At 40.6% G+C, this 144,179-nt stretch overlaps 4 protein-coding genes across 15 annotated transcripts; 2 read left to right on the forward strand and 2 right to left on the reverse strand.

Annotated features, from left to right (window-relative positions):
* Window positions 1-774: 774 nt before the first annotated feature.
* Window positions 775-18,870, reverse strand: DNAJC5B (DnaJ heat shock protein family (Hsp40) member C5 beta). Of its 7 annotated transcripts, none has more exons than XM_083748799.1 (5): window positions 18,702-18,870; window positions 16,540-16,670; window positions 11,481-11,694; window positions 9,130-9,301; window positions 775-3,083 (listed from the first exon to the last, which is right to left on the reverse strand). In XM_083748799.1, exons 2-5 carry the CDS (start codon window positions 16,644-16,646, stop codon window positions 2,989-2,991), a joined length of 588 nt encoding a protein of 195 aa, XP_083604925.1. In that variant the 5' UTR covers window positions 16,647-16,670; window positions 18,702-18,870; the 3' UTR covers window positions 775-2,988. The 7 variants fall into 7 exon arrangements, with proteins under 7 accessions (XP_083604925.1, XP_083604922.1, XP_083604920.1 ...); XM_083748796.1 differs by lacking the exon at window positions 18,702-18,870 and adding an exon at window positions 17,773-18,542; XM_083748794.1 differs by lacking the exon at window positions 18,702-18,870 and adding an exon at window positions 18,309-18,500.
* A 16,395-nt stretch (window positions 18,871-35,265) lies between these two features.
* On the forward strand, window positions 35,266-88,152 carry PDE7A (phosphodiesterase 7A). 4 transcript variants are annotated; one of them, XM_083747899.1, is made up of 13 exons: window positions 35,283-36,118; window positions 50,781-50,841; window positions 63,475-63,558; window positions 71,802-71,953; window positions 74,244-74,307; window positions 75,735-75,830; window positions 77,928-78,028; window positions 78,361-78,492; window positions 79,578-79,669; window positions 80,081-80,225; window positions 82,148-82,244; window positions 84,905-84,985; window positions 86,310-88,152. In XM_083747899.1, the coding sequence occupies exons 1-13, from the start codon at window positions 35,981-35,983 to the stop codon at window positions 86,519-86,521; spliced, it is 1,455 nt and encodes a 484-aa protein (XP_083604025.1). In that variant the 5' UTR covers window positions 35,283-35,980; the 3' UTR covers window positions 86,522-88,152. The 4 variants fall into 4 exon arrangements, with proteins under 4 accessions (XP_083604026.1, XP_083604025.1, XP_083604028.1 ...); XM_083747900.1 differs by lacking the exon at window positions 63,475-63,558 and having other exon boundaries at window positions 35,266-36,118; XM_083747902.1 differs by lacking the exons at window positions 35,283-36,118; window positions 50,781-50,841; window positions 63,475-63,558 and adding an exon at window positions 69,034-69,164.
* A 3,698-nt stretch (window positions 88,153-91,850) lies between these two features.
* On the reverse strand, window positions 91,851-114,706 carry MTFR1 (mitochondrial fission regulator 1). 2 transcript variants are annotated; one of them, XM_083747997.1, is made up of 8 exons: window positions 114,483-114,706; window positions 108,699-108,840; window positions 107,329-107,427; window positions 99,198-99,316; window positions 98,082-98,320; window positions 96,773-97,025; window positions 96,232-96,382; window positions 91,851-94,344 (listed from the first exon to the last, which is right to left on the reverse strand). In XM_083747997.1, the coding sequence occupies exons 2-8, from the start codon at window positions 108,762-108,764 to the stop codon at window positions 94,285-94,287; spliced, it is 987 nt and encodes a 328-aa protein (XP_083604123.1). In that variant the 5' UTR covers window positions 108,765-108,840; window positions 114,483-114,706; the 3' UTR covers window positions 91,851-94,284. The 2 variants fall into 2 exon arrangements, with proteins under 2 accessions (XP_083604123.1, XP_083604124.1); XM_083747998.1 differs by lacking the exon at window positions 114,483-114,706 and adding an exon at window positions 114,392-114,411 and having other exon boundaries at window positions 108,699-108,842.
* Window positions 114,707-116,964: 2,258 nt separating this feature from the next.
* ARMC1 (armadillo repeat containing 1) lies at window positions 116,965-134,293 on the forward strand. 2 transcript variants are annotated; one of them, XM_083748060.1, is made up of 7 exons: window positions 116,965-117,241; window positions 119,967-120,166; window positions 122,493-122,584; window positions 126,712-126,901; window positions 130,913-131,029; window positions 131,130-131,204; window positions 131,962-134,293. In XM_083748060.1, exons 2-7 carry the CDS (start codon window positions 119,993-119,995, stop codon window positions 132,151-132,153), a joined length of 840 nt encoding a protein of 279 aa, XP_083604186.1. In that variant the 5' UTR covers window positions 116,965-117,241; window positions 119,967-119,992; the 3' UTR covers window positions 132,154-134,293. The 2 variants fall into 2 exon arrangements, with proteins under 2 accessions (XP_083604186.1, XP_083604185.1); XM_083748059.1 differs by having other exon boundaries at window positions 116,966-117,241; window positions 119,970-120,166.
* The last annotated feature ends 9,886 nt before the right edge of the window (window positions 134,294-144,179 follow it).

Consider the following 144,179-nt stretch of genomic DNA (forward strand, 5'->3'; position numbering starts at 1 on the left):
TGAAACCCCTGGGGCTCAGCTAAGCTCTGAAGTTGTCCATTGCTTTTCCCAATAATACAGAAGTTAATTGTTATAGATGAGTGATTTTTAGCTGCCCCTTAATCAACAACACTAGTCCACTGTCCACTCACCAGCCATAATTTGCACAGGGTTGAGCCTGTTTGTAAACTGGGAGCTATTTTGAGCAATTCATTGCTGCACATGGTTACCTCATTTTACAAGTTGCTCTGGCAACTACCTTCTAAAAATTGGCAGTTTGGATATTTTAGGCAGTTATTCCTCCTTTCAAATCGGTATCTTATGTAAAGCACCTAATATATGCTTGGTTCTATAGTGTTGGGGAGAGGACACCCCCTCATGCATCCTTGCCTGCAAATTTAAAATTGACTTAAATTTAAAATAAGATTTGCACCAGAGGTCTTGACTGGCTCCAACATAGGAACAAAAATAATATAAGGAAGAAGACAACCAAGGCTGAGAAGCAGCAAAACAAAGAATATGAAATCAAATGAGGCCATATGAGTCTAAATGAGAAAGGGCATAACAAGAGGCAGCAGTAGACATCATAGATTGTGAGAGAAGGGATGCAAAAGGCAGCAGAGAACTGAACAGTCGAAAGCACGAAAAACTCAAAAATGCTTTGAAACTCAAGGAGAAATAGTGTCATTAACATAAACAAGATAATGTTCTGAAACAGGTAGAGGAAGAGACTCACGTTTATAAGTATATTTAATATGTTTCACAGCAGGGGGAAAGAACAGTTGGTACATGTACAACTCTTGCAATCTTTATTGTTCATGTTATATATTGGACAGCAAAAGTCAACATCAGTTTACACAGTACATTCTGAAATGAGTACAGCAACAAATTCAGAAGTATAGAGTGATGTAATGGAGACAACTTGTTTTATATTTCCAGTTATGCAAGGTTCATTTGTTACCAGTCACTTGATGTGCTTCTGAAATAGTGAACACATCAACACAGATGATTAACAAACAAGCCAAGCTATGTGATGAATGATAAATGATGTTGCCAAATAACTAACATATCAAATACTGAGTTTAGAATATCGAAAATGCATCCTATTCTTGACCTCTTACAAACGGTAAGACTGCAACTGTAACAACTGATTGGTTCCACGCATATCACGACATTTGTTCTCAAAGTAGTATTCTGGCTTTTTTCCTGCTCTGGATTCCTTCCATTCTTCAAATGAATAACAAGTTTCCAGCCTAATCCTGTGCACATTTTACTTGGATGCCAGTCTCACCAAATTCACATGTAAATTCTCAGGTAAGTGTGCACGAGGTTGCAGCCATGATTGTGTCTGAATTCATCAACTGAAACACTTGCTTCTATGCTCTTCTTCCATGCGTGCACAGTCCAGCTCAACTGAAACATCTGTATGTACACTGAACTACATATTCTTCTATTGCAAAATAAATCTCAGCTATCAGTTCACAGTTAATCAGTGCTTGTTTGCATTCTTACATATAGGTCATAGAAGCAGGGCTGGTTCAACCCCACTCCCTAAGGAGTAGGATGCTACAGGAATGGCCTCTTTATCAGGTTTCTCACTATCTCTGGGCAACTTGGGTTTTGTTTTTTGTTTGTTATGTTTTTCCTTTTCGCTATCTGAAATTTATGATATTCTAATGGCTAGAGATTTTCTTTAAGGAACATGAAGCCCTTAATTAAGTCCTAGGGTAAAACAAAACCACTGATGACATGGACTGCTCACATACATCAGATAAATTGAAATTGATAGATTATGCACAATAGGAGGATCGGGCTGTGTACTTATGAGCACTTATCTGGGAGTAAATACCATTCAACTTCTAAGTAAACACACTTCAGATTGGGCTGTATGGATGTTTCTGTGAGCACAGCTGTGTATGTGTAAATTCTGTTACTTCCCATTTGCCATGCATACATCAAGTGTGAATACAGGGTTGAAAACTATGGATTGCTAGTTGCAATTTATTTTGCAGTAAAGATGGCTTGTGCTCAAAGGTAGCCTGCTGATCCATCAATGGACCATGCATGCCCAGAACATGGATATAGAGCAGGCTTTTCATCTGGTGAAGAGAAATAAGACAATCTTTGAACTATTTACAGTTGCCAGTGTCTACTGGGAGTCTCTAACTGGACACTAAATAAAGTCAATTGTTGCTTGGAACTGAACCCCAGCAGACCTGAAAGCAGTTTTATGTATTACTTGAATTGGTGCCTAGTCCTTCTAAGGAGCTGAATCATACAATGATCCTCCATGGATGAGAAGATCATTTAAGTGTTACATCTCACTTTACACATACATATATTCACCAAATGGAACAATGGTTCCTCTTTCCAGTAACTAAAAGGATGGGGGAAATGTACATTGGCTCTGAAAAGATTTTAGGGTTGGGGGAGAGTACACTAAGGCTCATATGGTTTAAGTCCTGTACTACAGAAAGAATCTGACAGGTCTACCAAGGGCTCGTCCACACTTGTTTGTTTGTTTGTTTGTTTGTTTGTTTGTTTGTTTTCCCAGGGGAAGCAGCAGGGCAAATGGAAGTGTGGACCAGCCGTAGGTTCTAACACTCCTAGGATTAAAGAAGAAACTATGTCCAACTCACCTCTGTCTAAAGCACAAATCAAGTGCAATTATGCAGAAGACATGGGACATTTTCACACATGACACTAGAACAGCTTTCTATATCTCTGATATCTCTAGCACGCATATTCATTTTAAAAAATGGTTCTTTCCCACTTTATATTCCTTGCATACATGTACAGAAACACACCTGATTTGCTCAGATAAGCTCTTACTGTGTTATCCTATGAGTGTTCTCTCAGAAGCTGGTCTCAACTGACTTCAGTGGGATTTGTTTCCACCTAAGTGTGCACAGGAGTGCAGCAGTCCTAGTGCCATATATGAAAATGTTGTAACAGTACTTTACAATCCGTAACTTCTTTGGTGACCGTCAGACTCCAATGGCTTCTAGTTTATGAATCGGTGCGGTAGCTGCGACGACTGTCTCCAATAAGCTGGGTTTTCTCAGTTGCATTTGTCGGCTGAAGCAGAATTGGAGTTTCCCCATCTAAAACAAAGGAGAAATCAAGCATTAGCAGTCTCTCTGATCTGTTGTCCAAGGTATGGAAAATTGACCTTCAGCCAGGAATGGCTACTTGCCCACCTATGACAGCTATCATATATAGGCACAAGTCAACCAAGGTTAGTCGTTTTAAAGTCCCATTAGGAGAGAAGTAAGCAGTTGCTTAAATTCTTACATTAAGTGAGAGGACAACAATGAAGTCCATTTCAGAAAGGCTGGAGTTTAGTTGAATGAAGCCACTGAGCCTGGAAACTTATTTAGGAGCTGAAAGATCCACTCCTTCCCGGCCCTCAGTTAACCCCTAATCTCTGCTGATGTTTCCATGTACTCCCCCTTCTCCCAGATAGTCCCACAGACAGCTAGCCAGCATGTAACTTACAGCAATTATTTAGTAGCATGAAGAGCCCTATGTCTGGAAGCACCCCAAGAACAATTGTCCAGATTCAGTTTCCATTTATTTACCCACAAGCAATCTGCATCACTGCTTTCAAGCAACAATTCAGAACCTCCACAGCTTTCCCCAACCAAGACAGTAAGGAGATGGTACTATATTCCATCTGAATATCAGTGACAGGCATGACCCAGATGATTCCTCCCTGAATTTTAATGTAAATGATAATTAGCACAGAGGACAAAATGAAACCTTGAGGGACACCATAGTGCCAGACAGGTGTCCACCAGCACTACTCTCCATGAAGGACCAACCATACTATAAAATCTTGTACCAAGTAAGATGAGCTAGGAGGATACCATGGTTGATAGTATCAAAAGTTACTTAGAGGTTCACGAGAACCATCAGGAATCCAGTCATCATCTCTAGGGGCCCCTGCAGACATCCTTTTAATTGTACATCCATGATGCTTTATGCTCATGATGTTATTGGGGTGGTCACACACGATCTCATTTTCAAGGCTATTTGCACCTGCAAAAGTTTTGGCGCAATCACACTGCTTCATTTTCAATCAGTGCATGTCCCACAACTTCCTGCTGAAATCCTGTCATTTTTAATATTACAAATGTTCTGGTTTTTTTTTTTTTTTTAAAAAAATTATTAAAGATTTTATAAATACAATAGAAAAGATAACAGAAAAAACAGAAAACAGAACAAGAAAAAAGAAAATAGAATTAACGTCTTTTAGAAACCATATTTTCTTCGCTTTTTGGACTTCCTCACATCTCTCGCTCCTGCGTTCCAAATTTATACAGTTTTAACCAGCAATTTATCACCTTGTTTCAATTCTTATTCTATAAATTTCCAATATTGTGTCCCTAACTTTGAATACTTTTATCTAAGTCTTAAATCCCTGATTTAAGCATGATATTTATTCAAAATTTATCTTTCTCTTAAAATTCACTCATTCTCATATTCTTTTCAACTAGCTTAATGGTGCCATGATATTTTCAATCTCGCATCCTTCTTAGCACTCATACAATTTGCAATGTTTTTGTAAATAGTCCTTAAATTTCTTCCAATCCTCTTCCACTGCTTCCTCTCTCAGGTCTCGAATTCTGCCAGTCATTTCTGCTAACTCCATGTAGTCCATCAGTTGCATCTGCCATTCTTCCAGCGTGGGCAAATCTTGGGTTTTCCAGTATTTGGCGACAAAGTATCCTTGCTGCTGTTGTTGCATACATAAAAAATGTTCGGTCCTTCTTTAACACCCTCTGGCCAACGATGCCCAAAAGAAAGGCCTCTGGTTTCTTAGGGAAGGTATACTTAAATACCTTTTTCAGCTCATTATATATCATTTCCCAGAAAGCCTTAACCCTAGGGCATGTCCACCAGAGGTGAAAGAACGTTCCTTCAGTTTCCTTACATTTCCAACACTTATTATCAGACTGGTGATATATTTTTGCAAGCTTGACTGGGGTCATGTACCACCTATATATCATTTTCATAATGTTCTCTTTCAAGGCACTACATGCCGTAAATTTCATTCCGGTGTTCCATAACCTTTCCCAGTCTTCAAACATAATGTTATGCCCCAAATCCTGCGCCCACTTTATCATGGTGGATTTGACTGTCTCATCCTGAGTATTCCATTTAAGCAGCAGGTTATACATTCTCGAAAGTAGTTTACTTTTTGGTTCTAACAGTTCTGTCTCTAGTTTCGATTTTTCCACCTGGAATCCAACCTTCTTGTCTACTTTAAAGACCTCTTGAATTTGTGCATAATGCAACCAATCTCGCACCTTGTTTTTTAGTTTTTCCAAGCTCTGCAACCTCCAATTATCTCCATCCTTTTCTAGTATTTCCCAATACTTCGGCCATTTGGCCTCCATATTGGGTCTTTTCAGAGCCTTAGCTTCCATAGGTGACAACCACCTTGGGGTCTTGTTTTCTAATAAGTCTTTATATTTTATCCAGACATTAAACACTGCTTTCCTAACAATATGGTTCTTGAAAGTCTTATGAATTTTAACCTTGTCATACCACAGATATGCATGCCATCCAAAAGCGTTATTAAATCCTTCCAAATCTAAAACATCAGTGTTTTCAAGAAGCAGCCAATCTTTCAACCAGCAGAAAGCTGCTGATTCATAATACAACCTTAAGTCCGGCAGGGCAAACCCCCCTCTTTCTTTTGCATCAGTTAATATTTTAAACTTAATTCTGGGCTTTTTGCCCTGCCAGACAAATTTAGAGATATCTCTTTGCCACCTCCCGAAACACTCCATTTTATCCACAATCTGTAAAGTTTGAAACAAAAACAGCATCTTTGGCAATACATTCATCTTTATAACAGCAATTCGGCCCAACAAAGAAAGTTTCAATCTTGACCAACTTTCTAAATCCCTCTTAATTTCTGACCAACACTTTTCATAATTATCCTTAAATAAATTCAGATTCCTGGCTGTTATATTTACCCCTAGGTATTTTACTTTTTTAACCACTTTTAACTCTGTCTCTTTCTGAAACCTTTCTGATTCTGAAGATGTCAAGTTTTTTCCCAATACCTTAGTTTTTTGTTTGTTTAATTTAAATCCCGCCACCCAACCAAACTCATGAATCAGTTGTAATGCCCTTTTCGTACTAGATTCTGGCTCTTGTAAGGTCAAAACTAGGTCATCTGCAAAAGCTTTGAGTTTATACTGTTTCGCTCCAACCTGTTCTGGTTTGTTTTTGTCCTGCTTTTCTTGAGCTATGGCCCCTCTGGACAGCAATAATGCCATAGCATTGGGGCAGCATTGTAGAACAAACTGAAGCAGAATAAACTCATTGCTAATGCACTAATGTGTCAAAAACATACTGTATTACAGAATACATTTGCAATAAAACACCAGTTTGGAAGGGCCCTACTTCGTAACATAGATTGAATATCCACTAGGTAAATCAAGATTATTCCACTGTCAAAACCAGGACAGAAGCTAGACTGAAATGGTTCAAGATTATCATTTTTATGCAGGAAATCTTGGAGTTGTGCCACCACAACGCACATTCAAGCGCATTTTCTCCAAACTGGAAAATTGAATACTGACTGGTAATTGTACAATACAGTAAGACCTCGAGGAGGCTTCTTCAGCTGAAGATGAAGGACTGCAGTTTTCAAACTAGAGTGTACAGTTCCCATTCTCAAGGAAGCATTAATCAGCTTCTCTGCCCATTTGGCCAGTCCCCTTCTGGCTGTCTTGCCAGGATGGGCAAGGTTTGACCACACATATGTCATAGCTGTCTTCTCAATCTCATGGCAGAGAACATTCCTACCCTAAAGGAATTCATCCTTGAGATTTCAGAAAGATTTGAACTTGAATTCTGAGGACATTCAAATTTGAATTTCTCACAAATTAAAATTGCCACCTGGTCTACATTTGTTTTATCTCAGCTTCTTTGTTAGGCAATTGAAATTATGCATAAATGAATAAAACATAGATGCAAATTGGCAATGGCCAGTCCTCACACCCAGGAATAAATCCCATGGTAAAGAGATAGGTCTCTTAGCATCCTGCAAAGGGTTCACCATTTTCAATCAACTACATTGTTTCTGCCATCATCAGCCTGTATTGGTTAAAATTCATTTTCTTTCAACTCCCGTTTCAGTTGAAATGACACCTCCTTCCTTACAGCAGAATCATTTGCTATTACATGTTCAGATGTAGACAAGAGTGGACAAATCTGATTTCCTGGAATAAGAAACACTGTAATTTCCATCATGTTTATGTAAATAGCCTGAGATCTGAATATGTTTGTGTTTGATCTTCCCCCTCCTCTCCAAATTTATTATCTCAGAATCAATGCTGTGAAAGTTCTGATGGTCATTTAATTCATCCTTCTGTTAATGTTTCCACTTCCTTTTTTCTTGAAAACGTCTCTGTGCATTTAACTGCTACTTGAAATGCAGAAAGGGCAGCCCCAAAATAGTTGTGAAGCTGCAGCAAATACATTTCAATATTATCAGAAGAAATGAAAGGCTCAGAGTCTCCTTGGGAATCTTTGTCACACAGCCCCATTCTTTCTTTTTTACTATGCCGGGTTCTTTCAGCCTGTTCTTCCTGTAATATGAAATATCCCAGGCAGGTGCTAGATTTTAAGTTGTTGTGCATGTTTTCAGTTCAAAAGAGACAGCTTTAGGATAGCTATGTAGAAGAGCTCTCACTCCCCTCAGCAACATGACTGCTGAGTCACAATGGAATAATGGTGAAAACAGAAACAAGACGCTGACTTAGTGAAAATGTAGTCCTAACATGTTTGTTGAAATAATGGGGAACCCAGGAGGCATGTACGGCAGGGGACAGGCAGCAGTGTTGTGTAACATTTTCTGCAAGCTCTCCTGCAAATGGCCTCCTCTGCCCTAGCCAGGTTCATGTCTGTTTTTAGAGCCTGACCGGTGGGGGGGGGGGCGGGCGAGAACAGTTTTTAAAACTGCACAAGAGACACCTGCGGGGGAAGCATGCGGTCAATATCCAACATTTGCAGTTCCACTGGCACAACAGTTTCTTCCTCTCCTGTTCACTTCAGCACCTCCAGCGTAACGCCAAAATCAGCTCCAGGGGGTTGGGGGACCCTCCAGCACAGTTTTGAGGGCACATAGGGGGAAGAGAGGAAACAGAAGTCCCGTTCCATCAGCAGAACTATGTGTGTACAACATTCAATACAATAATATAGGTCCTACCTGTGGAGTTTCCCTCACACTTGACCTTTCCTCAGCATGCATATTAGTATTATAAGGGAAATAATGGTTTGAGAACTCAACCCCCCCCCACCACATTTACCCCTTATAATATCCAATTTGCCTCTTAGCTAGCAAAAGCAATTCTTACAAAAAACACTCCATGGTCTTTAGAAACTAACAGGTTCTATGGCATTCATTTTATAGCACTCTTGTTGGTAAGACAAAAACACTGAAAATGAGCACAGTGTTAAATGTCATCTCAAACTGGGGTGGGTGAGTGTTTCCCCTCTAATTCAGGAGCCTCCCCACAGCAATACATTACAGCAAAGCTCCTTGCTTCCAAACATTGAGAAAATCAGAATCTGTATTCAGCTTTTTGCCTGTCAGAAACATGTGTTTTGTAAGTGCATAAATTCCACAGGTACAGCTTTTCTCTGGTTTCTCTTCAGATCGTATAAATCTTTCGCCTTTCACAGGTACAGCTTTTCAAGCATGAGTAGGGGAGCTGCACCTGCTGAACTTTTGCTTCTTATCAACCAAGGCACAGTAACTCTCTTAAGAAAAAAGGTTATACCAGGTTGCAGCGAAAAAGTCACAAAGGCAGTGCTGCAACCTGTGCCTGAAGAAATTAACATCCTAAAGATGTTTAGTTTGAAAAGAGGGACAAACACCCACAGAGATTAACAGTGACATTAACAAGCAGCCACACACCACTGGGCACTTAAAGTAACCTGTACAGCAGGTTGAGAGGAATTCAATTAACACTTCCTTCAAGTTAGTATCCTTTCTCAAATTAACACCACCAAAGCTAAACAGCTGGAGTGAAACCCCAGGGAGTGAAACCGCAGGGTATGTATTTGAGAAAATAACAGTGTTTTTGTTGTTAAATAGTATATCTACATCCCCATAATAATAAGCACCTCTTTCCATGTCTGTCTTAATTTGCTCTTCCAGATCCTCTGGAGACAAGCAGAATTCTTGATCTTCTTCTGGTGCCTTAGGCTTGCACTTTCCACAGCAGCAGTTGAAACAGCAGCACAAGCAACAGCAAAAGTAACAGCCAGTCAACAGGCCACAGATTGCAAACAGGCCCTTAGAGGAAGCGGAAAAGAGGAAGGGAAATGTGTTCAGATATAGGAATGGGAACCCAATGCCCACAACTGTGTTTCACATGGTTGTTCACCTGTCTTGTGCAAATGCCCGGTGTTTGGTCTAGAGTAGCCTTGTAAATAAGTTCACAGACGGTACTAATGACTAGGCCCTAGGCTGATGAAGCCCTTGACCATACCCTCCACCCATGTTTATGTGAGTAATTTGTGACATATTTGAATATAGAGTTAGTAGGTCATTAAAAAAAAAGATTTTGGCCAATTGAATTGATTTTGGCCAATTCACTAAGACAAGCGCATGTCCCAAACGAGGATAAAACAAGACAAGATACACTGGACTAGGCATGTAAACTGATGACTTGCTTGGATACTTATGTTATTTGAAAGCTTCTTTTTATGCTTCTTTTTGGCTAAACACCTGTCTTTACTGTGGAAAACAAAATGCTAGACTAGATGAAATTTTAGCCCCTTGTGGCAGGATCTCATGGAGCTATGGAGAAAACAACCACAATGGTTTATTATTGCATTATTATTTATCTACAAGTTTTTTTATTTATAAAAGAACACATTTTGAACAAAGATACAAGGTGGAATTCAAGATAGTGTAAGGAGATTGTTCTATCAGTGCAAGCATTTCTGGTTGCTTGATGGAACAATCTCTCTTCTCCTCCCATGTGCTGTTCTGCAGATTTTCCCAATACTCCAGAATGGATTGGGGCAGGGGGAGGGGGAGCCATGTTGTGCTAGCAGACCTGGGTATGTGAATCTGGCCCATTAAGGTATTATTCAACTTAGGTTTACTCAGAGAAGACCCACTGAAATTAATGAACATGACTAAGTTCTGTCCATTAATTTCAATGGGTCTACTTTCCTTAGCTGAATACTACCCATATTAAACAACAAATACCCAGAATGGAAACAGGGAGAAGTGAATCCTTTTGTGCTAATAGAAAGAAGTGTCAGCTGTGACAGTTCTGGAACTGATTATATTTAGAACTGATGCCTTTTAAAGACTTTATATTTTTAATAACTGAATAGTAGGCAGAAATTCAGCAACTCTCCCTATGACCACTTCTCAATGGTGGGGAAAGTTGCATATGCAAATAGCTAACAATCATGTGGCTATAAAAGATTGGGAGACCCATAAGGTGGAATCCCCTCATGAGAGTAATCTGGTAAAACCAAAGTGTGAGGATAGCTCATGGAAGTAAAAATAAATGTATGACATAATATTCATTTGGAAACTCATTCTTCTGCAAAATGGCAAGTCTCATGTGTCTTATGTTCTATTTAAATTAACAATTTATTCTGGCCCAAAGACTTTGTAACTAGAAATAGCTGCAAGAATAACACATTAGGTGTGAGATCTGGCACATTTTTTAATGCCTTAGGCCTAATGTGTTTGGTCATGCCCTAATTCAAATGCTAATGTTTGTGATATGTACACCCACAAATGCCAAATTCTTACAATTACATAACAAACCAAATGAGTAAGGCCTTTGATGTCATTCAAGACGCAAGATTCATTTCCCTCAGTTCAGTTTGTACCGTTCCGTTCCCCTTGCTCCACACATCTTCAACTTCCTATTTCCAGGTCCTTCACAAGGCACCCAAGGTGTGCCATAATCGTACATGGTGTTATGTATTACTATTGCTTCCACATAATCTATGCCATATATAGCCCAGAATAGGGCTAAGTTTGTACTGCAATAACTTATTAGCTGGTTGTCACACCAAGAGGACTTTTCACTTTGAGCTATGAGTCATTTTCATTTAGTCATTACTGAAAAGAAAGTCAAAATTAACCTGGAGCTCCAGCTTCAGATATAATTAATGTCTTGAGGCGATAAAAGTGGCATGTAGCATATTTAATTAGTAAATGAAAGGGACAAGGAAACATCCTTTAATAAGCACTTTCCTGAAAGCGTCCTTCATTATACTTTTTATAATACTTGTTGAAACAGTTGAGATGCACCAGCCATTTCAACAAAGCCCGATACTGAAACCTGTTTTAGATTGACTTACCTACTAGAACTCTGCAAAGCTTGTCAGGTTCTGTGAAAGCTGCAAAAGGAAGAATAGACCAAACAAAACCAAATGTTCTGTGTCTCTGAGTCAATACTCTGAGCTAAGATGAACCACCTTTGCATTCAAGTACTAACCTTTGCCCACCAACTCGAAAGCATGAAGTATGTATTGACGTTTTCTTCACCAAATTGTTCAGCGATGTAAAGCCCTAACGATCCATATTGATCATATATGTTTCTTTTGGAGCCGTCAGTTAGTATAGCATGAGCATTATTGATTTCTTTAAACTTCTCTGCAGCCTCTGGGTTATCAGGGTTCTTGTCAGGATGATATTTCAGGGCCAACTTTCTTAAATAGGCAAGAAAAGATAAAGAAAACTTTGATGAACAGCAAGAATAGATGAAGATAAAAAGATTACATTAGAAACTTGGAAGCAAATTTCTTTCCTGAGCTACATATTCTAGATTAAGGGCTCGTCCACACTTCTGCTTCTCCGGTGCTAGAAAGCATGGGTCTGAGCACTTTGCCACTTGACCCACACTTTTCAGGCACGGATCCAAGCAGCTCGACTATGTCAAAACTGTTATTCACATACAAACAGATAATGGTAGATTGTTCGTCTAAATGAAGTCTAAAAATCCTTCTAGGATAAGTGGCACATGTTAGGAAAGAGATTTCAGTAATATGAGTGAAGAACTGACCAGAAGACATAGTGAATATCTGCAAAATGCATGTATTTGTAATGTTGGAATACATGCATGCATTTGACTGTTCCAAAGGCATTTGGACATTTCTGACAACTCGTGCCAGAATTCAATGGGATAGAAAGATCCTGCATGTGGCACCAGGATATAGAGATCATTGGAGCCCACTATGAACAAACAAAAAAGGCTTCTTATATAAGATTTGTTGTACTGTTGACATTTTAAAAAAAGATTTTGGAAGGCTAATCTACCTTTTGACTTCTTGTAAACAAGTAATTAGAAGGTGCCCTCTGGTGGCAGTAGAAGTGATTGACTTCTCAGATCCTTGTTCTTGTGTGACACCCACACCCCAACTCACCCAAAATCCAGAATGTAGTTTGCTTTTAAGCATGAAGTACACAAAGACCTGCCAGGAAACCAGACAGATCAGCCACATACACCCTTTCAGGAACTTTATCTTCTCAGAACATACCTGCCAAGTAAGCCCTTGGATGGAAGAAAATATGAGTGGGACTTATATGTTCAGGCACCCGCAGCCCTGCAGAGGGTCCAGAACTGACCTAAGACACTGGCCTGATCTCTCCCCCCTCCCCAATAGCAGAAATCAAGTTCCTAGTGGTTGTGGAACACAAGCTATCTCAGGCTCCACTTCTTATGTCAGCAAGCAGGGGGAGAGAGGAATGGTTTCATGATTAAAGCGGCCCATGGATACTCTGGTCCCACAAAAAATTACAACTAGCCTTAAATATGTAAAAATGATTCAGCCATTCAGTGAGGATGTGTTGACCAGAAGGCAGCTGAGCAATTGTGTTGGTGATTGATCGTACCTCTCTAAGAACCAACTCAGTATCCTAGATTTGGAGAAGTGGTTAAATCTAAGGACTCCACTCCACTGAGCTACATATGATTCCATAAAACATATGGCCTTTATTCCAGATAGTGCCCCTTGTTTTAATTCATTAACCCTGGTGAAGAGTCCGAGGACCATAAAGATGATATGGGACAGAGTGAACTTCCAGATTTGCAAGACACCTTTTTTCCAGGGTGTGTACACTATACTTTTCCTCCCTGGAGTTATTCTGTGATTATGGTTATGAATATGGATAACCATTAATATCAGTGGTGTTTAGTCTACAGTCCTAAACACCAGTTAGTTGAATGTACATTTGTCAGAATTCAGCAAAGTCATTTTGCACAAGTGGAGCAACTTCTGTTCATGCAACGGAATTTTTTCTTCCTCTTTCCCCCGGCTTTCTGAAGGGTTGAAAGAACTCCTATAACATATTTGGGGGAGGGAGGCGCATGGGCATAGCCGGGGGGGGCAGGTGCCCCCCTAAATCAATACAAATATGAGGTTCTCCCCCCAACAAAAGACTGCCCCCCTAACAAAAATCCTGGCTACGCCCATGGGGAGGAGAAGGAAGGGGAAGTTCCACTGAAGGAGTGGAAACCGTTCTGTGGGTACAATAGCTTCATTGGCTCCAACCCATTAGGATTTACCGTACTTCCAAGTACACCTATTTAGAATTAAAATGTGAGAGCTGAATTCAGATATTACTTTAGGTCACTTTTTCTGCACACAACAATATTAAAAATGCAATAAAAAGCAAAATGAAAATGTGTTCTTTCTGACAGAAAAGGTACTAAACAGTTAATAGCACAGATATAGAATCAAACATAAATCATAAAATGAGGTTATATTTTAAAAAAGATAAATGGCTTTAAAAGGCTTTGATGAATAATTTTTTCCTCTCTGCAGTAATGGGTGTAGTGGCAAATTCTGCTGCTCAGGGACTCTTCATGAAAGCCTCCTTAGCCATGCCCTTTCTTAGACTATACAACAAATTTATTTTTTGACCAATACATATCTTCAGTCCCAAGCCAGTTTGTTTTCTTACTCCCTGCTTCCACTTTGCTTAACATCCAGACTGATGAAATCGTTTTGGAAACTCAAAAGTTTCCTCACTGTTTTGCAACATTTTGATCATAAAAGGATTTCAAAATTTTTCACAATGAAAGTGGCAGCATGCGGTACTTTAACCTCTTTCTTCTTTATTTATCTTTGAGAAAAGCTTATTTATTTGGCATGTAGAAGACTGGCAAATAGTCCCAAAAAAGATGACATCATTATCTCTGCTGTGAAATAAGTGATGCAGAAAAGACCATAAATATGGTGCCAAGTGAACCTCTCTGAAGAGACTGTCCCATAATCAGGGCACCAACACCTAGAAAGCCCTTCCCTAGCTGTCACCCTCTTCACATGATTGGAGAAGTATATATAGGAGAAGATGATCTTGCAGATATATCAATGTGCCCCAGCAATCTACAGTAACCTATTAAACAAAGTTTGTCGCTGAAAAATAATGCTAACTCTTCCTTTGGAAGAGCACCACGGTTTTGACATTTAAATAACATAGGTGGCTTTGTTCTGGCAAGAACCAAGCTAACTAATAACAATAGGAAATTTGAAGTCAGGTATTATAGAATTATTATAGTGCATTGCCAACTGGTTAGTTCAGCAGCAGGTTTTTAGATTCATGAATCAAATTAGCATAAGTTAAAGGATCAATTAAATGAAATCCAAGTGTCTGACTCATCATTTTGTCTTGCAAGTATTTACAACTATTCCATTAAGTGTGAATCCCTTTGATATTTCCACTTTATTCAGAGGCAGTCTTTGTTTTTACCTGTAATTGCTAATAAAGATGGATAAAACACCACTGTCAGTTTTACCATAGATTGCTATGTAAATCATCACTATTCATGTACAACACAAAATAAAATTCAATTCACTTTGCATTCTTCCATGACAACTCTCTCCTTTAGGGATTAGAGAAGCTTTGTGCCCCTCCAATGTGAAAACAACATCAAGACTAAAAAGTAGGAGTCCACAAATATGGTTACCTGTATGGTTACCTATATATGTAACTGTAGAGACCAGCAAGGAAAGCCTTCAGGATATTTTACTTTTGGAGAACAAAGTTTTTACAAATCTGCTCAAGGAACAAGAGAGTGCAGCAATTCACAGAAGAAGCAGAAAGAAAACACACCTCCTGCTGTTTTATTTAAAAAGGTCAGCCATAGTGACAGGCTATGTCTTATGTAAGTATCAAAGGTTGGAAGGGTTGCAATGCTGTACACCAGGAGTAGCCAACATGCAGATTAATTCTGTGTCCAGGGCAGAGTTCTACCAGCTCCATCTGGTACGCTGGCTGAGACCCTACTTGCCTGCAGACTGTCTCACCAGAGTGGTACATGCTCTGGTTATCTCCTGCTTGGACTACTGCAATGCGCTCTACGTGGGGCTACCTTTGAAGATGACCTGGAAACTGCAACTAATCCAGAATACGGCAGCTAGATTAGTGACTGGGAGTGGCCACTGAGACCATATAACACCAGTCCTGAAAGACCTACATCGGCTCCCAGTACATTTCTGAGCACAATTCAAAGTGTTGGTGCTGACCTTTAAAGCCCTAAACGGCCTCGGCCCAATATACCTGAAGGAGAGTGTCTCCACCCCCATCGTCTGGCCCAGACACCGAGGTCCAGTTCTGATGGCCTTCTGGCGGTTGCCTCACTGCGAGAAGTGAAGCTACAGGGAACCTGTGGAACACCCTCCCTTCAGGTATCAAAGAAATAAACAACTATCTGACTTTTAGAAGACATCTGAAGGGAAGTTTTTATGTTTGAAGTTGTTGCTTTTTTATTATTGTTATTGGTGTTCAATTAGGAGCTAACCAGAGTGGCTAGGGAAACCCAGCCAGATAGGCGGGGTATAAATAAATTATTATTATTATTAACAACAACAACAACAACACAATGCCCTCCAGATGTTTTTGACTACAACTCCCATCTGCCTTGACCAACAATAACTGAAGGGCACATTAGCTACACTGCCCAATTGCTTTTGCTTCACTTCTCCCTTGTCGTGAGTGGAAGCAACAAATCCTGAAGCTGCAATTAAGCTTGGCTTATATATGTGTTAGGAAACTATTATTATTAAGCACTTGTGTTGATGCTGTGCCTTTATTTCATTTATATGTTTTATTGCAGTGGTGCCATTAAGCAACCTAGAAAATGTTATCAATAATCACCCTTCTCTTAACAGTGGTAAGTTAATTGTTCACATTGTATGCAAGATTTGTGGGTGTGTGAAAGAGCTGTAGAGGTCACAGTGAATATCTGTTGTGGGTGGGGGCTGGAAAATGCTCAGCTGTTTTTACAGTGTAGAAGTTGCATCAGAGATAGAAAAAAAAAAAACTAATTTAAGCATGTGCGGGCTTCAAAGCTGAACATCCCAAGATTCCACAAAACTATAGACAGAATAGTTTGAAAACTTGGTGTCCATGAAAGGGTTCAAAAGGAAGCTATTTATGGAAATTAATTGTGATATTAAAGATGGTTGATAATAATGTATGTGAATATGTGTGTGTTGAGAGGGGAAGGTGGTGAAATGACTATCAGATTATGCGAAAAGTTTTATAAATACCTGTAACATTTCTTGATTTCTTCATGGGATGCCCCCTTCTCAAGACCCAGAAGTTCGTAGAGTGCTTGTCCCGATGTAGATAAAGCACGCTGCCTTTGTTCAGCCATCTTATTAAAGCATTTCCAAGAAATCTAATGTGCAAGAAAGAATGCCCACAGGGATAGTGTTTCTCAAGAAAAATATGAAAATTAAAAATGCACCAATACCCTGCATATGCTTTTTCACACTCCACAGTGAATGAATATAGCCAACCAATTTGCCATGTGGGGAGCTGCCCATTTTCTAAATGTGTACTCTGCTTTAATACAGAGAATTTTGCCTGGTACTGAACTATTATGTGGTTGCTGCTCCTCCACACCCAGTTTGTGACTATTTCTGTTGCTGTGCAATGAAGATGCTAGTCCTGCCTATCCCTCCATGCATTACTTCAGTGTTTTAGCACTACTTCCTGGTTCCTTGTTTAGGGAAGTGGATTGTTATTCTGTTCTCACGTCTAGTGTTTTTATTAACTGTTGAATACAAGCCAGCAAAGTCCCCTAATGATTTTGAGATGTAAAGTCAACATTTTTATTTTGTTTTATTGCTTTAGTTACCTACATTGTGATTGTGATCTATGTAATTATCACATTACACTTTAAAGTAAAGATTGACAATTTATACACATGCTCGGCCCAAGCCACCTTATCGCACAAGGCACACAGGAAAGTACTTCAAAGAAACGTCTGTTGTTTCTCACTAAGAGACACACCAACAAGCACACTAAAATTTCAACTAATATTTTAAAATACCTCATAAAAGCTTCAGATATTTGAATGTTTCAAAATGCACAAACAAAACTTGAACGTGAACTCTGAAGATCAGAAAACCATGGTGGAAAAAAAGGGAAGAGAAGCCATTTCTTAAAAGGCCACTCTAGCCATGAAACTCTGTAGCTTGGGTGGGGGGAATACCTTCCCCACTCAATAACACATTCCACAGATTACTATTAATTACAGGCAACAAATTTATCAGTTAGTAGCATGACCAAACCTTTACCACACTGGTCACGTGAGGGAACTTGTGACAGAAAACGTACTCACCATGTTTGCATTAATACTGATTAGCAAGCAACCATGTGGTATAAAGCTTTATCATGTGCACGGGCATCCACAGAATTGTTTTCTGGGAGGGCAAAGCAATGCACTCTAAGGAGGGAGCAGCTTTGTTTCTCACCAGAATTTTGAAGAACGATACCTGTGTATTTAATTTCATGTTGCACAAATGCTAGAAGCTGGGAGGGGTGCCAGATCAACCTACCTCCTTCTGCTGAGGAGCACACTGCTTGCTGCCTCCTGTGCTTGTTGCTTGCCACTGCCTCCTCCTTCCCTGCCTCTTCCTCCTTCGCTGACCCTGCCACCCACTGTGGCTTCCCCAGGCTGCCTCCAGTCACCTCAAGGCAGTGGGGGTGCCATTTTCTATGTTGCCTCAAGTGGCAAAATGGTTCTAGGCTGGCCCTGGTTGGGGGATATGGGCACGAGAGAGCAGGTCCTTCTCTCACCTGAACCTCCAAACTGTTAAAATGTACCTCAGGGTCAACCCATACTGAACCAGCTATGCACAGCGGTGGGAACAGGGCCTCACTCTGCTACTGCTAAATTAGCATTCTGTAAGGGAGGCAGATGTATGTGATTTTCCCTGTCTGAAAGGGAAGCCTCATTAGAAGACTTTCTGCTACCTGACAGGGCCAGTGTCAAGACTCAACCTGCCAGCACTGCCTCCATACCACCCACCTCCACTGGTAGAGAAGTGGTGCCCACATTGGCACCGATTTTTGGTGAGATCTTGTTGGAAACCGGCACAGATGCCCGCACAACTTCTCTACCAGCAGTGGAGGAGATGGGGGCACCTACAGGGGCACTTCCTTGGGGGCTTCTGTCACCTGAGGTAGCTGCTTCAACCCATTTCATGGGTGGGTTTGTCTTGTTGTTGAAAGCTAAAACCCAGCAGGAAGCCCACTAACAAGAGACCCCTAGAGCTGCCTCTCTTCTTCAACATTGTGGCCTGTTTCTTTGCTTGTCGCTCACTCTGACCCAGAGGGGATGAGCAAGCAAGAAGCATCTATGGTGAGAAGCAGGAGAGGACATTGTGGCCGAAGGCTGCCAAAAGCTGGAGGCGGTACTGACCGTCAATTCAGATGCAGTTGTGCCAGCCTCCTCACAGAGTAAGAGCGGACCATACCCTTTTCCTGCATCTCAACGCCTACCAGTGTAGCATAAAGGCTCTTATGCAGTATAGTTGTACCACACTGGGTGTTGAGGGCAAAAGCTAGCACAGCAGTGGTGGATACTGCAACCTGCTTATGGCGCCAGTGCAAGGCCATTCATTGTAGCATCACACTGGTTTGGAATCCTAGGATGAAATCCTAAGAAAAACTGCTACAGAGCCTGGGATTGACTCATTAGTTTCATTTGATTCTGTTTGGACTAGCACAATAAATTACCGGTAGCATATTCTACTTTCTTTTCCACATGGAAATCAACCTGTGCTAAGCACTGTACTCCATTTCAAATAAAACTGGTGCTTAGCCTTTTTCTTCTTCTTAACTGCTCATCTAGAAATAGTATCCTGCACCAATTCATACATTATTTACTTGGCCCTGTTTTGCTAGAGATTCAGATTGTAATGATGACATTTCCTTATTGCATACAGATAATAAAGCATGGTCATATGCGATCTGCTTTCTCCACAAACCAACAAATTTTACATAAGGATCACAGTAAACTAATAATTTTAAGAACAACAATTTCATTTCTACTAGGAAATAAAATGTTATTTTATAATTCATCACATCTTTCTGCATTATTGAAATAAACATATTAATGGATAACACTTGTGGCTTATTGATATATTACTTACCCAAAGGAAATAACTTTCACAAGAGATCATGCCTATTAAATTAAAATAATGTCAGTAGCATTTTCCTGTAGGGCCTGAGGGGGTCATTTCAGGTCTCTTAATAATTAAGTTGCTGGGTGCATTGCATGTTATTAAGTAAGAATTATATGTCTGCAACTTGTTTAACATGATAGTTTCAAGGGGACTAGTGTTGCACCCAACAAAACAGATGAGAACAGCATCTGCAATAAGACGAGACCAATAAAAAGTGACACAGAACAGCTTTTGTGAACTTCACAATGCCGTCTGCATGAAACTCCCCATATTTGTATTTAAAATGCAATTCTATAGTTTATGCTCTTACATAATGCTAATTTTACTATCTTTAAAGTAGAATTCAAATTTCTGAAGCTAGTAGGAAATGACATGCTACGATAAGCATGAGAGACAGGTAATAACAGCTGCAATCCTAAACACAACTACCAGGGATACAATAGGATTTGCTTCTGAGTATAAACAGGCAGAGGATTGTGTTGCATGGCACTAAAGCTACAATCCTATACACACTTTTTGTCAAGCACCAGGTACACAATAATTAAAAGTTGCTGGGCTCCACTTTCCTTGGTAAGTCACCCATTTTGCAGATTTGCTGTATGTTCTCCTGAAGGCTGCACCATCTACAGTACAATTCTGCATCAGACCTAAATTGTATTTTAGCTATTTAGGCTTATTCCCAGATAAGTGTGCAATGAATTGCTTGCTTTAGAGAAAGCATCATTAAACTCAGTGATATTTATATTTGAGTAAGCATGCATAGGTTCAAGCTGTAATGCTGCACACTAATGTGGTTAAAGGTTTATTGAATACAGTGGAACTTATAAAAAATTCCTTCCAGTAGCACCTTAAAGACCAACTAAGTCAGTTCTTGGTATGAGCTTTCGTGTGCATGCACTTCTTCTTCAGATGTAAGTGGAACTTATGTATGATCAAATTTATATAGGGTTGAGCTTCACAGCACCAACCTTGCACAATTTTATTTTGGTTTAAGCAACCTATGTGCAGGATTGGTTAACCCATTAACCTACTTACAGAAAGATTGTTTAGCTATCTACACTAATGCAAATTATTCAGAGGAGTAAAAGCAATAATTTGAGGTCACAATCCAGCCAAAATAAACATTGAAATCTCAAGTTCAAATTTCAGCAGGAACTAAACATATAGTTAAAGGTTCTTGGCTTTAGGTTGACTAGATCCAGTGTTATATACTCACGTAGTCTGATCCTTTGCACATTTTCTCAGAAGCAAGTCACACTAAGTTCAATGACGTTTATCTCCAAGTAAATGTACATTGGAACTCAGCTTTAAAACAGTTGCAAGAGAAATGCCCAGCACTGTAAATGGTCACATCCATTATTCTACATTTTAATACAGAAAAGGATCAAATCTAAATAATGTTAGGCCCTACTCGCACAGATTAAAAACATAAGCATCCTATTCTGATCATTTTTATTGAGTATACTCTGCACAAATAATTTAAGAAACACAAAGATAACATCTACATGACCAGCTACACACATCACTGTCACTTTAGTCCAAATTTATTACATTTTTAATTAAGGGCTAGAAGTACCAAAAACATACCTGTTTCTAAAATAGAGTCCAGTATACGTATGGGTGCTTCATCAGAACTTGCTACATTACCTTAGCAAGTTAATGCCTTTATACAAACATTCTTATTCATACAAATAAAAAGAAGGAAGGAAAAGCAAGACAAGAGCAAAGGAGGAAATACTTCTCTAGCTGAACCACTTTTCTCTAGAAAGGGTGCTCTTCTTCTCCCTTCCTTCCTTCACATATGGGGTTAAACAGGTCAGTGGGGTCTGGTTACTTTTTGTTACTCTAGGAGCCCATTGGCTATCCCTTCTGAAGGCCCATGAAATAATGAATAAAACATTAATGAGTATAAAGGTTGCTATAGCATGATAGCCAATGACGCCAAAAAGTGCAGCACATCCCAGTTTGATTAGGTTTCATCCTTCACTCTGTTTTGTCTGCCTCTAATACACCTGCTGAACTTATTTAAAAGTAAACTTGTATCTGGTAGCATGTCCACAGCTTCCAGAGGCACTAGAGTCCTCTTTTTTTAAAGATGACTAAGAAACTTGAGAAAATGAATTGGAAACTTGTCTTCCCAGAAGACCAGGGAGATACTGAGTTAAATTAACAGTAGTTTCTGTTCCACAAAGAACAGGGAGATGTGTTTCACGTCTGTTGCAATGAAATAGAATGCGAATCATTACTGGAGAATAATCTGAGTAATGGTTTCCCCAAAAAACTCATTCCTGGAACCTGTGAATTTGTAATATAAAGGAAACACTTCTGTTGATACACACACAATGCCTTTACCTCTCTACTAGATAATCACACCCTATATCTAAGGCTAGATGATACAATTGCCAAGTAGATTTCAACAGTAGCACTTCAACCGCTGGCCATTGTTAGTTCTCTCCTTGGGGACGAGGAACCTGTAGTCCTCTAGAAGTTGTTTGACTCCAGCTCCCATCGGCATCAGACAGCATGGCAAATTGGTCAGGGATTATGAGAGCTGGAGTGCGACAACATATGGCGGTCCCCTGTCCCTTCCTAGAATATGCATTGCCACATTTGCAAAGCTATTTAGCAATGTGAGATGTTTCTGTTCAGCTCAAGACAAAGTGGGTCATTTTGTCAACGAGAAACCACCTCTGAATCTTACAGTTTGGGTGCCTTCTAGGGAAAGGGGTGGGGTGGAAGAATAGCTTCTAACAATTTAACCAGTATAGGGAATTTAATTTGGATATTTGCTTTCACAGAAATGAAAGCAAAAAAGAAAGCTCCAGCCTTACAGTATGTCCCTCAACTCCTTTTTTACCTCCCTTCAGCTTCCATGTTGGCTTTTACATTACAGTTCTGTTTGTCTATGTGCATTCATGATCTGCATGTACTGTAAAATTCCCTTAGAATTTATTCTGTTGTTCCAGAGATTACTGCATTGAAGGTAATTAATGGGAAAGGGAGGACCACCATGTTACACTCTATGTCATGGCTAGGCAAAATAAGACCCGGGGGCAATATCCGGCCAAATCGCCTTCTAAATCCAGCCTGCGGACAGTCTGGGAATCAGTGTGTTTTTACATGAGTAGAATGTATCCTTTTATTTAAAATGCATCTCTGGGTTATTTGTGGGGCCTGTCTGGTGTTTTTACATGAGTAGAATGTGTGCTTTTATTTAAAATGCATCTCTGGGTTATTTGTGGGACATAGGAATTCATCCCCCCCCCCAAAAAAAAACATATAGTCCAGCCCCACACAAGGTCTGAGGGACAGTGGACCGGCCCCCTGCTGAAAATGTTTGCTGACCTCTGCCTTAACAGATATGCTCCATGATCAGTAATGGAATGTTGTGCAATGTCACAAATGGTGCTTACTCACCCTATATCTACCTTTCTTTGGTCTTTTCAGACCTAAATCTAGTTGGAGAGGTTAAACCAGCAAAGATGCCCCATGTTGTTACAGTTCTGTGCTGCCTTATGAAACATGATGTTGTAAGGTTTGCTTATTGACCACCTGTCAAGTACATTCTGTAAGCCTACAGCTCCCTCTGGTGTCGTACAGTAGCAAATTATTTATGTCTGATGGTTAATATATCTTTGCAATGTAATGTCCAGTGTGTGTCAAAAGAAGAGAATCATGAGTGTTAACATACCACAAATGTTAGCTCCTTATTATTTAGAAAGATGTAGGATCCAATATGGAGGGGGACAAGACATGGGTTTTGATACACTACAATCTGTGCAAACACCATACATTAAAAGCATATTTTAAGCCCCCCCCCCCCCGCCCAATAATCTAGGGAACTGTAGTTTCTTAATAGTGCTGGGAATTGAAGCTCTGTGGCAGCAGACTAAAGTTCTCAGGATTCTTTTTGGATGGGGTGTGTTTTAAATGGGACATTCATTTTATTTCTAGACAAATCGGAGTCTATTTTGTATTGCCTTTGCTTTGTTTTAAATATGGATTTATCCATACTGGAGTTTCCTGTATTGTTGCAGCTATTTGTGTTCTTATTTAATTTGCATAGTTCACATGACATTGCTGTCAATACCAGTCTCAGTGCTTCACCCCTGTAGGTTTACCTAATACAGGAACAATATAAGAAGTTTGAGAAAATCAGGCTCCAAACCACTCCACTTAGGGTCACACATGATTTGTTTGGGTGGCTTTGCATGGGTGGATCAATTGTTCCTTTCTGTTACCCCCCGTTCCATGCCTACTACTTTTATTTCTTTCCCAGCTGTGCCTGTAACTAATACCGGTGTACTCCTGAATTGAGGAATATATATTTTTCTGTTGATCCCTCATATTTGCACAAAACCAGAAAACTGCAGAAGTGTGTGCTGAGAATTTACGATTACCTGTGTGCTTTTGCACTGTTCCTGGGCAGGACTTTTTTTTTTAACAAAACAAAAAGGGGCTTATCCACATTTGATAAATTGGTCAATTGCCTATCCTAGCTTACTTCAGAACTGGATTACTGCAGTGTGCTTTATGTGGGGCTTCCCTCTTATCTGCTTGCAGTTAGTGCAGAATATTGCAGTATGATTCCTGACAGGAGTGAGACCTTGTCAGCATACAACATCTGTTCTCCTAGATCTGCACTGGTCGCCAATTGACTACTGGGCCAGGTTCAAAGTGTTGCTATTGGTATATAAAATCCATAGCAACTTTGGACCACTTTTCCTAGCAGATCACCATGCCCTATATCCACCCACTTGAGTACTTTGATCTGCAGAACTGGCACTGTTACAGATGCCACATAATGCCCCTCAGTGCTTTTTTCTGGGGGGGGGGGGGAGTGCAGGGGTACGCATACCCTAAACATTTTGTGAATCTTTGTACTTTTGTCCATTTACTGTATTTATTTTCCCCGATTTGAACTATAAAATGGTGATTTTCTTCAGTCAAAATGAGAGTACCCCTAAACATTTTTTTAAAAGCACTGATGCCCCTTCTGCATTTGTAAAAAATCAATATTCTAGTGTCGCAGTGCCTACACTCTGTAAGTCCCTGCCTATTGATATCAGACGGGTGCTTCACTGTACTCTCTTTGGCACCTGCTAAAAACATTTTTGGTTAGACAAGTCTACCAAGACATGCAGAATGTTCATGTACGTTTTAATTTGTTTTTAGGTTTTTACTGATTTTGTTTTTTGACTGTTTAAAGAGTTATTTTTACTGCCAATTTTACTGTTTTATTATCTTTGTTAACTGTACTGTAAATGCATGTAGAACTGCTGTTTTAAATTTGCCTTGAATACTTGCTGCTTCTTTTAAAGCACACAAACAATATAAGAGCCTGTTGGATCAGAGCCTGAATGGATCAGAGCCTGAATGGCCCATCTCATCCAGATCCAGCAGCCAGCAGCCAACTAGATGTTGACTGCAAGCAAGAAACCATACACAGTGGTACCTTGGGTTAAGAACTTAATTCGTTCTGGAGGTCCGTTCTTAACCTGAAACAGTTCTTAACCTGAGGTACCACTTAAGCTAATGGGGCCTCCCACTGCTGCCGTGCTGCCACTGCATGATTTCTGTTCTCATCCTGAAGCAAAGTTCTTACTATTTCTGGTACTATTTCTGGGTTAGCAGAGTCTGTAACCTGAAGCGTCTGTAATCCGAGGTACCACTGTATTCATAAGCATACTGCTTCTGACAACAGAGGTGCAACATAGCCATCATGGTTTGTAGTCACCGATAGCATTATCCATGAATTTGTCTAACCCTCTTTGAAAGTAATCCAAAATACATACAACTGGGGTTATTTTTTAAATGCTTGGTAGATACAATCATAGATCTCTCATAATGCTGACTGAATGCCAGATGGAGACCAGACGTTAGCTCTGCATGATGCCCAAGTGTCTTAAAACTTAGTGTCTTAAAAATATATATATATATAAGAATATTATAGTTTATTCGCAGCACAATCCCTATGCAGGTTTATGTAGAAGTCCCATTTAGTTCAATGAAATATACTCTCAGGTAGTTGCTTTAAACGCCATCTCCAGCATCTCCAAAAAAATTTTCATATCACTTGGGAAGACAGGCAAACTAACGCCAATGTACTGGAAGAAGCAAAGATTAGCACTGTCAAAGCAATGACTCTTCAACATCAACTTCGTTGGACTGGTCATGTTGTGCAGATGCCTGATTATCGTCTTCCAAAGCAACTACTCTATTCCAAACTTAAAAATGGAAAGCATAATGCTGGTGGTCAACAAAAGAGTTTTAAAGACTCTCTCAAGGCAAATATTTAAAAAGTAGTATAAACACCGACAACTAGGAAAAACTGGCCTGCAAGTGCTCCAATTGGAGAACAGCGTTTACCAAAGGTGTCATGGACTTTGAAGACACTCAAACTCAGCATGAAAGGGAGAAATGTGCTAAGAGGAAGGCACGCTTGGCAAACCCTCACCTTGATCAACTCCTGCCCGGAAACCTATGTCCCCACTGTGGAAGGACCTGTGGATCCAGAATTGGCTTCCACAGTCACTTACGGACTCACTGTTAAGGCCGTGTTCATGGAAAACAATCTTACTCGGCTACGAGTGATCACCAAAGAAGACTCTCAGGTAAGTGTGTGTAGGCAAACCCAGTGACTGAGAAGACCCAGCTTCTTTACTTATATGTGAAGCATTTTTCCTTTGGGAAAAGCTGGTGTTTCTATGAAGAATAGTGAGAATTAATTACCGGTATACTTTGCTGTGTGTGATACAGTGTTCATACTGTGTCTGTTTTTCCTGAGTTTTTGCATAAGCTTTTGGATACCATTTGTTGTTTTCCGTAGTGATAGCAAATATTTGCATTTGTGGGTTTGGAAACATATCATTTTACTCAGCTGTCTAATCCTGGGTTCCTGAACAATTCTCTTTAGCTGTTAAATAAAGAAGTAGAGTGGTACCTCGGGTTAAGAACTTAATTCATTCTGGAGGTCTGTTCTTAACCTGAAACTGTTCTTAACCTGAGGTACCACTTTAGCTAATGGGGCCTCCCGCTGCCTCCGCCTGCTGCCGCGCGACTTCTGTTCTCATCCTGAAGCAAAGTTCTTAACCCGAGGTACTATTTCTGGGTTAGCGGAGTCTGTAACCTGAAGCATCTGTAACCTGAGGTACCACTAGTAGTATCTCTAGTTACAAACTTAATTTGTTCCGGAGGTCTGTTCTGAACCTGAAACTGTTTTTAATTAGAGGCGTGCTTTCGATAATGGGGCCTCTTGCTGCTGCTATGCCACCAGCACATGATTTCCATTCTCATCCTGAGGCAAAGTTCTCAACTCAAGGTAACTCTTCCAGGTTAGCGGAGTTTGTAACCTGAAGCGTTTGTAACCTGAGGTGTTTGTAACTTGAGGTACCACAGTATTGTTTTCTGGAGGGGCCAAAGAGTGGGGCAAAAATAAACTAGAACATTTGTGGTATAAAAACACAGAAGAGAAAGAGATGGCCAAGAGTGACCTGGTATTGTAAAGAAATATGGTACACCATCAAGCAAAACAACCTCTTCTTTTAAGTACTGTCATGTGGTAACACTGGGGAAGCATATCAAAATGAAAGGAAGCATAACAAATCTACCACCAGTACACCGTGGTTGTGTCAAGAATATGTTAATGCAAACAATAATGTTTGTCTGGAGGGCCCTTAGTCTAACCAGCAGTCTTAAAAAGTATGAAGAGATCCTAGATCCACAGAAAAACTCACTGAGGAAATTCTAATGAAGCAGGTGTCTCCTCAGCATTCAAGTTATCTTTTATTGCAAGGTATTTCTTGTTATGACTCCATTAACCAATAAAGCTAATCTAGGCATTGGCCTGTTTCCAAGGAAAATAGCTTATCCATGACAGATAAATACAATGCAGTTACAGAATCATAAAGATACAGATGTCTAATATTTAGTCCATGGTTTGGCACATTATGTGGTCTTGAATTTCTTATTTAATCACTAGAAACAAAGACAATGATTCAAGGACACATACTGAAAAACTTCAGCAGTGAAGTGCTTGGATCAGCGGTGCCAACTTGAATAAAACTGGGGGGGGGCAGCCCAACATAATAAATAATATGACGTAGTGCACCCCCCCATTTGAATGGCAATGCCCATTAACTCGCGAGGGAGGGGAGCAAAGACCCCTCAGCCCCTAGAAGTTGGCTCCTATTCCTGGAATGCCTGTGTTTATAGGTAGAGTTTTACTATGGAAGTAACCCCCTTCTCCAAAACAGGCTTGTAGCCAGAAATATTGTTTTTTAATATTAATTATTATTATTGTGGAATAGGAACCTTAAGGAGGTAGTGCCATATTGCAGAGCAGCCAGAACATAAATACAAGCAGCCTTGTTTGTTTGAAGTTAAGTCTTGCTGGATCAGACAAAAGGCTTGTTCAGTCCAGCATCCTATTCTCATAGTGGCCAATGGGATGCCTATGGAAAGCACTCAAAGAGCAGATTCACTTCAGTGTTCCACATGGTGGTCTAAATTGCCCTTAAAATTGATTTATGCCAGTAAAAGGGAGCTCATTTACAGATGGTATTTAATACCAAGAAAATTAGCACAAAAACACCCAGAAACTTCACCAAGATGAGGCTGGTGAGGTACATATATTCATATGTGGTGGGAGTGTGACAAAATTGTGGTTGTCAGTTTTATGTAAGATTAGCAAAATTACTAAGCAGCAAACAGAAGTGACACCATAACTAGCTTTATTTAATATATTTCAAGGTAATAACTCAAATCTGCATGATAAAGAACTCATTAGTCATCTGCTATCAGCACCTAGAAATACTACAGCTAGAAAAATTTCTCAGAGGTTTAACTTTACTATGTATGCATCCCCACCAGATTGATGTCTGTGCTTGTGAGAAACCGTTTACATGGCTGGATTGGTCTGCAAAGAGATGGCCAATAAAAATACATATAATGCAATAGGTAAAAATGACCCTAAAATGGAGGAGCTGTAATAACACCCATTCATATGCAACCAGGGCCTTCCTAAAATCTCAGTATTTGTCTAAAAGCCTGTTGAAAAATGAAGATTTTAACACCTGCCCCTGAAAACCTGAGGGGTTGAAGTACAATGAGGTTTATTGGAAGGAAGTTTCAGAGTTGAAAGTCATGGAAGAGGAGCGTTCATAGTTCCCAGTATTCTCATCTCTCAGCTAAATGCGGAGCCAGGAACATCATCATAATCTCAGATCCAAAGCCGGAACTTAAGCCCAATTGGAATGGATTGAGAAAATCAACTTTACAGATAAATGGTGGTGTACTAAATTTAACAACAACAACAACAATAGTAATAATAATAATAATATCCAGTAATGCTCAAAGCTTGAGCAGCAACCATCTGATTACTATAATGAGTTATGTGTGGAGCTACCTTTGAAGATGGTTTGAAAGTTCCAACTAGTGAAGAACTGTGCTCCGAGAGTTCCAACTGGTTTATCTAAGTGGGGCATTATATTATATTTACAGCATATTATATTAATTTCTGAGCCCAGTTCAAGGTGTTGTTGTTTGCCTTAAAAACAACAACGGTTGAGATGGTTGAGAATCTAAACATCTGATGGACCTCCTTCTCCCATACCAACCTGTGCATGAATTAAGATCTTCAGCTGAGACTTCCATCTATTGGTCAGCTATATCTGTAGAACATGGAGGAGAGCAATTTTAGCAATTTTCTAGTTTGGGAATACTCTCCCAAAGGAGTTAATGCCCCATCTGCACTAGAAACAGTATATTTTCACTGAAAACAGTCAAAGCTTTCCCCAAAGAATATTAGGAACTATGGTTTGTTGAGGGTGCTGAGAGTTAGGAGACCACTATTGCCCTTACAAAGCCATAATCAGCTTAATAATCAATCTCTCTTCCCAGAGAATTGTGTTGTAGTCCAACAACATCTGGAGGGTCACAGGTTCCTCATCGCTGACCTAGCCCATGCAGACTGAAATCTGGCCGTAAACCTGAATTGGCCTCTTTACCTCACCTCCAGTGCCTAGCACTCCTCTGGTGTCAAATAAATGCTAAATACCAACATTAAATGGAAGCATACTGTTGCCCCAATTAACTGTATCTCTTCCCTTCCAACTTACAAATGATCTGATTCAGGCTTTAACATATCTATTATTTCTAAGAGGGTTACAATTCAAATGGTTTATTAGCGTGCAGATCAAGAAAAATGAACAGCAGGGGAAACTGCTCATGTAGAAAATAAGGAGGTTTTAAGGCTATAACAAAGAGGGCGCTTTAAAAAAATGTTACGGTATCTGTCAGCTTTTGAGTAAGAGTTAAAAGCTTGGTAAGCAACTTTTCTTGACAGGCATTACTATATAACCCACATTTAAGCTGTCTTTAAAACACTGTTTCAAAGCAAATTGAAAGTAGACACCTTGTTTGCAGTGACAACATTGTTTTCATATAAAAGCTGCGGGGTTGGAATTTGAGCCATACATTTTGACCACTCAGATTTTATGTGTTTTCTAAACCTGGCTGCTAGTCAAACATTAGGTGAAACAAATTTTCTGACCAATCTTAAAGAGAAGACAATTCCTAAGATACGTATTTAGAAGAAAAGGACATTGAAAATATGATACAGTGATACCTCAGGTTACATACGCTTCAGGTTACAGACTCCGCTAACGCAGAAATATTACCTCGGGTTAAGAACTTTACTTCAGGATGAGAACAGAAATCGTGCTGCAGTGGGAGGCCCCATTAGCTAAAGTGGTGCTTCAGGTTAAGAACAGTTTCAGGTTAAGAACGGACCTCTGGAACGAATTAAGTACTTAACCCGAGGTACCACTGTACAGATTTAACAGAGCAATCATTCAGGCTGGATCTAGACACATCAAAGAGGTGTTTCAGTTAAATGCGTTGCAAACTTTGTATGAGAAATCGGGTTAGGAAAAATTGAACTCCATAGCGCCATCTGGTGTCACAGTGTCATAATGCATATGCAACACATATAAAGCGCCTTTTCTTTGCCAATGTAGCTGAGTCCACATTCAGAGTTTTGCTGGTAAAGGCAGGCAGAGTTACCTCTCTAGAGTGCACGTGGCATCTAAGCAGTACGTACCTTGGGAGGTGGTGGGAATTGAGTCTTATTATATTTTTTTCTAACTTGGTATAGATTCCTGGTGAGTTTGCTGGCACACTAATGAAATGAAGGCATTTGGGGTCTGGGATAGTTTGCAGTCCTCCAGTGTGTTGACCATAACCCACCCATGACTCTATCCTATTTTAGTGATCCAACGGTGGGTTACCTTAGCTAGCACAGCCATCCTGCAGCATGTGGAGGCATTTCTATAGGTGTGTGGTTGGTAGAGGTGGAAGATTTGCACTTCCAATGGCATTGGGAGCCTTCCTCTCATCCTAATTGATATGGCTCATCTGTACCAGGTATTCCAATGGACAAGACAGCCCAGAAAGTTCCAACTGGGCAACTTGCTCCAACAAAGGCTGAAGGTAGGGCTGGAAATTAACCTGAGGCCTTGAGTCAGTTCACCCAGTCTACCTTTCCCAAGCTCCTCTTCCTTGGTTTGAAAGCTGTGGGTCTTATAACATCAATCTATAACACCCATATTCTGTTGAGAGCGGTCCAGAGTGGCTGGGGAAACCCAGCCAGATGGGCAGGGTATAAAAAATTATTTATTATTTATATTATTATAATTATTATTATTATTATAACCTTCTGGCCCACAGGCAAGCTTGCCTGAGCCTTTTTGTGGCCTCTTGCCTGACACATTTCCTGTGCTGCTAGGCAGGTGTGGTAGAATGGGAAATATTTGATTTCTCTAAGTCAAACTTGGGGGTGGCATGTGCGAGGGTCCTGGGTTAGGCTCTGCAGGCTCCAGAATGCTAGCCTCAGGTTCTGTGGGCTCCAAACCATCAGTCTTTGGGCTCTGTTGACTCTGAAATACCAGTGCCAAGAGCCTGACCTGATTCTCCAGTTGGTGGTACAGTCACCTCAGACTTGTCTGGCTTATTCTCTTTTGACTCTGAGCTCAATACCATGATACAAATGTTCCTCAGTTGGCAAACCTCTGAGTATGGGTTTGCACTATTAGTCAAATAGTAAATTCCTGTATCGTGGGAAACACCTCTTATTTGCACTCTGCTTGCAGTTTCTGTAAAATTAATTGGCTGAAAATAAGAGTTCTAATTGCACTTTTAAAAGGTTGCTAATTAATTTTAGTAAAGAACAAGATTTCATTTCATATAAATGATGCTACCTCCATTGTGAAATGTGAACCACATTCTAAAATGTTTTGAACCAAAATTGTAATAGCCACTCACAATTAGCATGTTATTTTAAATATTAGACTTGCACATAGTGAGATGTCATTACCTCCCCACAGTTGTACATGAGTTGCATGGGTTCTGCACTCATGTGCAAATGAAACTCATCCAATAAACACTACAAGCATTGTAGTTAATTAAAACAAATATTATTGTTTGAAAATAAGAACTTTGAAATGTATTCAGCTTCTGATTTTTCTAGGCTTGTATCATAATGTAGTGTAGATGTTGGCAATGTGGTCACACAGGCTGTCTGTACAGCTGCGTGTGAAGTAATGGATAGAAGAATGTAAGTTGCCACAAACTGGTATGGACATCACGGAACGAGCCTGCTTTACACTTTATGTATTGTAGGTTTACCTGTGGGCTCTCAGCATCTTCAACAAACCATAGTTTACGTGTCTTTGCCTATATTTGCATTCCCATCTGCTTTCTCTTTCTACATTGTTCTTTGCTGAACCCAACAAATCCCATGGCTTTCAGTATCACCCATATGACCATGATTTTGAGATGATGTAGAGATATCAGTCAGAGATATATAGCAAAGGGTCAAATGTCAAATTTGCATAATCATTAACCATACTGTTGACCAGGTACATATAGATGGCTTTATTTTTATTCCTCCATCTCCTTTGCTTTTAATCCCTTACCAGATAATATTACTTTGTTCTACACAAATGTGAAAAAAATCACAAATGGTGAAAAATGTTGTTCATTCTCTGGTAATCATCTCCTTGATACCTTCCTAACCCTATGAGGCTCTGGTAACAGGTGCATCCCAACCTGGAGAATTCATATCATAAATCACAATTATTACCTGATAATATCAATACTGTGGCCTATCAGTTTACCCATCCATTTTTGCTACAGGGCTAGAGTTCTATATGTCATAGCAAGTGTAAGGTGACAAGCAGAGACAAGCTGAGAAGAGGAAACAAAAGAGGGTGGAGAAAGAGGCGCAATAAGCTGAGGAAATATTTTCCTTTATCACGGTGCTCTCAAATTTCAAAGAAAAATGATCAGGAACTCTGTTTTCTCTCTCCTTCTCATACTTCCACACCTTCCATTGTGCAGTCTTGGATCTTGCATTATACTCCACCTGCGTATTTGCTTTGGCAGCAGGAGCAGGAAGTGGCTAGAGTTCAATGGGTTTGGTGCTTTTGGTGCTTTCAATTGTTTATGTTTCTTCTGGGAATTCTCCCCCTCCCTTTACATATATAATGTTATAGTCTGGCACGTGAGGTTTGTTTGGAGGGATGTTATTACATCAGTTCAGTTGCCCTTTAAACACACGCATAATAATATGGGAGCTATTTCAGCATGATGCAATCTATGGGGTCAGGGTTGTTTTTGAGGGTCTTCTCTGCAGTATTGTCATCCAGAATTGCCAGCAGGGAAGCTTCCAATTCAGTGTGAAAGGCCCATGTGATTGGCCTCCTGGTCATACTATTGACATGTATATCCCTGCAGAGCAGGAGTAAACAATTTTGGAAAATGTCCCACACTACTGGATGTTTGTGTGGAAAGTGCTGTACCTTAAAAAAGTAAAAATAAAATCCATTATACACAACCTGATAGCATGTCCAGACATACAATCTTGTTCTTGCTCATTGTTAAGATGCTTTATGAAGGAAAATGCATTCTAGGCATTTATAATGTGCCAGTGATTTAGCATTATGTCTCTGTCTGATTAAAAGCCTGGAAATTAATTGGTGGCACCCTTGGATTCAGTAATTACTCTATATAAATAAAAAAACCATGACTACACTACATCATTTGGAGAATAATTATGGTTCCTCAACTACTGGATGGGAATACCTTCTTATATGAATCACAATTCCCCTTTAGGAAGAATGTTGCTTTTTTGATAGTTTTCAAGCGATGGCAAAATTGCATATCTCCAATAAGTTGTGTTCTGGCTCCCACTCTTTTAAACTTTTATATGAATGATTTGCTGCCATAATTAGGCAATGAAAAAACCCCTTCTCTGGTAATTAGGAACAGAAAGATCTCAGTCTTGATGTATGCTGATGATTTAGTGCTCCTCTCTTTCCCTATTGGGCCTCAAAATCTATTTGTGGTATTCAACACATCCTGTAATCAAGTCTATCTATAAAATACTCTCAAGGCCAATATTATGATTTGGGGCAAACATAGTCCTAGGTATAAATGGTGCTCAAACCAGCAAGCTTTAGAATAAACTTACTTGTTTAGATACCTGATGTACTCTTTAGTGAAACCCTCTCTTGGAAGTGTCATATATGTGATGTTGGAGTCTAAGAAGGTAACTGGGGTATCTGAAGAAGTGTGCACGCACACAAAAGCTCATACCAATAACAAACTTAGTTGGTCTCTAAGGTGCTACTGGAAGGATTTTTTTTGTTTTGTTTTGACTACAGCAGACCAACACTGCTACCTACCTGTAACTAGAACTGGGGGAAATGAGTGAGTTCTTGGGTATTAGGGATGTCTGAAGTGTACCAGTGATGAAGGGCCAACAGCACGCCAGGAGTGCTGGAGTTTCTTCCCAGAAGACTTACATTGTACTATACAAAGCTGTATACAAGACTAATTATTTACTTATTTTTATATCCAGATTTTCTTCTTTCATGGAACCCATGGTGACATTCATGTGGTTCTCAAGACAGTCCCAGACTAGACTCAGCCCTGCTTAGCTTCAGCAAGGCTGTGGTTTCATATGCTTTCTTCACACATACCCTGCAACCTATCATTTTTGAGAGCTGAAGCAGTATAAGAGCCATTGTTTTCCATAGCTTACAACACAATTCTTTTCTCATGCTAATCCTTTTTGGGCGAACAGGTTTTGTAGGTAATTGAAGCACTACAAAAACATGCAAACAAAGGCGAGAGTGCAATGAAAGTGAGCAATTGTCAACAATGACTCTTATCATGTCACCTTGAGTCCTTCATCTCCTGCCATCTCGCAGAGAACAGGCTAGAAATTGACAAGGCAGTCGTAGGATGGGTTGAGGGTAGAGGAAAGAAGGCAAGTGGAGCTGGAGCCACATTGCAAAGCGAGGCAGAGGTTGCCTAGGGCGGGCTGAGCCTGAGAAGTGTGGTTTTGAGTGCTGCTGCTGCTGCTGCACCAGTAGCAGCAGCAAACAAAAGAGCCGAGTGCCACATGAATCCCTTCAAAATGTAACTCAATTTATGTGAGATTCTGTAGGTAAGATAATTAAAACAGGGGCGAGGAGGGGGAGGAAAAGTCGGTTGGACGTTGCGGCCATCAAGTCTGCATTCAGCCAGAACATCAGTAGAGATTTTCTCCTCGCGAGGTGCTGGAGAACGAAGAAGATCGAAGCTGAAGAGATAATAAGGGGCCTCTAGGGAAAGAAAAAGAAGATCCAGGGAAACAGAAACGATTGTGAAGAAAGCACTCGCCCTCCCTTTACTCTCCCTTAGCAAAAGCAACGGGGGGGGGGGTAAGCCAGGCAGGAGGAATGACGTCACGACGCACAAGCTCCGTCGGCGTCCCCGCTGCGCATAGGCGCGCCGACACACAGCCTGCCCGCCCGGCCGCCCGCCCTGGCTGGTGCTTCCCTGGGCGCGTGCGCTCGCCTTCGCTTGGGGCTTGCGCCTGACTGCGGGCGCGGGAGAGGCAAAGGCGGCCTCTCGCTCCTGCACGCGCAGCTGCTCTCCGCCCCCCCCCCGCCCGCTGACGCTTCCGTCGCCTCCACCGCAGCTGCAGCATCACCAACCGCCACTACCTGGCCCCTCCCCTCGCGCGGGGCCGCGCCTCGTGCCGGACAATAGCGGCGCTGCCGCAGCCGAGTTGTGTCTCACCCAAATCAGCCCGCCGCCGTCGCCGCAGCCACCCGGGCCCGCTCGCCGGCACCCATGAGCGGCGGCACGCGGCCGTCCCGGCTGCGGAGCTGACCGGGGGACTCGAGACGGGACTTGCCGTGGCCGCTGCTTCTTCTCGTCCTTCTCCTTCCTCCTCGGCACTTGCTTCCCCCTCAGCCTTCCCTAGGGCTGCGTCGGCGGGCGCGGAGCGGGGTGGGCCGGGGCGCGGGGAAAGCCCCCTCAGCGCCGCTTCTCCTTTGACCGACCCGTTCCCGGCGCGTGGGGCAGGTGAGGGCGGCGGGCCTGGCCTCGCTTCGCTCCGGGAGCCTGGCCTGGCTTTTGTGGGCGCTCCAGAAGACGAAGCGGCGGCGGCGCCTCCGTTTCAATGGAAGTATGTTACCAGCTGCCGGTGCTGCCTCTGGACAGGCCGGTCCCGCAGCATGTCCTCAGCCGCAGAGGAGCCATCAGCTTCAGCTCCAGCTCCGCGCTCTTCGGCTGCCCCAACCCCAGGCAGCTCTCTCAGGTGAGGCGGCCCCGAAACCCCCCTCCCACGCGCTTCTCCCTTCCCCCGCAGAAATGGGGTGCTGAGGTTGGTGGTGGAGTCCGTGGAATTGGGGAGTTTGCAAAACACACGAGATCAGAAGCAAATATGCCGAAGAGGCGCTTGCCTCTGCGGAATACGCTCTTTGCTCTCTGTCGGTCAAGTTTTGTCATTTGTAATGCTGGGTTTTGTCATTTGTAATGCACTCCAGAGTACACAGCGATGCCTTTGAGGTGCTTCACTGTACATTTATATTGTCCTGCTTTTGTTGACACGTTTCTTCAAGGAAAGCTAGGGTAGCTTCTGCTTTTATGGTTGTCTTCTATTAAATGTTCCTGGGCTAAATAATACTGCTGAGAATCTAGAGGGGGAGCTACCAGCTGGCTATTGACAATACACTTGCATTTTTATTTTGCAAGACAGCTGTAGTGACATCTTTTAAAGGCTTTTTTTTTTACCCTTCATGCCAGAGTAGTTATAAAACTTACACAGGGTGTGATTCAGTCAAGGTTTTAGAGGGAGAATTAGTTGTTTACATTTGACTGGATTGCGCCCAGTCTCTTAAACGTTTTGTGAAATATTGGATTCCTTCCCTAACACCATATGGACTAATGTATATAATATTCTTCCCTTATCAACCACTGAAAGCTTTTAGATAGAACTGTCCTAGATTTGCAGTGGTTTCTAAAAAAAACAACCCCATGTTGTCTGTGCAGTTCACATTGATGTATCCCATTGTGATGATAACAGTAACAAATTTATCCATAATAAATGTAGGTAGGCGGTGGAGTGTGGAAAAATAGATCTTGTTGCCATTTTTGGCTCTCTTCTCTTCAAATGTTTTCAGAATTCATTTGCCAATCTGTTGTTGCCCCGATGCAGTCTGCTGAGATTTCCCTCAAATGATAACAAATCTCTGAACTTTAAAGCATCTGCCCAGAATAAGATATAATGTACTTGTTTTATTGTCTGATTTGTGAGTATTCTCAAATAGCATAATCCCATGTAAGTTTACTCAGAAGTAATTGAGTTTTATTTCTTTATTTGTAAAACTATATACTGCAATAGAATATTGTACAACAGCTACAAAGGTCTGTGGTTATAAACACCACAGTGGGGCTTACTTCAAAGAGGTGGGTATACGATTGAGGTCTAAACTGAGTATTTTCTAACTTATTTAGGCTTCAGTTTTATACCCACTACCCTGGAAATAGGCCCCATTGAACTCATGCTGAGGTGATATGTATAAGATTGAACTGTTGGGTATGTAGTGGCGGAAATCAATCAATCAATCAATTGATTGATTGTATACCACCCTTCATCCAAGGATCACAAAAAACGCATAATAACAAAAACAAACACATTTAAAAGGTCATGGGATTTTGTCCTGTCTTTGACATATGTGTTTAAATCTCTTATTAAGAGAAGAGGAAGTCATCTAATGTTTTGCCTCTTCCTCTGGTGCATAATAATAGCACCTCAGAGTTTGGTATAGAATATGTTTGTTAGGGAATATTCATTTTAATAGAGAGAACATACATAGTTGGCCCAATGTTTTAAGTGCTACCTTGGGTTAAGAACTTAATTCGTTCCAGAGGTCTGTTCTTAACCTGAAACTGTTCTTAACCTGAAGCACCACTTTAGCTAATGGGGCCTCCTGCTGCCGCTGTGCCGCTGCTGCATGATTTCTGTTCTCATCCTGAAGCAAAGTTCTTAACCCAAGGTACTATTTCTGGGTTAGCGAGTCTGTAACCTGAAGCGTATGTAACCCGAGGTACCACTGTACTTTTATGAACATTGCCTTAAGAGTAGAATGAAAAGTATGCAACATCTAGTTATTTAGAAGAAGTACATATTTTGTTGGGTGGAGATTCTCTTATTGGGAACTACATGTTATGCATTAACACTTACTTGTCCTGGGATCTTTGTAAAGAAAATTAGCTTTAAGGTTGAATGGTGAAACTGTGTAGGAAGAGGGTGGTTACTTCTTTTCCTATCTGCCATTTTTCTTTGCTAATCCCCCCCCCAACAGGATGCAGGTAGACATTCAGAGGTATTAGCCTCGGTTGCAACATCTGCAAATAGTGTGGGGTTAGTGCTTCAATGACAACATGAAAATGTCCTTTTCTAGCTCTAGCCTAAAATAATTCATATGCTGTGTTTTACTCCTAAAAAGGGTTCACGTAAGAATTCAGGAAAAAATAAATTAAATACCTGCAGTTCCTGCCACAGGAAGTGATATGCTCATGGATCTCCTTTTCTGGATTGTGGTGTGTGTGTGTTGGCACTAGTACATTAGCCCTACGTGCCTTTAGGCTTTGAACATATTTGCATGTACAGGCATATCTCAGAGATATTGCAGGTTCAGTTCCAGACCACCACAATAAAGCAAACATTGCAATAAAGTGGATCACTATTATTTTGCGTTTCTCCCTGTGTATAAAAGTTATTTTAAGCTATACTGTAGCCTGTTAAGCCAGGCCCTCCTGGCTGCAGGGGTGGGAAGGGAAAACTTGGTTCCAGCCCTAGCCAGCTCTGCTCCTGTGGCAGAGCGGTAGGGGGGGGGGAGGGGTTAGCCAGTTTTTTTTGCCTCTGGAGGGGGCACCATTTAAGCTTCCAGCCTCTCTCTGTATGTGTATGCAAATGCATGTGGGGTGTGTGTGACAAACTGGGTCTTTGACCCAGGTGAAATAAAGCCTAGTTTTGCTCCTGCCAGTGGCCAGAAGAGGGGCAGCGGGGTGTGTGTGTGTGTGCCTGCCTGCATGCATGCATGTGTGCGTTTTCTTCCCCTGAGAGTGGCCAGGTTGCCTGCAGCTTCACCCACATCTTAGCACAGAGCAATATCTGAGCACAATAAAATGAGGTATGCCTGTATACACATTTTTTCTGAAGGTTAGTGAAACTTACTTTGAAGTTTAGGCCTGAGGATCATAGTATTGCTTGACTCTGATGTTTTTAGCTGAAGCTGCTATCCCTATTAGTTATATATATGTGTGTGTATGCGTGTGTGTGTGTCTGTTTAGCTTTGGAGTATAGTATTTAACACAAGTAAGTTGGCTGACATCAGCTAACTTTGTTACATGTTAGTACATTTTCCGTGTACTAAATGTTATTTCTGCCTTGGTCCAGGTATCTATTACATAAAAGCAAAAGTCCTTCAAATGTCTTTTGTTTAACAGTTTTAACTATTGTAGTGTGAATCGAATGCCTTGTTATTACCAGTGAAAACCTTAACCTGAAATGCTGACTTAGAATTTCCCTGAATAACTTCACTGAAGGAGGAGGGTGAGATCTTTTATTTTACAAGTCAGGCAAACCTCTTTGCCACATAATTTTTATTGTTATGAAGTCCCCTTCTCAGTTTAGACCTTAAACTTTAAAGACAGTAGAGTTTGTCATTTGCATCACAAGAAGTGTTCTCCATAAACAGCCAGTTTGAGAGCCTGAAATAGAGATAAAAGTATTGCATTCAGAATCTTTTTCCATTTATGCTACCCAAAACAGAAGAACGTACCAATAGATTCTGATGAACCTTTTGTAACTTGTTTTACAATTGACAAATCAGTTCTAGTAACCAATCAGGTTTAAACAACGTGCAATATTCAGGAGGGTTCATAAATAGTTCTAGTATTGTGTTTATTGTACATATGCTGGTCTTGGATGGTGTAGCAGGGCAAGGTCTTATCTTTAAAAGAAAGCACACTTTTAGATACATTGTGGTAGTGTGGTTAGAAACTTCTTCAAGAGCACTTTCAGCCCCCTCACAGCTGTATCAAAACAAAAGTGAAATACTGTATTTTTCCGTGTATAACACCCCCCTGTATATAAGACACCCCCTATTTTTCGGGACTCGAAATTAAGAAAATGGGGGAGATTGCCCCTGTGTATAAGACTACCCCCTTTAACTCTATTTTAAAGTAAAAAAACCCTAGTCTTATGCACGGAGAAGTATGGTAATATAGTATTAGCAAACAAAAAAGGCAGAGCTTTCCCCACAATCACTCTGTTTTTAAAGTCACAGTTCCTTTGATAGGCAATATGCAAACACAGGGTAGATGGATTTCTTTGAACTCAAGCAGGCCATGAGATTGGATCAGTTGAAATAACTTTGATAATATCTCAGTTCCTTGACTGTACTGTTGTGTTCTATTGTCAGCTAATCTGCACGTCTTGACTGTTTCTGTTTTATAGGGATAATGACATTTTTGGGTTCCTTTCCTTCTGTGTTTCAGAAGTAACCTGTGCTTTCACATGTTCCTTGGTAATGGATAAAAGTAGCTGTCAAATGTTATAGAAGCTTCAACTTCCTTCTGCACTGAAGCTTTGCAGGCTCGGGGTTGTTTTTTTTTGCTCCCCTAAATTTTATACAACAGTATTTTTCTACCCTGGCCATTTTGAAGTTCTGATGCAGGGAACATTTGCAGCCATTTAAGTTTGTACTTTGGGCTGTTAACATTATGCCTGTGGGTAACCTTGGTCTGAGTGTGAGAAGTTTTGTGACCGATCAGCACCACTATGCTGCTTTAATAGTTTATTTTTGCAGTGATAACTAGGGAGTCTGAAGTTGAGGCTTCAGTAGATAAACATGCTTACTAAATTTTCAAGATGAATTGTACTACAGTTTCATACTGAACCACTGTATTTGAGTCTAACCAAGAATTTTGGCAGGCTTTTTCTTGAATGATAAATTGTGGCAGGTTTGGTGGTGGTGTTTTGTTAAAGACAACAATAAGGAGACAGTGGGTTAATTAGTGTGTTTAAGTTAGCAGTGGATTAGTGTTGAAATATTTTGTATATTCTTAATGTTGAGGAACATTCTAAGGTCAGATAGTAGAGAAAATAAGCAGACATAACCTTCAGCCTCTTCGTTTGATCTGGCTTCATAGTCTGATTTTGTGTTAGTGAAACATTAGACCACCTAGTTTTAGAAAGAGTGCAAGCTTTTAAATTGCATGTTCTTAATCAAGCTCGGGGTATTTAGACAGGGAATGAATCTTGTATGTGGAAGCTGATAAGTGATTAGTTTTTCTAAATTCTTGATTAGAATTTAGAATGAAGTTGATGAGAGTAGGCTATATCAAATGATTTTTGTCTTGTGCAGGAGTAGTATTTTTCTGAAATTTTTAGTAGCTACCTCATAGACTTGCACACTGTTTGTTCTCCCATGAACATTTCATCTTCCATCCTGGCCCCGGGAAAGGTGGATGTGGTTTGCCCGAAAGAGCCCGGCAGGCCTAATTACACCCATGTGCCAGAGGTTCCCCACAATTGAGCTAGAGCTAATTATGGTTAACATTAGGGTAAATGTAACCTTACATCATGGTTAATGTAGGGAATGTAGGATGGAATTTGTGTGGAAACAAGGAAGATGGAAGGGAGAGAAGTTTGTATGGCTCTACATTTTTGATCTTCAAAGAATGAAAGCTGAAGAAAGGTTGGTCTCAGCTGTAGCTCCTCCCATTTGCTTCAAACATGCAACCTGTTTCCACAACACTTTTGAAAACTGCTCCGAAAATACTTTGCTCTATACAAGTACAGTAGTACCTCTGGTTAGGTAACCCTCTGGTTACATAAACTTGAGGATGCGAAAGCGGCAAACCTGGAAGTATTTGATCAGCATTGCCACACCCGCATGCGCAGTGGAAACCTAGGGATCCGACCGGACCTCTGGAACAGATCCCTTCTGCAACCAGAGGTACCACTGTAATGAGGCATTCCAAATGTCGCTAAATTTTTGATACAGTCTTTGCAAACAATAAATGGAATTCTGATACTGAGCTGCTAGTGAATTGCAACTAATTGACTAGAATAGTCTGTTCTTCCTGGGTTGCACAATTTTACTGCTGCCCTATGCACAATACTTAACTTATACAGTGGTACCTCGCAAGACGAAATTAATTCGTTCCGTGAGTTTTTTCTTCTTGCGAGTTTTTTGTCTTGCGAAGCACTGTTTCCCATAGGAATGCATTGAAAATCAATCAATGCGTTCCTATGGAAACCGCCTTCAGACCAGGTCCGGGGACAGTCTGTCCCCCGACCTCTTCTGAAGGCTGGGGGGGGGGGGGACAAGGGCTTTTCTTCCCACCGCCAGCCTTCAGAAGGCTGTTCTGAAGGCTGGCGGTGGGAAGAAAAGCCCTTCTCCCCACCTCCCGCCCCGCAAGCTCCGGGGACAGGAGGGCTTCGCTGCCACCCACCAGCATTTTAAGATCACTCGGGACAGCGGAGAAGTCTCCGCTGTCCCGGGAAGGCCGGCGGGGGGGGGGGTCCTGGACCTCTTCTGAAGGCCGGCAGGGGGGCAAAAGTCTTTGCTCCCCCCCGCCAGCCTTCAAAAGCTGTCGGGATAGCGGAGAAACGCGCTGCGCTTCTCCGCTATCCCGGGAAGGCAGGTGGTCGGGAGCAAAGACTTTTGCCCCCCGCCGGCATTCAGAAGAGGTCCAGGACCTCTTCTGAAGGCCGGCGGTGGGCGAAAGTCTTTGCTCCCGACCGCCAGCATTTTAAAAGAGGTCTCCGGAGATTTCCCTATGGGCTTTCTTCTTGCGAAGCAAGCCCATAGGGAAATTCGTCTGGCGAAGCACCTCGAAAAACGGAAAACTCTTTCTTCTTGCATGTTTTCCGTCTTGCGAGGCATTCGTCTTGCGAGGTACCACTGTACTCACAGTCCTTTGGTAGTTATTGCTGATTAGTTTCCAAAATCATCAACACTTCTATCAGGAAGTCAGGAACCCGCTATTTCCTGAACTGCCAGTATGCTGCTGCCAGTATGGAAGGTGTCCTGTGAACTGTAAGCACACTATACATTTTGGTTTATTTATTTTACAAAATTTATATACTGCTTGATCATAGTAAAATCTCTAAGCAGTTTACAAGAAATATTAAAATTATTATTATTTTATTGTCAGCAGTGAAAAAGATTAAAATGTGTCAACAGTTATGTGTCTGGATAAAGGTAAAGGGACCCCTGACCATTAGTTCCTGACTCTGAGGTTGCGGTGCTCATCTTGCTTTATTGGCCGAGGGAGCCAGTGTACAGCTTCCGGGTCATGTGGCTAGCATGACTAAGCTGCTTCTGGCAAACCAGATCCCTGAGTAGAGGTGTTATATGCTGACAGGGTCATACTTACTGTGCCAGCATATTGCAGCAGTGTTCTGCACTAACTAGAGTTTCCATGTCAAGTGCAAGAGACGATCTACACAGAGTGCATTATATTAATGCAGTCTTGAGTCCCCAGTGCCTGAACTGCTGTGGTCAGGCTCTCCTAGTTCAGGGATCTTAGAAATTGTTGTACTGTAACAACTTGTAAAAGGCACTTCTAGCCATGGAGGCTACCTGGGCCTCTAGAAATGGGTAATATTACTGAAAATTATATTATTATTTAATGTTTAGTGTGCTTCAAAAATATTGTTGATGGTTTGAAAAAAACAGTTTGACTCCACATTTAGGTGATCAGCTCAGTTTGTATTCTGGCCATGTAACAGCATTGATAAACAATGGGTACAAAAATATTAACTTGAAGTAGTCCTTATTGGCTTCCTTGATAACCTTTAAATGGTTATTTATATTTTTACACATTTCTTCTGAGAAAGTATTTCAGTTTTTAGCATAACTAGGAACCCATAATTTTTTTCAGACTTGTTACAATACTGTTGTTGCTCAAATCAGGTTACATACTACACCCACAGCCTGCTTCCTGATACGATACTGATTCCGATATTTTTATTATCTTAGTGGTAGGAGATTAGATTAGCAGGATTCTTAAGAAACATTTTCCAGTTGGTCAGAGTTAAGTGTTGTAACAGTAGGAACGCAAATGAGGATTGGGAAAGTTATTTCTCCATTGACAGTTGCCTCCATCCAAGCAAAGATGGAGGAACTTTTTTCTAAGTTTGATACACTCATAAAGAGAGGTTACTTTCTCTATCTCCCCCGTACCCTGCAGCAAGAGTAAAACTTGCAGCAATCAATAGGAAGATCACATGTTTCTTGTTGATCCCAACCAATCACATGCTTGTAAGCTTTCCATCAATATCCTCTGATATTCTTAATAGAACCAACACCCCCTCCTTTGCCATTAATTATCCAGTATCAATTATCTCCTTTAAGAGTCCCTCACAAAGTTCTGTAGATGCAGACCTCAGTAGGCAATTGTACCTCTTGTAGATATTGCCTGTGAAAGCCATTTTCATTTTACAGGATATGTAATTTTTTGAGATAGTGACATAGTGTATTCATTAGAACACTAGACTTCTGGGAAATCTTATAACAATTACAGAGCATTATTTGTCTCATTAGAGATAACTTCATAATGAACCAGTACTGTACTTTGATAGGATTGGAATTTGTGTCTCCTTTGTCAAATGATTCAAAACATGAATTTTTAAAGCAGATTTTTTAGTTGGCTTTTACAGGCATCCCTTACATTCGTTTAAAAGGAAACTTAGTGGATAATTCCTGTTAATGTATAAAAACAGCATGTAGCCTTTAAAATTATATGGCATTAGAATAGAATTAAAATATGATATTCTAATCTAACCAAAAAATCTTTTAATAATAATATAAAAAGTACACCATAAATAACAGTTTGGATCCAAAGATCCTGCTGAGCATGGATCATATAGATTTTGTGTTTGTGTGTTTGTGTTGCTAATCTCCTCCCCCCCATCTCTGCTTTTGAAGTTCTTTGATCTGCAGGATATTGTTGTGTGGGTGGGGTGCAGACAGGAAAATTTGGTGACTCTTCCCATTGTGAATGGATGTACCACTTGAGTAGTCAGATTCTTTCTGTTTTCTGAAGTAGTGGGATATTGTGCTGAAATATGAATAATAATAATAATAATAATAATAATAATAATAAACAGAATAAAACTTCAAACATTAAAAACTTCCCTAAACAGGGCTGCCTTCAGATGTCTTCTAAAAGTCGGATAGTTGTTTATTTCCTTGACATCCCTTGACATCTGATGGGAGGGCGTTCCACAGGACAGACGCCACTACTGAGAAGTCTCTCTGCCTGGTTCCCTGTAATCTCACTTCTCGCAGTGAGGGAACTGCCAGAAGGCCCTCGGTGCTGGACCTCAGTGTCTGGGCTGAATGATGGGGGTGGAGACACTCCTTCAGGTATACTGGGCTGAGGCCGTTTAATAAAAACAGTGGAAGCTGGAACATTTGTGCTTTCATTTTGCACTAGTACAGATAGCACTCTTTTTGAAGCAATTCAATTTAAACAAATTAAAGACTAGATATAAATTGCTTGTAATCAAATCCCAGTGTTAAAAAAAAAATGCCCAGTATTGCAAATACTTATGTCTGTATTTTCTAAGCTAGTATTGAGTAATCTGTGAGCCTCTTATTATTATTATACTCTACTTTCACATAACCTGGGTCTCAAAGTTGCCTAATTGTCTAGTTGCCATTCCTGACTCTTGGTCATGCTTTGCATTACAGTCATACCTCGAGTTGAATGTGCTTCGGGTTGAGCGTGTTTGAGTTGTGCTCCACGGCAACCTGGAAGTAACGGAACGGAACGTGTTACTTCCGGGTTTCGCCGCTCGTGCATGCGCAGACACTCAAAATGACATCACGCACATGAGCGGAAGTGGCGAAACGCGGCCCACGCGTCTTGCGTTCCGTTCAGGATGTGAACCGGGCTCCGGAACGGATCCCGTTCACATCCCAAGGTACCACTGTATATTAAGAAAGTGGATGTCCTCTTAAATTCTTGAATCTTATACTGTATTAATATTTGTACATATTACTTTCATGGTTGCATGGTTTTGGTTTTCGTGTGGAAAATGTAGTGATTGGTATTTGTTCCCTTTCATTCAACAAATTTCATATTATAGAGAAATCCCTACTAGGATACCACTATGATATCTGATATTTAGGAAAACAGAGTTAGGGTTTATGTGTCCCAAAGAAATTAAAAGACGCCTGCTTCTTGGGAGAAAAGCAATGACAAACCTAGACAGCATCTTCAAAAGCAGAGACATCACCTTGCCAATATAGGTCCGTATAGTTAAAGTTTTCCCAGTAGTGATGTATGGAAGTGAGAGCTGGACCATCAAGAAGGCTGATTGCCGAAGAATTGATGCTTTTGAATTATGGTGCTGGAGGAGACTATTGAGAGTCCCATGGACTGCAAGAAGATCAAACCTATCCATTCTTAAGGAAATCAGCCCTGAGTGCTCACTGGAAGGACAGATCCTGAAGCTGAGGCTCCAATACTTTGGCCACCTCATGAGAAGAGAAGACTCCCTGGAAAAGACCCTGATGTTGGGAAAGATGGAGGGCACAAGGAGAAGGGGACGACAGAGGACGAGATGGTTGGATAGTGTTCTCGAAGCTACCAGCATGAGTTTGACCAAACTGCGGGAGGCAGTGGAAGACAGAAGTGCCTGGCGTGCTCTGGTCCATGGGGTCACGAAGAGTCGGACACGACTAAACAACAACAAAATGTGATGAAGTAGTATGTTAAAGAAACTAAGTCATAGTTCGTATTCTGAATAGTTTGTGTGTGTGTGTATCTATATCCTATTTATCTATATCTACCGGTATATTGGGAGTGGTAGAGAGAGAATATAATCATGATGCTTGTGATGATTTGCAAAAGGAAAAAGTTGTGACAAAATTTGAAGTGCCATGATTTCCAAGGTAGCATTTGGTAGGTAATAAGTTGGCATGCTTCATTTATATAGGTAACTCCCCATTTGCACACATTCAATATGTGTGTGACCACACATACACACATTGCGCAGAACTCGGAAGTGACCCAAAAATGTCACAAAAGGGGGCATGGCAGAACAGAACGGGGTGTTTGCTGGCTTTTTCAATGGTCTTTCAAATATATGCAATTTCACTGATGTGTACGATGCCTCGGAACATAACCCCACATAAAGTGGGGTTGCCTGTATATCCAATAATTAATGGCCGATCATGCATTAAAATCAGTGGCCATCCATTAAAATCAGTGGACTTAATTTAGTCCCACTTGGGCTTTCTGAATCTGCACAGAGCTACTTTAGGAACTTTCTAGAGCAAGGCAAGTATTTTGGTGAGAAGCCTGCCCTCTTGAGTCTTGCTCGTGTGCATGATCAAGGGGTGTGACTTTTGCTTAGACTGCCATAGCCATGTGCATACTGGTGAATTTTCACTTGTTCATTTCTCCTTAGAGCATGAGCTGGGCCTCTCCCCTTCTTTCACTTCTGTTTACTTTTCTTTCTAGTATTTACTTTTTTATTTTTTGTTTTAGTTGTTTCCTTCAGTTTCTCTGTGCTGTTGCCACCCTTATGAAGAGACTATTGCTCAGAGAACATCATTTTGGAAGTGTTTGGGCTTGCAGCAGCAAGTACCTCACCACACTGATGGGTGCTGCCTGTATCCCCTGTTTGATTGACATGTGGATACCTTCCTTAGTAATTAGTAGTTTCCTCAGGGTTTTTCATCAACTTGGGGTCAAAATTCCCCATAGGATTCAATGGAATTTTTTGGCTCGTTTTGGGATAGCAAGACCTGTGTGTATTACTTTTTCTGTGTTTGAGAAGTCTCTCTTTTGATAAAATTATTAGTTATTATACCAATCCCCATCTTATTATTCTCCTGTTTGCTTGCCTTAGCAACCAACATACCTCACACTAAGCGAAAGGAGTGAAGAGGACTTGGGACCAAACAGGCATGGAAAAATAACTTTCAAGAATTAATGCAGACATACAGAAGTGAGCAAAGACAGTAGTGCTGCTGTCTAGGCTAGCCAACCTAGCGCTCGTTAGATGTTGTTGGATTCCATGTCCCATCAGTCTGAGCCAGCAAGGCCAATAGTCAGGAATAGTTGGAGTTGTACTTCAGCAACATCTAGAGGACACTACGTTGGCTTCTTCAGATCTAGAAACACAACTATGTCACAGTTTAAGTTTTGGGAAGCTGGGACACAAATCTTGGCGAACTTGGCCAGCATCTTACTAATATAGTCAAAGAGATGGACTTAAGCCAAATTGCGGGGCGGGGTGGGAAAATACGGAAAACAGTTAAAGAGATGTAGCTGTAGCCACAGACATGTACAATGGTCCCAAGGAATGGGGAGAAGGAAGCAGGAGCCAACGGAAAGAGAGAGGATAGAAAGCAGTTGGCTTAGAGAAATGCCAGGTTACTAGTACAGTGGTACCTTGGGTTACATATGCTTCAGGTTACAAACTCCGCTAACCCAGAAATATTACCTCGGGTTAAGAACTTTGCTTCAGGATGAGAACAGAAATCGTGTAGCAGCGGCACAGCAGGAGGCCCCATTAGCTAAAGTGGTGCTTCAGGTTAAGAACAGTTTCAGGTTAAGAACAGACCTCCAGAACGAATTAAGTTCTTAACCACTGTACAGTATATTTTAAAGATGCTTGTTTATTATTGGTTCTTAGTTAAGAATGGGACTTTCCTATCACATGGAGTTTGATTCCATATTTGTGTCATTATTGCCGGAAAGCTCTGGTACATATGCCTACTTCAGCACCACAATGGGAATTTAGACACAGGTGTTCAGGTACAGGCAGATTCAAATCCAGGAGGTCCTTTAGGTAACTTGCTTTAGGTAAGGGCTATAATGGTAATCACAAGCACTTTAAATTGGCACAGTTTAGTGGCATATTACAGTGATAAGCGTTTTGTGTATAGAGCAGGTTAATAGTGCTCTACTAATTAGCAATCTCTTTATACAATAGTTCACAGTGTTTCATCGCTGTTAGTCATGAGCCCATCCTGTATATGCCGTATGGACTTCACTATTGTGGTCTTGGGAGGAAGAAAGCTTCCTATACACATTTGGAGGTCACTCTTCCATAGCTAGCAGTAGGAGACTTGAATGTACATAGCACTCCGGTTTTTAAAGAAAGACTTTAAAATAAACCTTTAATTAATATCTAGACACAAGCTTTAGTTCTGTCATGCCAGCATTCTTTTTATATAAGCTCACTGGAAAAAAATGACTAAAAGGAATACTTATTCTTTATATGTAGAAAATGGTTACCAAGAGAACAGGTGAGAATGGATGATGATTGTCATTCAGCTAATTCTATGCATGTAAAATGCAAATTCATGTCTTGCATTCACTACATGAATAACTGTAGTAGGATTACATTCCTAGTGTTTAAAGGTCTCTTTGGGTGATGTAGACTTTAATTTTCTCCAACCATTAACCATAGTTAAGGGATTATTATTACTTATATTCTACTTTCCCATTCAAAATAGTTCAAAGCAGTTCAGAAGGACAGAGGTTGTAAAGATTGGGTTTCAGCAGTGTGTGAACTTGCACAATAGAACACTGACCTCTCCCTCTTGCTGTAGAAGTATGCTTCAAGTATCTAGCGTGGATAACTGACTAGCTCTGGTAAAAAGCACTCCTAATTAGCACTGCCGCTGGAACCTCTGCAGACAGTGCCAGTCAAAAGTAACCCTATACAGTGGTACCTTGGGTTACAGACATCTCAGGTTACAAATTCAGCTAACTCGGAAGTAGTACCTTGGGTTGAGAACTTTGCCCCAGGATGAGAACAGAAATTGTGAGGCAGTGGCGCGACGGCAGCAGGAGGCCCCATTAGTGAAAGCATTCCTCAGGTTAAGAACAAACCTCCAGAATGAATTAAGTTTGTAACCCGAGGTATCACTGTACTACAGTGGTTCCCAATTAGCTAAGTACTGCAGACCCCCTGTTTTTAAAAAGCCAAGCCATGGACCCCCTACTTTTGAAAATTTTGATAGTTTTCTTCAGGTGAATGGTGCTATGGACCTCCGGGGGTCTGCGGATTACCAATCTGGGACTACTGCCATACTGCAAACTTGATCAAACTTGATCAAAGAGAGTGGACTCTGTCCAAAGCAGGCTAAACCTCAATTTCTTTTAATACCAGTACAGTCATACCTTAGTACTTGAACGGAATCCATTCTGGAAATCTGTTCAACTTCTGAAAACGTTTGAAAACCAAGGTGCAGCTTCTGATTGGCTGCAGGAGCTTACTGCACTCAGTTGGAAGCTGTGTAAGGTACGTCAGATGTTCAGGTTCCAAATAATGTTCGCAAACTGGAACACTCACTTCTGGGTTTGTAGCGTTCGCGTATGAAAACGTTCAAGTTGCAAGTCGTTCGAGAACCAAGGTACAACTGTAGTTATACAGATAGTAATGAAAGCATCAAACAGCACTTCAGATAGATTTGTTTGAGATTCTGGTAGCGTGCTGCTAATCACTGAAACCATATATTTATTAAAGTGACCATAACCAATTTTAAATTCTTATAGCAAAATATTTGGTCTTCCATCTTCATCAGTTGCTCTGATAAAGCAAATAGTGAATAAGATATAAATATCTCACTATCACTACCTCACATCTTTTAGAGCATAACAACTATGTGGTTACATTCTAGAAACATATCAGTGGTTAAAAACATAAGAATCCAGAAGCATAAGTAAGCACTAGGTCTCAAGAACGAGCAGTCCAAAAAACATTCTTAAAGAAAGGCAGATTGGAGCAAATAAGCCTCTAACCATGGTTAAGGTGGGGGTGGGGGTGGGATCGTGCACTGCTGACCCACTCCTTTAAACATGATTAATGGAGGTAAACCATCCAAAGCCTAATTTCAGAAATAATAATTTTTCTGTTTTTTTGTTTCCAGAGACGTGGGGCAATATCCTATGACAGTTCTGATCAAACTGCATTGTACATTCGCATGCTAGGTAAGTGTGGTTGTTTGTTTCAACACCCAGATGTATGTATATACGTGTGGCTGTCTGCTGTTAATTAGATGGTGTACACTACTGCATTTTAAAACCTTTCTGGTTTTTATTCCTCCCTCTTCAGCTTTTCACAACGTGTGTTGCTGTTGCTTGCTGTTTGGCTCTTAGTATTTCAATATTGTTTAGCACAAATTTCACACATTCGGGCACTGAGCAAATGCATAAAGTAAAGGTTATCACAAAATAGGAGATCACAGGCTCCCCAGCAATGCAGATTTAACAGAGAAGCGATGAAGGCATTGGGGTGGGTGCAAATATTAGAGAAAATATTATATTTCAACATTTCATATTGCACATTTTATGTATTAAGGCTGATATATTTGAGTAGTAACAACCTTTGCTTGCTTTAAAGGTTAGTTCTTGTAGCCGTGTTTCTTATTTCAAATGCACAAAGAGACTAGCAGAAACTTGGCACATATGAGATTAAGAATTTGTTTTCTTAAAGTTGAATGACTCATCCAAGCAAATATTTGTATAGGAAAGTTTCAGCTTAAACTGTAAACTGAATATTGTTATGTGATAGCAATCTTGAAATAGCACAATGGTGACTGATGGGAAATGGATGAGTGGGAGGAGTTTCAATTAAAAACATTTAAATTGCTTGCTATAAATATTAAGTAAATGTTGGAGAAAATTCCAGCATAATATGTAATCAGTGTTCTGTGCCTCTTAAAAAAAAAAAACAAAAAGCAACGATTTTTGCTTAGGTCGTTGGCTTATTTATGTTTGGCAGGGACTTGTTAATAGGATTTTAGCTTTGAGATCATTGGATCATGAAGTTGCTATTGCTGAACTGTTAAATTTCCTAACAGTAGTAGAAATTGATGGCTGTCAGTAAGTTACACATTTGTTACCTGTATATTCTTGTAGCCTTTCTGAGCATCTCTCATTTTAATCATTCTCACAAGTAGAAAAATATGTCCATTTGTGTCCATGCATTTATCTTTGTCACTCTTTGCGCTTTACAGTCCAGCCTTGGAAAATTAGCTGCTCTTTCCAGGACTCCATATGGGATACCTTCATCAGACATACCTAGTTTTCAGCTGCACTGCAGCCAGTGGTGTTTCTGCTCATTCTCCTTTTAAAAGGAATGTAATTGTTGGTGCCTGTGCTTCCATGGATCTCCTGGTGTTTACATTTGTGGAGTCAGCTTTTTCTTACCATTCAATGTAAACCAGTTAGCTTCTACTTGGATTATTATATACTCTTTCACAGAGTTCTTTTGAGCTATTTGGATAAAATTCAGTAGCTTATGTACTATTAATTAAATATGTACATGTAATATCAATGAGTATCAGATCTTTAGCACTAATAGTCATTTACGATCTTTTAATTTTGAAGTTAAAGTTTATGGAGATAAATCATATTATAAAGGGGGGATTAAACCATTCCATAGTCATTATATATTATATGATACAAGGGAAAAATATGGATTTTCTTAGAGACTAACATCAAATCCAGTTATTTTATTAACAGAATTATATATCATTAAATGATATTTTATTGGGGCTACACTATGAATTACACAAAAGTTTGAAGGGGCAGCAACATTGGTTTAGCTTGCTGATAACCCCCTTGTGTATTGCGATGTAAGCAAAGGGGTCTTTAGCCCACCAACTTCCTTCTGTGTGAGCTGAAGGGTGGTCTTTAAGTCAGAGTAGATCCACTGAAAGCAAGTATTTTCTGAGTATGATTTGGTTGGATGTCCCTGTTAAGAGTTGTCTCCCAGAACTTCTGTTTTGTGTCTGACTTTAGATAGAGTCAAATAGAGGTTTAAACTCATATGCAGAAGAGCTCTGCCAAAGCCTCTGTTGCTGCTCACAGTGGCAAAGAGGCTGTTTAAATAGCCCCATAGGAGTAAATTTTTGAGTGCTTAATAAAAGGGGGCCTTGGGATTTGGGGCTGGGCTGGGCTCATATAGCTTCAAGGGAATGAGCTTGCAGGTCACCAGTTGCCTACTCCTATTATAATTGACTTAGGTGTTCTATTTTGTGATGGTACTGATGTTTGAAAGTCATTTTAAAAACTTTTCCTTTCCATCCAGACTACATAGCCCATGAGGGGATTGTTAATTGTGTAGCAAAAGCAACTTTCCTTATTCTACTTATCTTTAGTGACTGTGGAGGTATATTTGCACAGCAGCCTATTTAATTTATATGTGTCAGGAGATAACATAGAAAGTTTTAAACTGTATTGTGGAATTGTTTGTACCCTGCCCTGGAGCTTATGATAAAGGGTGGGTAATAAATTGCAACTAAATAAATAGAGATAGTTTATATACTCCAGTTTAACTAAGGATTTGTTCAGTCAGAATTCTTTCTCAAAGTTATACTAACAGTGAAATCAGAAATGGGTCACAGGGCTTGCCTGACTCTTCCACTTCTGTGTTAACTGGGAGAGCTTGTATCAGTTGGACTATGCAGTCTCTAGTTCAGAGAAACAGAGAAGTTAATCTGAAACCTGTGTTTCTATTGGTCCAAAATGCCGATGAAATTTTGATAAATAACTTGGGGGCAACTGTAGATTTTAAAAAATGCAGACTAAACTAACACATGCAAATGCTATTCTATGAAATAACTAGATTACTCTCGTAAAAACATTGGCGTTCAAAGCAGGTAGAATGAGGAAAGAACATTATGCAAGTCATAACTGCTATAAATGCATAACTGCATAACTGTCTATAATCTTGGATAATTCTTGGACAACAGGTGAGGTCCCTGCAGATTGGAGGTAGGCAAATGTTGTCGCCATCTTTTTAAATATAATTTTTATTAACAATTTCTTAGTTTACAAAACATGTGCATTGTCTCTTTGGGTGGCGGGGGGTGGGGTGGGGAGACCCAGGTAACTACCAACCAGTGGTGAGCTTGACATTGATACCTGGAAGGTTCATAGAACAGACAATGAAACAATTGGTCTGTGAGCACTTAGAAAAGGATGTTGTGATTACCAGGATCCAGCATGGGTTTCTCAAAAACAAGTCATGCCATTTCTTGTTTTGATAGCATTACAAACTGGGTGGATCAGGGGACTGCTGTGGACATAGTGTATCTTGATTTCAGTTAGGCATTTGACAAGGCCCTTCATGATATTCTTGTGGAGAAGCTGGTAAAATGTGGATTGGACAAGGTGGTTAGGTGGTTTTGTAGACTGAAACCAAAGAGTGATCACTAATAGTTCCTTGTCATCCTGGAAAAAGGGGACAAATGGGGTGCTATTCAACAGTGGAAGAAACTCCCATGAGAGGTGGTGGACTCTCCTTCCTTGGAGGTTTGATGGTCATGTGTCATGTATGATGTAGCTGAGATTCATGCATTGCAGGGGGTTGGACTAGCTGACCCTCTGGGTCCCTTCCAACTCTAAAATTCTATGATAATATATTGTTATATTGATCAATTATAAAAGATAAGTGCAAGTTAATGGTCTTCAATCTATCCACTTTGAATGCTGACTCATTTTTTAAAAAAGATATCTAACATATCATAGAATGGCATTGTTAAATACTGATTTTATTCTGCATTTGTTGGTGTTCAGTCTCTCACACATTTATTGCATGATTGGATAATCTGTATAGATCCTTCTTTGGAGTCCAGTTTGCTTCCATTCTCTTTCAGTTTTGATGCTGCTGTCCTTCTGTTTTTTGGATCTATAGTATGGCCATTATGATTAAATTTTATTTATCACTACATGTGCAAGTTGAGGAGTGAGTATTGGCTGAAGAAGTCCTAAGTAAGCCCTTATGTCTATTTTATTTTATTTTATTTTATTTAGTCAATAATCTGTTGTGGAATAAATGTAATTTGTGAATGCTATTAAAAGAAATACATACCTTACTTTATATCTAACAGTTGATAGCTACTCAGTTGCAGTTTAATTATTTTTCACAGGACATAATCCCTGGTATAAGTAAACAAATGGGCACATGCTACTTTAAGTGGTCTACTAACAGTTTTGCTGAGATTGTTAGTTAGCTTATTAAAAACCCTCTCTTCTGTTTGATAGCATGGTATTTTGCAGAATCTTGTAAAACCTTTTAAAATGTAATAAAAATTATTTAAAAGAAGTACCCACTCTCTCCCAATTTATTCACTTGATATTCCAAGAGGAAAACTGTATACTGTAATAGACATCCTGAGTTATCCTTTCCTTACTTGAGGTTGCATCTGTTACCAAGGAAAGTGCCCATTCTCTCTCTATTGCTTGGTATTTCAGTTATTTCTGGTTTGTTTGTTTTTTAAACATTTTCTCTGTTCCTTCTATGCTAGATATATAGGGTGATACCAAGTCCTAGTCATACTCAGTCTATCCATTGAATCAAATGGATTTAGGTTACTTAACTCAGCAGGTTTCAGTGGATCTACTCTGAATATGATTTAGTTGGCTATAATCTACCCCCTTCCATTATATGAGCTACTTAGATACAACTTGTGCAAAATTATATCCTGGATAGGATTATGTCCTCTCATTCTAAAGTCCTTTATCTTGGGGATTTTCCCTCCCCCACTCTGGAAAAGTAAACAAGTTGGAGGAATAATTGTGTTGGTGTAGTTTGCTGTTCTTTGGTTTTTTCCAGGATTTACCATTTAAGTTTTTTTTTTAAATTCCCTTTGTCTTTGTCTTCCCTGCAGTTCAAACTTTTTTTTTAAAAGGTCATGGGAATTGAACGTATTCTGAATGAAAGCTGGGTTCTCTACTATTGGGAACCTGGAATTCTCACTATTTAAATAGGTAATGGTAAAATAATTACTAGAGCAGGGCAAAGGTATATGCAAATCCTCCTAGCTCGCTGGTGTTCCAACAAGTGCTACTATGCAGCTCAATCATCTGTCCTGGTACTGACTGTTGAAGCAGCTGGATTAGTCTGTCATAGGCCAATACTTCTTCACTTGGGTGGTGGCATCTGCTACTGTCTTTTACAGGAGGCAAATTCCCAGTCCTCAAGTACACTAACTCTCAAACTTTAGAGAGTTAACAATTAAAAAAGAAGGATAACACTTCTAAACTTAGAGTAACAGAAAGAAACACAGATGCCAACAGCAGCACTACTGTTGCCAATTCAGAAATATATGCAAATATATGCAAAACTTTTTATTAAGCCAGGAGAGATGGTTTTTTTCCTGGTATACTTCGTATCTTGGGGCAGTGACTTTTAAAGGCTCCCACTTCCTACTCATAGATATCCTTAACTTCAGTGAGGGGAACTCTCAGCAGGACCTGGCCAGAATATCTTATTAGAAGGAGGTATTTGTCATATAGAAAGTGCACTGGAATGAAAACCTCCCAAAAACTGAGGTAAAAGACATGTAGGTTGTTTTAAAACAATAAAAGGAAAATTACCGTATTTTTCGCCCTATAGGACGCACTATTTCCCCTCCAAAAATGAAGGGGAAATGTGTGTGCCCCCTATGGGGCGAATGCAGGCTTTCGCTGAAGCCTGGAGAGCGAGAGGCATCGGTGCGCACTGACCCCTCTCGCTCTCCAGGCTTCAGGAAGCTATCCGCAAGCCTCGTGTGCCCGGGGGGAGGTCCCGCCGGGCGCGCAAGGCTTGCGGGCAGCAGTCTGCAGCCCGAAGCACGGGGCGTGCTACGCAATGCGCCCTGTGCTTCGGACAGATGTCCGCAAGCCTTGCGCGCCCGGCAGGAGGTCCCGCTGGGCGCGCAAGGCTTGGGGCGGCAGCCTGCAGCCCGGAGCTGTGCAGCCTGCAGCCCAGCCTGCAACCTCCACGAGCTGTGGAGCCCGTCCCCTGCTTCGGGCAGATGTCCGCAAGCCTCGCGCTTGGGGTGGCCCTTGCTTGGGGCGGCAGCCTGTTCTGAGGGCTGGGGTCGGGGGAAGCTCAGGCTTCCCCCACGCCAGCCCCCGCGTCTGGGGGGGAAATATATTTTTTTCCCTTTAGTCCCCCCCCCAAAAAAAAACTAGGTGCGTCCTATGGGGCGAAAAATAGGGTAGGTGACCTGGCTATGTCTAGACAATAAACGTAGGTGGTGTAGTATATTTTACTTCTAATGAGTGGGACAACCTGATTAAGTGATACTACTTAAACATGCACCACGTAATTTGCTCTAATTACCAATTGCTGAGGGCGATGCTAGCAGAGTGAGTGATTTGTCCTGGGACAGTGTGTCTTACTAGGCAGTAGTAGTACACTGATCAGCTTTAGCTAAGTACATAAATGGAAGTGGTCCTTGAACTTGAGAAAGCATATCCTTCGTGAAGCACTGCTTTTTGAAGAGCTCACACATAGGGAGAAAAAGAACATTCTGACTTTTGAAACCAAGCAGTGGAATAAGCAAATAATCAGTGGAAAAAGCAAAATATTTAAAACAATGACTCTGAAATTCAGACCTTTTAAAAATCCCAAGTAAGTTTTTGTAGGAACATCTTATTGTAATTGAGTTCATTATCTGTTTAGGGTCAACGTAGATGCAACATTGTGGTGAACAGTTAGTGCACAAACACTCTGGCATTCTTTCCTTATATCTGATACTAAAATGCTTGATCAGTGCCTTCCCTGGTTCCACTCTCATTTGAATTTCCAAAATTTTGGTAACAGGCTTAGATGCCATGGTGAAAATTATTAATATTAACACTTCACATTTTAAGCACTTTGTATGTTAAGATAATAAAAGTATAAGACTCCTGTCTACTAGCTCACAATCTCAAGAGGCGCAAGACAGAAGGAAAAAGGAAGGGGGGGGAGAGCATTGGAACAGCTGTTATTTCACTAGTTAGTAGAAGGGACCAAGTTGGTTACTCTCACTTGCCATGATGATCTCCTTGGAATAGGGCTGCCCAAGACATTTTGTGTGCATGAAGATCTACACCAGGAACAAGCAGGGAATAAAGATGTACATTGGGAGCAAGGCAGGGAATCAAATCAACATTACTTGACAGTTGAAGCGGGAATCAAAGTCTGTCGTGGAGGACAGGGCTCCTTCTCTGAATCACACTGGGCAGGTGCGGATCCCAGGAGACCCCAGAGGGCAGTGCCTGTCATTTCCTCCCAAGTGTGAGAAGAGACCAGAATCACCTCCTATTTGCCAAGAATCCACTGTATAGGGGGCATGGGGTGGGGAGCCTGCCAAGGATGCAGCAGATCTGGCCTCCAAGGAGTTTGTTGCAGCAGCAGCAGCAGCAGCAGCAGGCAATGTATTTGTTGGTGGCCAGATCTGCTGCCCCTTGTGGATCCTGCCACCTGAGGCAGTTGTCTCACCTTGCCTTAAGGGTGGGCAGGGCTGGCCCCACCCTGGAAGACAGGACATACAGTCCATGGTCTGCTGGCTGGTGACATAGGTTAGAGTTATATCTATTACTGTGAAATTGTGGCAACATTCTCCTGAGGATATGTTTTTATAACTGGTGCTTGCAAAACTCGGGGTGCTTAAATTTGATGCAGTGTTATATAAAATGCTACATTTGAGGTTGCTTTTTGTCTTTGAACATGTCTTCTGTGTAAAGCAGAGCAAAACTTTTAAGATAACAATATAAGTAACAAAAACATTTTATTGAGTCGGAAAAAGATGGATCCAAAATAGTCTATGCTTGTAAGAAGGAACAATTTTCACTGCCAGCTGCAGCACTGAATGTGAATTGTAGGGGAAGGCAAGGGGGTAGCACAGTGGGCTGAAGTAGTTGGTGGCTCCTGAAAGCCCATGTACATGCACAAGCCATCAGATGCAAATGTAATGTGGAATCCACAATTCAGTGTTGTAGCCATTTATAGTAATAGTTTATTATCAATGTTACAAATTTTTTTTGTTCTCAATACAGATTTTGTCTGTATTGTAATCTGAAATCTAGCTTTAATTCTATTTCTAGGAGAGTTTAATAATACTCAGTTTAAACACATTCAGTAGCCAAAGTTTGATTTCTCACTGTATATTTGCCAATTTCCTTGCTGAGCATAATGGTGTGCTCTTTAATGTTGCAGTAAATGGTAATAAATCTGACAGATAAGTGTATATTGTGGCTACAGTAAAACACACAAAATTGAATCAGTGCTTATGATTGAAATATGCTATATTTACCAACATTAAATTTTGTACCAATAGAACAGAGGTGGGGAAACACATGCATGGGGGCCAAATGCAGACTTCCAAACCTCTCTATTGGGTCATTGGCACTCTTCACATGCCACACCCCTCACCAGCTTTTTTCACTCACTCCTTGAGTGTTTTTGCTTAACTGGAATGTGTTCTTGAACTCTTAATAATGAGCTTAATAATGAGCCCTTAATGTGTTTGTGTAGAACCTAGCCAACTGTACAAAGGTAATTTTTTCTTGGTCATCCTGATAAATAATGTTTATTGGGGAAAGGACAGGGGAATGTGACCCTGTTATTCTTCCTAGGTCTCTCAGTTGCTTTTGATACCATTGATCATAGCAGCCTTCTGAGACAACAGTGGGATTGGTATTGGAGGCATTGTGTTACAGTGGTGATGGTCTTTTGGCTCCCCGGTAGTTGTGATGTGGGCTGCTGCAGGGTATAATCCTGTCCCCAATGCTGTTTAACATCCATATGAAGCCATTGGGAGTGGTCAGTAGGAAATGAGGATTGAGGTATGCTGATGATATCCAGCTTTACTTCTCTGTAGCATCTGAACCAGGAGATGCCAGGCAAGCCCTGGACTGGTGCCTGGGTTCAGTGGTGGGATGGATGAGGGCCAATAAAATAACTCTGAATCCTGGTGAGACAAAGGCACTGTGAGTGGCTCCCAAATCCAGATAATTGGTCAATTGCCTGTTGTAGATGAGGTCATAGGTCCCCTGAAAGAGCAGCCTAGTAGTCTGGGGGTGCTCCTGGATCCATCTTCATTGCCAGAGGTCCAGGTGACCTCAATGGCGAGGAGTGCTGCCTTTTAAGACCGCTAGCTGCAGCTGGTGCAAAATACTGTATGGTTACTGGGACAGGATGTAGCCAACACACCCCACTGTTGAAAGAATTGCATTGGCTACCAAGTAGCTGCAGGGCTACATTCAAGGTTTTAGTTTTGCTGCATAAAGCCCTATACAGTCATACCTTGGGATAAATATGCTTCAGGATAAGTATTTCTGCGGTGACTTGGAAATAACGGAGTGTGTTACTTCCGGGTTTCGCTGCTCGTGCATGCGCAGATGGTCAAAATGACGTCAATCGCATGTGCGGAAGTGGCGAGAGGCAACCTGCACAGATGTGCTGTCGCGTCTTACTTTCTATTCAGGATACAAATGGGGCTCCGGAATGGATCCTGTTCGCATCCCAAGGTACCACTGTACAGCTTAGGTCCAGAATACCTGGCAAAATAATATTATCCTATATATGCCTAATCAGTCACTGCACTCTGCAGGTGAGGGCCTCCAACAGGTACCATCTCATCAGGATATCTGTTCTACACAGCGTAACAATTGGGCCTTTAATGTTGTGGCACCTACCATTTAAAATCTCTCCTCTTTGACAGCTGCTGTTTGTTTTCTTTTTGTCCTTCCTTTCTTAAAGAAGCATTTTAAGTTGAGATCTTCCCCAGTCTTCAGCTGTTTTGGAATTGTTTTAAATATCACTTGTTTCATCACACGTTTGCTGCCCTGGTCTCCTTTGGGAGGAAGGGTGGGATATTAATTTAATAAATAAGTAAATAATTTGTTTAGATTTTACCAGTGCCATTTAATGCATAGATAGAGTTTGGCATAACATGAGCTAGCCTTAAACCTCAATCAATAGACGTGTCAAATGCACAGTGCTAAAAGTTCATAAAATGTTTATGTAAATGTCTCACAACTCCAGTTCCAGATACTCCTTAGCCATTATGACATTTTGATTTCCATGTGGTGTTTCAGTGCCCCCATACTTTGAATCAAGTGAAATACAGATTTTTTTTTTTATTATAAAAGTATGTGGGGTCAGTTTTACCACTAAAGTGATACTTCAGGTTACAAACACCTCACGTTACAAACATATCGGGTTACAGACTCTGCTAACCCAGAAATAGTACCTTGGGTCAAGAACTTGGCTCCAGGATGAGAACAGAAATTGTGCAGCGGCAGCAGGAGGCCCCGTTAGCTAAAGTGGTACCTCAGGTTAAGAATGGCTTCAGATGAAGAACGGACCTCTGGAATGAATTAAGTTCGTAACCAGAGGTACCACTGTATTGTGGTGACTGACAGAACTTAAAAATACACCCACATAAAATCCTAGGGATTGAAGTGTCCCTGAAAAATGCTGCTCAGTTTATTAATTTCTTTTCATGGATGGGATCCAGTGTTATGCCTGCTCACACCGTGGGTCTACTACTTCTCCTTCCCCTATAGTCCCTCTCATCTACCGCAGTGATTTAGGAAACCCGTTGGAGCAGATTTTGAGGGCTTGTAGGGTGCTGGAATATGGGGATAAGAGAAACCAGAAGACCCGCTGTGCAAGCAGATTTCTGTAGTGGATGCAGACAAACATAACTACAGATGCTTAGCCTAGAATTTGCTTTTTTCATATTTTGTAAGAAAAGAGAAAATGGGTTATTTGAAAACAATATTTTCATAATCATAATCAATGGACTTTAGGTGATCCCTTTACTCCTATAGGAATAAATTTCCAAAATATGTTGTTGAAGGTTTCTTCAGGTATTTTTATAACCAGCCAGCTCTAGCAGCTAAAAACATACACCAGGCTGTGGCTAAGAAATGAACACATTTGCAGAGAATGGAATGTAACAACTGCTGACTTTGTCATTAATGTGCCACTATACAGTGGATAAAGTAAGGAAAACTGTGGCCCGTTGCAAAGAGGGAGACTGACAAGAAATTCGCTCAAGATTCTTTACTGACAAATTCTGGAATATCAATACTAACTAGCATTTTTGGTTCTTAAGGAGATTTGATACTGGTAAGTTACATGTCAGAGAAAGAAGATGATTCTCCCTTTTTTAAAAAAAATGCTATAGTGAAGTTTTGGCTCATAGGCCTAAATAGGTCTGTCAGGGTCAAAGCGTAAGCAGCATTTCTCTTACACTAAATCTTAGCACTAAGATTAAAGATAAGCTTTTTTCTGCTCTGACTAGTTGAACTTTGAATCAGATGATATATAATGTCAGGTAATTGACAGCTGAGCAATCCTGCTCACCAGTCAAAATAGCCTGTAGAGTGTTGGCCAGTTCTGAATTTGACCCTCTGTGCAGATTAGATTATTCACCCTTGCTTTAATGCAGAATGTTGCAGCAATCTTAGGCCACAAGTTCAAGCCTGAGATCATCATTATAACAAAAATGCTTGAGATCATTTCTTTCATTATAATGAAAGTAAAAGTGGTATGGATACTTGTGAAGTGATGAGTCTCTATACCACATTAAAACACTTAAGGAAATGGGGGCCACTAATGTATTTTTTCAAATGTAGTAGACATTACCTGTTTAAATGCCAGTACTGTTTAGAAGCTAACAGCCACAATGGAGTGAGTTTGGAGTTGGTTATACTGTACTCTGAGATGAATACAGAAACATAGTCATATTGTCTGAGATGTCAAGAGAGGAAGCTTCAGAATTGGTAGGGCCTTCCACCAGGACAGCATAAAAGAGGAAGCTATTGCCTCTGTTGTTAATGCATCAACAGAAAATTGCAGCAACAATGTGCTTCATGTAACCATTTTGTCTGTTCTACTCACGCAGTTGTGAAATGTGCTGCTTGAGTAATGTGTGCTATGGTTGCAAGGTCTGTAAGATTTGTTGTTGCAGGTAATTCACAACTCATGATTATTGCACAGTTATACTTGTGTAACTGTTATAATATGTATGTTAATAGCGCAATATGTTTTATGTTTTAAAAACTGTGGGGTCAGTTAGATCCTACAAACTGTTCTTGTAGCTTTATGTACTTTGAGTTGTGGGGTATTGTTGACCCTGATAATTTATCAGCAGGTTTTTTTTCTATACTGAAAATAAAGTTCTCAATGAAGGCATACTTTAGCTTGCAAATGGTGTTATGTTTAATATAGTTTTATTGGGGCACATTTGACTCAAAGATTGTAATTTGAGGCTTTTTTATATTAACAGCGCTAAGCTCACATAGACCCTCCCCAGCTTCCCTTGTCAAAGCAAATAATAATTTGCCATTATGGCTGAACTGATCAAATTATGATTTGTGCAAGCCAAATTAAAATTTAAAACAAATGAGGAAGTTGGGGTAGGAGTGAGTGTGTTGGTCAAAGGCTAGATCACATAACATGGTTTGCTGCTATTTCCAAACTGGATAATACCGTGAGCTTTTCAGTTGTAGCAAGAAGCAAAATAAAATTCTATGTTCTCGTTTAGTTATTTTCACCTCATTATAGTGATAAAGCCTAGCAGATGCAACTTCATCTATGTACTTATGGCTAGATTTGCTGAGGTAGGAAAATTTTATGGAGAGCATGCAATTGCATGTTTGAAAGATTTTAAAGACTTTGTTTTGAACTATCATCTTTAAAATAAAAGGCATTGATCAGGGCATTTAGTAAGTTCACTGTATGACTGTTACACTGCATACAGAAACATCTACACCTTGCAACTGTGCTTGGTTGCAATTTTCTCTGTAGCTCTTCGACATGGTGTATTTCACTTTTGACCCTATTTCTAGGAGATGTACGAGTAAGAAGTCGGGCAGGATTTGAAACAGAGAGAAGAGGTTCTCATCCATACATTGATTTCCGTATTTTTCACTGTAAGTATTTAAATAATAGCAGATCAGTAATAAAGGGTTCCATTTGTGTTTGGCTGTGGGGCTTCAAATAATTGATGGCTGATTTAAAATGGAAATTTACATAATTTTTTTCATTTCCCTGCAAATAATGCAGTATCTGTTTGGAGAAATTAAGAATTTACACAGTATGCAGGATGATATATATATATATATAATATATATATATAATATATATATATATTAATCCATGTGCTACAGACGTGAAAATAAACTGTTTCTTTTAAATTAATGAATAAAAGGTCCATATTCTCCAGGGTGCTATTCAGTCAGCTTGATATGAAGCTGGTCTGTTTCATATTCTTATTCCCAAGTATGTAACCAATACACCAACAATACCTGTGCACCAATAACTTCTCTTTGTATGACTGATAGAAGAAAATTATTATGTAGCTATGCATGCTGAATATTAAAAGTAGGTTGGAATCCAGAGATGCAGTTACTTAGTTAACTGGACACTGGTGGAAGATACTGACTTTTTCTAATTCCCCCTGCTGCCTCCCCTGAAAATTTCCTCTGGTAAGGGGGAATCATTCAAAACGACATGGGAGATGACATGGGGGAAGGTGAAATTGTTAATTGTATCCCCTTCACCTCTCTTGGATCAGACTTGCTTTTGTGAATAGAATGATCCCTCTATGGAGGGGCAAGTCTGTATTCAATCCATTGTCTATGCTGTTGTAATTCATTTGGTAGAGCTTTCTTGTTTAATCGAAAATTCCAGTGGTAAAACTTATCAGCAGTACAGCTTTTGGTTTCTAGCAGAATCTTGCTCCCAGTAATTCAGGTTTCCTGAAGTTTAGCTTAGCTATTTTTTTCTGCAGCATGAAGCCTGTTTCAATAAATACTCAAAAAACAGAGCTGAACCTAACTGCAGTGCATGGAGTCTTCACCTAAAATGTCAGGTGTTAAATTTTTATTTTATTTTCCCATTTTTTGTTGATTGTTTTATGTACACCACTTGGAAATGCACATAATTAAACTGTATATAAATGTATTGAATAAAAGAAGAGAAAGTACTTTAAATTGCAAAATAACCTCCTTTTTGTGATATTCTTCTCTCTCCCCTCTCCCTAAAGTTAAGAACTGAAAGATATCATGACAAAGAATGAATTATCTTTGTCTGTTTAAGCAACCATTATCTTTAGATGGAAGTGGAGATATTTGTCCTTTGGCATGAAGGTTTGAGAATAACATTGACAAGTTCATTCAGAAAGAGAAATCATTCACTATCCATAAGTAGTAGCACAACAATAGAACGGTACTTGATAGGCCTTGGTAAGACATTTAAAGCATTTTTTTCAGATGCAGTTATCCCCATAGTTTCCCTCTTGGGCAATCCTACACCAAACACTAACTTTGCACATATATATTTATTATTTGAGAAATTATTTGATTAATTTTCTTATCTTCAAAATGAAGGTGCATCCATTTTCCATAAATATTTTAAAATGTTTAGTTTGGTCTGAAAGCTGCTTCCTAATGTTGATGTTTCTGAGAAGACTTGGCTTGGCTTCAGCTGGTCATTGTATAAAGAAGCAGCATTATGCCTGAGATGTTTTTCTTCCAAGGGATACTCTTAAAGGCTTATATAAATTTGCAAAAACATCCACCTGATCTCCCACAGATTCTGTGTGTAAAGCTTTATTTATAAAATGTTTATGCCGCTTAATATAATAATAACCTCTAAGTTGTTTCTGTTGATATAACAATTAGTAACAGTTTATAAAAGCTAAATAAAGAGTAATACAGAAGTATAAATTGCAAATGAAACTCAGCAATGTGCAAGGAGAAAATTTAAACTTTTGAGTTGGAGTCCAGAAAAGCTTGAAACAGTCAGGTCATTACTGTCTTTGCATTCCAATTATCTGATGGAGGGTATGTGAGAAGCTGGGATGCCAAACTGTGAATAACTTGGGGTCTAACTACTTGGAAGAGTGCCTCTCCCTATATAGTCCTGTCCTGGATGTTAAGGTCTGCCATGAAGGCCCTTCTTAGCATCCACACCACCAGGTATTATATATTATGCAGTGATGTAAGAGAGGGCCTTCTTCCTGGTGGTGCCAGTTTAAAACATGGTTGTCCACCTCAGCCTTTGATAAAGATGCCTTTAATGTGTAGCTGTAACTTTCAGCTGATGTACATTGTTTGATGGTTTAGTTAATTTTATTTATTGTAAATGAACACTGATCTTATACGTGCTTGTCATTCTCTACCCCTTTCTGGAGATCACGTGGTGCATGGTGGGCTGTCAGTATTTGAAATAAATAAAGTGGAAGAGCAATACATCATAACACTTGTCTGAAGGGCTGTTGCATAGTAAAGGGCAAATACTTGGTGCTGCTTCAGTGGGCAGGAGTAGATGTAATGGCCTTAATTTACAGGAGTTAAGATTTTGGTTGAATATTAGGATAAACTTATTGACAATGGAACCAATTAACTAGAGGCATAGTGGGTTTTGCCTTGCTGAAGATCTGCAAGAAGAGATTGGACAGCTGATTGTCTGGAATCTTCTTATTCCGGTTTCCTGTTTCTTTAGGAACCTCATGCTGGACTTTTGTCACAGTTGTGGAGACAGGACCATACACTGTTTTCCAGAAATTGAAGTTTGTAGCATTCAACTTGTGTTTATAGTCACAGAAGTCTCTTAAATTCCAATAAAGTACTTTTTTAAAGTCCTATGCCCTCATATTTTTTTTTTAAAAGGCTTGCCTTTCCCAAACAGAATTAACATATGAAAGACCAGTTTCCTTCTGTAACAAGTGATGAGCAAAGTTTGAATCTTACGATGAACTGCATATTCAATTAAAAACGTGTTCTGTTCCATAGAGGTAATATTCTTGTTCCCTGGTTGTCTGCTAATTCTTAATTTTGAACTGAACAGATGGAGAATTTATCTCTAAAAATTGAGACACAAGCAGAGGGCTTTCTAATTTCTTCCTCAGTATAAACAGCAATAGAGGGTTTCTCAGGGTTCTCCTCTTACATTCCCACACTGCTCACTCCCCTACACAAAGCAAGACAGGTGAATTGAAGTGAGCAGCCAAAGCATGTAAAGGAAGAGTGCTTAGCAGTTGCTGTTGTTTATCTTATTCCAGTGCATTATTATTAGGGTGCAGGTTTTGTTAGCTACGGTAAATCTTAGGAGGATGCCTTATGTTGAATCATACTGTTGGCCCGTTTAGGTCAGTATTGTTTTATTTGGAAGCAGCTCTCCAGGATTTCAGAGAGGCCCACATGGAGGTGTTGAGAATTAAAACTCTGACTTTCTATGTGCCAAGCATGTGCTTTATCATTGATGTATGCTCCTTCTTTTAAATGCCAATCGCAGATTAGGGTATTTGTGCTAGGGGTGTGCAAAACATTTGGACAAATGAAGAATGGGGCTGCTTAAGACATACTTGGGGCTTGTCTAAATCAAGCAGGATATCTCTGAAGTGTCCTAGACCAAAGTTCCAAAGTGCTTCAGAGATGTGGTTGCTGCAGACAGTGTGTCTGCAAAGATGGAAACATTTATCCTGAAGCTTGCCGTTAAAAGAATGGCGTGCGTACTTGGGTGGGAGGGAGGAAGAACTCCTTTGTGGCTGATGGGTCTTGATTCTGATCAAAGAGAATGATTTTACCAGGGTGCTTCAATCACAATGCTTTGGGGAAGGAATGTTAAAGTAATTTATCACTTTGTTCTTCTATCTCCTGTCCTGTAATTGCTGTTCTGGGGGTGCTTGCTTGGAACACAATCAGCATCCATTTCTCTGTGTCCACACATCCACTCCTGTCCAATTAACATTGCACTTTCTATGGGCAGAATCCAACTGATACGTCTAGTGCAAGGATTTCCACGTGTGACATAACTTCCCTTCCCTTTCATCTTCTACCCTCTCCCCTGATCCTCCAAAAATCGGCTCAGAAGGATTTGGGGGGGGGGGGATGCATGCATTTAAGGGGCCATGCATGGAGAGGAGAGGAAGGGGAAGTTCCTTTGTGCAGGCCAAAGTCCTTGCACTAGCAAATCTACTTAGTTTGATACTACGCTATAACTTTGGGTGCCAGTTGAGCAGAACACAAGCCTGAAGCTGCATTTTTCATTAACCAGAACTTCCTAGCCTCTGCTCTCTTCTTTTTGAATTTTTGCAATTACTTTCCTTGGGCACTTCTATAATGTTTGACATAGGGGAGAAAGCAGATCTCTCCTCCTAGAAATCAACTTTAAAGGCAACTAGTACAAAACGCCCTAGACCTATTTGTTGATAATTAGGCTGGGTTCTTACACTAGGATACCTCTTTCCATGTATGTTATATTTTAATGCAGTTCCTCACAAAGCAATGGGGGAAATTAAGTGAATCTATTTTACCCAACCTCAAATTGTTAAGGTTTCATTGCACGAAAACTACTGCAGCTATCCAGTGCAGTGAATTCATTTCCTCAGAAGTGGCAATGATGCCTGCTTATTTCTTTCAGTTATCCCTCTAAATAAAAATACTATTCTTTTTTGGGGGGGAGGGGGCGGTATCACATTTTAAAGGTGCCCAGCAGAGAAAACCTCTTAGAAATTCAGCTGGGGCTATCCGCTCAAGATGGATAATAGGTCTGCAAATTTCATTCATTTCTATCAAAACAGAAAAAGTTGAAACTATTTTTTAAAATTCCTCATGAATGTGAATGGAAGGAGCACAAAGCTTCATTTTTCTCCCAATCAGGTTTTGAATTCAGACCCTGAGCTCAGTTTTACAGCTTATGAATTGGTGTAAACAACAGCAGCATCATGTTGGTGTATAATAGTGTGTAAGCAGACTAAGTTTGTAAAGGGTGCTTTTGATCATTGAAACATTAGTTGAATTGGAGCATAGAGATATGAGTGTGTGGAATTTATAATTTTAAACTCAACCTATTGTATATTAAAATTCAAAAATGGTTATCTTGAGATATACAGTATGCTCAAACTTATGCACGTTAAACTTGTACACATTCAGCTTGCTTGGCAATGAAAAACGGGGTTGGGAAGAGGGCAGTTGTCCAGGAAAAAAGACTTTGGCAGTCCCGCCCTCCATTAAACCCAATGTGTTTTGATTATGTACAACTTTGACTTTAGATGCGATCTGCAGAACATATACCCTGCATAAGTTGTGGGCTTGCTGTATTTACCTTTTTATATGCTTTCCCATATTTCTCCACTTTCCTCTTCTTCCTCCTATTTGAGTGACTTATTTCATTTGGGCTGATGGTGTTTATTTTTAAAACAATAATGTGTTCTTTCCCTGTTTTCTCCAGTTTGCATGCTTCTTGTGTAGTACTTTTTCGCTTGGATACACCCCCAAATAATCAGTGCTGCTTTGGTGTTATTATGAACAGACACAGACTCATTATTTCATTCGTGTAGGTCTTTTAAAAACTTGTTCTAGAATGAATGGAAGAGAACTTTTCAAACCTTAGGTTCCGATAAAAAAACAGACTGACTGGTTTTTATCTCTGATCAGGATCATGGGATCTTTAAGTAGAGGTGAAAGATTTAAAATCCTGTGGAAATGTCAAGAAATCGCCTTGTAAAAAGAGAGCCTGGGGAAGATGAAAGGTTGTGTTCTTGTGAGAACAATGTGTCTTATTAGCAATGAAGAGTGCTGAAATTCACTTTTTAGTATGTCACAAGGAGCATGTGTAAGGTTTCCAAACTGCTGTGTACTATTTTTGATTAGCTAAAATTAATGTTTCATGTGTAAACTTGGTAGGGTGGGTAGGGTTATACTGTAAATTCTTCTTTTATTTTGGGAAGGATAAAAACAAAATGGATTTCAGAATTTGCTTTTCACACTATGAAGTGTAGCTGTCTTAGAGGATTTGATGTTCACCACATAATTAACGTTTTTATTCCACTGAAGGAAGCAGACGAAAGAACCTTAAATTTAACAAACTAGAACCATTATTAATAGTTCACAAACTGAAAACACAATAAAACCCACAGGGCAGTTTACAACATAAAACCACAAAATGAGAACACAAAATACATAATAAAAGCAAGAACAAAAATGTAAACAAACCCTTCCCACAAACACATTTAAAAGGCCATAGAATGTTAATGAACTAAATGCCTGGATATAGAGAAATGTTTTCGTCTGCCCCTAAAGATGAAGCTGCCAGGCGAGCCTTCTAGTAAGTAAACCTGTAGTGCAGACCATTGCAGAGGTGGAGAAACTCCAGCTGTGTTGGCTCTTCTTTGGTTTCTTTTTTACTAAAACCCCAAGCCAAGTACAAAAGATATATAGTTGAATTAAATAACATTGTGCCTCTGAGTCCATTCAAAGCCTAGGAATTCATTCCAGTACAAAACTGAACTGAGCTCATGGTCCTTCCACACAAAAGGCTTTCTTTTAGCTTTATTTCAGCACCATGATTTAGATGGGAAAGTTGTTTTGTTGAAATTGTTAAACAATTGGGAGTAAACAAAAAAAGATGATCTACTGCAAATCACCCTGAGATATCCTCATTCTGCCTTTTGTATGACACCTTTGAGTTAGTGAATTTAAGAAATTCTGTTTTTATTCTGAAGTCTGTATTTGTTTCATATTGGAGAATTATACAGTATAAGATAATTCCTTATACTGTAGTTACAGGTAGGTAGCTGTGTTGGTCTGCCGTATTCGAAACAAAATAAAAAAAATCCTTCCAGTAGCACCTTAGAGACCAACTAAGTTTGTTACTGGTATGAGCTTTCATGTGCACGCACAAAAGGTATCTGAAGAAGTGTGCATGCACACAAAAGCTCATACCAATAACAAACTTAGTTGGTCTCTAAGGTCCTACTGGAAGGATTTTTTTTATTTTGTTTCGACTACAGCGGACCAACCCGGCTACCTACCTGTAACTACAGTATAAGATTTTAGTTCAGAGAAAGCAAGAAATACCTTAGTTCCCTTTTCATTCTAGCTTTTTGGAGGGTGGCTTCTTCCCATGCTATTCAGGTAATGTGGGGCACCCCTTGTTCTGTGGGAATCCAGATCCTAGAAGAGAAGATTCTGGTGTTTGGGTAAGCCACAAAGTGATCTCCTGTAGGATGGGCTGGGGTTTCTCATACACTCTTGAGAGGCCCAGGAAGGAGGTGACTTGCAATGACTCTCATGACAGAGAGGGGGACAGAGTGTACTGGTAAAAGATGGAGCAGAACAGTTGTTTTCCTGACCAAATTGTCTCATAACTCCATGAATATTAGGAATGCTCTTTGTTGGGGAGTGGCTATAGTGCTTGTAAGAGACCATAGCAGGAACAAATAGTAAAATGAAAAGTACACTTTAGAAATAAGTTCTTTCTGCTTGGTGCAAATGAAACGGCATCTAGAGACTGGGAGCAGGTATGGGATTGTTAACTCACTTTCCTACCCACCTCTTTATGTGTTAGTTCCTCACTCCCATCCTCTCCATCTCAGTTTGCTTTTAATGTTTAGTGATGCTTAACTGTTTCAAATTTAACCTGTGCATAATCCTAAGATTCATTTCAGAACCAAACCTTCCCAGTGCATTTTACTTTTTGGTAGTGTTATGTCTGATGCAGATCTCAAGAATTTATTCACTATAATGCATCAAAACTATAATACATCAAATATACCACAGTAGTGATTTGCTAATTTAATCCGGACACTGATTTTAACAGGGGATTCGGTTTTGTAAATCCACGTTAACAGTTTAGTTGCAATTATATGATAATTGTGGTACAAGGATAGCCATTACAAGCCTAACAGGTTTTCCAATAGCTTTGGTGTGTTTGGAATTCAAGAGTTGGATCCTAAGATCCCCTCAATGAAGCTCCTTTTATGGAAAACAGGTTCCCAGCATCCTGTAACAGAAGGGGGACCATGCTTTTCACATTCCCTTCCTACACCTTTTTGCAGGTGCTTGCACTTTCTGGAACTGTGCTGTGAATCCTCCAGAATAGCAGGGAGAAGTACTGGTGGGGTGGGGGTGCTATAGTGAAAGGGAAATGGCAAAAAAGTCTCCTCCCTTCTGTTAGTGGTTGACTTTGATAGCTGTAACCCTAAATGTGCAGTACTGTTTTATGTTACCATGCTTCTATTTACAAATATGCTGAGGTTAGGGTTAGGTTAACCTGTGTGATCATGGTGCAGAACACAATGCTTGAACTGAATGCTGTTCTTATAGATCTATTTTTTAATGTTTTATAGATTCATCATGCATTTAAGGCTCTTTATTTTCCCCCTCAGCAAATTCTGAAATTGATGTTTCTGTGTCTGCAAGAAATATACGAAGGTTACTGAGTTTCCAGCGGTACTTGAGATCTTCCCGTTTCTTCCGTGGTATCACTCTTCCAAATTCTTCAAACATTTTAGATGATGATTATAATGGACAAGCTAAGGTCTGTTTTTGAAACTACCATATAACTTTGCCATGAAAAAAATATTGATGTGTGTTAAGATCTGTAAGAGACCATTTATTGCATGTACTAAATACTTTTGGACTTATATTTATCCTCCATAGAAGTAAATAAAGCAAAAATAAAAATGAGGGTATGAGAATAATCAATAGTAAGATTACTACAGTTGGTAACAGGAAATAGTTTGAATAGCTCAGAAAATTCATTCACTGTGATGGCAAGCGGAGTGTGTATTATTTTAGAAATTATAGTAGATACTGTACTAGACTTGGTCAAAATGTCTTAAAAGGCAATGAAGTATAAAACCTAATTGGATAACTAAGTCAAATGCTGAAACTTCATTATATGTCTGCATTTAGTTGTGTTATAATTGGCAATACCTTATTCAGTCTGCCTCTTTTTGTTCTCTAGAACTAACATTATTTCCTTCAGATATTCCCCCTTCTTTTTCACTTCATTAGTGGTTTTAGAAACTGAACTCCTCTTGAGTAAGAACAAATATTTCTAGATAATCATACATACATTAAACTGAAGTTTTCCTCTTTAGTATTGTTTGTAAGGGAGAAGTCATGTCTGCCAATCTCTAGAAAAAGTCTTAAATTATGGTCCAAAACCACTTGTTCCATTTTTCTTCCTGTCCTGGTATAGTTTGTGAATGTGCTTCAGGAGCGGCAGGTACAATATGATGCTGTACACATTCTGTGCATAAATATTTATATGTGGGTGGCGCTGTGGGTAAAACATCAGTGCCTAGGACTTGCCGATCGCATGGTCGGCAGTTCGAATCCCCGCGGCGGGGTGAGCTCCCGTCGTTCGGTCCCAGCTCCTGCCCACCTAGCAGTTCGAAAGCACCCCAAGTGCAAGTAGATAAATAGGTACCGCTTTATAGCGGGAAGGTAACGGCGTTTCCGTACGCTGCGCTGGTGCTGGCTCACCAGAGCAGCTTCGTCACGCTGGCCATGTGACCCGGAAGTGTCTCCGGACAGCGCTGGCTCCCGGCCTCTTAAGCGAGATGAGCACGCAACCCCAGAGTCTGACACGACTGGCCCGTACGGGCAGGAGTACCTTTACCTTTACCTTATATGTATATGTATATTGGGATGCGGGTGGTGCTGTGGTCTAAACCACTGAGCCTCTTGGGCTTGCCAATCAGAAGGTTGGCGGTTCAAATCCGCACAACAAGGTAATGCTCTGTCCCAGCCAGTGCAAGTAGATAAATAGGTACCACTGTGGCGGGAAGGTAAATGGCTTTTCCGTGCGCTCTGGTTTCCGTCAAGGTGTTCCGTTGCGCCAGAAGCGGTTTAGTCATGCTAAACATGACCTGGAAATCTGTCTGTGGACAAACGCCAGCTCCCTCTGCCTGAAAGCGAGATGAGCGCCGCAACCCCATAGTCACCTTTGACTGGACTTAACCATTCAGAGGTCCTTTACTTTTTTACCTCTACCTTACAAATATGTATAATGACTTGTGCACAAGTTTGGCCCTTGTTTCCACAAGGGGCTGCTTAAATCAGTCCTAGGGTATTGTTACTCTGTACAGTGGATTTGCCACATCTGGCACAATATAACTATTCTCTGTGATAGCTTATTTGTTCATGTGGATGAGAAGATTGAAGGAGGAGTGTGTAAACTGAACATTTTCGGAGCTCATGATGAAATCTTTTTAGTAAGCCAATATGTGCATGAGCTTCATGTACTCACACACAGCCCTCTTTGCTTCTCCCTTTATGTGAATTGAACAAGCCAGGAAGCCACAGTTAACCATACTTCCTGTTGAGAGCTATCTGGAAGCCAATTTTAAACCATGGGTTCATATTCTAGCTTGTCCTGTCCCCCAATGAAGGGAGGAGTGAAGTGGAAGCAAAAGGGCTACATGGGAGTGCATGAAGCTTTTGCATATCCCTGTTTATTAAACTGAGATTTGGCTATGTTTGGGTGATCAGTGTATCTTAAGGAAAGAGTGTTTATCGATGCTTTTTCCATAAAAGATAGTATTGTAACTTCCAGATGAGAGAACATTGTGGCTGTAAGAAGCCAGCTAGCTGCAACTTATGACCCATCAGTTGCAGAATGACAGTTTATGGGGTTTGTGAAACAGAAATAAGTGGTGTGGTTACAAATATGCTACTGATCACCTTTTACATCTTTGCTAGTTCATTTTCAGTATCCTGTCTTGATTTGTGGGGTGAAAGGAAGGTGAATCATATATGCAATGTATTCAGATAAGTGCTTTTAACTTATTTGAGAAACTTTCTTTTTGTTTTACTTTCAGTGTATGCTAGAAAAAGTTGGAAACTGGAATTTTGACATTTTCCTTTTTGACAGGTTAACGAATGGTAAGATTAGTGGGTTTTTTATATTACTCTTTAAGTCAGTTGTCCACTAAGCCAGTCCCTTTCTCCTACTTTGCATTGAAGAAAGTTCCTTTTTAAAGTTGTGAATGAGTGGCTGTTTCATGCAAACATTAAGTGTACATCCCAGACTCACTACTGATACTGCATTATTCAGATATGGATAGCCCATTTGACGTTGTTATTTTCAACAAAAATATGCTAATTCCTTACATTCAGTCCTTTATACCTTGATTACCACGTATCCTGTATGGACTTAAATTTGTAGTGTTGGGAATAAATTCTCTCTGAGAAAGAAATCCTGTGACTTAAACAACTTGAAACAGCCAGTATATTCAGTTTTAAATATCTGTTTTACACTATATATTTGAAATGGGCAATATTTATGTAGGGTATGGTTAGCATATTTTAAATTTTCTTCCTCTTAATGTAAAAAATATTACCATGTGTATTAAAACCCACTGAATTCTCATTGATTAGCTTTACAGAATGTAGTTGATTGTTAAATTTGACTACTTTTCCTGAGAAGCACTTGCTAGACACTTACGCTGTTTCTGTGAAATGAGATAAAGTTACGTTTTTTCAAGGAGATGGTACATTCCATGAAGTCTGAATTTTTAAAGTGGTTCTCGACCTTTATGAGTATGCATACCCCCTTTAAACCCCCCATTTATTTATTTTTACAGACTTTAAGATGCTTTAAGATTCCACCCCCCCCCCCCGCTCTTATTTGAGCATCCAGAGGCACAGATAGCATTGGGATGCTATATTAAAGCCCTTGGCAAAATCTTTCTTTGAAGGAACCTCTCCCTCCTTTAAACTAAAAATGTGTTACATTTCACAATTTTCATATTCATTTGAGTAGATTATCCAATACAGAAATTTCAATTATATGAGATCTGTGTTTTTATAAAATTCTGAAGAACTGACAAATGCTATTAAACTGATGGGTTCACTTTGCATTACCGAGAGAGATTTTTCTCAGTCCCAATTCATTGCTGATGGATCAGATGTTTTACACTGAAGTAAAAACACTAAATCTTAAAGCTTTAATTACTATTCTGCATAAGTAAAAAATAGAAACAAAATGTGATTGAAATTCTTAATCATTATGTTGAATGAAACCATGGTTGTTCTGTAGATCAGGAGGAATAATTATGGTAACTTGGCCTGTGATGGTAGTATACCACAGAGGTTTGCTAGTAATGTGGATAATAGAGATAATAGAATATTAGAATATATTAGAATATAGAAAACTAGTAAGTAAGATTTCTTGTAGTTGGTCTGGAAGCATGTGCTGTATGAATGACTTGCTTCGGGCCCATGTAATAGAGTACCTTAAAACATTTAGCCTGTCTACATTTTTGATGCTTCCCATTAAAGATGATTTTGTGTTTTTTGGTTTTTTTTAGGAAACAGTTTAGTCACCTTAACCTTCCACCTGTTTAATCTTCATGGACTTGTAGAGCACTTCCAACTAGATACAATGAAGCTCCGCCGATTTTTAGGTAAAAAATTTCAGAGGTTCACTTAAGTCAGTTTTGCAAAAATAGGTTACAACAGCCCATTTGCTACTTTAAATCATGCTGTCCAGCATGGAGAGCCCTAAGGAACTGGAGAGAAGAGAGAAAAGGGTGATAGACTCATGAAATGATGGGTATTGCTGTTACTGTCATGCTAGTTGCCAATTTATTTTGCAGGTTTTAAAGTGTTTCTGTTAAAAGTGGACACTCATCTTCTAAAGACTTTTTAAAAACCTCCTGTATACCGTTTACTAGTGGGTGGGAGGAAAGAATGTTGCATGACACAGGTGCTAGCCAGCAGTTGCCATGTGCCCCACCACATCCAACCATGCTTCAAAAAGCACTGCAAACCACAACAGATGTGCTTAACTGTATGGAAGCCTGCATTAAAATATTACTGAAAAATGAGAGGAACCCACATCTAAAATGCTTCCTTGGAGAAAGAAAGGTGACTCTTTTGCAACAATTGTGTTACAGCTGTGTTGTTTAGTAAACAATGTAAAACACTAGTCAATAAAGGTTTTTGTTTCAATGTTACATTTAGATCTGCATAAAAATTCATTTTGTATAATGGGATTTTCCTATTATAGAACAGCTTTATTCCATTCTGTACTTTGTTTTGGAAAATCAGTTAATGGAAACCTAAAGGATGAGAGAGAGAGAGAGCAAAGGAATTAGATAACTTTTGATAGTTCAAAATAAACAATCAAACTTGCCTTGATTACAGCAAATTCAAATTACTGTATTTTGAACCTGCATTTCTGAGGCAGCAATTGCCATTGTGCATCTACTACATGCTAAGTTAATATATAATGCAAGTACACATGGGTGTATGTATTTTGCTTTATAAAATGAAAAATGGAGATTAGCATGTTCTGTAATTCACATTTCACTAAATAGTGTAGTAAGGAGACAAACCTGCTTATTCTTGTGAGGGCAGTGGAGAAGCAGTTACTCCTAAAGAACAGGCTTTATTTTGTCCCAGATATGTTAGCTTTGGAAATAAATTGTCAAGGCTTAGCAATGGTAATGCCATCAAAGACCAGGCACTGTTTGTCAATTATTTGTTTGATGCATGCAATTATATTATATTCTTTATATAGCTAAAACCCTGTGAGTAAGGAAATCTTTATTTTCCCCTAAATTTCTTAAAGTTTAAAAAACTAATACGCTGGTCTGCTTCCTGTCCTAGTAACCTAATTCTTATTTTTTAAAATTAATATAAAACCACATGCCTGCCCAATTATTATTTTTTTTTTGTGGGGGGGGGGGGAGACTGGATTTGTTTGAAATCCTCTATGAAGAGAACTATTATTGAAGCCCAGTCCTACAGCTTATATCCTCATGGATAGTTTTGACATGTGTAAGCCTTTTGGGTTGGTATCCAGCTGAACAATTCTTCTAAAGCAAGGGCTTTTAGCTGTGCAATAGAACTTTCCCTCCCCCTCCCTGCATACTCTCTAAATCTGTTCTGTGGGGGTCGCACAACCCTCTGGAGCAGATTTACTGGTCATGTGGAAAATGGGAAGAGCAGGGAAGTTCTACTGCATAGCTAAAGTACTGGCAGAACTGTTTATAATTGGATACTGTTGTTTAGTAGTCAAAACACACACACACACAAATGAAGGTGGTTCTGCTTTAATAATATACTGGTCTGTTGAGTTGGAGGCACAACTGTATATGCCTTTGTTTATACTTTTAGTTGTGTCTGGAATGCTGCAATAGTAATATGGTTGAGTAGTGTAAGTTTCTTCTAAAATTTATAAGTTATGTAAAGTGTGAGTTTGATCCTCTATGTGAGCACCTGATAAGGGCAAATGCCTGGTTTACATGATTACTCCTCCACCATTTTTTGATGTGGGGGATATAATGTGCACTGGGACTTTATGGACAGATATTCTAGTGCATACAGCCTGATTTGCACTGAATATAATCTGCATGGTGGAAGGAGGATCATGGGCTCAGACTGCTGCTGGCTGAATGTGTGACCAAAGCTGTTTGGTTTTTCAACAGTAACTTATAAAATAAAAGTGCACAATGATATGAAAGGTAAATTAATGCAAGATTTCTTCTCATTTGTAGTAATGGTTCAAGAAGATTACCACAGTCACAACCCATACCACAATGCAGTTCATGCTGCTGATGTGACTCAGGCCATGCACTGTTTTTTAAAAGAACCTAAGGTAAAAATATCTCCTTAACAGTTTTCAGCAAAGAAGTTATACAGTTTCAAAAGCAGATTTCATGTGGCATAGGACCGGCCTTTTTAAAAAACAAATAAGTAAATACTAGTTTTGTGTAATAAAAATGTACACCTCCCTTACTGCTTTATTATTGGTCTTCCTACAGAGAACTCTGAATCCTATATTCTAGATAAAAGTATAAATAAATGAAAGAAGAATTTGATGCATTGAAAGATGAAATTCTGTGCATTTTTTAAAAGAACAGATTCAACCCAAGTTTGCTTGAAGTGTCAGTAGTGAATATTCATGTGGTCATGCTTTATATATTACAGCTTTCCCAGTCCCTGACTCCATGGGATACTCTTCTTGGCTTAATTGCAGCTGCCACTCATGATTTGGATCACCCAGGTGTTAATCAGCCTTTCCTTATTAAAACAAACCATTATTTAGCAACTTTATACAAGGTAAGTGAGGAAAAATATTTCTGTTCGGAAAAACATAACCAAGTGCAAAAATGCTTACTTGCTGGTAGTCACAAATTCTTGGTGGGATAAATTTTTAAAGGAGTGATTTAATTGTTTATAGCAGCTTTGGGGAATGGATTGGCTCCAAAAGTGGCCACACCTCTGGGAGCAATATTTGACTGGTGGAAAGGCCTAAATCTGCCAGAAAACATTGTGTCTTGTATTTGGTGTTGTTTCAGTTCAGCGCTGAATGCAAGCCATGCTGCTTTCAGCAGAAAATTTCCCCGCTTAGGAGCTGCAATTCCCACAAGGAATCAGTCCAGCCGGGGTTGCGTTTAGCATAATAATTAAATAGCACCAAATACAAGCTCTGCTGCCAAGGAACAGTTGGGATTGTGCTTTACGTGTCAATTACCTGATGCCATATGATTGACAGCTGGGCATGGCCAACCAGAAAAGGTGTACAAGCTAAATTGTCCAGCTTGGGGTGCCTATTGCACAACGATCTGAAGCTGAAGTTGGTTGGGGCAGACCTTCTGTGATTTAAGGTTGTTAACATCAAAGCTGGTGCCTGGGAGCATACTGGTAACCAGTGAAGCCCATAGAAGAGCTATGTAACGATGGTCTGAATGGAAAGCTTCTTCCAGCAGCCACATTCTGGAATCCAAAGGTGTAAACGAGAGAGCTGGGTAGCGTCTTCTGCATACTGATGATGCCGTATCCCAAAGCTCTGGGTAACCTCCCAGTGATTTCATGTAGATGTTGAAAAAACAAGGGAGATGAAATTAAACTTTGTGCCACCCATAGGCCCCTGCACCACATGCTGGAACTTTCCCCTACGGTAGGACTGGAGCCATTTTGAACCACAATATTGCCTAGTCCCAAGTTGGAGAGAGAATTTTGAAGGATGTGATCATGGATGACACTGAAAGCCACAGAGACAACCAGGAGAGATTGTACTCCCCCTGTCTATCCCCTAGTGAAGTATTGACATAAAGGATTGTTCATTCATGAAAATACAATTCAGAATTCAATGAATATTTGATAACCATAATTCTCTATCTTCCTCTTCCCCTTTTTTTCAGAATACCTCAGTATTGGAAAATCACCACTGGAGATCTGCAGTGGGATTGTTGAGAGAATCTGGATTATTTGCACATATGTCACTAGAAAACAGGTATGTGTCAGATTTGCAGTATCACATGCATCTATAGAAAATATATTGCAGAACATTTTAAATGGATGTGAAATGGAAGTAAAAACACATTTCCAAATAATATAATTTACTGCAGCTTCATATGATGAAGGCAATTGTATCCCATCCACCCCAATCAAAACAAAACAAATCTTGATGCCTAACTTGCTACACTTGTAAAGTGTACACTTTTCATGTTTATCACAATAATTTTGAGTGATATGAAGACTTTGTTAAATTATTAAACTGTTGCACTGGGTCTTAGTTTGTTAACAAAACTGTATTTTATAGTAATTTAATCAAGGTTGGCCTGAATTTTGTGTAAAGTTAACAAAGACTGTTTAAATGTTGGTCACTTATCTCATTCTTCTTTCTGTGTATCTCCAATTTAAGGCAGCTGATGGAAAGCCAGATAGGAGCACTGATACTTGCCACTGATATCAGTCGGCAAAATGAATATCTATCCCTATTTCGCAGTCATTTGGACAAGGAAGATTTATGCTTAACAGAGGAAAATCATCGTCATCTCATTCTTCAGGTAATTGTTTGGTCCCTAAATAGAAAAGTAGTACAACTGTTCAGTAACAACTGCTTTGCCGTCTACTTTACGAAATAATTTTTGGTTGATGCACTTAGGCTTGAAGATGACCTTCTGTGTTCTCTGATGGCATAGTTCTAACAAAAATAGTTTTCTAGTACAGAAAACTTGGATATTCCATTTGCCAGCAAAATGGTTGCAACTCAGTAGCAAATGTTTATCTTACTCTGTTCACTACAATCTTAAAACAATTGAAATTATTTTTTTAAAAAGATAATTCTTTAACACTTTAAAATCCTGTTAATTATCTAAGTGATCTTGCTGTTTTTGCAGAATGTTTGGAAGTGAGAGTAGCTTTTTTTAACTGAGCACTTAGGAAAAATGCTAGCTACCTGCTTTTCTTACTATTTTACCTGTACAAGTAAAACAATTAAATTGCTTTCCACAGCCTCCAGCCCCAGTGGCTACAGGCCTAAAATAACTCCTTAGGAATCAGTCCCCTGTGCTCATTAACATGGAAGTAAGCACCATTGAACACAAGTGGGACTTGTGCGTCTAAAGCATGCCATAATCAGGCCGGATTAAGATTCATTGAAGCTTTGGAGGTATGCTAATTTGAGTGAGAGAAAGCTGAAAAACATTGCCATTTATAGTACAGAAATGCGTTGTTCTGATTAAAGGAACCACAATTTTGTTGCCTCCAAACATTAAATCCCCATTTGCAGCCATTTTATACTTCCTTATATGTATTCATAGCAGCCTTGTAGTTAGGCTAGGCTGGGAGTTGGTAAGTGGCCCAAACCAAGATGCGGTCAAAAACAAGGATGAGAAGGGGGCCCTATTCTGGGCATTTCAACCCTCAACCACCTTAATCCAGTCTTGCTTCTGAAACTTTTCCAAACAAGAAAGCAGTAGCATAAGAATGTAAGAAGAGCCCTGCTGGATCAGGCCACAGTCCCATCTAATCTGTTCTGCTCTCACCATGACCAACCTGATGCCTATGGGAAACCACATGCTGGACCTGAATGCAACAGTATTTCCCCCTTTGTGATTCCCAGCACTGGTATTTAGAGGCATACTGTCTCCAATAGTGGAGTCATCACGGTTGGGAGTCACTGATAGGCTTAGCCTCCATAAATCTGTCTAATCCGTTTTTAAAGCCATCCATGTAAATGGCCATCACGGCTTCTTGTGGGAGCGAATTCCATAGTTTAACAATCCGTACCCAAAACAGTGTGCTCTGCTGCCCTGGGCTCCTTTTGGAGGAAGGGTGGGATACAAATTTTAAAAAGAAATAAAAGTAACATTGCATTAATTTACAGGGAGGCATTCGTAAATGGTAAAGGATGAAGTGCAGTGTATTGATGAAGGATCTTTCATGATAACCAGACATAGCCATATTAAATTGATATTGCTTGCTATCAGACTTCTTTATTGGTGCTATGGAAGATGAATGTTTTCATAATTTTCCAAGATTGCACTGATGTTTCTGGGAGAGGTTAACTCATATATGTTCAAACATATTTCCTTCCCAAAACACACCGCTTGTTCAGCTAAGTTACATTGGATTTAGTGATAGCGATCCACATGTGTGCTGCATTGTAGCCCCCTTTGTTACTCAGTTTCACTTGTCCATTACATATTGTTAAGGATTTTAAAAGAAGCTGACTTAGAAGTCACAGAATCAAGGAGTTGGAAGGGACTGTCAGGGTCATCTAGTCAGCCTCCCGCAATGCAGGAATCCTGCTCACAGTCATCCCTGGGTGGCCTAAACCACCAACCTTCTTTTTAACAGCCAGATGTACTGACCCATTGTGCCATGTGACACTTTGCATCATCTGAAGTTGCAACACTTAAGTGTGTAGTTGTTAGCAGGCCACAATATCTTGCATAATATGTTGATGGTTTGTCATATTTACTAGATGGCTTTGAAATGTGCTGATATTTGCAACCCCTGCCGGACTTGGGAATTAAGCAAGCAGTGGAGTGAAAAAGTAACAGAAGAATTCTTTCATCAAGGCAAGTAGCGAAAAGTGATTTCATTATGGAACGTGAAACAAAATGATAAAAGAATTGTAGTGAAGCATGGCTCTTACAGAAAATAGAAAATTTTATTATTTGCAATGAATGCACCTTGAATGGTTTCCTCAGACCATTTTTACTGTATAGATTGCAGCTTCGTAGAACACTTGACATTTCTGTTTACCTAACTTTAACTGGATGAGAAGCTATTTCACAGTAATAAAGGCTTTACTTTCACCTGCTGCTTCAGTCCAAAGCCACATGTATTGAGAAAAAAGCTGAATTTATCTCTGTAGAATTGCTTGATGATTAAAAATTATTTAGGGCTGTGCAATGCAAGTTAAAAGGTTGGACACACCGTTTTGTGTACATGGATTTAAGTTGTCAGTGCAATTGAGACGAATTGCAGTTAGGTTTCTGGAATCTTGCACTTTTTGAAATTGTATATAAAATCTTTTAACTGTGCAGATCTTCACTGGTATTGCATTAACTAACTTGGGCTTGCTGATCGAAAGGTCGGCGGTTTGAATCCCTGTAACGGGGTGAGGTGAGCTCCCATTTTTCGTTCCCAGCTCCTGCCAACCTAGCAGTTCGAAAGCATATAGTGCAAGTAGATAAATAGGTACCTCTCCAGCAGGAAGGTAAACAGTGTTTCTGTGCGCTGCTCTGGTTTCGCCGGAAGTGGCTTAGTCATGCTGGCCACATGACCCAGAAAAACTGTCTGCGGAAGTGGACAAACGCCAGCTCCCTTGGCCTGTAAAGCGAGATGAGCGCCGCAACCCCAGAGTTGTTTGCGACTGGACTTAATTGTCAGGGGTTCCTTTACCTTTACCTTTAAGCTATTAATGATATTGATAGCAACCAATGCCTACTCATTAGCTCAGCTTTTGAGTACAATATACTGTTACTGGATCATTATCACTTCTCACAAGCAGCGATTTTCCTTCAAGTAGCAATCAAAGGTTGGTTAAGTCTTGTCACTTTTCTCACTTAGGATTTTTTGTTTTTGAAATGCATTTATGTATTTCAACAATATGGTTTTTAGGCAGGGAGTTGAAGATTTTGAACCTGAAGCAGCTAACTTGGCCCTGTGGTTTGGATCTACAGCCTGAAAGTTCACCTACAAACTTTCCGCAAAACATTCTTGTATGATAGATTATTACAATAGTGATAATTATGGCATGCTACAGGTCTTGTGAAGTAGTTCAACTCGTGATGTATTTCTTAATGGAAAAATTCATAATGGAAAACATGCTACTGATCTTTCAAGTTACATTTGCTCATTGAGAGATAAATGGGTAATTTTCTTGCTGGTTAATTCCATATCCAACTTTTTTACCTCATATTATCCAATTTTCTCAATATTTTGTACACTTGTTGAATGATAAAAAACTACCGTATTTTTCGCTCTATAGGACGCACCAGATGATAAGACGCACCTAGTTTTGGGGGGAGGAAAACAAGAAAAAAAATATTCTGAATCCTAGAAGCCAGAACAGCAAGAGGGATCTGGCTTCTGGGATAGCCTCTTGCTGTTCTGGCTTCTAGGATAGCTGCACGCAGCCTCTCCCAGGCAAGTGGAGACTTAATCCCCTGCCCGGGAGAGGCTGCACGCGGGTAAGCTGCCCTCTGTCCCTTCCCCTCACCTTCCGCAAGATCCACGTGAAGCCTCTGCAGGGCAGTGGGGAGCCTTCATCCCGCTGCCCTGCGGAGGCTTTGCGCAGCTAAGCCAGAAGCTAAAACAGCGAGAGGGAGCGTTGCATAGCCTGCATTCGCTCCATAAGACGCACACACATTTCCCCTTACTTTTTAGGAGGCAAAAAGTGCGTCTTATAGAGCGAAAAATACGGTAAGTTTAAATCTAAATTTTAGCATTTTATCTCATCTTGTTGCTCAGCCCAGCATTGAGATAAGTCAAAACTAAAAACACCAATCTCTTCAGAACCTCATGGGCTTTAATATATGTCACAAGAGGGACTTACTTTAAATTTTAAATTGAAGTTACAAAACTTAAAATTTTAAAAAGAATAGATACGATTAAAAAAATTGAAAAAAATGTATTATTTAATATTTCTAAGAACTACCTGCAAAATTTCATCTTGGGATCTCAATGGGATCACATTGAAAAAAATATTTTGTATATACGTGGGTTCTTTTGTATATACGTGGGCTTTATTGGGTTCTGTTTAGGATAAATGGGTCTTCTTGGAGTAAAACATAACAGAAGAAACAAGACTTCAAACTATAATATCAATTAATTCAGGCAGTTCTTTAGAAAGTTATGCAATTAAAAGATATCTGAAAAGCTACTCAGGGTTTTCTTTTAAAAACGTGTTCCAAAGTAGAGTGACAGCTTGTTGCATTATAGAATTAATGTTTAGAAAGAATTATTGTTAGTACTTCATTTCATGAGCATTACAACAAAATGCTAGATCATATATGCTAGATCATTTATATTTGTAAACAGTTATGAAGCTAGTGTTCAAATGATAAAGCTGTAGTTTTAAATACGGCAGCTATATTAAACAACTGAAGTTACATTTCTTAGATCTGTCTGGTATCTGTTAACATTAATAATAGTTAAATGAAAAACCTTAACACTTTAAGTTTTGTTGAATTGTAGAAAGCGGCTTATTAAATTAGTATTCTGTTTGTAGGAGATGTTGAGAAAAAATACTGCTTGGGCGTGAGTCCACTGTGTGATCGACAGACAGAAACCATTGCCAACATCCAGATTGGTAACTACAGATCTATGTGATAAGTTACTATAGTTTCCATTAATATATAATATAGGGAAGATAAACTGTGTGATGTTTAGTTTTAAAAGTCTTTTGACAGTTTTTAAGAGAACATTTTGGGTGGTATTCAGCTTAGTTTTACTCAGTGTAGACCCACTGAAATGATGAACATGTCCAAGTTAGGTCTATTAATTTCAGTTAACTACTGTTGAGTTAAGTTTAGCGAATGCTACCCTATGTTTTGTTGTTATTGAAATTTTCATTTCCATGAAATAGGAAGTGTATAGAGAGAGTTTTCTGTTTTCTCATCTGGCATTTATATTTCTTTGCCTGGATAAATTCTGACAGCTGCTTGTGAAGAGGCTTTAATTGTGACTTTAGGTCAAATTCAATTTTGTGGCAAATTATTTATTTTAAATAGGGTGCTTGTTTTCTACTGGGCTACTTATGAATCGCCCTGAGATTCATGGATGAAGGACGGTATACAAATTTATTATTTTTACTATTTTTAAAAGATGGAAATTTAAACAACATTGGCAGTATTCAACAAAAGAGTTGTGCTACTGCAAGTGGTGCCCCCTCTGCCCTCCCAGATCTGCTCAAGAGGGTTTGGGGGAATCCACAGAACAGATTCAGGAACTGCACAGTGGTGGGAGGAAATGTTCCATTTGCTTAATGCTGTGTTTCCAGAGTTGGAAATTTGGTTTGAAGTGTGTTTTTTAATTCTGTGTTGTAGGCAAACTATGGTCAGCATGTCTTATTTGGACATCACAGCAAACCATGGAGACTTGCATGCACAGCTCCTTTCCGCACATCCTGGTTTGATGTGGAGGAAGGAGTTGCTATGCACACAAGTCTCCAGCATGTTTGGTCTCAAGCAATTGAAAGCTAGTAACAAAAAGAAGCAGCTTTTAAATTTCTTGACCAGTATTTACCCATAAAGTCCCTTACTTGGTTCATGACTGCACTACCACATGTTTCCTGTCATAGCAGCAAATTCCACTGTCGAACAGCTCTTACTGTCAGGAAGTTCTTCCTAATGTTTAGGTGGAATCTTCTTTCTTGTAGTTTGGATCCATTGCTCCGTGTCCGCTTCTCTGGAGCAGCAGAAAACAACCTTTCTCCCTCCTCTATGTGACATCCTTTTATATATTTGACTACATGGCTATCATATCACCCCTTAACCTCCTCTTCTCCAGGCTAAGTACAGGAAGATAAAACACAGTAAACTCATTCAAATAACTCTTAATATTGAAATGTTACATGGAAAACACACAGTCTCTTGTTTCTAGGGTTCTAATTCCAAGGTGTTTTTTCTCATTAGGTTTTATGACCTATTTGGTGGAACCATTATTCACAGAGTGGGCTCGTTTCTCAAACACCAGACTATCTCAAACAATGCTTGGTCATTTGGGATTGAATAAAGCTAGCTGGAAGGGTGTGCAGAGAGAACAATCCAGCAGCGGTGACGATACTGATCCTGCATTTGAGGAAATGGACTCTGATGTTATACCTCAGGAACACCGACTATCCTGACCCCAGGATCTGCTTAACAAAAACTGCCTCTTGCCTGGTATCTGTGGAACAGGGTTTGAGGATAAATTTTGTCTGACTGCCAAGGTTTCAGTGTAAACAATGCCAGCATTATTTATTTCCAAGTTTTTCCTTTGATAAATCATTTGAACCCAGTTTTCAGTTACAAGACCTGAACATAGAGCAATATGCATATGCCTTGTTTGGCTTCTGCATGGATCCTTGAATATGCAAACCAGAGGAGTGGTTGAAGCTTGACCGAGAGGAAAGTACGAGAAAATATTGTTACGTGCCACATCGCTTTGTTTTTATGTTTTTTTAAAAAAATTGAAATCAGGCCTTCAAAGTTGCCACATGACATGGTGGATGATTCCTTCTCTTGGAATTTAACAAGACTCATTCAGTCCTTGTCCAAAATGTGGAAGAGTGAAGTGACCCTACTTGGATGCCTCTGGCAAGAACTGATGTTTACAAATGTACTTGGAAACTATAGGTTCTAAATTAATCTTTCTGCATGGCTGTGAAGGAACCACTGATTTTTTTAAAAAGGAAAACAAAGAGATCAAATATGAAACTGCAGCTCATTTTCCTGCTAGTAAAAAAGAAAGTATCCCATTTGTCATAATTTTGGCTGTGCATTGGAAAGAGCATTTTTTTACATAAAGCACAGCCAAGCTTTTACTCCAGTGCAGAATGGGAATGCAGTTACAGCGGGCAGAAATACTTCTGGATTTTGGGAGGGGATGTGGGATGGTATAGAGGAGGAGGAGAAGAGTCTTCATTGTGTTAAGATTCTGCCGTGGAAACATTTGCATGTTGTTTTCACTATTGTACACTTGAACTGCACATGCAAGGGAAAACAGGTGGAATGATTATGAACACCAGAAACAGCTCAGGGTATTTGCCAATCTGAAATAAAGTGGGATGGGAAGTGTGTCCTTCAGAACAAGGGTACAAATGCCCCTTTCGCTGCAGTGTGTGTGTATGTTTGTGTGTATACGTGTGTGTATATGTGTGTGTGTGTGTGTGTGAGTGTGAGTGAGAGAGAGTGAATACTTGGGGATGGGGGTGGGTTGGGGAGGAAGGGAACAATAGGAAGGATTTGAAAGGCAATGTTTTTTTATTTATTCTTTTTAGAATGTGACATTTTCATGAGCAGCCACAGGGGGGAAAGGAACAGGTTGCTACAGCTGCCTTAAACTATGCACAAAGCTAAGTGACCAAATTTTGTTGTTGATTGAAAAAGTGCATTGTTTACTTATTCCTCCCTCTACTGAAATGCTCCCCATTATGGGGTTTTTTGATGTGAAAAGGAGAAAATGTTTTTAAGGACAAATTTTAAGGACTAATTTTTAATCTTCAAGCATTCCTTTTTTGTAATTTGTTTTTTACATTGTTTTAAGTACTGTAAGCACAACTGTAATCTATTTTGAGGAATTGGTGCTTTCTTTTTGTTCATTTGTATTTCCCTTGTTACTGTAAAGACTGTTTATTCCATTCTGTTTACAGTTTGCAACAGCCATTTTTGGGAGAGAGCTTCAGTGTAAAGCCATTTGTAAAAGGCTTTGCCATACTCATTTTAATGTGCCTGTTGCTGTTAACTTTTGATTAATAATAAAAAACTTTTCACATTATCTCCTGAGTCCAGCCTTAGAAAAGTAGCTGAAACCACCTTAATCGCATATTCCTCCTTTGTAGCTCCTTTGAGACTTGTTTAAACAGGTCATTACAGTGTTTCAAACTGACTTTGATCATAAAATTGAGAAGGCATAGGAAGGAAACAAGTCTTTTAGGTTGTAATCCTAAAAAGTAAGCCACATTGAACCCAAAGGGGCTGGCTTTTGAGTAAAAATATATAGAATTGCACTGTCAATTGCACTTCCTATTTTTCTTCAGTTTAGTTACAATTGAATTTCATGGATTCAGATAGACCAGGGGCCACCAGACTTTTTAGACAAGTGCGAACATTTTGAATTTTGAATGCTGGCACCACCAAGCACAAAATGGCTGCTGGGTGGTGGGGCATACCACAAAATTAGAGTGCTGTCATAGCATAGTTTTGAACCTAGCAGTTCAAAAGCACACCAGTGCAAGTAGATAAACAGGTACTGCTGTGGTAGAAAGGTCAACAGCATTTCCATGTGCTCTGGCTTCCATCATGGTGTTCTGTTGTGCTGGAAATGGTTTAGTCATGCTGACCACATGACCTAGAAAGTTGTCTGTGGACAAATGCAAGCTCCCTTGGTCTGAAGCAAGATGAGTGCTGCACCCCAGTTGCCTTTGACTGGTCTTAACCATCCAGGGGTCATTTACCTTTACCTTACTGTCATAGTGAAGCTTTCCCCATGCTATTTCCTTGTTTAATTTCTGCCTGCCATGCAGATATTAAAGGCACAAGAACCCTGGTTTTCCCCAATGCCAAGGCTGCCATCCTGTGCCAGCTTACCTGAGAGTAAGCCCCATTAAACGCAGAGATTATCAGAATAGACCTTATACGGGTTAACTATGTGGTAAATTCTTAATAATGGCCTGATCTTTAGCTCCTGCACAGCAGAAGATCTATTTTTTTTAAATAATTTTTTTATTAATTTTCCAATTTTAACAACGAAACAACACCAAACAATGCAAACAACAACAAACACAGACACATACATACATTTTGCTTTCTTAACCTCATTTTCATAAGCCTCTTTTCTCGGACTTCCCCGTACCTTCCCCTTTTTGCATCCTAGTTTCAAAATTTTTCAGCAACCCTTTTAGCCAATTATAGTTTATCTTATTCTCCTTTCAATTACCCTTTGAATCAAAAGATATATATAGCTGTAATTATACATCTTCCTTTCCCTTAACACTTTAACACTCCTCAATTTTATAGCAATTTTTAAGATATGCTTTAAACTTCTTCCAATCTTCCTCCACAGTCTCTTTCTCTTGGTCACGGATTCTGCCGGTCATTTCTGCCAATCCCATAAAGTCGATCACTTTCGCCTGCCACTCTTCCAGCGTGGGTAGCTCTTGTGTCTTCCAATACTTTGCTAGAAGAATCCTTGCTGCCGTTGTGGCGTACATAAAAAAGATCTTATCCCTCCTCGACACCAATTGGCCGACCATACCCAAAAGAAATGCCTCTGGTTTCTTATGAAAAGTACATTTAAGTACTTTCTTAATCTTCTGCACAGCAGAAGATAAGCCTAAGCCCCTTTGCAATGTTTTTATATTTGCCTTTTGAGGGGATGGGGATTACGTAGCACCCACCCACATCTATTGCATAGAACATAACTTACAGACAGTAACAGATGTCACGACAAATCTAGCTGTAACTTCACTCATTGGCCAGAAACACGGACGGGGGCAGCCACTGGTGCATTTCCCCAAAATCCCTTTAAAAGGTACTTGCAAATTTTGCTCCATAGCTTTCTAAGAGGACTAGGTACTTTTTAAAAATTAAAAGCTGTCTTCAGCTTCTGCCAGTCTTTGTGGCATTGGGCCAGTGACTCCTGAGAGAAACTGCATTTCAATCGAGATATTGTCTTGGGATTAGGAGGTAGAACTTCAAAAAATGCCCTTGTTCTGGGTTTTGAACCTGACTATATTACATATCCCTGCAGAAGAACTGACCCAAATCCTTATGGTCTGAACTGCAGTAAATGAAAAGCAGCATTTGGCTGAATCTTCCAGTTGAACTGTTGCATATCATCTCTGAATGAGCCACAATTCAAGTCCACATTTATTTTGAATTAACCGTTGAGAAGCAATTTCTGCCTCTCTAAATGTTCTCAATATCCATCTGTATAATCATTTTAACGTTTCAGGCAATTCTGGAGAAATCTTCAACAGTAGGGAAAGCTTATTGCAATTTGCAATAATGCAAGAGTAGAGTTTTGAGACAAAGTATCAGTAGCTTTTAAATATGGATTTAAATTTCCAGTCATTTTTTTCCTGATGTGTGTGAATTTCTGTAATTGTTATGTACTGGAGGCAACATGCCTATGTAGCCTGCTGTCCCTTTAAATCAATGTAGGGCTACTTACCTGTGGTAATGTGAGACAGACATGCAAAGCTGTCCTTGCAAGGAAACCAGCACTTTTTTTGTATGTTGTGAGAGACAGATGTATAAACTAATGCATCTCACCATAAGATATGCATATTATGTGGCACATGCAATAGCAGGTTCTATTTCTGCCACTTGTTAGTATGTTAAGACACCTCCTTAGTGACAGGTTCTAGACTCTAGGTGGCTTGATAGTTACCTGCGTCATCATGTGCATAATCCAAGTTTATTCTGCTACAGGTAACATTCTCAATTTTACCCTCTCCTTATACTGTATCTTAGCATTGGGAATATGTTTGGGAAACTGAGAGGATTGCTTTAGACCAGTGATGGCCAAACTTGGCCCTCCAGCTGTTTTGGGACTACAGTTCCCATCATCTTTGACCACCGGTCCTGTTAGCTAGGGAAGATGGGAGTTGTAGTCCCAAAACAGCTGGAGGGCCAAGTTTGGCCATCGCTGCTTTAGACAAATGCTTTAAGTGCTAAGCTAATTTAGATAGAAATCGTAACCAAACCAACATAAAAAGCAGTGGGCTATTTACCATCAACAATTCCCCACAAATTCCTGTTCCACTGGGCGCATATTTTAAGAGGCAGCAAAGGTTAGTATACTGAGAGGACTTTCTGCTTAGGCTCCCTGCAGTCACTTCACATGCAGTTACGACAGGTGTGGAGAACTTTTGACCTTCCAGAAGTTGCTGAACTGCAACTTCCATCATTCCTGTCCATTGGATGTGCTTACTGGGGCTGATGGGACTTGTAGCTCTGCACCATCTGGAGGGCCAAAAGTTCTCCAGATCTTAGGAGTTGCATCTAATTATTATACATCCTGCCCTATTATACATCCCTAGTGTTGCCGTTCTGTTGTATCCCTTTTGATAAAAACAATTGCTAAGGTAACTGCATTAATGAAAGACTAGCCTTGTATGATACGTTTGAGTAATTTGAAGAACAAATTCAGTACACAGAGGACTCATCAATGCTTAAAAAACGTTTATATCTACGCTTTGTTTTCTTAGCTGGTGTGCTAAATTTTGGAGAGCATTTAACTGGGTTGTACTGTCTACTTTGAAAAAATACTGGAATACACTGTTTATCTGAAAATAAAGTGAGGGCGAAATAAGAACGGAAACAAAGAGAATAAAGTCCAGTATGGATGTTTTTTAAAATAAATTTATATGCAGTCTGTAGGCACCACTAGAAGGAATATTTCATGTTGTCAAATATATGAAAGAGTACCCAACATGAACACAAATTGTTGCTACTTGGCAGTCTTGGATATAGGTGTGTATATTTTATGTATTTATTGATAAAAAACTTTTAGAATACAAATAAGTCAATAGCTTATAACTAAAATATAGCAACTGAAAATGTTCAACCAATTGTAAGCTATGCTTTACATTGTTTTAAGCAAATATCGTTTGTCAACATGAAGTCACTTATAGAAACAGATTATCAGGGACTATGTTTGGTCCAAGCGCCATAGAGAAACATGGTGGTGTGACTTCAAACTTCTAGAACTAATAACCAATTAGCACAATGCATGCTATTTTGAGGAATTCAAAGCTGTACATTCTGGTTCTACACCCATTTTTAAAGGCATTTAAATATTTTTAGGATACATTTTCTTATATACAAGATTGCAGCCTATGTCTGATTTTATTCCTAAATACATAGGTACAGGATTACAGCCTTCCTTGACTGACGTAAGAAAATTAATCCTAAAAATATGTATACAATAAAAATCTGGATTTAACAGTTTTAAAAAATGTTTAAAACTTACTGAACAGCCACCAAATGTCACAGTTACATGTCCTCTTATTACCTCTACAAACACGATGTGGAACCTGTGACCCTCCTGAAGATGATAGACTCCCACCAGCCTGTGCCACAAGGGATGATGGGATTGTCTCCTAGCAACACTCCTGATTTGAATCTCACTCTTCCTGGACTTAAGCAAGTCCTTCTGTCTCGACATTCCCATATGGGGAATAATACTTGCCTTACAGGTTTGTTGTAAGGATTATACAGTGGTACCTCGGGTTACATACGCTTCAGCATACGCTTCAGGTTACAGACTCTGCTAACCCAGAAACAGTGCTTCAGGATAAGAACAGAAATTGTGCTCCGGTGGGGGGGGGGGGCGGCAGCAGAAGGCCCCATTAGCTAAAGTGGTGCTTCAGGTTAAGAACAGTTTCAGGTTAAGAACAGACCTCCGGAACGAATTAAGTACTTAACCCGAGGTACCACTGTAATTTGATAATGCACGTGAAGTTGTTTGAAAACTCAGTAGCAGCACTATATAAATGTTGCTGGGCAATTCAGGTCCAGGGATTTTTCCAGAACTACCTGAAAAGAGCTTTATAGTACTTATCTAATTCTATTATGAATTTGTGCCTCAATAGAGTTAATTACTCTGACATTCCTCCCAGGCCAGTGGGATTTTCTCTGCTATGTACGCCCTTAATGGATCAGATCTTTCCAGATCCTATTCCCAGTGTACTTGTAGCAGCTGCCTCAACACTGAACTAATGCCTGCATACATTAGTCATAGGATCATAGAATTGTAGTGGGAAGGGGACCACAATGGTCATGTAACTCAACCCTTTGCAATCTTTTGCCTAACGTGGAACCTGAACCCACAAACTTGAGAATAAGAGTCTCATGCTTTACCGACTGAGCTATGTGATGAACAAAAAATGAAATCAAGAGCCAGTAAGTATCTTTCTGATTTTAACTTTTTACATTGGTGGTACAGGGCTAAATGCAACAGTTGGAGTTAAGGCATCTTGCAGCATTCTACAGATCAGATAAAAAATAATCTGTAAAACAAAGTTCTAAATTAAAACTTAAAAATGAAAGTTTCCAAACATTTCAGGGACACTATACCACCTAGATTAAATTAGCTCTTCATAGAAAAACAGTGATAGTTGTTTGACGACATGGGGTGTCAGTGGACTTGCACATGAAAATAGTTCTTCTACTTCACTCCCCTCAAACATGCTGTTGAGGGTTGGAGCACACTGATGGGCTACAGGGGGAGGAGGTGAAGTCTCACTGTATCTGCTGTTGCAATGCTGAATCTTGCAATTGTAATCTAAGTAACAAGCATTCACAAAATAATTGCCTTCTGTTTCTAGAAATGAAATTTTATGCAGCACAAAAACAGAGCTACACCGTACCCTTTTCCAAATACAACTTTTCAGTTTGTTGGTTCCCCCACCAAAAAAACCTAGCCAGGATGGGTCATGCTCTACATGCTCTACATCTTCAGTTGCTTGTTCCCTGTAAAAGTGCAAACTCCTACTGAACTGACTGGACTTGGTACCAGACAAGTTGCTGGGACAAATACTGCAGATGTTGACAAGGATGATCATAAGAGAACTAAGAAAACTATAACCCAGGCTCTAACCTGGCAGTTTAAGGTCTGAGGTGAAGAAGCCCTACTTATCCTTCCATTGGTAAATTATATATTCTGCTCTAGTTTCCTAATACAGAATATGCAGCATTACTTCTATTGCAGTTGTAATGTTTAGTCCTGTACAAAATATAGTCCAAACTTTGGCTAATTTATTGCCTATAAATATGCTGCAATGTAACATGTGTTTTGAAGCAAAAATGAGTTGCTTTATTGAAAGATAATTACTAAAAAATTACTAAAAGCAGAAGTAGTTGTAAAAAGTCCTTTTGTAGTGAGGTAATTTCCCCCCCCTGCTTAAGAGTTTTCAATTAGATTCTTCATTTTTCCTGTAGGCTTCAGCATGTGTGGCCCAAACTATAAAAAGAGAATGAGAGTAAGAACAAGGATTTTCACATACTGAGAGTAAGTTCATACACCAAGGCTACAGGCTACCACTAGCATGTACTCAGAAGTCATTCTTACACATTTCTTCTACTTGTGGTTTTTCCTGATCAATTTTAAAATTGAGAAATTTAAGAAGCAAACCCAGAACTGAAATAATGGAGCTTAAAAACCAAATAGGGTTTATAAATATTTACATTTGTTTTAAAACTGCTGATTTTATTTATATGAATGTTTAGCATTTGATTTTTAGTTTATGCTTTACATAAACTGTTTAGAGGTTTTTGTTGATTCAGTGGTATATAAATCTTGTCAAATAAATAAAAGAGTGGAATTCAGTTAGTGGTCTTGCACTTCTATAAGGGCATTTGATGCAGCAGACGCATTTGCTGACAGAAGAGCATGATGTGGGTACGTTTTTGACAAATCCCCTTTCTTCCTACACCTTCCCTGCTACTCCACAAGGCCCCTCTACTCTCTGGGGCCAATCTCCTGCAGGTGCTAGGGGAAGACACCTGCAGGATTAAGAGCACTTCTGTTAGGACCAGGGCACCAAATGGAGTCAACACTGTGTTCAGCATTCTTGAAGTTCAAGTAAACCTTTGTTTGGCAAGAAGCTCTCTAGTTAGAATTAGGCTTCACCATCATGTCCGTCTTGCCTTCCAAACCCCCTTAAATTCTATGTACCTCTAGTACAGTGACCAGTTATTTCATTACATACTTGTTCTTGCCCACCAACTGAAATAATGAACAATAGTTGCAACATACCCTCTGATGCCATTCTGCCTAAAGACCAACTAGCAATGGGACAAACTGTAAGTTAGCCCAGTTATTGGTGGTTTGTGACTGTTACAATAGAACATATTAGGGGGCCTTCGTAGCTGGGAAATCCCCTCTCCCCAGTGCAAGTGTTGTTCTGAGACTAGAAAAGAAGCTTCCTGCGCACCTTGCCCTCGGTAATCTAGCACTATATTGCAGCTGCTCTATAGAAGGCTTGTATTTAACTACTTTTCTGGTTGCCATTGGGGATCAAGAATCTGCACGTGGGTATGTGAATTGTGCTCAAGGATGAGCAGGTTTTAAGAGACAGTGAGACCCCTTCTCTGCAGCTACTGTGGTAGCAAGGCAGACTGGCAAAGGAGGAGAGTGCTTTGTTTCCCCTTTGCCAGCCTGCTGCATTGCTAGCCTGACCCTGTGAACTACCCTGAGAACTATGGGTATAGGGCAATATACAAATTTAATAAATAGTAAAAATTATAGAAATTTATAGCAAACTGGTAAAAGAGGGGCTCCTTTTAGGAGAAAAAAAAGCAGGATTAGGCTTTTTGGGCAGGCTACTAACTTTTATGGGCTTAAATACTATAGGGCAACCTTATTGTTAACAACTTTCCTAGTCCATATGTAGCAAGGAATTACATGCAAGTGAACAAGTAGGCTAATGGAGGGACAGACAAATAACATCATGCTAACTTCACCAGTCTGTTTGGTACAAGATAAGACAGACTAGCAGCCTGCATCTTCATGCTCCCCACTGCATTTTCTGTAGATAGACCCATTTTATAATTCTACATTCCACATGTGAGAAGGGTTTCACAGCCACACAGGCCAGCCCCTCCATCAGCTGGCTGGAGCATGTCAGAGTCCAAGTCAGAAAAGCTCTCCTCAGAAATTGTGTGCATAGGGGGCAGAGATACTACTACACATTCCAGTGGCAAACCAGGTCAACTTCCAGTGCATGATCCTTAAGATATATGCAGTTGGCTACAACTACAGTTTTAAAGGTCAAGGGAGAACTGGGAGGGAGGATTAAAATCCTAGTCACTAGAGTCCAGTGAATCATAAATTGGATGCAGTGCTTACCAGCCTTGTGTCAGATTCAGGAGCCTGTTTCTCAGTTTCACTTGGGCTGTCACTTCGATATCGATAAGCAAATTTCTTTTTAAGAGCTTCAGCTATTAGTGCGGCAGGATCTGTTGGGTCGGCTGCTTTTCGTTTGGTGCTCTCCTCTGGTCTTCAAAAGAATAGAGCAAAACTGTTGAGTTGTAGACACTTCAAATGCCTGCAAAGAGACTGGCTTCCCCTCTCCTTCTCCACCCCCCCAACCCAGAAGGGTTGGTACTACCAGCTACAAGTGCTACAACACATCTTCCAGCCTCTTATCTGATACAGCACATCTCCTGGCCCTGAACTGCTAACTTTACCTAAAGAGGGATGTGATGTGCCTCCTAATCCGAAAGAGTGCATGATGGTGCAAGAGGGGGCTGCAGTGGGGTATGTGTTACCTTGATTAAGCAAATGAATGGCTACTTATGTAACCTAAGGAACCATCCATTGTTAAGTTTCCTCACTGAAAGCCCCATCCCCCCCAACCTTCCTGAACAGAGAGCTGCAGTAGATTCACCTTTTCACAGATCGCAGCTTTACATTGTTCATATCTTTGAGAATATCTAGCATGTTTGGTATTTCATGCTTCTTCGAATCATCATCTATAAAAGTCCGTCCGGAGTTTACTCTTTTTCCTTTGCGCTCCTTAATAAGATCAATGGCAGAAGTGCTCTGCTGGAGCGGTGGTGGAGGTGGAAGGGGTGGGGGCGGCGGGGGCGGTGCTGGCACTCCTGCTAGGACAGGAACTGATGCTGCAGAACTTACTCCAGCTGTAACAAAATAGTCCATTTAATTATGCAACAATATTCTTCAGTAAATAATGATTATCATTTCAAAAACAAAACCCATCAAAGCAATGTAGCATTTTTCAATTAGGGACTGACATCTATCTAGGAAGGAAATACAAGAAGAGTAGAGGGTGCCAAAAGGGCTTGGAACCCCATTCTCTGGTTAGGCTTACTAGTGTTGAACAATTTTAAAATTTATACCCAATGGGTGTGGATTCTGTTTAAGCCACTAGAGAATGCTAGAAGTCTTTAAGTATGACAAATGTATAAATAATAAGCCATCACCAGCCATCTTATAAAATGATGACCAAATCAAACATATTTGAACAGTGCAGCAGTGCTTTAGAGCTTACAACTGCAGATACTGGGTTGATTTTGGCTGCAGTCTCAGAAAATTTAACGTGCAACACTAAAGACCTTGCCAGCTAGGAAACAAGGTTGTTCTTCTCGTCCTTCCAATACTCTCCGCTGTCATGTTCAGATTGCTATGAAAAAGTAGATTATTAAGAGGGGATAAATGAGACAAAGGAAAGGGAATGCAAAGCAATCAAGTAGTTAATGTCTTTATACTTCTTCCAAGAAGTACTGGCAGTCTTCCAATTCATGTTTAGCAGTCACTAATCAGAAATGAATAAGTTGGAAATATGGCTTAAAGAATAATTCAACACCCAAAATGTGTTAACTGACACTTTCATAAAGTTGTTTTTAGACATCAGAATAGTAATCAGACAAGCTTTTTCAACTACTGCCATTCAGCACCTTTAACAATGTCAGATAATCAACAATGTCAGATAACACAGCAATGGCTCAATATCACCTTGAGCCTACGTTTCTGCAGTTGTTTACGAAAGTATGAATAGTCCAGTGGATGGAACAGCAAAGTGTGACCCTCTCCTGTCAAGGTGAGTTAAGAAGTGAGACCACAACAATGGAAGTCACCACTTCTAATGCAAAGAATAATCAGACCCATTGGAATGAAAGTCAATTTGAAAGAAAAGTTATAAAATTAGCTTTGTTATATATATTTTTTAAAAATACCTGCTGTCATATTCTGCTGTTCTTGTAAGCTTACGATTTTGGCTATTTGCGCTCTTAAACTGGCAAGTTCATTTTCTAGCACACTGATTTTCTGCAGAGCTTCATCATTTGTGGCCACAGCAATCTTGGAGTCTTCTTTTTCTTGCAATGGCTTTGGCAAAGATACTTGAATATTTGGATCTCTTCCTGAGCAGCCTTCACCTCTAGGATATGTTTGGGATTTTGACCAAACGTCTGACCTGTAACCAACAAAACAATATACAGTAGTACTTACTTTTTAAAAAACCCCATTATCAAACAAGCTAAAGGGAGCAATGGTGAGGAGAAGAGGGGGAGAGGAAGGGGAAGTTCTGTTGTGTGATTGGAACTCCATGTGCACAGCATCTTATGCAGCCTAAACCTTCTATAGGCATGAGGTTGTTTTTTTTCTACTTCTTTGTACAGGAAATGGCTGCATAGGCTATTAAGACTGCCACAACTAGTTAGTTCTCACTTCAAATTGAATTCCCCAAATCTACCCCTTTCTCATCTTTCTGTAAATTTAATGTATAATGGCAGCCAAACTATTTTCATGTGCCACAAAGGAATACACATCAACCTATAGTCACACTTAATGTGAAACACCTCATAACAGCATATCAATTTCTGCAGGAATGAATGGAAGAGAGCACTGGCAAAACTGTGGCTTTCTCTGCAGTCATCTCTTGCTTTATGGACTGTAGGATCATCATTCAGTAATGCAAAATGGGACCAATGTCCTCCCAACCCCACTTCACCAATATGTCAACTCTCTGCTTCTCATATTGTCAAAATGAAACTGCTGCATCCCAGAGGCAGTTCTTTGGGTTTACATCACATTACAGAGTCCTAGCCTACACCCAATAATCTAAACATTGGAAGCACCTGCCTTTACATTGTTCATTCCCTATCTTCCAAGTGCCAGGGGTGCTGAAACTTGTGACTGCCTAGGTGACTGCTGTTTCTCTACCCATGAAAACAACACTTGACAGCATTCAAATGAGCAGGATATCTAGTTCAGTTCAACACACTGCTGCTTCCCTTGACACAGGTTGACTTAAAGAATCAACCACAGAGGGGCAGCTTCAAAAAACATACCTGAGCCGTGTAAAGACTTCACTTTCTTCTTCAGCAACCCACCCCACATCTGCAAGGGAGACCACTCCATCATCTCTCAGTGGGTTAGAATGACTGCCTTCTGCAGACTGAGATGGAAGCTAGATTTGAGTGGACAAGATTACATATTAGAATTCAAATAGCACTAAGTCGACAATGATTTCACACATAGTCTTGCTTACTTGAGGGTAGTGGAAGGATGAAACATCCTCCTATTATGTCAGAGAGAAATAGATGGAAAAGGAGAAAGATTTTACACCAGGGATAAATCCCACAAAGAATACTGAATGTGAACTAAACACAGAAATTTTAGTATTAGCACAATTAATCTATGAAATACAAAACATGAACTAATACAGTACGACAAATTGCAAATAAACCTATGTTTTCCAATGTGTACAACGCCAGGCAAGTTTCTCTTTAACCTGCACCATAAGTCACTAGTTGCAATTTGGAAAGTTACCTAAGCTAATAGTTACTGACTACAGTCCATGGACAATTCTCTAATCTCACCAAGCATCTAGCAGTGCCATTCTTTCCAAGTGCCCAAAAGGAATGTTTTCATGCAAAAGAAGGTTCAGATTAAAGATTAAAGTAAACCAGGGAATAATATTCTACATGGCAGAGCTAGCAAGAAACCTGGTCTGCATTCAATGTGCCCTTCCAGTTAGTAATACTTTGGTGAGAAATAGGAGTAAAGATAGAAAGTGCAAAATGTACACTGGGAATATGCACTATATGGCCAAAGGATGTGGGTGCAGTTCTAATGTCAAATAGTATCTGTTTCCAGATTTGCCAACAAAGCTAAGAAAGCACCAAGATCAATACATAAAGGGTTGATACTGCTGTCTAGCAACTGTAGATTTTTTCCCCTAGGCCAACTCCAAATATATGAAATATTTTTCCAGCCTTAAAGACTTGGAGCCAAATTTACAGGCCTAAGCAGAGGTTTGCTATTACATATTCTGTGTGGATCTAGTTGTTGAGACAGACAGACAGAAAGAAAGAAAGACAGAGATTATCAAGTGCACCTATCCCTTAGCTATCACTGGGTTATTCTGACATGACTTCCAAGGTGACTAAAATAGCAAGTTGTAGTATAGCTTTAAACTCTACATTTGAAGCTCAATTAAGACATGCCACTCAACTGTGACTCACACTAACAGTAGTTTAGTGTAATCCACATTTGAGCTCCCATAGTGGTTTAGAGCAATGCTACTCAAAGTGGCTGAGGCAACCAAGCCAGATGGATGGGGTATAAATAAATTTATTACTGTATTATTATTATTGTAACGTGGTGGTCCATGGACCAATGCTGTTCTGTGAGTCATCATTTGCTGGCCCCTGGCAACTCCACACAGCCCAGGTTGGGTGGGGCATTTCAGGGACCAAATATGTTACTAGTTCTTAGCACATTAGGGGAGGGAATAGCTGATCTATCACATCAGATAACCTGAGAAGTGCTGGTTTAGAGGTTCTCATTTTCTTAGTGCTTCAGTCTCAAGGTTATGGGCAGCTGACATGGAAACCTCCAGATGTTAGATTACAACTCCAATTATCTCTTTCCACTGGCTGTGTTGGCTAGGGCTGATGGGAGTACAAGAGTCCCATATCCCCATCTGTGGCAAGCATCCAAATCACCCACCACACATTTCTTTGTCCAACTATACTACAACTTTAAAGTCACAACGTCTTATTTAAGCCGCAATCGTATGCCCACTTGAGCAGAATAAGTCCCATTGAATATAGCGGGTCTTGCTTCTGAGTTAGTGTGCCTCAATAGTTTCTCTCCCACAGTTGCAGAACAAAAACTTGCAGCAGTTAAAGCCCCCTATGTAAGCTCAAGCAGAAAATTAAGGCTCTAAAAGTTAATTTGATTTATAGTTCTTAATAGCAGTTCATTATGATTACAAGCATGCACTAATAGCTTAATCAAGTTTAATGAGAAAGGACAAAACTGACTTACTGCAGGTTCAGTGCACGATCCTGTGATATAATAGCTAAAGCAAGAAAGAAAGAAAAAAGAGGGAAAGAGAGAACACTATAGAAAAGTTTCAGTGTAGCAACAATCTAGAAAAAAGCAAGAGTTCAACCTTGGCACTGATTCTGCTGCTGTGACACATATCAAATCCTCACAACTGAGTAATATAAGGCTGTTCAATTTAGGGAATGGATATAATAACTTTTTCATATTGGAAACCACATTAACTGTACCCAAAGAATATGTTTGCACACTCTCTCCTCTAGCTGCTTCCCACTTTTGTTGGAAATATCTGTCGAGTTCACACATTCTTGGCTCAGTTCCAGAGAAAGCCATCATTTGTGCTCACCATCAATCCTCCCTGGCACACATGCCAAAGGATTTACAGAGGGGTGTTTGTCTCTGTGGTGCTGGGCCTCTGGAGCAGGCTGAAGCCAATCCCTTGTGCTGCTTTTGCATGGTCAGCAGCACAGAAAGAACCAACCTCTCCCCACTTCTGCAAGTGAGAGGAAAGGTATCATGTTCTACCGAGCTTTCAAGCAATAGAAGCAGGCTCAAAAGCTCAGTGTCAAATAACCGACTTCAGTGAGTGAGGATCCTCTCCATTATCAGGAATCCTGGCTTACCAGAGGACCAAAGCTCTTATTCCTGGTGAATAATTTTATGGATGAAGGCCAGTGAGAAAATTTTGCAGATAGAGATGAAATATTATTCCTTGCTTCCTATTCCTTTCTTTCCCAAATAAACCTTGTTGACGCAGTCCATTTTCATGTTAAGAGGTAACATCTAAACCTCAAAGCCCATTATAACTGGAAACAGGTAAGTGTGAAACAAAGAGGTTTGCATGCAGGTGGACCAACAAAGGAAGGAAACATCTGTTCTTTTTACCTTTTATAAAAAGGCTAAAAACTATACCAATTTTAATGTATAATACAAGTGTATTTTGAAACAGCTAACTTCAATGTAGTCATAAATTTAAAATCATTACTATACTTGAATATATTTTCTCTTCAAGAACAATTTAGAACCCACAAGATTTCAATAAAATTAAATGTTACTGTCATACAACTACAATAAAAACACAGAATTCACAACTAATGTAAAATTCCCTGAAATATTTCTTTCCTCCCACTTTCAAATTTGAAGAATGAATGCTATTGTAAATCACGTTTAATTAAAACAGTAACTTCAGAACTGCATGCATCACAAGGACACAGTTTTATTTAAAATCTGTGGAACTATTGTCAGAAAAGTCACAGAAGAACAAGCATATGCAAAACCAGAATCCTGGGTGGCAGTGGCACCCTCAGTCTACAAACACTTATCTGGCATTTGGCATATAATCACAATATGACTTGTATTATTACAGAACTAAGATTCCAAAAAGGATACACTTGTTTATATTGAAGGAACACATATTATTCTAAAAGTCAAAATAATGCTCTTTATATTTGAAACATGTATTACATTTGTTTTACATGTACTACATTTGTTTGCCCTTCAAATATTCTATGTATCTATTTCTCTCCACCTTTATATGAAGTGCCAACACTTCTTCCCCAGCCCTGTTTCACCATTTTGTTCTATCTGATTTTCACTTAATTATAAATAAAAGTGTCTACTATTCTATGTATCATCAGGACTCTTCATCCAATTCCATCCCATTTAACTGTGTTTCCGCAACTCAAAAATGCACTTATACAACTCCAGGCTAACACTGAGAAGAAATAATTACGAAAGTGTATACCTGTATATATTAATCCTCCAACTGGGAAGCAATGTTAGTACTGTATCTTACAGCAAAAATGAAGAATTTTGGAGCACCCTAAAAAGTAACACATTCTAATATATACTTTTGTAAACTAATCTGATTTAGTGGAGTTTAGTCCATGAAAGCTTATGCCATAAGAAATTTGTTAGTCTTTTAGGTGCCACAAAGCTCTTATTCATTCATTCATTCATTCATTCATTCATTCATTCATTCATTCATTCTATTTAATTGTAATTATGCTGTGCCTTTCCCCCAGAACTAGGACTCACAGCTGCCCACAAAAATTAAAACAAATACCAATAAAACACAAATAGCTAAAAACATATACCGTATTTTTCGCATGATTGGACGCACCGGACCATAGGACGCACCTAGTTTTTTTGGGGGGAAATAAAGGAAAAAAAATTCCCTTTATTTCCCCCCCAAAAGCAGGTCAGGGAAACCGAACCAGGTCGAGGAACAGCGGGATAGTGGCGCTGCGCCTCCCTGCTGTCCCCCGAGCTTGTGGGGCTGGCTGATGTCTGCCTGGCGCGCGGGGCACTCTGCTTCAGGGTGCTCCACCCGCCGGGTGGCAGCCTCCTATCCGCAGCGTGGGGAGCCTTGCGGGGAACTCCTGCAGAGCTCCGCACGCTGCAGATGTCTGCCCGGCGCGAGGGGTGCTCTGCTTCAGGGCGTCCCACCCGCCGGGCGGCAGGCTGCTATCCGCAGCGTGGGGAGCCTTGTGGGGACTCCTGCAGGGCTCCCCACTCTGCGGATGTCTGCTTGGCGCGAGGGGCGCTCTGCTTCAGGGCGCCCCACCCGCCAGGCAGCAGGCTGCTATCCGCAGCGTGGGGAGCCTTGTGGGGACTCCTGCAGGGCTCCGCACGCTGCGGATGTCTGCCCGGCGTGAGGGGCGCTCTGCTTCAGGGCGCCCCACCTGCCGGGTGGCAGGCTGCTATCCGCAGCTTGGGGAGCCCTGTGGGGAACTCCTGCAGGGCTCCACACGCTGCGGATGTCTGCCTGGCGCGAGGGGCGCTCTGCTTCAGGGTGCCCCACCCGCCGGGCGGCAGCTTCCTATCCGCAGCGTGGGGAGCCCTGTGGGGAACTCCTGTAAGGCTCCCCACGCTGCGGATGTGTTCCTGAAGCACCGGGCGCTCTGCTTTCAGGGCGCCCGACGCTCCGGGAAGCAGGCTGCTATCCGCAGCCTAGACATCCCTGCGGGACCTCCCGCAGGGCTGCCTAGGCTGCGGATGTGTTCCCGAAGCACCGGGCGCTCTGCTTTCAGGGCGCCCGACGCTCCGGGAAGCAGGCTGCTATCCGCAGCCTAGACACGCTAGTGGAGCGCTAATCCCGAAGCTTGGGGCGTGCGGAGCTCAGCGCCCCCAAGCTTCTGGGTGCCGGCAGGGTCTAGACGGCTAGCGGAGACCTTGCCGGCACCCAGAAGCTTGGGGCGTGCTGAGCTCCGCACGCCCCAAGCTTCGGGATTGATGCAGCGCTCCGCTAGCCGTGGGAGAGTTGGGTCTCCCACGGCTAGCAGATACCTTCCTGAAGCCTGGAGAGCGAGAGGGGTCAGTGCGCACCGACCCCTCTCACTCTCCAGGCTTCAGCAAAAGCCTGCATTCGCTCCATAGGACGCACACACATTTTCCCTTGCTTTTTAGGAGGGAAAAAGTGCATCCTATGGTGCAAAAAATACGGTAAATGGTTATTGTTAAAAAGTAATTAAATTGTATTCTGAATCAAAACAATGTAAAAAACTACTAAAATGCAGATAGTAAAAAACCACACAGTACACTATTAAGAGGCCTTTCCTTAAGAACAGGCAGTTTCCAGAAGCCTGGGGAAAATACTTCACTTGCTGGCAAAAGGACAAGGAGGAAGCTAGTGCAGCTTCTTTAGGGAGTTCCGAAGTCTCAGAGCAGCCACCAAGAAGGCCTTCTACTGCATCCCCATGAGGCATGCCTGTGAAGGTGGCAAGACTAAAAGTAAAACATTCCCCAAAGACCTGAGCTTGGACATGTTTGTATAGGAGAATATGGTCCTTCAGATGGCCTGGACCAAAGCTGTATAGGGCTTTAGATAAGACAACCAGCACTTTGAACTGTGCCTGAAAACAGACTGGTAGCCAGTGAAGCTCTTGTAACAAGGGAGTTGTGTCCCTATCAACTCTCTAGTAGTTAAGTTATTATAATAAGTTATAATAATATAATTTTTTTTTTACCCCACTCATCTGACTGGGTTGCCCCAGCCACTTTGAGTGGCTTCCAACAGAATATATGAAAACACAACAGAACACAAGATGTTAAAAGCTTCTTGATACTTTTTATCCTTTGTCTGACCTTTCTTAACACAGCTGAATCACAAGCTGCTTTTACATGGCAAAGTGTGGGTTGAGTAAATGCAACTGGAGCTCTCCCTTCTAAGCATATAGAAAGTCTTTGTGCAAGGGCTGGCTATATACAGATTTTTTTCAACTTACAGTGACACCTTAACAAGCCATTGCTGAACCCCATTTCCAAAGCTTCATAACAATAACATAGAATGGGAATACGGGTATGCAGTGAAGGAAACATCCGAGAAGATAATTACCATTTACTCTGTCAACATGCCAAAGTTTAAAGAGAGTCATAGATGTGACTCCTGGGGCTGTAGACAAAAGGAGCTCTGTTTCAATAAAAAAATTCCCAAGTTCAGAGCCAATTTCTAGCTGCATTAGAGACAATCACTCACTCAACATTTGCAGTAATAGGCTCTGCTGCTCCACAAAGTTACTCTACAGCAAGTTAATAAAACATGCATAACCTCTCTACAATAGGAAGAAGACTGGGACAAATCCCTCTTCTAAGATGACAGAGACACAGCAAAGTTTTAAAACTGCTTACTTTTATTTCCATGAAAGCAAACTTTTCAAAGCATAGATCTGCACTAGGAAGTGCACCAGAATATTCATTGGAAGAGTTCGCTGAACTTGTAGGCAGATGTTTAATGACAGCTATCTCTACTATTCCCCAGAGTCGATACTATTAAGCTTCCAACTCACAATATCTTGCTGAATAAATGTTTCCATAAGATGTATTTTAAGACGTTTCCCCATGACATTCAACAATTTTAAAAGCAACCAACAGAGGTACAGTTTTAAAGGAAGTTATACAATGTGCAAAACCTGTCTGTTGGGTTAGCAGGCTGCTCAGAAGATAGAGAATGTAAACTATTAAAACATAATAACAAAGGTAAATTTTAATAATTATACAGAACCTTCAACAAAATGCTGTAGTGTGTCTCCAGCTCCAAAGAGGCAGATCCTTTGAGGTCTCTTTAGACCTTCTAAGTGGCGTATAGCACAAAGAGGTGAGTATTGTAAGCTCACAAACACATTTGCTGTAAGTTTTAGGTGCTTCAGCAGGTCCATTCTCTCTCTCTGACTCCCAACACCTCACCTGACACATTAATACATCCTGAAAGCTGGTCCTTTCAAGCTTTTTTCAAGAATATTTTTTCCCTTTATTTGACAATATTTATATTGTTTCCCTACCTGGAGAAGCCTCCCCCCCTATGTAAAACATCAAGGCCTGCTTCAGATACACTGTCCCTTCTCCCTGCCCACCCCTGAGTCAATTGACACCATCTGTCCTGTGAGGAAGAGATCAAGGGAGGCATGTATAGATAAACTACATGGCCTGCTCTACTCGCCATGTTATACTGTTTCTTTTCATACTAAAAATTGTAAACTGCCTTGGCAGAAAGGCAGTATATATGAATGCAATGAATGAATGAATGAATGATCTCTGCTTAATTTTTGATGGTTACTGTTTTGTTTAAAACTGCTTGTAAAAGGTAAAGGTAAAGGGACCCCTGACCATTAGGTCCAGTCGTGACCGACTCTGGGGTTGCGCGCTCATCTCGCTCTATAGGCCGAGGGAGCCGGTGTTTGCCTGCAGACAGCTTCCGGGTCATGTGGCCAGCATGACTAAGCCGCTTCTGGTGAACCAGAGCAGCACACAGAAACACTGTTTACCTTCCCGCCGGAGAGGTACCTATTTATCTACTTGCACTTTGACGTGCTTTCGAACTACTAGGTTGGCAGGAGCAGGGACTGAACAATGGGAGCTCACCCCATTGCAGGGATTCGAACTGCCGACCTTCTGATTGGCAAGTCCTAGGCTCTGTGGTTTAACCCACAGCACCACCCGCGTCCCTTAGACAGTTGTAGTAGTTTCCTATTAGAGAAAAGTATGCTGGTTATGAGATATTTGACACAGCTTTCAAATTCACAGATCAAAAAACGTACCAACAACCTACACCCAGATGCCATTAGTTTGCTCTGACCACTAAGATTAATTTAATTTCCCTCTGGAAAGTGAAAGAAATATTTAAAATCTTACCTGAAACTGAACTCTTGGACATTGTATCAGCGAGAGGTTGGTGCCAATTTTCCTTACAATACTTCTATCACGACCATAAGGCTTACTAGACCAAAGTAACTGGAAGAAAAAAAAGAAAAACAATTTTATTACTGCCTAACATGATCTGCCTAGCGTGAAAATAATTTGTTTCTTTAAATTTCACTTCAAATCCAGATCACCTGGGAGTAAAGCCCCAGTTAATGCTCTTTTGAATAAATATGCAGATGTGCACTGCAATGCCTCTGTATCAAGAAAAGTACATTGTGCAACATCATACATCAACACACAAATACTTGTGCAATGGAACTTTTTCATTCTCTCTCCCCCTCACCAAAAAAAAGGAACAGAGCAGGTTTGGGGATGTGCAGGGGGGGGGGGGAGGAAATCTGTTCGGCTGTCAGAACAGCTACCATGAGATTTCATGCATTATGTTTTAACAAGGATGATCTACACTGGAATTTTCATGTGGACAGAAGACTAGAGAAAGATAAGGAAATGAATCTGGCCAGTGGGCCAGACCTTGAGTTCCCCCACCACCACCGGGCCATTTTGACAGTTTTGAAATGGATGCAGACAAACAAACAAACACTTGTCAATTCCTTGACTTAAGGTGAGTCATTTCTCTTTCGTAGCATGACAAGCCATGCTAAAAATAGAAATACAAGACCAATTAAGCAGGTCTTGATATTACTGATGATCAGTAGTGACTTCAAGCTCCACTTTCTTTTAAATTATATTTTAATTGATGTTTTATTGTTTTAATCTATTCTCCCAGTTTTAAGTAATCCTCCTTGGAACCTTAGGGTGAAGGATGGAATCAAAGCCTGAATAAATAAAAATTTTAAGTGTTTATAATACAGTGGTACCTCGAGTTACAAACACTTCAGGTTACAAACTCCGCTAACCTGGAAGAGTTACCTCGAGTTGAGAACTCTGCCCCAGGATGAGAATGGAAATTGTGTGTCAGCAGTGCAGTGGCAGCAAGAGGCCCCATTAGCGAAAGCACACCTCTAGTTAAGAACAGTTTCAGGTTAAGAACGGACCTCCGGAATGAATTAAGTTCGTAACTAGAGGTACCACTGTACAGAGATTTGTCTACCCCTTCTAATGTAACATTCATCTAACTCCTGGGCAAAAAAGCATACTGTGATGTGTTGACAAAATGTGTATGATGGCAAGGCCAAATGCACTTTGGAGGAGAAGGAGTTCTATAACCTGGGAGCCACAGGCACAAAAAGATGCTCTCAAACACTACTGCCACATGACCCTCAAAAGGGTGGCACTGTCAATAGGGTATTTCACACTGATCCTAACAGCCAGGCAAGTCTGTACTTCACTATAACACTTACTGATTCCATAGTTAATGCTGCTTTCTCAAATATCACTCTAAGTAGGTGCTTAATCCAGTAAATCATCTGGAACAATGCAGGGTTTCCACAATCTTGTTAGCTAACCACCTCAGTTTGCTGGAATGCAAATGTTCCATAGTCACTCTGGGGAGAAAAAACAAAGTGTGAAACCATGAGTATCTGTGTGCAACTCTTTCAAACTATGAGAAATGATCTAGAAGAAAACATATCAAAAAAAGCTAAGTCCACAATTTTCACTGCAAGTAAGCAATCAGTATTTATTGATTGTAATTTGTAAACTCACTTTCAGGCGCTGTCAAAACTGTCAAGTAGGATTTCCATAAATTGAAAATAAAGTTCTAGGGTGCAAGCAGGTTTGGTCATCAGTATATTGATGTCACTTGGCTCTACCTTTCCTTTCCATGTTCAGTTCCCAAGGAAGCTGTTGAAATCTTAAGCCAGTACAGTGGAACCTCGGGTTGCAGACATAATCCATGACGGAGACACATCCGCAATCCGCAGCGTTTGCATCCTAAAGCGCAGGATCTGTGCAGGCGCAATTTAGCGCTGCTGCGCATGTGCAAAGCATGATTTAGCACTTCTGCGCATGCGAGTGGCGAAACCCGGAAGTAACCCATTGCAGTACTTATGGGTTTCCCACAGTCCGCAATCCGAAAACACATAAACTGAAGCATCCATAACATGAGGTATGACCGTACCTAGTGGCAGTTCTGGGATGGATGCAGCAAACAAGCTAAAACTGAATCAGAGCAAGATGATGCTGTGGGTGGGGAGTTCCCCAGTTCCAGAAGATAGTTTACAACTGGTTTTGGATGGACTGGTACTCTCCCTGATAGAAGAAGTATATAGTTTGGGAGTGCTCATGAATTTGGCAATGACTGGGGAAACCCAGTAAGTATCAGTGACCAGGAGTGTTTTTGGTTTTTGTTTTATCAGCACTGGCTTGTATGCCAACTGTCCCACTAACATGAATGGGATGACTCTGCCACAGTCATCCACATTTTGGTCATATTCCAACCAGACTACTGCAATGTGTTCTATGTGGGGCTGCCTTTGGAAACTTCAGGTGGTTCAGAATGTAGCTGCCAGGATTCCACTCTGAATGTGTGTATCTGTGTATCTATGGAACATAACTGACAAGAAAGTACTAGTGACAAGATTCTTAAGAGCTTATGTTTTCAAGAATCTTATATTTTATTCAAACACCTCTCACAAGGAACGTTGGTTATATCTTGTGCACATCTAAGCCTTACCCCACAATGTTTCAATTTTTAAAAATCTTACACTGCTTCCAGTCCTGTGACAAATGCCCAAAATTTGTCATTTAATTTTTTTTATAACAGAAACAAATAATAAATGATAAAACTTGATTTAAGATAGCATGAAATAGTTGGTGAGAAAGTTGTTCAGAAAATAGCCTTGAGAGCTGCAGTTCTCACCATGATTCCATTTACACCTTGGTCTTGCATACCCACATATACATGGCAACTTGACTAAGGGTCAATATGCCTTTGGCATATGGTGTATTTCAGGATTTTTGAATCAAATGCATACATCATCAAAAAACCTACAAATATCTACTGCTCTCAGTTTAGTTCCTCTAAGAAAGACGAATTTGATAATGTGAACATAATTATGATCATTTTGGAAACTTGTTAAACTTCTTAGTCTGCTACATAATGGAAAAACTGAATGGTATTTTTTTTAAAAAATGAAAAGTCAGCAGACTACAAGACACTTGGTACAGTTCTAGCAAGAACTGTTGTAGTTAATTCATTGCTAGTGCTTTCATTACAAGCTTGTTTTAGTCAACAGTTTACCACTCCTAGGTAATAATATCTTCATGTGGAAACTTGGCACAGGGAACCTCAGTTGTACTGCCTTGAGGTTTACCGTTTATGGGATGTTTGAGATGCTGGTGCAGCTGTTCAGTTGACAGTTTCTCACATGCAGTACATGGTATGCAGTTCAGGGCTGCCATTTATTTTGTATCCCTTTGAACCTGGAATCATTTTCTTAGACTTAGATGGATCATTCCAGAAGACTAAAACATACTTTCTTAAGAAAGCACAAATATCTGCTAGCAGCAAGTTCTTCTCTGACCCATCTGGGAAATAATGTATCACCCCATTCTCAAATTTAACATGACAATACGTACTGTAATTCCATGTTTCTATTCTGGAAGCCGTAGAAGGGGAAACTATTAGGAGCCCTCTTTGCAAATTTTGACTTCCCCTTGGCTTCTCAACAAAGCAATGGGTACCTGAATGGCTTTCTACTGCCAGTTATTTGTGATTATCCCCCTACCCCTATCCCACCCCCCCAAAACCCCCCACCAATGCCACCTACCCACATTTACATTTAAAGATTAGCAAATGTAATATGACATAAACTTTCAGGGATTAGACTCATCAGATCCAAGTGGACTTATTCATCAGATGCAAGTGGACTTATATTGATGAACTCATATGCCATAATACGACATTTTCTGCTTTTGCTGCTACAGACTAACATGGCTAACTTTTTGTACCTATCTGTACAGGAAAAGATGAAACAATCTTTCAGGTGAGCCTTTCTGACTGGAATTGGCTCTCTAGAGTCTTAGACAGATTTTCTTCCACTACATTGTTCTTCCAACTGAAGATGCCAAAGATCAAAATGGGGACATCATACATGCAAAGTATGTGCTCTTCTACCACTGAGCAACAAATCCCCTCCTTGGCCTCTACTCATCTGCCATATCCTAACTGTGCTTCCTCAGCTCTTTAAATCTAAGAAAATCAGCTTACAGAGCCAGGCTGCATTGTCAAGAAAAGCAATATTTTAAAGTAATTTTTTTTATCCTGACCTTTAAAATGTTCTGTCCAGGAGGAGGAAACATATAGGACGGTAGTCAATGACAGACCTACTTGGAGTAATTAATTTCAATTGGTCTACTCTGAGTAGAAATTCATGAAATACAACTCATAGTCACATTGAGTTGGCACAGGAACAAATATTGGTATCAGAGTTGGAAGGGACCACAAGGATAATCTAGTCTAGCCCCCTGCAATGCAGGAATCTTTGACCAATGTGGGGCTCAAACCCATGACCCTGAGATTAAGAGTTTCATGCTCTTCTGACTGAGCTATATGCTTACTACATTTGGTTTATTTGAAACAAATAGAGCATGGCCCAAAATTAAGATACAGCAAGTCATGTTATTGCTTATTTGAGCTGTGTGGGTGCTACACAGGGGGGATGCCATAGGGACCCCCGTGAGAGCCACATTCACAATTAAAACACTGTTTAAGATGAATTGTGACTTATTGTGACATGCAAACTAGGCCAGTGTAATGGAACTCCCAAACAAATGGAAAAATCAATTTATATACCTCAAAATGCAAATGGCTGATTTGGCAACAGGGGATACAAACAGTTAACCTTCATTGCATACAGCAGCCAGCAAGTGCAGTTTGGATTTAAATATCTCCACTCCTGTCTTTCTTCATTCCTTCCCCCACTTCTTCTTTTTATAAGTAAAAAAGTGGCGCTGTGGGTTAAAGCCTCAGCGCCTAGGACTTGCCGATCGAAAGGTCGGCGGTTCGAATCCCTGTGGCGGGGTGCGCTCCCGCTGCTCGGTCCCAGCGCCTGCCAACCTAGCAGTTCGAAAGCACCTCCGGGTGCAAGTAGATAAATAGGGACCGCTTACCAGCGGGAAGGTAAACGGCGTTTCCGTGTGCGGCTCTGGCTCGCCAGAGCAGCGATGTCACGCTGGCCACGTGACCCGGAAGTGTCTCCGGACAGCGCTGGCCCCTGGCCTCTTAAGTGAGATGGGCGCACAACCCCAGAGTCTGTCAAGACTGGCCTGTACGGGCAGGGGTACCTTTACCTTTACCTTTAAGCCTGCAGCACCTAGATCCCTGATGTGCTTTAGAATATTATTTAGTGTTTTCTAAGTATACCCAGTAATACATAAGATACCAAGAACATAATATATGCATTGTATCTCAGAGTACATAAGCAATCCCTATTCACTTTCCATTTGACTTTGTGGTCACTAATTGAGGATGAATCAACCTAATGATCTGGCTAGAGGTGAGGGTTTGCTACTCAAAATTACCAGTTTTGCACATGTTGCTCAGTTGCAACTATTCTGTATGCAGTACAGATATGTTTTCTTGAACTGCCACTTCTTTTGGCAAGCCCCATTTTAAGCTAGATAGTCTGAAACGATAATGTTCATATTTTAAAGTCCTACAAATACCTATGATAATGAAACAGAAATGCAAGGCTTTTATATTCCTTTTAAAACATTTGCCTAATTTATAGGTGCAGAGAATTTTCATTTGCAGTACAAACTCTGGTTGCCACAATAAGCACAGTATACTGGAAGCTGCTTTGTATCAGAGATCAGAATACTTCCATCTATCCCCGTATTATCTCCCTTGACTCACAGCAGCTCTCTGGGGCCTTCGGCATTCTCATCACCTGCTACCTGATCCTTTTAACTGGAGATGCAAGTTTCTGCATGCAAAACATGTGTTCCACCATTGGTCTATGGCTCCTTTCCCAAAATGCTGTCTGACCTTTAACAGAACACACAATCCTGAAGAACAGAGTCTCCTCATTTTTATGTCACCTAAAAAATACTTCTCTCAATAATAATAATTTTATTATTTTATTATTTTTACCTCACTCATGTGACTGGGTTTCCCCATCAGCATTAGCAGACAGTAACTTGCAATTTCTAAATGACTTCCACCTAAATGCAACTATGTTTTCTACACACTATTATTCTCTGCACAGCTTATTTTTATATATCTAGCAATGTAAGAAGCACCAGAATGAACTACCGGTAGGTTAGATACAAAAACATGTTAGGTACAAGTTTCTGATGTGTGTGTGTGTGTGTCAATGTATTCAAATATGGCAAAAACAAATCTTGATCTCAGTACCGAGAAAAAAGTCAAAATGCCTTGCTTCCCCGCCTCTGCTTTTTATTTACAGAAGTCACCACTGAGCTGGCACAGATAGACAAGTTTCAAAGTGCTAGCAGCGATGGCCCACAGTGTTGTTTACTAGGACGCAGTAGGAGAAAAGAACAGAGCTTCTCAAGGTTAGCCGCTGTCTAACCAGTGTCCTTACACTGGAGACAAAGAGAGAACTCAGACGGCGGAGCATTTTTACCTTTCACTTGACTACTGAAAAAAAAGAAAGAAGCAGTGCTTATTTTGTAACCCAAGGAGCGGCCAGATTTAGGCCTAACCCTGAAAATCGGGCTTTTCTGCCTACTCTGTGCCCTTATTCCTCGACAACGCGATGGCGGGTTGCGATTACTCAAGGGGGGGGGGGAGGGCACTGCACATGCTCAGAGGCACCCTCGCCCCCACTTTTTTTTTTACTGTTAGCGCTACAGTGCTGCATGCTCCCAGGTTGGAGTGTGCCTCGGATCAAGGCCCGCTTTTAGGAAAAGCGGAGGGAAGCAACAGTGCTCTCAACGAACTGTTGGGACTAAGCGGCACTCGGCGCTCTGGGGCAGCGGCCCCCGCCAAGCCACTCGCTCCCACCCCCAGCCGCACTGGGGCGGGATTGGCCGGTCCCATCAGGCGCCTGTGTGGGCATCCTCAAGTCCGGACGGCCAACCTCTCCCTCAGCCCCCTCCGAAGCCGGTTCAAAAGCCCCTCCCGTACCAAGGGCCGCGCGAAGGGCTAAAACCGCAGCAGCGGACCCCGGGACCGCAGCACGAACGGAGAGGGCGCCGCCCTCGCCGCTCAGACTCACCGCCTCGCCCTGCCGGTAATACTCCTTTCTCAGTCACCTCAGCAGCCGCCAAGTCCCGGCAGTTCATTCCCACACACGCTCCTCATCTCTCCCCCTCCCGTCTCCTTCAACAACCAATCCTCCCGCTGCACCGGCTACAGCTCTTGGCCAATCATCGTTTGCCGTTGCGGGAGGTGAGGCTTCAGCTCCCGCCTTATCCGGGTCACAAGACGTTAGTCTACCATCGAGACGGAAAAGAAGACGGGTGACTTGGTTTGCGGACACGCTGGGAATTCACGTGAACAGTACTGAAGGATCGCCCGAGAGCGCCATCTGCCGATACGGAGCGCTCGGTACAACAGCCAATGATTACTTAGCAGAGCGTAGTAAAGCTGTACAACTGTTGTTTCTTTTCTCGTCCGGGCTAGGTCTCTGTCCGCTACGACGGTAGCATTTCGCAACTCGCTTTTATCGGTACTGTCGTTATAAAAAGGACTGCAATATGCAAATTAAAAATTATTTTAGGACTGCAGTAGCCCTGTGCAATAATATGGCTTGATACGCTATCAAGCATTTGTTTTAAATACGTAGTTCTTTAGATTTTATTATATATTTGTATTGTATTTTATGTCTTGTAAGCTGCCTTGTGAGCAGCCTAAACATGCCCTAAGTCTAAGGTATAGGACAGCTTCCTAAGTTCCTACTACTGTACTTTGATGAGGCTTACTCCCAAGTATGTTTAGGCTTGGATTCTTATACCAGGGGTGGCCAACTCCCAAAAGACTGCACTCTACTTACAGAGTTAAAAACTGGCAGTGATCTACCCCGTATTTTATGGGTACAGGTCAAAGTTGTTGAGTTTGATCATAGAATTGTTGAGTTGGAAGAGAGCCAGAGGATCATCTAGTCCAACCCACTGCAATGCAGGAATATGCAGCTGTCCCATATGGGGATCAAACCTGCAACCTTGGCATTATGAGCACCATGATGTAACCAACTGAGCTATCCAGGTATCTACCTCCTTTTTAAAATGTACTTTATTACTATTATTTGTATTTTAAAAGATTGCAGTGTGTTTGCAATAAGCAATAACTTTGCAATACAGTAACGAAAATTCCCAACTAAAAACTGTACAGTAAACTGAAAACAACTATGGCTGTGCTGTCATTATACTTCCTATTTCAATACATCAAGAAAAAGCCCATTTCTCAATAAATTTATGGGGAGTTAAATACCACTGATAAAACGTCTTATAAGTATGGAAATTGATAAAATGCATGTTGCTACAGAAGAATGCATCCTAGTCAAGACACCACATAGTCTTCCTTTGATGTGGTCCAACTTTAGATGGAGTCCAACAGGGTGGCAACAGCTTTGCCACAACGCCCCCTGGTCCTGACTGATTTGCTAAAGTCTTACGGGAAAAAACCTCAAGACTTAGGAAGTCTGCCTGATTTCTATCAGTTAAGATAGCTGATAGCATGGAATGCTGTTTATGTTGTCAGTTTGAAAATAAGGAAGATGGAAAGCAGGGGAAGAGAGGGAATTGACTTGCTCTCCCCCCTCTCCCCAGAATAATTTAAGGGGTGTTTCAAGACAATACCATTTTTCTTTCCCACTCTCCAGAACTGGATACCGCCCCTCTTATTTCATATAGGGACCCACGTTAGGAGCTAGAAGCCCTCTATTGCTATATGTACTGTATAGTACAGCAGGGGGAAACTTCAGAACCTTCTCCTCCCACCCCTCAATTCTTCCTGTTCTAACCTGGCCTAAGAGCACTCCTGTGGAGCAGATCCCATTTGTAATTGTTTATCTGTTGAAGTTTTATCCTGCCGTTGCTCCACGGACCTAAGGGTCACCCCACGCTCCATTTTTTTATTTTGGTTTTTGGTTTCTACGAGTGAAAAACACACGTTTTTATTCATAAAGTTCTCCAAAATTCGTATATTTTCCAGACTCACGGCATGCTGGTGAAAGAGGAAATTAAGGCTGCTTTCCAAGCCCCACATGCCCAGAAGTAAGCCCCATTCAATTCAATACGACTTACTCCTGAGTAGAACTGGCTAATAAGGCTGCCTGCATTCCTAAACTAGAGATGGAAGAGCGATTCAACGCAGCGGGGCTTACTTCCGAATAGACATTCACGGGACTGCGCTGGAACACTTCCTTTTCAACCTGCGGTAGCAAACCCCCGTGGAAACACACAAACGCCCACAAATAAATCCCGCTAAACAGGAGCGGGACTCGCTTCCCATAAGCGCTCACAGAATCGCTCTGTTTATCCTTTTCGCCTACAAGCCCCCCTCCCTCGCGCCATACTCTCGCGTGACAGCGAAAGCTCACGACGCCGAGAAAGGTCTCCCTGGGACTTGTAGTTTCTTAGGTCCACCTTAAAAAAAAAAAGCTTCACCGGCTCCAACCCACAATGCCGCGGAAGTCCAGCCAGCCGCATTTAACCAATTAGAGACGCGCGTAAGAAGGCGAGCCGCGACTGGCCAGGAGGTGCTTTCGGCTGCAGCCAATGGGGTCCCCCGGAGCGCCGAGGTGCCGGAGACCTGTGAGCGCCCGCCTGGCTGGGTGAATGTTGTCTCCGGGGGTAGAAGGTTCCAATCCTGCTGACCTCTGGCCGGGCGCCCCGGGGTGCAAAGCGCCTTCTCCCCGCCCGGCCTCCTTTCGCACGAGGGCGGCCTCCGCGGCAGCAGATACGTGACCTGGACCGTTCCTTCCTCTGGCGGGGCGGGAGCAAGAAAGCGCCTCCCCTTTCGCATCCTATGAAAGTGAGGGCGGGGAATGGGGGAGCTTCGGAGTGGGGAGTCGGTGGCTGGTGGGGGTTAAGGGCTATTGGGCCCCTGAAGGCAGGGAAAGCCAGACCAAGGAGAGGTGACCCCGGGCAGGGTAACCTAAGAGTCCCCTGACCTCTTCCCACCCCAATCACAAGCTCTTATTTTAAATCATCAAAACATCAGGGGTTTCTAATGGCTGCCTTTCTCTCCATAGTATCAGCTTATGTATGTTTACCCTGATTTAAGCCCAATTTCGTTGAGTGGGGCTTAGTCCCTGCTAGCCTAAAGTGTGGTACTATGTGGGTCTACTCAGATGGAAATTCCATTGGGTTCAATGGGCAGCCCTCCCAGGTAATTGGGGATATGATTGCAGCAGAAGCTGATTTCAGTTATCTGGCCCTGGGGAATGGGGAGGAGGTTTAGGCGCTGGCGCGTAAGGTAGCAGTCCCTTGTGTGCTGAACCTCCGGTATTTTTGCGATACAAACCAGTATGTGAAATAGTACAAATGACCAACATAGCACCTTGGATGTCCACATCTGGGAATAAGTTCCGTCGCAGTGAGCTAGATTTACTTTTGGCTGACTATTTGGTTAACGGCTGTTTCATTTTAGAAAAGGCTTGCTGCAGCATCTAAGACTTGGTGTTTGAATATAGCCACAGTGCTATATAGTGAGTTGCTTTTGTTTTTGAAAAGAGAAACAAAAGTGATTTCTTTGGGTCTTGATGTTTTTTATCAGACTGTGCATATGCTTGCAAGTAAGTCCTATTGAAACAAATAGGACGTCTAAGAAGGCATGCATACACATGGCAGAGTTTGAGTATGAATTTGTACATGCTTACCAGGGAGCAAGCCCTACTGGCAGAGTGGGATTTATGAATAAACATGCATATAGGATTGTGCTGTGCACTGAAGTAAGTAAAAAACAACAACAATGAAATAGATGAGGCATATTTGTTTTACTGAATCACATATAATTCTTAATATAAGCATGTTGTCAGTCTCTGGCTCAGGTTGTGGTCAGAAGCTGTATCAAGTTTCTTTGGTTATATTTGTAATTCTTAATCAGTAAATAGCACAAATGTTTGTCTGTGGCCCTAAGGACCGTCAATTTCAGTAAAAGCCACATACAGTATTTAGGATTGATCCTAAGCACAGCTTTTAAAGTTAGCTTCATGGAAACAAATATCCTGATTTCCAGACCAGTTTAATTTCTCAATACTTTATTCATGGTGGAGTTAACTCATATTTTTAGCTCAGTGGTTTTCAGATTCCACCTTCAAGGAGCCCTTTCTGCATTGCTTTGTCTGCTGCAGAACTTGAGGGTGTCTACACTCAAGAACCTTGTGCATTCAGAATATTCTGGATCATGTTTACTAAGGTGAACAGACATTTCGTAGAGGACACCGGCCATATTGGTCCTCATTGTTGCTGCATGTGAACTGTGAGTGCACCATGGATTATACTCAACAATGTCCTCATACTATACAAGGAGAAATAGGCAAGCTGTCTGTCTAGGAAGCTTGGGTTGTTGTCAACAGTAGCCATACTTAGAGTAGACTCATTCAAATCATTGGATATCATTAACAGGTCTGTTTCAGTGGGTTTACTCTGAGTATGACTTGGTTGGATTCAGTCCCTTGACTGTCATCATGGCTCTTTCAATTGAGGAACCTATGATAAGCATATGAGGATTCTCAGGAGCAAAGTTTGAAAATTGCTATTCTAATAATCTAGTTATTGAATTTAGGTTCCGGCAGTGCATTGTGTTTTGTTTTGCCAGGGGTGGCATACAGCAGTTTAGAAGGTTGTCTTTCCATTACTCATGCCATGCTTCCTTTATTCAGATGATAATTCCAATGCACAATTTTGGAAATTAGATCCTTATGGAGATTGTATACCTTCATATTCCATCCAGCATTGCAACTGATAAATACATATGCTGCGTGAAGCTCTTTGGGCACTGGTCAAGACCTGAACAACCACATGCCTTCATTTGCTTACCCAAGAGAATTCTGTTCTGTTTACTGTATAATAGTCCCTTTAGGCACTTTTGAAAGCTGTATATGAAATGTTATGTTCACAATGCATGGAAGCCCTTGTTATATCTTAAATAGCATTTTGGATTCTGACTGAAGCCTTCACAATATCAAAAACTTGGGGCCAATTCTCACTATGTTTTTGTGCTTTGTGTGTATGTGAAGGTGAAATGCAAATGCTTTATGATTATTTCACCCACCTATCCCATTTACTTGCTTTTGGGGTAAAGCTGGGAGTTTTTGCATAGTGGGATGGGCCAAAGGGTTGAGCATTGTCAAGCTTTACATATCTTTATATGTACAAAATGGTGATAACTATGGATTAGGGATAATTCTTGCCCAGCAAGAATTATTCTATTACTGAGTGAATGGCTAACTTCTGATGTTGATAGCTGAAATAGCGATAAGATGTGCTATGTATTAGATTCTTTGACTTGCTGTCTGATTTTGGTAGAAAGAAATGGGAACTTTGAGTGCATTAAAATTTAAAATAATGTGTCTTAGGTTTGCCTTTTTGTTGAATTTTGAATAGTGATCTGAGCAGCATGTGCTGACTAGTGTCTACATGTAGTCTTTTAAAGACTCCTAAAGAATTACTTAAGGAAATATAATTTGAATCACACCAAGCTAATGACAGTGGCCATTAACTCCACAATATTTCTAATAACATTTCTTTTCCAGCAGAATTTTATGTATGACAAGCAAAAATGAACAGCAGCATGAGTGAAGAGCCTGATGCGTTATCTGTAGTTAATCAGCTGAGGGACCTTGCAGCTGATCCCCTAAACAGAAGAGCAATTGTCCAGGATCAGGGATGTCTACCAGGCCTTATTTTATTTTTGGATCATCCCAATCCCCCAGTTGTCCATTCAGCCCTACTGGTAAGTATCGTCTGTTTCCTAATTGTGCAACTTTTTTCCTATGCATTCTGTAGCATGACTATGTGATTGGCACTCTAAATTTCAGGATTAATATTAAATAATCACTCACTGGCTGTTGCAACCATATTTTACACCAGTGTGTTTCCATAAAATATCTTAAAACAAAACATTTTAGAAAATTTTACTGAAGAAGAAAAGATGTATTGTAATAGCACAGATTCTTAGCCAGAGAGGATCACCTAAAAATGACAATCCCAGATGCAGCAAAACTGAAATGCAGTTTATGCTCTTGTCACTCTGGTACATTCTGAGAAACTATGGCATTGAAGTGGAGGATTTCTTTAAAAAGAAATAAAGAAATTTATTGATGCAACTTTGAATGATACCAAAGTTTAGCAATGTATATCAAATATGAGAGTTCAGGAGCAATGTTAATTTTGTTTGATGCCAGGTCCCGCCCCCATCCCAAGGTAAAAGTAGTCATAGTTCTCATCTTCCCACTCTCCAAATCAGAATCTAGTCCTACTGAAATAAATGGGCCTTACTCCCAGGTAAATGTATAAAGTGTAAGTTGGCAGTCTAAATTAATAATGAAACATAACAGAAATACTCTTCAGCAGGTATTAGGGCAATGGACATGCTGTATCAGAGCTGTTAGGAACTAACCAAACATTAACGTTGGCACAAGACCAATTACACAACACAATGACAACTGGTTGAAGGTCCTCTTGTTTCTGAATGTCACTTAATCGTGACACATGCAGTCTTAGAGCTCAGAGAAAATATGATGCTAAGTAGAACAATGAAAAACCCAAATTGTTTGTATGATAACAATTTACCTCCCAAAAGCAAGCACCCATATACATACAACATCTGTCAACTAAACTTATCCTTCTCCAACTGAACAAGTTGACAGGCTTGCTCTTAAAATCTATTCATCTTAAAGATTCAGTAATATTGATCAGCATGGGATGTATGTGGAAAAAGGGCTGCAGAATAGGAGAGAGGAGGAGGCATGGAAATGGAAGTGTTCTGTGTCAAGAAAGAGTTGACACAGGAGGGTGTGAGGAAAAAGGAGTGAAGGTGAAAATGGGAGTGTAAAGGTGGTTGAAAAAAGGAGGGGTAAGAGGCATGGGTTTTTCCAGTAGTGATGTATGGAAGTGAGAGCTGGACCATAAAGAAGGCTGATCACTGAAGAATTGATGCTTTTGAATTATGGTGCTGGAGGAGACTCTTGAGAGTCCCATGGACTGCAAGAAGATCAAACCTATCCATTCTTAAAGAAATCAGCCCTGAGTGCTCACTGGAAGGACAGATCCTGAAGCTGAGGCTCCAATACTTTGGCCACTTCATGAGAAGAGAAGACTCCCTGGAAAAGACCCTGATGTTGGGAAAATGGAGGGCACAAGGAGGAGGGGACGACAGAGGACGAGATGGTTGGACAGTGTTCTCACTACCAGCATAAGTTTGACCAAACTGCGGGAGGCAGTGGAAGACAGGAGTGCCTGGCATGCTCTGGTCCATGGGGTCATGAAGAGTCGGACACGACTAAATGACTAAACAACAACAACAAGAGGCATGGGAATGGAGCTGAAGATGAAAGGGGACGGAAGGTCTAAAGAATAGGAGGGGATAGTGAAAAGGGTGCTTTGTAGGTGCAATATGTGGGAGGAGGAAGGTGCAGGAAGTTACCATGAAGGTGTGGAAGGGGGAATTGCACAAAAGGAGGGGGAGGAGGCAAGGACATGGGGTGAAGGTGAAAATGGGTGTAAAGCAGGACTGCAGAATGAGAGAGAAGTGGCTTCAGAAATGACATGAAGGTGAAAGCGAGCTTAGTAGTTGTATAGTTGGGATGGGGAAACTGGTAGGTGGGTTGATGAGAGGAGCAAGCAGGAGGGCAGCCCCTAGTTTTATACATATATAATGCAAAAACACTGCTTCAGCAGCAACAATGCAAACACAATGCTTTGAACAGCTGCACATTTAACATTCATATTTTGAGTTATCCCATTATACGCAACTTGCTGGAAATGTTAACTTAGTTTTATATGATACTATATTTGCTGATAGACAACTGAAAGAATCAGTTCTCTTAATTCAATATTTAGTCAAAATCATATTTATATAATTACTGGAATTTTTCTAGACAAGAATACACCAAAAATATTTTGGGGTACAGCTTACTAAACTAAAATTGCATATGTTTTAACCATTACATAAAATCTCTTCAAAATTGATATTGTTTATTTTTGAGAGATGTATAAAGGAAAAAATAGAAACACTAGCATTATTCTATTAAATTACTTTAACTTTCCCTTTTTTACAGGCTCTCCGCTATTTGGCGGAATGTCGTGCCAACAGAGAAAAGATGAAAAGTGAACTAGGTATGATGCTGAGCTTACAAACCGTCGTGCAAAAGTAAGTATAGTGTGCTATCTATAGTAAAAGTACATAATTTATCACAGAATCCTAGAACTCTAGAGTTGGAAGGGACACCAAGAGTCTCCTGGTCTAACCCCCTGCAGTACAGATATCTCAGCTGGAGCATCCATGACATCCAACCTTTACTTTAAAATCTTCCAATGAAGGTTGGAGTATGTACGTATTTCCTTCCTACCACCACCTTACGAGGGAGTCTGTACCCCCTTACAGACTATCAGATTATTGCGGTATATAGTGCGTTTCTGTCTTAAAATTGTTTTAAGAATAAGGGACCTGGGAATTAGATTGCAAAGGTGGCTTCCTTGTTCAAGCAGATTCCTTTCATAATCTCCAATACAGTGGTACCTCGGGTTACATACGCTTCAGGTTACATACGCTTCAGGTTACACACTCCACTAAGCCAGAAATAGTGCTTCAGGTTAAGAACTTTGCTTCAGGATAAGAACAGAAATCGGGCTCCGGCGGCACGGCAGCAGCAGGAGGCCCCATTAGCTAAAGTGGTGCTTCAGGTTAAGAACAGTTTCAGGTTAAGTACGGACCTCCGGAACGAATTAAGTACTTAACCCGAGGTACCAGTGTATATGAATTCCTGGCTTTGCATGTAACATTGAAAACACTGTGAGGATACTGGTATGTTCAGTAGTTCTTGATACTAAGTGGCTAGTTAATGAAAGCAAAAATCCAATTACTTGGCTCGAAGCATTCTATTCCAAGACAGTATGCCTCTTCCAGAGTCTCATACTGAACTACTTGAACTAAACTGGTCTATTCACCCCCCCCAATTTATTATTTGCCTAAAACGATTAGCTCAGTAACTATGTATTTAATTGCACAGGAGTCCCTTTCAGGTATGATAAGATGCACACAATCCTGTAAACCAAGCCACTGCCTCAGTTTTGATTTAACACAATTTTACTTGCTTGTACTTCTCACAAATAATTAACCATGGTTAGAAGGTCACAAATAGCCTTCTAAAATTGGACCCTTTGTTATGACACCTTCCCCATAAAAGGATATTTGAAGAAAAAGATGCCCTCTCTGACACTACAAACAGGATTATATGGTATACTTTTAAATGGGTTGTGAACATTTTATACACTTAGCCGAAAGATAAATTATTCATGCACACTAAGAGTATTGTGCAGTTAGGGAATGCAGTGTTGGATGAATTGCAAAGACATCGTAATAAAAGGTAATACCGCCATCTAGTGTGTCAAATTAGAACAGACCAAAAGAATTCTACTTGATCTGAAGATACACCTTGTTTTGTTATATGTTTTGTCAGAATTATAATTGTTGGTCGGAAGGAAATACATACATACTACAAATTTTCAGAATTGAAAATATTTCAGGAATTCGGAGTTCAGTTAGCATTTTGCAAAACAACTTAAACACCAAATTTTGTTTTGTGATCTTATATAAATATTATGTTCTGCAATCATGCTAAACATTAAATCTTCAAAACTGGTTAGGGGCTCATCTATAGCTGTACCAAAACACTCCCTGAATATCATTGTCCCATTCCCAACCTGCAAATTTGGGTGCCATTTCTCCACTTTCCGGAGGGGAGGGTATGTGCTGAAATTCACTCTTTGCTTTAAGCAGTCATGTCACTCTATTCTTTTTTTTTTTTTTTTAGTGGAAACCATTATTCCCCCCCCCCCCAAGTACCTTCAAATAATAATTTTGGGCTTCATTGCATAGAATTGGAAATAGGTGATGATGATGGAACAAGCAGTATTTTAAAGCATCCATTAAACTTGATAGCTGGACCATTGTCTGAATTCTGAGATGTTAGAAATGCTGTAGTCTTCCGTGCAAATCGAAAAGCTATGAAGGGAAAATGCTGAAACAGGCTCTTGTCTGATATGCCGTCCTTTCTTGACAGCTTGCTGGAATAAAAAGCAAAGATTGCTCAAGCTGCTATTTTTAAAAGGGGCAGCATATTTTAATTTGATGTTAGTGTATGTGAAAGATGCCAGACTGACAGTATTCCAGGCTGAGGTCAGTACCTACGGAAGGGAAATAGCCAGACTGGCAGTGGCCTTCTTCTTTTCCTTTTACTTCTTTGACTCAAAGGGGGCTTTTGCAGTTACCCAAAGGAGAGCAATGTTGCTTGGTCCCTTGGTCCCTCTTTTGTCAGCTGATGCAGAAAAGTTGCTTGTGTTACTAAATACTTCCCCCCCCACTCATCATATTTTCAGTACATTAAAATGCAATACCCATTGCTTTCTGATCAAATAAAGAACCACCCCACTTCTCTGAGCAAGAAATAAAACCCTAGTTGGGGCAATGCAGATAAGTTCAGTTGGTTTTCTGTTGGTCTAATGGTGCTGTTGGACGGCATTCTGTCAAAAGTAAGTGGCTGCTGTTCACTCTTATTGTGAAATGCATAGTATCTGTGGGGAGAAGACAACAAGGAGATCCATGGTTTGAGACAGGAGGACGAGAATGCTGGATGGATGTTATGGGCAGAAGAGGGAGAGCAAGAGGAATATTGGAGAGAGGAGAGTTCCAGACAAAACTTTGCAGGGAGTAGTGCTGAGGTGAAGAAGCCCAGTTCAATAGAGCTCCTAGTCAGCTACGGCTCTCTGCATAGTGTGGGCAAGAAACCTCAATGGGAATTAAGTCGGTGCATACAGTTTTGATAGTCAGATGAAAACCTTTCATATTGGGGCATTAGAAGGGTCATGCAGACAAGGTATGGAAACCATGGATGTCTGCCTGGTTTTCATGTTGTTTGGAGGGAGGGTTGTGTTGGGGGTGTGTGTTTCTGTTGCTGCTGTTGTTTTTTTATCTTTATATTTTGTTGTGATTTATGTGGAAATTGTTCAGTTTGGTTGTGTATTTAATGTTTTATTTATTGTTTATAAATACTTTAGTTACGTTGTAGTTATGGGTTTTGTAATGTTGTAAACCACCTTGAGGGGGGTTTGAACTGTGGAAAGGCGGCATCCAAATAAAATTAGGTATGTATGTATGGTTCCTAATTCAGCTAAAGATAACCAGACAGCATAAGAGGAAGTTAATGCATCGCTTAGCTTCATATTGAGAAGCTGCATTTGGGAAATTTATAAAACCAGGACTGTACTGCTGAGGCAAAGGGTGTTGGGATTGTGATGTGGGTGCCTTCCTTCAAAGTTTTTCTTTTTCTTTTAATTCCCCCTGTGTGGTTTGAATTGTCTGTGGGCAAGTCTTGGTGAGAGGAAGGAGTACCAGGTGCAGGGGGTGCAGTTCATCTGTGTGACTGATGAGTGGCCGCCTGCCTTGTTATTTATACTGTTTTGTCAGTGAATGGTTTCATTGTCTCTCTAGTTTTTGCAGTACACTTTTGTGCAGTGGAAGGACTTGACTGGTGAAAGTGGTTGGTGATTGAGTGTGAGGTATTGAAATCATTGAGTGGGTGGCGTGTTTGTGCATATTGGTGGGCATGAATGAGGTGTAGGTGTAGGTTGGGACAAGTGATACTGAATAAGTAGTAGGTTTGTGTAGACTGAATTGTGTAGATGAAAGGCAACACAGCTCCTGTCAACCTAGCAGTTTGAAGGCACATCAAAAAGTGCAAGTAGATAAATAGGTACTGCTCCAGCGGGAAGGTAAACAGTGTTTCTTTGCACTGCTCTGGTTTCGGTGTTCCGTTGCACCAGAAGCGGCTTAGTCATGCTGGCCACATGACCTGGAAAAACTGTCTGCAGACAAACACCGGCTCCCTGGGCCTGTAAAGCGAGATGAACGCTGCAACCCCAGAGTCGTCTGTGACTGGACTTAACTGTCAGGGGTCCTTTACATTTACCTTTAAGGCAACACTTGAGTGTGATGTGTAGTATTTGGTGAGTCAGGATGTGCCTTGGTAAGAGGAAAGTTGAAGGGGGAAGGGAACCATGACTCTAAAGGTGTTTCAAATATGGTGCCATGTTTTTGTTCTTTCAGATTTTATTATTTTATTGCATTGCATTGTACCCTAATTTCTGAGTTATATATATTGTGTTATTTGTAATTTGCTTAGAGACTGTATTAAGCTGGTAAGAAATATATTTAACAAAACTAAAATACGAAGGATTGTAAAGCACAATCCATACAAACCTCAGTTTGCTTTGCCTTAGGACCACCACACCAGGAGAGACAAAATTGTTGGCTTCTGAAATCTATGATATTCTTCAGTCTTCCACAATGTCCGACGTTGACAATGTGAACGAGATGAACTCACGGCGCCGGAAAGCTCAGTTTTTTCTGGGAAGTACAAATAAACGTGCTAAAACAGTCGTGTTACACATAGATGGCCTTGATGATTCGGTAAGAAAAGGATGTTTTGGGGCATACAATGCACACTTATGTATCAAGGTGTGTGAAGGGCACCTTGTTTTCTGTAAGCATTCCTTGAATTTACAGCTTAGACTGCTCTGTACTAAATGCCATAAACATAATAACATTTATGAAGTCTGTACCAATCTCTTAGATGTTGGTGACTTGTAGGAGTTGATCTTAGTAGAATTTACTATTCATCAGAATTTATTGATGCAAAACGTTAAATACCCCCAAGAAGCTGACAGTAGAAAGATCACATTAAATAATTGACCGCATTAAGTTTGGACATCAGAACATCACAAGCTGCCTTCTTCTGAGTCAGATCATTGGTCCCTCTAGTTTAGTACTGTTTGCACTGACGGGCAGCATCCCTCCAGGGTCTCCAGTAGCAGTCATCCCTACCCCTACCCAACAAGTGATACTTTATACCGGAAAAGGTTGATCAACCTAGCCATCAGATGAATGGTAATTTCCCCCCGGTGTTTTTTCTTCTTCACATCATGAGACATTCATAACAATTTATCAACTTCCAATTGTTCAGGCCTAAGGAAATGTTGAATTTTCTTTGCCTGCTCTTCCTAACATCTTTTCTCATTGCCTGAGATTTCTCTTGGCTATTGGATAACTGTTGTAATAATGAGGTCTCAGTGGATTCTCCATGCAATGTCAGAATAACTTCTATAAATTTATCCTCCATTCCCCTGTAGATAACACCCCAGGGTCACGTTTGCCTTTTTATGGCTGCCAAGCAGCATGCAAGGCTGTTTGAGCATGTTATCCACAAGTGCCCTCAGGTCTCTGTTTCAGTTTTGTAGCCTTTTAAATTATCAAACCTGATCTTCTGCTACACTGGCTTACATTTGTTTGGGGGTGGGGGCCCTAAGTAAGCCTTTTAAGAGAACCAGGTCTGTATATAGATCCCATCTTCTTTAATAAAGTCAGTGGCTGTTAATCGGATGAATAATGAGCATATGCATACCCCTCCTTTCCCAGAGTTACCTTCCTCCTCTTCTTGCCACCACCATTTTGCTCTCTCCTTATTTCTCTCTCCCCTCCTCTGCCCGACCCGCTTCTTTAAGCCAGGTTTAATCAGTTCCAGTCTTGTCCTTATTATGTTTACTGACTTGGTAGCTCATTTGTTTGCCCATCACTGTCTCTAAAGCTTCTCTAAAAGCCAGAAAAATGCTGCCTGTTTCTGTTTTGCCTGCCAATTTAAATACGTGTTATCACTGTAAATGGTCTGTGGTCAGCATATCTCAAAGCTGCCTGTATTGCTCTCCTAAAACAATGCTAATGCAGATCCTTGCAGTTTTACTCCTCTCTGTTTAGGTAAAGCTGCTTGTTTCTAGTAGCCAGCATGCAGTAAGAAATGTAGACATACTTAATTTGGAGGGCTTCCTTAACTGCTGATGGCCTGGCAGCATATTCCTTCAAGAGCAAAAAGGGGCAAATGTGTATTAAAGTTTATTTGTTTTTTTAAGCTGTCCTCAAAACCTTCTCTGCTCTTAGGGAGATTTTTACTTGATTTTTAGTTTGTGCACAGCATGCCATTTCAGTCTACAAAGGGCAATGAAAAACACTGTTTGTAAATCATTTTGACCTCCAAGTGCTATCTTAAACTATAGTCAGCACTTGCAGCAGTTCTGAGTTTCAGGTAGGTGCTTCTAACATGGGCACCTACATTCATCCATGAAATGTAAGCTATCTTCAAGTGTAGAAATAATAACAACAGCAGCAGCAACAACTGGGATAATCATGTTCTTTTTGCCTCTTTTTCTTAAGATTTTAGGCAGTTAAAAAACCCCGGAAGAACAAGCAAGCAAGCAAATGCAAACCCTAAAGGACAATAATAACTGAACAGCTGTACTTCGTTTTTCACAGAAATGATACTAATTGGTCTCTCTTGTGAAATCTTATGTAATTACTGTCTAAAGCTCTATGTATATCCCAGCAATATACTTTAGTGGGCATCATGAACATTTTGTCACCACTCCTGCTTGCCCTGTCATCTCATAATCACCACCATAATATGTTTTGTATGCTGCCTTTCCATAGTTAAAACCATGGTCAAGGCAGCTCGCAACGTGAAAAGATTTGCATAATTACAAGCATAACAAAAAGAATCAAACAATAAATGAAACGCATCAAAAAGTGCACAGCCATAATTGAACCATTTCCACATAAATCATTATAAAATGTAAAAATTAATATAATATCAATAACAGTCACAACAACCCCTAAACAATACTGGTGTGTGTGTGTGTGTGTGTGTGTGTGTGTGTGTGTGTGTAGGATTGTTCTTTCTCATAAATACAGACTTCCAATGCATAGTCAGGTGTATCTGCATGTTACGCTTGAGGCAGAAACCCTGATAAAATTCAGCAGTTTGACTTAATCTTGCCAAACATGAACTTGTTGGATTTTAGTTCATTTTTCTTCCAGCCTCCGTATAGAGGATGAACTTGGTGTTGGTTATCTATGCCCCAGTTACACCCCGGCTAGGTCACTGTAATGGTGCTCTCTGTATGGGGCTGCTTTGAAGCAAAAAACAGAACTTGAAAACCGGAGCACATTTGACTAATCTTATTCCCCTGTGTTGGCCTGATGTACATGCTGAAGTTTTACATATTGTTTCAATGGGTGTATTCTCTGGTTCAGTGGTAGAACACCTGTTTCCCATGTAGAAGATCTCAGCTGCAGCCTCTGGCATGTCCAGGGTAGGGCTGGGAATGTGTCTTGCCTGAAACCCTGGTGAGCCACTGACACTCAGTGTAGATGCACCAATGGTATGACTCTGTTTGAGGCATCTTCCTATGTTCCACTGTGGTTTCCAGCTCTCATGTAATGTCAGACCATAGTTTGATACTACTTATGAATGAGTCTCATGCTTGTGTGCTCCCCACGTCTTGTGTTGTTTGCGAGGAGACTGGGAGTTCCCCATAAGGTATGGACTTGGATTTGTACTTTGGCTAAACTTAGCTTTATAAACAGACTAGGCTCTGAAACTATGGTTTGATCCTTTCTTGCTCTTAAAGGAACCTGCATCCCCAAATTTGGATGCAATGGGAAACTGGTGGCTATGCAAAATAAGAGGAGGAGGGACGTGTGTGAGCCTGAGGCTTGTGTTGGCTTGTTAATATGGCAAAACACCATGGCTTCCTGTAACATCTGAGCCAACCTGCTGCCTTAGCCATAAACCCTGGGAGCTAGGCTTGAGGAGGGAGTTAAGAATGCAGTGCTGGTTGAGAAGAATGCGTTCGTGTCGTAAGACACCAAGCCAGCAGCTCATATACATGATTATGTAGGCCAGGCTGTGTTTCATATTGCGCTTGTGGTAGTTCTAAGAGGCCACTTATTTGTGTGCTGATGTCTTTGAGACACTCAGTAAATGCACGGAAGCACGCTGAGCTAACGTAGAGCAGGTGCAACTAGCACAGGTCAGTGTCGTGTTGTTGCACAGTAGGCCCTGTCACTTGCTTTAAACGTAACCGTTCACTTGTGTGTTTTGTGAGCGGACATTTTCCTTTGCAATCATAGTTCAGATTGTGCAGTGCATTGATGCCCATGAGCTGCCACAGATGAGGTAGCTGAAGGATACAACAGCTGCTTTGATGCATTCAGTCAGTATGGATACAAGGTGTCTGATAAATAGCAACTTAAACACTAACTGCTCATCAATGAGCATTGCAGTCAGTCAGAACTTAACCACAGGGGACTGTTTAGCTGATCATACGGAGAAAAGCTTGCTTTGCTTTTCAGCACTTTCCCCTCATTATTCACAGTTGATTCCATTCTGGTTTGTCGTCAAAATGTAGGCAGGAATGTTGTTTTTAAATTCACTTATGGCTAAATTCAGAGCCATTCCCTCTCCTCTTTATATATATATATATATATTCCATTCTGCTTCAATTCATGTGTCTTGTTTCTTAACCGATCTGTGTTTAATGTACGCAATTATTTATTAGGTGCTTGCAAATAACTGGTGCCGTTAATTTTTAGTCTCGGAGAAACCTTTGCGAAGAGGCCTTGCTGAAGATTAAAGGGGTCATCAGCTTCACGTTTCAAATGGCAGTTCAAAGATGTGTAGTCCGAATCAGATCAGATTTGAAAGCAGAGGTAAGGTTTGCAGCCGTTTGCCTTTTACATTCTTCTGACGCTGAGTAATGACTTACTCACCTGCTCTTCTTTTCTGTTTTTCCATTTTCTTGTTGTATAGGCACTGGCAACAGCAATAGCATCAACCAAAGTTATGAAAGCCCAGCAAGTTGTGAAAAGTGAAAGTGGAGAAGAGGTGAGAGAACGCTTCGTAATTTAGAACGCAAGCCTGCTGGTAGCGTGGGCAATTAAAGAAAAGGAATTAAATGCAATTGGTCTATTCTTTGGGTGCAGCAATAATCCCACTGGCTGAACATACATGAAATTGTATGCAGATGTGGCTTTTTGGGGGATGTGTGTGTGTGTCGTCTCCTTTAATTTCTATTTTGAATCCAAGGCATGTTATATCTATGCAATGTAAGTAGCAGTGTGTTCATACAGGGCGCCTCACTTCCTGAAACAAGAGAAAGCTGCTTCTTTTGTGGAGCTTTCATGCCAACTGTACATGGAAAATCTGGTAGAAGTTGAAAGTGTGTCATAGGTTTAGCATTGTAGAATATTGATTTCAGTTAGCAAGAGGTGCAAAATAGCCTTATGTAATGAAGGCATTAATGTCATGTTGCTAAGAGCGTTTGCAATCTTCTGAATTACAGTGATTATATTAAGCACAAACATTTCGGAAACTCAGATTAATTACACAGGTCTCCAAGAGCTTGGTCTAAAGCCTGCTATAATGTAGGTAAACTCTTCCCATTGGTTGAGGGGCATGCTTATCAGGAAGTGAATGGAGGAGTTACTTTGTTCAGACCTATAAAGTTATCTTGCATGTCACAGTTCCTAGATTTGCTAAAACTCTGAACTATGTCTAAAACAGCAGTTGCATGAATGAGTGATGCTGAGCTTTGCAGCAAGGTCATTTTGGGTAAAACGACTTTCTGAATCCCATTAAACAGATGCTGGTTCCATTCCAAGATACTCCTGTAGAAGTGGAACAGAATACCGACCTCCCTGAGTATCTGCCAGAAGATGAAAGCCCTTCAAAGGAGCAAGACAAAGCAGTGTCCCGGGTTGGATCACACCCAGAAGGTGCAGCCAGCTGGCTGAGCTCAGCTGCAAACTTTCTCTCCAGATCCTTCTACTGGTGACTTTGAGTCAAGGCTTACAGGACTGTGTGAACCAACAGGGGGCCAGTTTTCCATTGGTGTGGTGAACTGCCAAGTGCAATTTGCAATAAGTTATCACAACAAATTTTTAGACTACACAAAACATATGCTGTCTTTTACATTTTGTTGGACATTTGGTCTTTCAGGCCGGTGAGAAAGATGGAGGCATTTGTTAATGCCCTTGCCCTCACCTCTGTTCTCATATGTTTTATTGCCTCACTTTTTAATATGGGTCCATGATTAACCAAACTTCGTTGAGTGTATAGAGCTTTAAGTTAATATTAGCGATAAACACATACAGAACCCATTCAGTACAAATCTCAGGACATCTGTACAAGGAAATTATTAGCCCTTAATTTTGCATAGATTGAAATGCCTTGTTTTCTTTTTCTTTTTGCCTTATTTCAAATTATATATTTCCCCTGGAAGGTCATTCTAATGGGGGGAAAACCCCGAATTGTTTACCATTTATTCCCTTCCCCTGCACACTTGGTTCAGAGCTGGTATGTCCTTATTCCACTTGGTGCATTGCAACAAGAATGATTCAAACTTGAACTTTACAGCCCTTGATGTGCTGGGATTTTTGTTTTTGTTCTAAACTGTCAGCCCTTGACCATTCGCAATTTGAACATTAGTAAATAAATGAAGGTGGAAATGTGAACGTGTAAGTAAATAATCTGTAAAAAAACATATGCTTGTAATGATGCCTATGACTTTGTAAATATGATCAGAAACCACTGATTGCAATTTAGGTTGGATAAAGAAGCTCTGGTTTCAAAAGTTGCAACCTGCTCCAGTGACATCTTGGTTGCAGAATTTGTCTGTGGTAGAAAGTGTGATGTTGGCCTTACTCTGATATTGTTTTCAATTGGTTTAATGAGAGCTAAAAATGTAACATAGTGGCCAGTGGGTGGGTGGGTGGGAGGGAATAAAATGCCTAATATGCCATTCTGCCACTGCCCTACAATCTAGACTTTTGTCGCTTGGTGGAAATTTCATGTATAATCCCAGTTGCCTTTTATGCTTCTCAATTCCACCTTTATACCCTTTGGACAACCATTGTGAAATATGGAGCAATCCAAAAATTGTTTGTGAAGCCTGGAGCAGGGCAAAAGCCAGCATGTGCCTGATGCCCAGAGGGGGGTGGGCATCCTGGAAAAAAGTCCTTGTAAGTGCACTCACCTAGTCTAGACAACAAGGAAACCTGCGCCTGAAGAATTGGCTTCACTTGGCGATCTTGCAGACAATTAAGGTGCTTGGACCATCACATCTTGTCTCTGCCTAGCTTCCAGAAAGGATCATGCAAGTAAATATTCAGTAGGCAAAATATTAAGCATAGCAATTAGGTTACTGAAATATTGTCTGGGATTTTTCTCAGTGCGTTAGAAAACCTTGTACACAACTTGTACGCACCACAGGAATACAGCTGTGACACTGCAATGCTACCCTAAAGTAGATTCTGCAGTGCTGCTTTTGGTGTGATCCATACGAATTTTTACTTAAATCAGTGACGTACACGTATCAAGGCAGTGCTTTTGCCCCTTTGCAGGTCTTATCTCTGTGTCTTGCACAGTAGCAGTAATTAAGTAGCATCAAGACGCTTATTAGTAAAAACAAAATTGCAGGGGGAAGTGTAAAGTTCCAATGACAAATCAAAGTTCTCATAAATTCAGCCTACTTTTGAGATAAAGAGCTTACTTTCAGATTTTATTATTTCTATTTTTTAACGTACCTAGTTTATTTGGTTGAAGTTTACACGCACAGAATACAAGCTTTCTAAGGCATGTATTGTATTAAATATGTATTTCGAAGCATATTGCTGTCTAGAATGTTACAGTACCAAACGTGTTTGCAAAGCCCTCTGTTGTGTAGCCATGGATACAATGTTTACTTTTTGTTTTAACATCTCTCTCTCTGTGCAATTTGCATAGCCGCACACCAACTGCACTACCTGACACACCCCTTTGGATATTAATGGTTCAGTACAAGTAGATATTAAAACTTGTGTAATCAATCTGTAGGTATATATTTTTTTCCTTTGGTCAGTATTGCAGCTCTCCCAGTTAAAGCATCTAAAAAAGAGCTTTGGAAATACTGTAAAATAAAAGTGTAATATAATGAACTGGCATTCCTCTAGTTTTATAAGAGTTTTTAAGGGTTTTTGTGTCTAGAGCAGGAATGGGAACCTGTGGCCATCCAGATATTGCTGGATCACAGCTCCAGTCATCCTCCCCGTTAGCGACACTTTTTGGGACTACAGGGAGAATAGCTGGGTGGCCACAGACTCTCCATCCCTTTCTTTAAAGCTGGTGCTTTTTGCTTTCAGAATTCATAAGGATCAAAATGTGCTCATGGTCACAATTGAGGGAGCAGGACTGCACCTTGTATTGGGGGTGCCTGTGTATTGATAACGAGAAACTATTATTATCCATGGAAGTAGAGTTCAGGTTGCCATGTCCGTGGATGCAAGCTACAGAACGCTGCTTGTTAGTAGAAACAAGGTATGGATTCTAGTATATGGTATATGAGACTTGATTTAGCTCTACTACTTACTATTCCATTGTTGAAGGCCTTGTCCCCTTGCCCTTGGCCCCCTATTATGATGTCATGATTGGTATCAAAACACTGTCAGTTTTCTTTATTCTTCCAAAAGTCAGATTACTCCATTTAATTTGCTAGGGAATGTGTATTCTGATTAGATGCAATGTCCTATTTTTAATAGCTCCAAATCTCTGTGTGTCAGAGTTGAAATTTCTCAGCATTCCTCTTAAGCCCTATTCTTATGTATTCTTATCAATTGACAAGCACAAAGTCTTGGTTTTATTTTTGGCTCCCTCTTTACTTTGCCCCCCCCCCCATATTTAGCCTGTAACCAACTCTTGTTTTTCCAATATTACAGAAATGCAACCTTTCCACCCCTCTCAGCAAAAGCCAACCTTCACACTAGTCCTCTCTCACCTGGATTACTGCAACGGTCTGCACTCTCATCTTCTATTCTTGTATGTCATCCCACAAATTGAAGTTTTCCTTCCAAAGCTGCTTTCTGGGAGGCATCATATTTTAAAATAAAAAGTCTCCATATTGGGGTTCACTCTTTTTCTTTTAAATTCATCTTGAAATTTCATACATGTTCTGCCAATGCTGCACTAGATGGCAGCATAGAAATATTATTGTAGAAACTCAGTATCTGAGAAAGAGACTGGACTGCAAGCTTTTGAATTGCACTTAGTTTTGATTTTTGGATGCATGATGATTTATCCTGGCATTTTGCAATATGTAGATTAGCAGCAGGATAGGCCTATGAACTGATGGACTACTTCTGTCGTGTCTGTCTGTCTGTCTATTTTTCTCTCTCTCTTTCTCTCTGTCCCTCTCTCAGTATCTGGTAGTAGATTCCTCAGGTTTTTTTTTTAGAGTTTTCATAGAATTTTAATTTTTTTAAGCTGAGGTGGAGAGCCAACACAGGAAATGTGTGGTTTTCATATGTTCTGTCTTTTTTGACATGAATAGTGTATATGGCTAAGATGGGAAGAGTTGGAAAAACTGCACATTGGAATGACAAGATATATAATTTCAAAACATAATGCCAATCCACCTATCCAAGTAACCTGCAAAATATTTGAATATTCAAAAGTTTTGGTATTGGGCTGTCTATATCATTTTGTAAATCATACAATAGTAAGTCTACATGAAAAAAGGCTATCATGGGTGCAATCTATCATATTTTTTCCTGCACAATTTTCCTTTAAACAAACAAATGTATTTTTTTTAATGAACCAAAGTTGTGCAAGAGCAACCTGGTAGGTAGATATTGCCTTGTGTGTGTCTATATATTCTAGTTGCTTTTGCTACTAAAGCATCATCCTCTTATGTTTCGTACCAATCTTACAGCACAGTCCTAACCATGTCTGCTTAGAAGTTAAATCTTATTGGACTCATTGGGTAAGTCGGGTTCGGATTGCATCCTTAGATGTTAGAGAGCCTGTGGAGTGTTGGGGATGGGCTATTGAACTTGAACTGCAGATGATGTATGTCCAGATTTTGCTCAGTGATGAACTGAATGGTCTAATCACTTTTGGACCCTGCTTTGGGATGAGGTAGCCTCTTTTACCCCCATCAAAGTGAAGCAGTCAACTGACTTCCAAGATCTTTTATTTTCTGTTTACAGCAGGTAATTGTGTGTTGGGACGCAGGTGGCGCTGTGGGTAAAAGCCTCAAGGCCTAGGGCTTGCCGATTGAAAGGTCGGCGGTTCGAATCGCTGCGGCGGGGTGCGCTCCCATTGCTCGGTCCCAGCGCCTGCCAACCTAGCAGTTCGAAAGCACCTCCGGGTGCAAGTAGATAAATAGGGACCGCTTACCAGCGGGAAGGTAAACGGCGTTTCTGTGTGCGGCTCTGGCTCGCCAGAGCAGCGATGTCACGCTGGCCACGTGACCCGGAAGTGTCTCCGGACAGCGCTGGCCCCTGGCCTCTTAAGTGAGATGGGCGCACCAACCCCAGAGTCTGGCAAGACTGGCCCGTATGGGCAGGGGTACCTTTACCTTTACCTTTAATTGTGTGCAGGTATTTGGGGCCGTTTTCTCACATCAAAGTATATTCTGACCATGCTATCCTTGCTTGGGTACAATGCTGGGGTTATTTATAGGCCAGTGGTGTAGAATGCGACCATTTTATGGAAAAAAAATCTGGAAAGGGAATTGGTACCATATACACATTTGAGATATAATTGTATGTATAATTAGAAAGAATCTAATAAACCTAGGGTCTCGTTCTCCATTTCCTTTATATTTTCAAGGCTTCCAAGATCTGTGCTTAGGATTTTGCAAAGGTTAGAATTTTATACCGGTTGGGTGCTTAGTGATCAAAAACTCAGAGGAGAAAAAAACCAAACAGCTTTTTTCCTGGCACACTAGGAAAGGGGGCTCCTGAATGGAGAGGTAGCCAAAAATCTTAATTTCCTTCCCCAGACTCTGAGTTGGTACTTGGTAAGATGTTTTAATGAGCGCTGGCAGTTCCCCAAAAAGCAGAGTTGAATGGTACATGAAGTACTCAAGTGATAGATCAGACAGGTTGTGTAGAAGGGTTTGTAAAGGGGTTTCAAGAGTTGACTGTTTCACCTCCTGTAGAAATCAAAGCTTGTATAAGACAGTAAAAAACGCATCGGTAAGAGGCCTGGTTTGCAGAAGCAACTGATAAGGTGGCAATGTCAGCCTTGTTTGGAAGTTCATCTCATTGCATTGGAAGAAGCAGGGCTGTGCTGGCTAACTGTGCCCCAACTTGCACCCTAGCTAGCCCTGCCAACGACATCTGCACATGCAGCACAAATGTCTGTGGGAAGAGAGCATTCTCATATGCAGCTGTATTATGTGAAGGCTTCCATACACTGTGGGACCCACAGAAAACCACAGTAGGTCCCACATTAGGTGGTCCTCATAATTTCTTCTGAGGCTTTGCAGCAGCACTTTTTTCAAATTAAGAAGGTGTGCCCATATTTCTGTGTGGTAAACCTCCCCTGAAACGGCCTACATATTTAAATACTCGGGTATATTGAGGAAGGCACTATAGACACTTGCATTCCCCTCTCTTCCTCCCTCAGCTGCTAGATATATTTGTGTGTGTTTTGGGGAGTGAGATGAGAGTCCTATAGACTAGCAGGTAGGAAAGCCTGGAAGATGTCTCCCTTGGTGACGGAGCATTTTAAAGGGGTAGTCACCATCTCCAGTGAGGAAACTAAACACTGTATTTGGGGTTCTGGTCCTCCTCTCGAGGTAATTTAGGCTTCTTCCTTCTTTACCTAAGTGTTCTGTGGAACTGTTGGGACTACTTGGAGAGGGCAGAGCAGCTGCAACGACCGCATAATACAGATCAGTGTTTAAAAAGGGACAGGGAAGCTGTGGCTCTCCTGATGTTGTTGGTCTCCAACTCCCATCAGATCCAACCTAGCTTGGCCAATGGTTGGGACTGATTAGAGTTCAACAACTTCTAAAAGACCACAGCTTCCCCATGCCTCCTCTGAGTAATGTAGTTGTATTCTCTAGGTGAAGCTGAGGCTTGAGTCCCATCAGGGGAAAAGGTGGGGTATAAATATATTATAATGGTTAATAATAATAATAGTTGGGGAATATATGTCACAGATTAGCTTTTTAAACTCATCACGGAGCTCCACATCCTGACTTTCATGTTATGAAGTTGCTGTAAGGAAATAGAATCATAGAATCATAGATCCCTGAGGATGATTTAGTCAAATTCCCTGCAATGTAGGAATATGCAGCTGTCCCATACGTGGATCGAACCTGCGACCTTGCTGTTATCAGCACCATGCTTTAACCAATCAATTCAGGCACACACACATACATTTCATCCCTTATAATGAGAGCCTCATGATGTGTATTTGTCACTGATAGATTTAATGCTGGACTTCTTGTTGGGCTCAGTCTATAGCCACTACCTTTTCTGGGGATCAGTGGTCCATGACAGATCTACAAAATTCGATCCAGGGAAAGCTGCAAACATATATAAGTTTCACAAAACTGCACAGGGACAATGCAATGCTGATGGTTCTCCAAAATAAATCAAGCCAGTGGCACTCCCACACCCTGCTGAAAACATACAAGGAAGCCCTAATGTTCCATACTGGCATAAGGCAAAGTGGAAAGTTGTGGGTGTTGTTGATTCTGCTACCAAATATTTTGATACCAATTACAGAGCAGTGCAGCTAGGGATGTTTTCAGCACAGTTATGAGACAGAAGTACAAATACTGAGTCAGATCATAAAAGTGCAGAAAATCGCTTGCACCACAACAGATGTATAACAGCAGACGCTTATGTATAGCAGAATATGAATCAGAGAGGCCAGGCACAACACTGCATTTTATGTAGATGGTTGTGGCTTATGTTTTGCATGTGGAGGAGTAGGAATGAATGATTAAAACAAAAATATTCTGAAGATCTGCTACTGTCTTGCCCTGTTCCTTATAATGCAAGGCACGAGGAAATGGGTGGCCCTCCAGATGTTCGAATCTAGCCCCCATCAGTCCAAGATAGCTTTGTGTATGGGCAATCTATTTGTGTTTAGTGATCTAACTTGGTTGCCCTCTTCCTGCCCCTGTTCCTTCCTTTTCTTCCTCTCTAAGCTCTTTGATGGCTGAAGAACAGCCTTTAATTTCCTAGTCCTAATCTGTTGGAAGAAAGTGATAGTGCTGAATACCTTCAACTTCTTTGCTGTTAGACATTGTTTGAAGAAAGTAAGGCATTGGGAGAAGTGGCTAATGAGTAATCTGCACGTAGCTAGTAGCAGGTAGGCTGTCAGGCAAGCCATGCAGGCTAACAGGTTAGCTATCTGTATAGTTTTTAGAAGCTCATGCACAGACTGATCAATCACAGGGCTGTGCAAACTGAGGCTACTTGTGGGAGTCGCTTCACCACTTCTTGGCTTCCAAGTGGCAGATCGAAGTGCTTGTTTGGTAATGTATATAATGCTTGCTGTTTAGAATAAAATACTTAATCTTCTCACTCACTTGTGTTTGTATTGCCTCTGATTCTCATTTTAAAGGAACCACCTTGCATTTGGCAAGACACTTTGTCAGGGATGATAGGAGTTTCTAGCCCAGCAAAAATTGGGGAACCACAGACTGCCATGGAATTTTCACAATGAATTGGGGTTTTTTTGTTTTTGTTTTTTAAATGCAAACTGGTGTGGAAATGTGGAGAGTGAAATTTAAGATTGGAAAAATGAGAAACCGAGATTGACATATTCACCCATCCCTTGTGATTACGTCCACCATGCTGCCATCCTCCCCTTGATTTCCTCCTATCTCCAATCACCAAATGGGTGGTGCAAAGCTGAGCAACTGCCCTCCAGGCACCTGCGGATCTTCACATCAGTGCTATCCCCATTATACTTTTTCCAAGAAAAGCTGTAATTTGTGTTTACGTCCAGTTTAACAATCCAGTCCGGGTGGCTGCATCCTAGTACGCCTTGAAGCTTCCCTTGTAGTTTTGAAGAGACAACAGCATCCTGTCCTGTCTCTTGTTAAATGGCTGTCATGTTATTTATTTTTAGAGGTTGAAGTTAGTCTCATGGATAGATGGAAGCAGTTTGGGATTCTTAGCATTTGTGCAGAGCCTTTTACTATCTTCACACAAGTTGGATTAAGCCTCCTGCTTGAGGAGCTGTCAGCCTGAATGCCCTCAGAAATTAAGCTTTCACAGTTTTCCATCTGGGTCTTGGATGAAGCTGAAAAAACTGTTTCAAATTGCCTGTACCATTTACTTAGAGAGAAAATTAAAGTCATACACACACTTGCTAAATGGTTACCGTATATTAGAGTCTTTCCAGATGATAAAAAGCTGATAACCTCCCCCCACCTCAAAAAAATAAGTTTTTTACTAAAAAGAAAAGGAAAAAACAACAACTGAGCTCACCCTGTCGCAGGGTTTAGAACCGCCGACCTTCCGATCGGCAAGCCATAGGCTCTGTGGTTTAGACCACAGTGCCACCCAATTAAATGAAGAGAAATGCTCCGAAGAGTGGACAGGATTAAAACAAGTAGCATTATAAAAGTAAAGCAAAGGGAGAACAGAAATTGGTGGGATGCTATGGGAAGGGCCAGCCAAAGGCATTGTGTTGCTTGAAGCACATTACAAGACAACACAGTCCACCTGCCTCATTCCATGTCCAAAGCTGACCACACTGGCAACTGAATCTTATTTTGACACTGGCAATGGGGCATTCATCTGCCACAGCACCTGAGGGCAGAAGACTAGCTTAGAGTGTACAGGGCAGATCATGTGTGTCATGCACAGTTTCTATTGCTCAGCATATGCTGCCTGAGGTGGCTGCCTCTCTTTGTCTAATAGTAGGACTGGTCCTGGCCAGGGGAGTAGACTTCCACATAGCCAATACTCTCCCACCCCACTTGTGTTTAAAATGATTACATGAGTCAGGTTGTGTCAGTGATTGTATCTGTGTCAGGGGAGGGCCTGGTGGACACAGTCCCACTCTCCCTCCCTCAGCATTTTTGCATGCTTGGGGGGAGGGGGGCTATTCCTGAGCACAGCCTTTCTATGAATTGTGTCTTCTGCCATGGATACATTGATTGCTCTTGAGTCTAGTCACCGCCTCAGATGTAAACCAGTGTTTTGCTGTCCACTGTATTTATAACCTGGAGGAGGTATATTTTACTTCAGACTGGCAAGGGGGAAAATACCCTGAGCTATTCTTGGCCCTTGGGGGGGGGGTATATTTTGTTACATATAGCCTTTGACAACTCTAGGTTCAGTTTCTTCTTTTTAAAAAAAGCTTTTGCCAAAGACCTTGTGGAGTGCCCGATTCCATTCATATTCTCCAACAGGGTTTATTTCACTCGGGTGATTATCACATAACCATCTTCTATGTGCAACGGAATTAACAGAGATTCCATTTGTTGAAATCATATGGAGACTGCAACTGTACTCTGCGTTATTACCAAATGAGTACAGCATGCCCTTCAATAATTCTCTAAACTCTCAAATGCCTTGGAAATAATATGCTGGAATATTACTGAACTGTGACTGAAGCACCATTTGTGCTAAATGTGACAGTGCACAAATGATATTCCTCAATAAAAGTTCAAACTACATTAATCTTTCACAGAGGTTCATTGACCAGGAAGATGCCTTAGATACAAAATAAACTGGGGACGGCCCCTTTGAAATTACTTCTACACATTTTTGCTGTGTCTGTTTTTCAGAATCATATACATTAATTTATCCCTTGTATGCATAATTTTAGCATGGGACATTCTAAAAAGCAATAAATTATATTGTTTCTACATCAGTATTAGCAAAAACATTAGGTCTCTGTTTGTAATACAGAAATCCCTATTGGATCATGCTATCATTAAATATAATGTGTAATAGTCGGCAATGTAATATACTTCTTATTTTCATTCCTTTGGGAAGAGCAGACATAACTCACTAGCAGATTTGCTCTCCTTGGCTAGATTGAGTTACAACCATTCCTAGCACGGGGGGGGGGGGGGAGAGAAGGGTTTATTGTGCTTGCAGTTAGACATTCTTTCTTATGTTTGCTATACAACCCCCTAGCATCACACATAGTGGTCTTCCTACACTACCTTTAGCAGAAAGTACGTACTCAATGCAAGTATACATAATATAAAAGGGAATTAGTGCAAACAGTCTGTGCAATCTGTAATGTCTGAAGCCTGGCAAAATATTCACCACTGGTGTTTGCTATGCACTTCTTTTCCTTTATGGAAATGATACATGTGGTGACAATGACCATATAAGTTCCTTAGGGATAAATAAGCTGTTTCCTGACATTGGCAGTGGTGTGTGTGCATACAATTTCTTGAACATGTCAACAGCCTGCACTCTCTGAAAATATGGACATATCTGTAATTGATCACCCAATGCTGGTGCACATTTTTAACACTGGGTTAACAGTATAGTAAGCTTGTCCAAAATTCAAAGTGTTTAAGGCCTATCAATAGCCATGAAGCATTGAACAACAGTGTGTTCCATACAAACTCACCCAGGTTTGGATGGAAGAAGCATTGCTCAGGAGTGGATTACATGCTTTGCATACACAAGGTCCTGTCCTTGACCTCACTAGTTAAATGTTCAGGAGGCAGATGGTGGGTAAGTTCCCCACCCATGCTGCAGCTAATTCCATTGTGCCAATGGAAAACTTTGTTTTGTGACTTATTAACCTCATTAATTTACATTTAAAGCAGTATCACACCACTTGAAGCAGTCATAGCTTCCACAAAAACATCTTGGGAACTGTAGTTTGTCAAGGATGAAGAGATTGTTAGCCAACTCCTATTCCCCTCACAGAGCTACAATTGTTAGAGTTGTTTAACAGTCAATCCGTCTTCCCAGGAAACTCTGGAAAATGTAGTTCTTTGAGGAGAATAGAGGTCTCCTAACAACTCTCAGTACCCTACCAGTTCCAGGGTTATTTGAGGCAAAGCCATGATGGTTAAAAGTGGTATGATATGGTATTTAATGGATAGTGCAGATATACTGATGTTATATAAAATGTTTAACCCTGAAAGAGAGAGAGAGAGAGAGAGAGAGAGAGAGAGAGAGAGAGAGAGATTAACGGAAGAGCAGCTCTTTCAGAAAGCCAACTGATTAGGGATATTCAGCTGCTCCTGATAAAGATGAGTAACAACATTTTTGTTCCCTCATGAGCTTTACTCATGGAATGTTTCTAGTCAAATGCAGCGCAATACATTCCTTCCTACACTCTTTATTATGAACTGTATTGGGTGAGAAAATTATTAATATGCAGGTGGGCGGTAAGTAAATATTTAACAATATTTGTCTTGATGAGCCTTGCATGAAAATGAAATATTTGATCTGCGATATTACTTCATTTCCTACATTCCTCTCCTCTACTACACACCTAGGCCTAAAGTGATTTTGGACTTGTGTTCCTCGAGCAGCAGCTTCTCAGGCCACGTAGGACATCAGTTTTGAAACGATGAATGATCCTTCAAATATAGTTTGTGATTTGGCATTGGGAGCCACCTCCTGTTGAAAGACAACTTTCAAAAGAATATTCTATGTTAAGGACTTGGATTGAATGGTGTGAGGAGTAACACTTCCACTTATGTGGGTAGTTTCCTCATATCGGACAGTTCCCTACTCAAGGATTCCCTTCTGCCTCACCCAATACCATTTCCATGCCTATTGGGGGAAGCTTTGGAGGTGAGTGGGAGCAATGCAGGGACTGCAACAGGAAGGAGGAGGCAAGAAAAGTTCATTGTGTGAGCAGAACTTCACTTAGGAGGCTACCACAGGTACATCAACCTAGTATCTTCTACGGCTATGCTGAGTACAGTGGCTTTGATGATTTCTGATGAGTTTGTTCCCCTTGTCCTGCCTAGAAAAAGGACTGAACCAAGGGCCTTCAGAAGGCAAAACATGTGTGCTACCATGTCTATGCCTTCATTTTTATGCAGTTTTATGGGCTCAAGCCAGGCTGCAGAGGAACATCACT

The sequence above is a fragment of the Podarcis gaigeae genome (genome assembly GCF_964106915.1).
Source record: "Podarcis gaigeae genome assembly, chromosome: 7".
NCBI classification, from domain to species: Eukaryota; Metazoa; Chordata; class Lepidosauria; order Squamata; family Lacertidae; genus Podarcis; species Podarcis gaigeae.

What these genes read in the sequence shown, in the direction of transcription:
- MTFR1 (XM_083747997.1), bottom strand. Translation starts at nt 108,764, where the DNA reads ATGATTTACTGGATTAAGCACCTACTTAGAGTGATATTTGAGAAAGCA. An exon ending in GAAGTCTTTACACGGCTCAG is followed by an intron (nt 98,321 to 99,197) that starts GTATGTTTTTTG and finishes TGTTGGTTACAG; the next exon opens with GTCAGACGTTTGGTCAAAAT. An exon ending in CTGAATCTGACACAAGGCTG is followed by an intron (nt 94,345 to 96,231) that starts GTAAGCACTGCA and finishes CTCTTTTTATAG; the next exon opens with TTTGGGCCACACATGCTGAA.
- DNAJC5B (XM_083748794.1), bottom strand. Translation starts at nt 18,485, where the DNA reads ATGAAATGGGTTGAAGCAGCTACCTCAGGTGACAGAAGCCCCCAAGGA. An exon ending in CCACTTCTCTACCAGTGGAG is followed by an intron (nt 16,671 to 18,308) that starts GTGGGTGGTATG and finishes CTTGCACATTAG; the next exon opens with ATTTCTTGGAAATGCTTTAA. An exon ending in TTTCGAGTTGGTGGGCAAAG is followed by an intron (nt 9,302 to 11,480) that starts GTTAGTACTTGA and finishes GCTTCCTCTAAG; the next exon opens with GGCCTGTTTGCAATCTGTGG.
- ARMC1 (XM_083748060.1), top strand. Translation starts at nt 119,993, where the DNA reads ATGAACAGCAGCATGAGTGAAGAGCCTGATGCGTTATCTGTAGTTAAT. An exon ending in TTGTCCATTCAGCCCTACTG is followed by an intron (nt 120,167 to 122,492) that starts GTAAGTATCGTC and finishes CCTTTTTTACAG; the next exon opens with GCTCTCCGCTATTTGGCGGA. An exon ending in GATCAGATTTGAAAGCAGAG is followed by an intron (nt 131,030 to 131,129) that starts GTAAGGTTTGCA and finishes CTTGTTGTATAG; the next exon opens with GCACTGGCAACAGCAATAGC.
- PDE7A (XM_083747899.1), top strand. Translation starts at nt 35,981, where the DNA reads ATGGAAGTATGTTACCAGCTGCCGGTGCTGCCTCTGGACAGGCCGGTC. An exon ending in ATTATAATGGACAAGCTAAG is followed by an intron (nt 71,954 to 74,243) that starts GTCTGTTTTTGA and finishes TTTTACTTTCAG; the next exon opens with TGTATGCTAGAAAAAGTTGG. An exon ending in CATTGCCAACATCCAGATTG is followed by an intron (nt 84,986 to 86,309) that starts GTAACTACAGAT and finishes TTTTCTCATTAG; the next exon opens with GTTTTATGACCTATTTGGTG.